We start from the raw sequence: 144,179 nt of genomic DNA, 5'->3' as shown, positions 1-144,179 counted from the left end.
AATGCCATTTAAAGGGGATTGGACCAACCGAACCAGCAGCTAGTTCAGCCCAGCATGTTATCAATCACAGCCTTCACTCCAACGCAGCGACAACGTAACCCACAGGGTGACAGAAGACCCCACTTTACAACAGCTCTTAGCAAAGTACCAAGATGTCTTTGGAGAATCAAACGGCCTACCCCCTATACGTATTCAGGATCACCACATTCCTATTCAGCCGGGGGCCCAACCCACCAATGTCAGGCCTTATAGATACCCACATGTTCAGCGGGCTGAAATTGACAAAATAGTCACAGAATTGTTGTCCAAGCAACTAATACAACCGAGCCACAGTCCCTATTCTTCTCCAGTCCTCGTCAAGAAGGATGGAATGTGGTGTTTTTGTGATTATCAGGTTCTCAATAGCATCACTGTGAAGGATAGATTTCCAATTCCGTTAATAGATGAGCTATTTGATGAGTTGAAGCATGCTGTTTATTTTTCCAAACTGGACTTACGATCCGGGTCCATCCAGAAGACATCCACAAAACGGCCTTCAGGACCCATGATGGCCATTATGAATTTCTGGTCGTGCCCTTTGGGTTGACTAATGCGCCCTCCAGTTTTCAAAGCCTCATGAATGATATCTTCCGGCCCCACCTCAGGCACTTTATCTTGGTGTTCTTCGATGATATCTTGGTCTATATATAGTAGTGATTGGGCTTCTCATTTAGAACATTTGGAGTTAACCCTTGGGATTCTCCAGCAACATCAGTTATTCGCCAAGCCTTCCAAGTGCACTTTCGGCCAAACACAGTTTCAGTATTTGGGGCACTTAATTTTGCATGGGACTGTAATGACTGATCCTGAGAAAATTGTGGCAATTTGGGCTCGAACCAAAACCATTAAGAGTTTGTGGGGTTTTTTGGGTCTCACAGGTTACTTAATAAAAGGTTATGCATCCCTAGCCGCCCCTCTTACAGCTGTGCTGAAGAAAGAAGCCTTTACTTGGACAGAATAAGCGGAGGTGGCATTTGAATCCCTCAAGAAGGTGGTTACAACACCACCTACCCTGGCCTTACCCGATTTTTCCAAGCCATTTGTGGTGGAGTGTGATGTGTTGGGCAGAGGAATTGGTGCAGTCCTGATGCAAGAGGGACACCCTATTGCTCATTTCAGTAAGTTCGTATTCAGCCCAGGCCCAATTAAAGTCTACTTATGACAAAGAGTTGATGGCCTTGGTGCTCTCTGTGCACAAATGGAGAGCTTATTTGTTAGGGCGAAAATTCACAGTAAGGACTGATCAGAGGAGTCTCAAAGGATTCTTAACCTTGAACAACAGAAGTGGGCCAGCAAGTTAATGGTCTTTGATTTCACCATTGAATACAAACCTGGTCCATCCAATACAGCTGTTGATGCTCTATCCAGAAGAGAAGAAATGAATTCTTTGACAGTTTACAGACCTCCCCACCCCTTGCTTGATCGCATCAAGGAAGAAGCTCAACAAGATGATGAATTAAAACTGATTCGGGAGCAGTTGGTATCAGGGGCAAGCCGAGTGGCAGGGTACTCCCTAATGGGTTCAGACTTGTTCTACAAAGGGCAACTAGTGATAGCACCCAAATCGGCTTTTCACACAGATCTTTTGAAGTTGTTCCATGAGTCAGTAGAGGGAGGTCATTCTGGGATGATCAGAACTTATAAGTGCATAGCAGCACACTTCTATTGGTGGGGAATGAAGAAGGCGGTGCAGGATTTTGTTGCGAGTTGCTTTGTATGCCAGACTCAGAAATACCAGGCCCAAACCCCAACCGGGTTGCTACAGCCCCTACCCATTCCAGATCAGGTGTGGGATGAGGTAACTATGGATTTTATCACGGGGTTGCATAAGTTTGGAGGGAAATCTGTTATACTGGTTGTTGAGGATAGATTGAGCAAGTATGTGCACTTTGCTGCGCTTTCCCACCCCTACACGGCATCTCAAGTAGCTCAGGTCTACATTCATGAAGTGGCTAAGCTCCATGGTACACCAACAACTATCATCACGGATCGGGACCCAACCTTTGTGAGCCGATTCTGGGAAGAATACTTTCGGGCACAGGGTACTCACACTTACCATTCCACCAGCTACCAACCGCAGACTGACTGGCAATCGGAAGTGGTTAACCGCTGTCTAGAGACCTACCTCAGGTGTTTCGCGGGAGAAAAGCCTACCCAGTGGCTAAAATGGCTCCCGTGGGCTGAATTTTGGTATAATACCACTTATCATGTTTCTACTGGGACCACCCCATTCAAGATTTTGTATGGAAGAGACCCACCCTCCATATTACCCTATGAGAAGGGCACTTCATCAGTTGCAGAGGTTGAACAGCAACTCGAAGCCAGAGACGAAGCACTTCAATCATTCAAGAACAACTTACTCAAAGCCTAGAATTACATGAAGATGCAGTATGATAAGAAACATCGCAATGTGGAGCACCAGGTGGGGGACTTAGTCTACCTGAAACTACAACCTTACAGGCAGTCATCTCTGGCAAAACAAGCATGGCAGAAGTTTTCACCCCGTTTCTTTGGTCCCTTCCGCAACTCAGGGAGAGTGGGAGCAGTGGCTTACAAATTAGACTTGCCGAGTACTGCTCGGCTCCACCCAGTATTTCATGTCTCGCTCCTCAAGCCATGTCGAACAGATGCAGCCTTGGTGAAGCCACTATTACCTGAATTTACTAGTGAAGGGCAGCTGATTGTTGAGCCCAATGTCATCTCAGATATCCACTGGATAAAGATTGGTCGCAAAGTGGTGAAGCAAGCCCTTGTTCAGTGGACGAACTTGCCCACAGAAGATGCCACTTGGGAAGACTTCAGTAGGTTGCAAGAGAAGTTTCCCCATCTTGACCTTGAGGCCAAGGTCATTCTTAAGGGCGGGGGAGATGATGGAACCCAGGTAGGTAATCCGCCATCGGGTCACCAGGCCCATATGGGTTGTGAGGCCCATGCAGCAGCAGGAGCGGCACATGCAAAGTATTGCAAGCCTCCCTGCGATTTGTTTACAACCGCAGGCCACGTCTTAACCACCCACATGCATAGCGTGTGGTCATGATGAGCTGATTAGGGGGAAAGCCTATATAAGGCATATGGATAGAACTGAATGAGAAGAAAAAGCATAACCAACTAACCAACTTAGTCTCCTCTCTGTTTCCAGAGGATGGAGCTCCCTCGAAGAAGCTTCGTCACTTAGAGTCTATCAGAATCCAGGTCCCTCCAGCATTGGAGGTGTATTTAGAGATGAAAGGAGCAGAATTATTGCACTATATTCTGGGCTGGTAGGGGAAGGAGAGTCGTTGAGGGCAGAAGTCATGGCTGTTAATGGAAGGCATATAAAAGGCGAAAACTCTGCACATCAACAGACTAAGTGAGGAAGGAGATTCAAAACTGGTGATCAACTGGCTACAGGATGAGGGAATGAAAATGTGGATGTACAATAATGAAAGGAAGAAATTCAGATGGTTAACTAGAGACATGGAAGTAAGGACAGGGTGGATCAAGCGGAGCGCAAATGCCATAGCTGATTCATTAGCTAGGCAAGGGGTGGAGAGAGATTCATTGTTTTGGGCACAATTGTAAGGGATTTGGGGTTTCGTGGGGAGAGATAAGAGTTTTTATTTCTCATGAACTTAAACTGTTTTTAACAGTCTGTACTTACCACTTTCTTCTCAGATTAATAAAATTGATGTTATTGATCTAAAAAAAATTAAAAAATAAATAACTTAAAGGATTTCGGGCTAATAAGTTTGCTGAACAGTTTCTACAAAATCCTAGCTAAGGTTCTAGTGGAAAGACTTAAAAAGGTGCTAGTGTGGTGTTTGAAAATCAATGCGCTTTTGTTCCTAGGAGGCAGCTATTAGATAGCGTTTTGGTGGCCAATGAATTGATTATTTAAGGAAGAGAGAAGGGAGACTGGGTCTCATTTGTAAATTGGACTTGGAAAAAGCCTATGATCATGTGAAATGGAGGTGTTTGATTTCACTCTGGAAAAAAAAAATGAATTTTGGGCAAAAGTGGAGAAATTGGATGAAGTTTGCATCACTTCACCTAAATTTTCTGTCCTGATTAATGGGGAATCTGCGGGCTTCTTTAAATTTTCTAGGGGTCGTCATTAGGGGGATCCCCTCTCTTTCCTCCTGTTTATTTGCCTAATGGTGATCTGACCCAATTCATTCTCCAGGTGGGAGAGGTGGGCTTGTGGGAAGGTTTTGAAGTTGGGCCAGGAGGAGGAAAATCCCTGCTTCTAAGATTTGGAACCCTGTTTCCCCCTCAAAAGTCAATGCCTTAGTTTGGGCTGTTGCTATTAGCAGGTGCCTCACTAAGATGGATGGATCTTGAGAGGAGTGTGCAGGGGGTGGACCTTTTCTGTGGGCTTTGTGGACATGGGCAGGAAGGATCAAATCATCTCTTCTCGCTCTGTTCTTTGTCCTCTCAGCTTTGGTGGCATTATCTATCTGCAGTGGGTGTTTCCTGGGTTATGCCCATATCTCTCTTGGACCTTCTGTGGGGTCGGAATCTTCCTAGGCTCTCAAAGTTAGCCCTCTATGTCTGGTTGCATATTCCAGCTGTTATAATCAACACTATTTGGACTGAAAGAAATAGAAGGATTTTTCTAAAACAAAGGGCGTGGAGCAGTTAGTGTCTTTCTTCTTTCGCAAGTTGGTGTCCTTGGTTGCTGCAGCTAAAGGTTTTCGGCCGAGCCTCCTGGGGACCCACCTGAGAGATAGAAGTCTGGAATTTGTAATTCCGTAGCTTTGTGATCTAATGCTCGGCTGGGAGCTTGTCTCTTGTGGACTTGTTGTATCTTATTATGTAAGAATTCGAACAAAATTACATTACTTTTTTCAAAAAAAAATGCAATGAGAAGTTGAGCGCAATGAGGAATGCAATGGAGTCAAGGATAATGTGATGAGAGACTAAGTGTGATAGTGCAATGCGATGGAAACCTGCAAATAGAAGCTGCGAAATAAAGTTGCAATGCGGAGCTTGTGCAATTGCAATATGAGAATGCAAAGCTGTGATAAATAATTTGTGAAAAGATGGGTTTCACTTGTGCTTAGGTGTTGTCTCATCTATTGCACAGAACTGTCTCTTTGGCCAGTTCTGTAAGAGTAACTGTTTGATGTCATGGTGTTCTCTTAGCATTATATCATTGTAATCTTTTTTAATGTTTTTCATCTTTAACAAAATCTTATCGTATTTTATTTATTCTTTAAAAAATGATATAGCCCAGAAGTAGACCTTATTTTTCCATTATAGTGTTTCAGTCCTGAAGCATGATTGGATGGCCTAGATGCCAAGGACTGCCTAATAATAATGGTCCTTGGAGCTGGCTTAGCATGAAATGGGCTTCTGATTAAGTTCAGGTTTTCTTGTTCTGGTACAAGTATTTGTGCAGTCTTTATGTTCTCTATTATTTCACCTCTGCAATCCTTACTTTGTCTAGCATGACTTAAAACTGTCATGATTAATTCCACTATTAAACCTCATTTTAGGTTTATATTCCTTCCTGACACTGAACAATAAGCATTTTTCAAGGTATTCTTGACACTATCTGACTTTGTTTGCACTATTATACAGGTAGTTGAGCAGCATTTGTGCCTAAATGGCAGCCTTCCGAGCTTTCTGGAACAGTCCCGTCGGTCCTAAAACAACTCACTTTTGGGGTCCTGTTGCCAATTGGGGCTTCGTTGTTGCGGTATGCTTGAATAATTTGCCTAGGTTTTAACTTAAAATGTTTTTCCCCATTAACTAAAAACGACATTGATATTATATTTTATGAACAAAATTAATTGAAAATTACTAATATAAAACTTCAACCTATGAAAATTTAGTAAAAACACAACGTTTAAACCAACTTTACTAATAGATGCAATATAAATTTTACTATATTTGAGCATATATTTAAATTGAATCAAATGGATTATATCAGATTGGACAGGGGTGGACCCATATTCGATCCAATTATAAACAGTTTGTATTCAGATCACCCTTAATGGGATCGAATTCAAATTCATATTTGGATAACTGGATACCCATTTGCAGCCCTAATCAAAAAGGATAGCCCATCTGGTTTTATATCAGAGAGAGAGAAGGGGTTTTGTCCAGTTTATTGCCACTGCAACTGCATGATCATGGCAATTAAGGAGAGGAAAGTGTTTGAGAGAACACAAAACCCTGCCTACAGGGAACAACAATGGGGCTTTGGAGAATTCCATGTTAATACATACAGTTAGGGGTTGAGTCTACCATGTATAGAATATATATATATATATATATATATATATACACACACAAATAGTTTGTTTTATATACTCAGCTTATGCAGATAGCAACTAATGTAATCAGGTTCATCCCCAATTAACCAACTTTGTACTTCTCTGATTGGCATTCGGCTGATTGTGATGTTATGAATGATATTTTTGCATAATGAATCATTTGACTCGTTCATGATTGTAGTTTGTTTTTCCTCTCTAGGGATTGGTGGACATGCAGAAGCCTCCTGAAATGATATCGGGGAATATGACTGCAGGTTAAAAATGTGGATTTGAAAAATATGAACTTCCATTTGGCTTTCTTATGCTAGTATACCATAACTTACATTTAATTTGGTGTTGCAGCAATGTGTGTTTATTCAGGGTTATTCATGAGGTTTGCATGGATGGTGCAGCCACGCAATTATCTGCTTCTAGCATGCCATGCATCAAATGAGACAGTGCAGCTCTATCAACTTTCACGTTGGGCAAAGGCTCATGGGTAAGGAAAAGACTTGAAAAAATAAGTAATTTACTTCAATTATGAAATTATGTGCTTTCTAACCTGCTTTTATTCACTGTGCATACAATTTTATAAAATGTTATTCAAAAAAAGATAATAGTGCAGACAGCAAATAAACATATCCTTTACTTGGCATTTCAAACAAAGTGTTAATTATCTCTACATATACAAATGGTGACTAATTTGGATCATCAAATTGAAGGAAGATTTGTTGGGTGGACCCTAACTCAAAGTTCCACTGCTGTGACTGTCCTTTCAATGAACATTTGATTTAATGTTGCCTGTATTTTGTTGGCTTCTGGAAGCAAAATTATTCCAAACATTCTTTCTTTACCTACATGCATGAGAAATACACGGAATGACATAATCAATTGGAACAGTAGATCTTAGTTTCTTGTGCTTTCTTATCACAGGTACTTGGAGCAGAAGAAAGAGAAAGCTGAAGAACAATGACTTGTAGATGACGCTTTCTTCTCAAGGTGGTGCTTCTAGTTCTAATTTTTGGAAGACAGTTTGCTTATGTTCTTCAATTTGAACATTTGAGCCATTATTGTGTTCGAATTGAAACCCTGCATCTTGTTTTCCCTTCTTCAGTTAGTGAATAAATGAAAAAGAAAAAGGATTTAAAAAGTGAAACCATATCTTATTTGTCACTGCCAATGTCATTTAGGCCCTGTTTGTTTTTGGGATTCTGAAAGGAGGTGGGGAGGGGGGGGTTCCATACTTCCATTGACCAACTTACCCATGTTTTTATTTCAGAAACATGTGGGACCCATGGCAAATTGATTTTCCCAGGTATCAAACTTGGTAAGTTGAGTTTCCCAATTAAATGGTCAAAAATGCCCCACAAGATACATTTACCGAGGTAAATTGAACAAAAAAGAACATGGGTAAACTTACCGGAGTAAGTGTTTCCTGGGAAAGTAGGTTCCTGAAAAACGAACAGGTCCTTAGTGAATCTTGTTTTATTAAGAACAATGATTTACAAAGCTGCTTCTTGCCTAATGTAGCTCAATCATTGGAAAAAAAAATTATTCTAACATTATTTTGGGTTGTGATAAACTGATAATGTGATTTTATTCATATACAGATGGTGGGTCATAAGAGAGGTTTCGTAGGATGTATATTAGAATTCTTGAGCAAGGCGTGTGCTTGTGGAGTAGGTGTATACTCCCTATTTTGGAAAGCAGACTTTTGGCTGCAATCAAATTTCCACCTTTCAGGATATGGTCAATCCGTCCATGCGATTGTCTTACATAATTATTGAAGGTTTTTTCTTGGACTAATTGTTCAATTTTCCCTGCATCGAACTGCCTGTTAGGGTGCAATGCCAATTTAAACCTTCTCTGTTAATAAATTGAATACTCTCTGATTGTGTTGTATCATGTATGGTTATACACACTAGCTTTATACCTAACAAATGCAAAAAGTAAGAGTTCATTCGGTCAAGTCCGTTTAGTTCAGTTGGAATTTTGGAACCTAATCGGCATTTCAAATTGACCATTTTCAGAAGCTGAACCAAACTGCACTTGAATCGATTTGGTTTGGTTTCAAATAAAACTAGTGAATGACCCCGTACTAAGTACGGGGAAGTTAATTATATATATATATAGAATAAATATTAATGCTTTTTATTTCTATTTTTATTACTATTTATAAATTGCCACTCTTTAAGGCATTCATATGGGTCCACATAAATTGACCTTTATATGTCAAACCCGTAAAATTATATGGATCATTAAATTCAACTTGAACTGCTTATTACTTTAATTTAATCATTATTATTATTATTAATTTATTTTAGTATTTAATTTAAATTTTTTGTTATATAGTAATAATATTAACTAAATTTGTAATTATTTAAATATTTACTTAAAACCGACTATAATTATTATATAATAGATTTGTTAATTCATATTTTGCATTTAAGAATAAACATTAATGATTTGGCTTAACGATTTTAATGACTTAATAAATATTGATTCTTATTTAAGGTTTAATTACTGTATTCGGTAATTATTATGGGGCATGCTTTGAATAAACATTAATGATAATTGATGATTGTTATTTCGTTTTTTATTATTTACCTAATTAAGAACTTGATAATTATTATTATTATTATTAATTATTCTATAAATAATTGATTGTTATTATTATTTATTTAATTCAGTAATTTTTAGCAAATAATTATTTGATTTAATTTGAATTATTTCATTTTTTAATTATTTATAATAGACATTTAGGGTAGTCTATTTATTTGATTTAAAAGACTTATCATGTTTTATCTAGACAATGACCCCATACTAAGTAAGGGGCAACTAAAGTATCATTTAATTTGAAATTTACTATTTAATAATAAAAAATCAATGTCCTATTGAGCAACCCAGCCCCAAAAAAGTATCAATAACTTGGAAATCATTAATCTATTTATAAAATAATAAAATTAGATGGATGTTTACAACAATATCACCAATACTGCTTAATATTTGGAGACATATAAACGGATAAAAAGCATTTAAATGATATTCATTCAAAGAGGCAAAGAATGAAGAAAATCATTCAAAGAACTGCTAAGTAAAACAATCCATGCCAAACAACATTTGCAGATAAATCCATCCTCTGAAGTAAGAGATGAAAAATATATGACTACAATCAAATCATCATGTATGGCTACAATCAACTAATAATTTGATCAGGATTCCAAAGGCCATCCAATAGAGGAAACATAAAATAAAGGAGAATAATGAGACCATCGTAAGTATGGAAGTCAACTCCGATCATGATTACGGATTTTAAGTCTAAACTCCCCATAGTGCACGTAGACTAGCAAGAATTTATCTTTAGGGAAAAAGTAGAGAAACATGCACATAACATAATGGTATGTTTGACTTATGGGAATTGGGAGATAGAAATAGGAAATGTAGGTTGAAATTATAATTTTGGGCATGTTGATGTGTCAAATTCAAGTCAATTAGAATACTCATAGATTTTTAATTCATTCATTTAGTAGCAATTTGAACATTTTTTTTTTATTTCATGTCTTTATTGAGTTAATATAGATTAATAATATATTAATAATTGTGAAATCAATAATAATAATAAGTATATTATTATTACTACTATTTACTAATAATACATTCTTATTATGTGTGTATTGATTTTGAAATCAGTAATATTAAATTATTATTATTATTATTATTATTATTATTATTATTATTATTATTATTATTATTATTATGAAATAATTAATCTGTTATAATTATGATTTTTAGTTAATTCCTAAAATAATAATTGATTTTATATTTATTTTAGTTTAACAATAATGGATAATTGAAAGTTTATAATTTAACTTTAACCAAATGATAACAATAATGTAAATAAGTAGCACTAATTATATATTTATAAAATAATCAATATAAACTAATATAAATACAAAATGATTTTATCATGATTAATAATTAACATTATTAAAATACTTATTAATTATCATTAATTAATTAACATTAAGAAGTAATAATTTTCATTGTTATAATTAAAGAATTAATTATCAGTAAGTAATTATATATATATATATATATTAGATTGAGCCCCTTTTTATAGGTTTTGAGCACCCAAGCCCAGCACATAAACCTACATTCATTTTCTCTTGAATTATAAGCCCAAAACAAATAATTAAATATACAATCCAACCCCAAAAGGAAATATGAGAAAAGGAAGGGTCAAAGGGGAATTGAAATTTGGTTGGGGTATTTAGGACTAAATGCTTTTACCGTTGTACCCTTACTTTAAGAAAGGACAAACATAAAAGGAGTTATATTAACATTAACATTTATAAACTATAATTACTATATTTTATATATTAATATTTATAATTTGGTTTCGATTCGATTTGGTAAAACATTTGCCAAATCGAACTGAGATTGAAAATGAATTTTTAAAAAATTCAAATCAAACCGAACAAAAAAACTAAATGAGCTGAACCAAATTAGTTTATTTGGTTTGATTTGGTGGCCAAATTTGATTATTTGAATACGCCTATGCAAAAATCCATGAAACAAGTCTTCGAGCACCAAAGTCGTGTACTATGGAATGTGGAAATAGGTAAAAGATGAGATTGTATTGTTTTGACCTATTTTGTTTCAACCAATGTTTTAAAAACTGGCCTGACTCAGAACCGTTTTGGCCACCAGTTTTCGAGTCAGTGATTCAACCATTCAGTCTGAATGGATGGTTCATTACAATTTCAAAAAATAAAAATAAAAATAAAAAATGGTCAAAACTGTTGTCCAGGTTGAATTGATCAATGGATTGACCACTCGGGTCAGTGATCACTGATCAAGTCAACAGTTTTAGGCAAAGGAACTAACTGTTCAGGGTGAAATGGAATTGGTTACCTCAACAGATTCTGGAATAAATTGTCAAAGGATTGTTCAAAAATCATGGTTTTCAATAATATGGATGGAAACTTTTTTTTCTTTGAAGATGGGTCTTGTAATAAATGATAATTAATATTTAGCCCTCAAATCACATGGTAGGCAGCAAGCTTCAACCCAACGGCTCCAATTGATCATGCACCAACTGAGGGTGGCACAAAGGGTAGATTCTCTGATTGATTGTAGCAGAAACCTGATATCAAATCCCCGTTGCCACAGCTCCATCATAGTTCTTGAAGAGTTGAAGGCAACACTAAGGGCTGTCAATTGGACTGGATTTGGTCCAATTTGGTCCAATCCAATATTGGTTCATTTATATATGGATTGAATCAAATCCAGTCCTAATCCATACAAACCAATTTCAATGTAGTCTAAGTAAAATGCAAATGGATCGATTTGGGTCCAATCCAATCCAAATTGAATCAAATACTAAAATAATATGAAAAATTCAGAAAATATATAAAAAAAATTACAATACCGGTTGTAATCCAATCCAGTCCAATTAAAATGCAAATGGACCAGATTGGGACCAACCCAATCCAAATTGAATCAAACATCTATATATATATATATATATATATATATATATATATATATATATGTGCACTTGTTACAATCCAATTAAAATGCAAATGGACCAAATTGGGTCAAATCCAGTCCATTTAAAATGCAAATGGACTAGATTGTGTCCAAATCTAATCCAAAGTGAATGAATAAAAGTACTTTGATAAAATTGCTTTTGTAAAAGTACTTTGGTAAAAATGCTTTAGTAAAAATACTTTCATAAAGTACTTTTGTAAAAGTACTTTCATAAACATGCTCTTATAAAGGTGCTTTCATAAAAGTACTTTCGTAAATGTGCTTTCATAAAAGTATTTTTTATAAAAGTGCTTTTATAAAAGTGCTTTCATAAAAGTGCTTTCATAAAAGTGCTTTTATAAAAGTAATTTCATAAAAGTACTTTCACAATGGTACTTTTTGTGAAAGTACTTTTATAAAAATACCAAGGTTTTAAATATCAGTATAGGTCAATACAACGGTAGGGCATATTGACCTGTATCGAGGCTTTTTTTTGTTTTTTTTTTTTTTCAAAACCGATTCAGAGGAGTCGGTTTAAGTCTCAGCTACCCTCTAAACCATGGCCTGATCCAATACACCCCCTATAGGGGCATATCGGGAAGGCCCTAATATGATACGTATCAACCGATATGGGTCGATACGTAACTATATTTTGAACCTTAAAAAATACTTTCATAAAAGCACTTCTATAAAAATGCTTTTATAAAAATAATTTCGTAAAAGTGCATTCACAAAAATGCTTACCTAAAAGTGATTTTATAAAAATACTTTCGTAAAAGTTCTTTTGTAAAAGTGATTTGGTAAAAATACTTCAAAATACTTTGAAGTATTTTTATAAAAGTAGTTTAATATTTATATTAAACTTGACCAAACCTCTTTCACATCAGTTTTGTCCAAATTCGGTTCATTATGTGTATAAACCATTTATTTTTGGACCGGTCCTAGTCCATATAATCTTTTGGGCCGTCCAACCCATCCAAAAGGCATTTGGACTAGATGAGGTTCATCCTGAATCTAGTCCATTGACACCCCTAGCAAGAGGTGACAATATTTGGCATCCTAATTAGGCTCAAATATATGCATATTGATGACTATTTATGATCCCTCACTAGTGTGTGTGTCGTAGGATGAGCATTCATCCTCAAATGTATTAATGACAATTCAAGTAGGTGTTTGGCATCAGTGTTAGGAACATCGTACCATTTTCTCATAAAAAATGGTGTTGGGCATGTGGAGTTGTAAGCACCATTTTGTTTGGACCAGTGCTGCTACATAGACATTTTCTAAGAAAACAACACTGGTTTTGTTTGGTATCAGTGCTGGCAGCAACGTTTTCAACATTGGTTTATATTATCTAATGTCCAGGATGATGCCACATCATTGCACCATTAGCAGCAATGCGTCGTTTTCTTTGATAACATTGAATTTGACATTGCTCAAGACCACACTTTCCCGATTTCTAAGGCATGGTCTAGAGCAACATTTTTTCTAGAAAAATGGTACCAAACAAAAGGGTATTGTTTGAAGCACCGCTTTCTCTGATGTGGCACCTACATGGCACCGTTTTTTCAGAAAACGACATTGATGCCAAACACCCACCAAATCATCAAGCAAAGAGGATCATGCTGGTTAATTAGCAGCTATGATGCTGAAATTCAAGCCGTAGTCAACCGTTTAGAAGTAGCTTCAATGCTTATATCAAGAAATTAATAATTTACAACAACTAATTCTAGTTTATCGAACTACTGAACAGGAATGATAAACCTTTTATTTGGGTTTAGCAATTGCAATGGGACTTACATAAACAAGCTACTTATCCTTTTCTTTATTTATTTGTTCATGTCAATAGATTTCAAAACAAAAAGTCTCTCTCCTCCATCGTTTCTGAATTTTTTTACCAAAATACCCCTCTTTTTAAATTTAGTCCATCTCTATTTTGAGAGTAGAAATTGCCATTGGAATGCAATTATTAAACTCATTTTATTCCCTCACATTAAACCTATATTTATAATATTAACTCTTATTCTCTCTCATTGAATCCTATATTTAAGTTACCTTTATTTTCCATCATTTTTCAAACCTAATTACGCAAAATTCATTAAATGCTCAATGCAATATATTTACAAATATAATTTTTTAGAGAATCTGGAACTCGAGACCAAAAATACATAAGATTAATAGTTAAAGCATGTCGGGCGGCCTTGTTGTCCATCCTATGAATGCATGACACTGAACAATGGAGGAACCCATAGAGCTTTAATCCGTTACGTTGTGAGATCTGCCAAGGTGAATTAGCACTACCAAACCTAACTCATTAGGAGAAGTTACTCCATCAAAGTTTAGCTTTAGAAATTCTCCACAAAACCTGACTCATTAAATAAAATATAAACCATATAAAATTGTATTAAAAAAGGGACAAAAGATCCTCCTATATTGACTTTTCTATTCCAAAATATACCCATAGCTAAAAATTGAAAAACACCACATCTTGTCAAATCTTAATTTTCTACCATCCTTTTTCCTCTTAGTTGTGTTTGGTTTTAAATAAAAACTATGGAGAGGAGGCAAAGGTAGGAAAACTTGGTTACCTTTTCTTTAAACCAAACACAACCTTAAAGACTGAAAGGGGTGAAGGGATGCATACCACGAAGTGAATATAGGGTAATTGTATTGCATGAAAAATGTTAAAGGCTTGGGTATTTCAAAGTTGATTTAGGTTGTGTTTAGGTATATATGATACATAATTTTTATTGGTTTATAATTTACAAGCACCATTAGGCACCACATAAGAGAATCAAAGTAGAAACACCCCCTTTGAGGGAAATGCCAAAAGACGTTACTCTAATACCACCATGAACTTGGGAGATGGGTATCACTTACTCGAGTAAGTGGTACCCAAGAAAATAAAATTTTCATGGTCCCCACACAAATATGAAAAAAGAGCATGGGTTTCTTGGTCAATGAGATTCACAATCCCATTAACCAACTTCTACCCTCTTAAAATCCAAAAAACAAGCGCCCCCCTAATAATAATGCCATGACCATCCTAATAGCTTGAATCGATAGTTTGAACCTTTCCATTTATAGTTACCATGTAGTTAGATCCTTCTATCATATAGTGTTCCAAAATAACAAAGGATCATGGTGAATTTGTCAAACCCTACTAACTAAATCATATGTTCATTAAATTAATGATGGCTGATATGTTGATACTTGGAATTCTTTCCATAAACCATATTGCCTTGGTCAAGGAATTCTAAAGTCACATTAATGCTAGTTGCATTGGACATTCTCCCTTTTCTTTTCATGAAGGGTGATAGATTTTATTTTGTGCATTCACATCCCTCCATATACAAGTCACCATAGCCAATTTTCACATGCTTAAATCCCTTGATTAGGGTATAAGTGATTGCATAGTTAAACTATAGAGGCTCATACACAAGGCATCCATGATGTCTTAGGTGTAAAGATCACCTACACAACTATAATGATAGAAGTTCTTATTAACACAAGACTTGTTCTCTAACATGTTGAAGGGATGAGAGATCCATCACATGGATGGCCGAACCTTGTAGAAATGTATGACGAAATTTCAAAAATTTCTTTCTCCCATCTGAGAATCGCATTCCCTAATTTAGAAAATTGTACTTTCAATGATCAATCATGAACCAAACTGGAGGGATTAACTATATCATGATTTCTATTCTTCGGGATTATTTCCGACGTAGTTTTGGTAATGTTTGTTTCCAGAGAATGATGGAGAACATAGAAACCGTTTTCAAGTTCTCTGTATACGAAGAATTTGTTATTCCGTTTAATAATAATCACATTACTAAATAAGATAGAATAACCATCCATGCACAATTTTGAGACATAAATCAAATTTTTTCTTAAATTATGTACGAAAAAGCAATATTTTAGTACAATAAATCCTTATTTGGAACTTAATTCTACAGTGCCTATGGCCATAGCTGCAATAATTGCAAAAGTCCCCAAGTAGAGTGTCACTTTTTCGTCACTCGGTTTACTGCTTATCTTGAACACCTGCAGTAAGTTACACGCATGAGTTGAAGCCCCGGAGTCAATACACCAAGAAGCAGAAGTGACCAACAAATTAGTCTCTATGATAAAAGGTTTGAAATTACCTTGCTTCTTAGTCTCCAAATATTGAGGACAATTCCTCTTCCAGTGGCCAGTCTGCTTGCAAAAGTGACAAGCATTTGACACCTTATCTTTCTTCTGCTTTTAAGTTTTGCTACCCTTCTTCTGAGCCTTCCTTTTAGCCTTCAACTTTTTCCTGCTCGATTTGCCACCTTCAACAAGCATGGTTATCGGCTTATCCTTCTTAATCACTTCTTCAGCCCTTTGCAACATATTGTTGATTTCCTAAAGGCTAATGTTTAGCTTATTCATATTGTAATTCATGATAAATTGATTGAAAGACGGAGGTAAGGAATTGAGGACAACATCAATTTTGGTGTCATAATCTAGCCCAGATCCGAGACCCTCCAGTTCATTGATATAACCCATCATCTTTAGACAATGGACATTAACCTGTTGGTTCTCGATCATCTATGTTAGATAGTGTATGCCCTTAGCTCCAACCAGAATGATGTACATTATGACATTTATTGTAAATGAATAAAGTACATATTTGATTCATGTTATTATAGTGTGTTTCTGTGTAATACCCTTAAACTGGACAAATATGAGACTCGTGTTAGTTTAGAATCTTCACAGCCATTGGATAGATCTGGGAGATTTATCCTGCCAAGGTTGACACTGATGTGCTACCAAGTTGGTTGAGGTAGCTTGTCTCAGCTACCAGTGTGAGATCTGAGATACATGCAGTGTGGGTTTTTTTGAAACTCTGAATCAGACCAGAATTCCAGTATTGCCCTGGACCTTGGAGATAGATGGACAAATCTGGAATGTTACACCTAACTCCTAGACTCGATTATGATACTGCACTAGGTATTGGATTGGGTTGTCTTTAATATGCCAATCAATGAGATCCTTAGAGGAGATCAAAACCTGGGTATGTTGGGATAGTCCAAGAATTCATCTGAGTGGGTGATCATAGTGACAGGATCAACCCCTTTGTTGGACAAAGTGGATGATCGGGGATGCACTATCTCTGATGGAAACCTAAACTGCCGGCAGTTGATTTCAATCGTTGAAATTTATTTTGCAAAATATATTTATATAGAGATATACATATATATATTATGGTTTCAAAATGTTTGCAAAAGGTTTTAATTCTCGGGATCCATGTGAGTAGAGAATGCAACATTGTACCTTGCAGCCAAGGTAGAGGTCCTCTCTCGTTGGGTAGTATTTGATCATTATGGGCTGAGAGGTTAAGTGTAAGACAATTGAGGGTATACTTGATGGGCTAATCTTGCATCTACCCACAGTCGTTGGGTTTTTATAAGATGGTTTGACCTAGGAACCATTTAGTGTAAATGTTGGGCCCATTAAGAGCCCATGGTGATGGACTCAGGGGTTTACTGTCTCCTACAATGAATTCGGCCAGGCCTTGTAATAGAGGCTGGGATGAACCCATGTGGCTGATGTATAGACCAATGTTTGGGTCCCACGCCATACAAGGATAACCAATTGGGCAACAATTAGGAGGCAAAGTGAGCAGATGGACTTAATGGACCTAAAGCCCAATTCGAACTGGCTTAATGAGATTAATTAAAAGATGGCGGTTCCGAGATTTAGATCAGCAGATAGGATAAGGGATTATCTCTATCCACTCAAAGAGTTCAGATCCAAATAAACATTTGGATCAGGAAACTCCTAATTAGATTATGAGGGTTAGTCTTTATATGCAAATAAGATAAGGGATTATCCTTATCTCTTAAAAAGAGTACAGATCCAAACGCAAGAATTGGATTAAGAAACTTCTAATGGGATTAGGAGAACCTATCTTTAAGGCTATAAATAGGAGAGCAGGGCAAACCTCTAGATGATCTCACAAACTATTGAATTCTAGAGAGAGACAACACAGTTTGACTGCACTGTCTCCTTCTCTCCTGCTCTTGCCGCCATACCAGTTCGATCTCCACCTATGGGAGCAATCAAGAAGGGTTCTTGATATTACCTTTTGGTAGAAAAGGTAATCTGAAGTCATGATCACTTGCCCTCCATCAAATTCTTGCTGAATAATTTGGTTCTTGTCGAAGAACCATCCTGTTGATTCTACTTTATCTTGCACTGTGTCATCTTCGGTGGAAGCAGTCTTTGGATTTTCCTTGGGCGTGAACACCTTCATTGGAAGTTATGGTTACTTCGTATCAGGTATATCCCTCCACTCCTTTTTGGTTTCAGATATGGTCTAGTTTATGTTCAAGATTGATCATTGAAAATGCAGTTTTCTAAAATAGGGATTGTGATTACCACATGGGAGAGAGAAAATTTTTTTAAATTTCGCCCAACCTTCCTACAGGGTTCGGCCATCCATATGATGGATCTCTTATCCCTTCAATCTGTGGGGTAATACAATTTTAAGACCTTTTGTCTAGCAGAATGGTTCTGCTTGTATACATAGTCTTCAAACTATCCAATATATCCTTGGACACTTCAATCTTATCGAACTGTCGCTATATTGGATTGTCTAAAGAGGCTATAATATAACACTGGGCAAGGGACAGAAAGGTTTAACTTAAAATGGCTATGAATCTTGTCTGACAGAGGACAAAGGGAAAGCTCATAAGATGAGTGGATGAGATCCTTCACAAAAGGTGATGGGGTTTTGCAGTTGAAACAGTTGGCTCCATACACCCCTTGTGGTTTCCCACATTTCTAGAGATACAATTGTCTATGTCTTTGAGATTGGAGGGAATTTCAGATATGTCTAAAATGGAAATGAAACATAGATTAAAAGTCATTTCAATGAGATGACATGAATCAATTAAGTTGTGGACTTATAAATCTGACTTGCCTTTACCAGAAATGGCAAATGGAGACTTCACCAAATTGTTGGATGATAACAAACTCAAGGGCCCTAATTATGTTGACTAGTTCCGAAACCTTATGTTGGTTTTGACGTCCAAGAAATTGGACAAAAATGCTAAGAGTCCTGCCCCGGATCGTCCGGGTGATAGGACTTCTGAGGCCCGAAGAATAGAGTATCAAGAATGGGAAGAGAAAAACTATTAAGTGTTCACCCATCATGTTCGTGAACGCTAAGGTACCGTGAGAGAGTCTTCCATTTTAGGATAGGCTCCTCCCACATCGGTCTATGACGCCCCTATCATCTCATGAAGCAATCCATCCAACTGCATTAGCAGATGAATAGCCCAATTTTATGGTGCATTTCCACCCACCAATACAGCCAACCTTCATACTAATGATGGAAATCCTTTAGAAAATTCATCACATGAAATTCCCTATCACATGCACTTATATTTAATAGAGGGGACGAAAGTGGCTCCAATTGGCTTTCATAAAGCCAAAGTGGGTCCAAAACAGCTAGGGTTTTGGGGTGTTCCTCTTGGGGAGAAACTAAAGTGGCACTGAGAAAAGGGAGATCATCCAATGATCTTAAGGGCACCGTGACAATGATGTACATTCAGCCATGGTGTTCGAAAGAGCCACTATCGAATTAGCATGGGCCAAGTGCTTATGGCCCATGTTCGTAGCACATCACACATCCTTACATCGCATGCATGAAATCCATAATTGATCCAATCAAATAAATAACTGTAAAATCTATAAATAAAGCCCATTTAATTCCATAATATTACCAATTAATATTATCTAGGTATATGGGCTGAAATGCAAAGAGCAGTTCGGCCCATATAGCATTTATGTTGAATTGGTCTAAAGCAGTTTTAATAGATTAAAACTATGTTTTACAGATGTTGGCCGAATTGGATCTTGCAATTAACCATCAATCCCTCGGCCCATGAAGAAAATTTAAAGGCTGAGAACAGCCCTCATCAAACTACAAATTCGGTCCAACCAGTTTGGTCAGATCTAGTTCAAATGGGTCTAGGGTTCGACGTTTAATTCAAGATTCAATTCAAGAAGATGATATGAAATTAAACAACTGACAAATGACATTCAAGAATCAACAAACAAGCACAAAAAAGGGTTGTTCGCAAGGCTGCAACCCTGCAAAACAAAAATTAGTTCACAAATTGCAGTTTCCATTATTGCAACTACAATTCAGAGATTGCAGTTTTCTTATCTACACAAGTCTTCTCCTCCACGCCAACCAGCTTCGCCTTCCATGAAATAAAAATAGAAAAAACCTAATTCTTTCTATTAAAATTACATTAGAATCAAATCCTATATATCCCATCTAAAAAAATATATATATGCAAACAAAGAATGAATAGAATAAATCAGCAGGTGCGTAGATTTCTTGCGCCAAAAGAATTCAATCTCCACCATACAAACGGCCCAAAATCCAAGAAAACTTTATATAAATTTTCTAAATATAAATTGCATTAATTAAGATTTAATTTTAGATCATTCACCCAAAATTGGGAACCAATTTCCCATAAAAAATGTTAACTATGCAAATTGGGTAGAACGCCTTCTACCCATCTGCGCAGATTCAGATTTGGTTTAATTCAGTTCAAGATTTGAACCTGGCATTGATACCATTGAAGGGATGAGAGGTCCATCACATGGATGGCCGAACCTTACAAGAAAGTAGGGTGAAATTTTAGAAATTTCTCTCTCTCCCATTTGGGAATCGCATTCCATATTTTAGAAAACTGCATTTTCAATGATCAATCTTGAACCAAACCGGACCAGATCTGAAACCAAAAGGGAAGAGAGGGATATACCTGATACGAAGTAGCAGTAATTCCCAATGAAGGTGTTCATGCCCAAGGAGAACAGGACGACTCTTCAGCAAGAATGGAGTAGATGGCTGGTGAGCACAACTTCAGATTGCTTCTTCTACCAAAAAGCAATATCAAAACAATTCTTGATCACTCCCACAAGTGGAGATCGAACTGGGTAGGGGCGACAAGAACAAGGAAGAACTCTGCAGATTGTTGTGGCCTCTAACTGAGGAGTTTGACCCCTTTATTTATAGCCTTCTCAGCATTAGCTTCCTAATCCAATTAGGAGAGAGTTCCTTAATCCAAATCTCATATTTGGATATGGACTCTTGAATGGATAAGACTTATCTTATCCTTCAGCTAATCCTAATCAGATTATAAATCCTATATTGCCTCCTTTTAATTAACTGATCTAAGCCCAGTTTGAATTGGGCTTTAGGCCCATTAAGTCTATGTGCTCACTTAACCTATTAACATGCTACCCAGCTGGTTCTCTTTGTATGGCGTGTGACCCAAACATTGATTTACACAACAACCACATGGGTTCAGTCCAGCCTTTGTTACAAGGCCTGGCCGAATTCACTGTATGACACAGTGAACCCCTGAGTCCATCACCATGGGCTCTTAATGGGCCCAACATTTACACTAAATGGTCCATGGGTCCCGCCATGTTATAAAAACCCAAGGACTGTGAGTAGATGCAAGATTATCCCATCAAGTATTACCCTCAATTGTCTTATACTTAACCTCTCAACCCATAATGATCAAACACTGCCCAACGAGAGAGGACCTCTCCCTCAGCTACAAGGAACAGTGTTACACTCTCTACTCACATGGATCCTAGAAATTAAAACCTTTTGCAAATATTTTGAAACCATAATATATATATATATATATGCATGTGTATGTATATTTTTATATAAATATATTTTTCAAAACAAATTTCAACGGTTGAAATCAACTACCGGAAGTTTAGGTTTCCATCAGAGAGAATGCATTCCCCGTTCATTCACTTTGTCTGACAAAGGAGCTGATTCTGTTACTATGATCACCCACTCAGGTGAATTCTCAGACTGTCCCAACATACTCAGGTTTTGACCCCTTCTAAGAATCTCACTGATTAGCATATCAAAAACAACCCAATTCAACACCTAGTGCAATACCATAATCGAGTTTAGGGGTCAAGTATAACATTCTAGTTTTGCCCATTTATGTCCTAGGTCCAGGGCAATGCTGAAATTTTGGTTCGATTCAGGGTTTCAAGAAAACCCACACTGCATGTACCTCAGGTATCACCCTGGCAGTTGAGACAAGCCACCCCAATCAACTTGATGGTACATCAATGTCAACCTTGGCAGGATAAATCTCCCCAGATCTATCCAACGACTGTGAATATTGTAATCTAACACGAGCCTCATAAGTGTCCAATTTAAGGGTATTAATTAAAAAAACACCACAATGACATGAATCAATATGTACTTTATTCATTTACAATAAATATCAAAAGACACATCAATCTGATTAGAGCTAAGGGCATAACTATATAACACATGCACTCACATATTGACTTGAGGTTTATCACCCCTAAATGCAAGAATAATATATGCGAGTCTAACTAGATTATCAAAGACCTCTTGATAATCCTCCAACTAGGAACTAATTAAGGATTGTATACCAATAAAAGCATATCTCAAATTCTTAACATACTTAAGAATATAGCATTTTGACATAAAACCCAATGACTATTCATGTAATTATGAAAGAAAATACATGAATGATAAAATATGCCTATTTATTAAAAATAAATGTGAATAATACAATAATGCCATTCTACAATCTCTTATTATTGGTTTTAGTGCATATGACAACAATAACACCATGGCTCCAAATTCCCCAAAAAATTGTTTGGCAGCATTTTCATTTCAAGTGAAAACATTGGTACATTGGAATCATGTTGGTAACTAAATTATGCATGATAGATGATACATTTTGCAATGGACTTCAAATATATGGGATGTATTTGAAGAAACGTCCCTTAGAATCTATATGGAATCTTTATCCCTTAGAATGGTGAATTTAACAAGGGACTCGGTAATAGGGTCTTTTTTATCGTTGGATTTGTATCATATTGAATTTATGGACAAGGTAGTGACATGGGGAGTTTAAGTAGACCTTAATATGATGTCAAACAAAGTTAGCATAGATGATTTGAAACGGGGCTGACTTGGGCCAAAATTATGTCCGCCAATGATACCTAAAAATTCGATGCCTAATAGGATTCGGATGGTGTATTTATGTAATTGGATCATATTCGGATTTTACAATTTATATCAAATTAATAATTAGATTGGATTTTGATTTGATCCCATCCGATCTGCTTATATTTTGAATCAGATTATATTGTAATGTTTATTGATTTATATAAAATTTATATAATTATGTTTAAAATTATAAAAAATATATTTTATATATTAGATTATATATAAATATATATATATAATAAATTCAATATGTTATATCTACATTAATTTATTATATATAAAACTTGGAAAGTAATTAACCTTATTTATATTAAAAAATATTAAAGTGGAGTCAGATTAAAATCCAAATCCAACCCAAGTCCATTGGGATTCAAATTCGAATCCGAGGTCTTCAAATCTAATCGGATTTTTGAATTGAATTTGAATGCAAGCCTTTTAATAATTCAATCAGATTCGGGTTTTGCTGAATTCGATCCGATTACAACCCTAATTGAAATGATCGTAGAGTTGTGACTTGAGTCAGGTTTGCCCAAACCTAACCCTAACCGAACCTATTGGGTTGGTGATTGAGTTTTGGTTATATGGTTGACTAACCTGACTTCACTTCAAGTTGGGTTAGGGTAAACAACTTGGGGCAACCCACCCAACATGGACCTGAGTCCACTATTGTTATTCTATATATTGTCATATTACTATATCCACTTGTCTTAAATCTTAGGACCTATTTATTTGTTAGTAAGTTGGGGAGAGTTGGTCAATGTGGAATTATTAAATTCCCTGAAATTATTTTCCAAAGAAGTGTAGGGTCCATCGAAAGTGACCTTCTCTTTAGTAAAATTTTGGGTCATTTTCTTGGATAAGTTTTACCCTTCTCCTAGGAAGGTAAATCACTTACCCATGGATAAGGAAAATTGGTCAAACTATTATGGGATTAAAATGCCTATATCTACACACAAAGCTTAGGGATTTTTTGAGAAATTGTCTCATTTTCCCAACTAACATTTCCTAATAAAAGCACATAGGTAGATTCATTTATTCTTACTGGAAAATGAAGGAAGCCTTGAGCCTTGAGCCTTAACCCTAAAGTTGTTATTAGTTATTTTAATTATGTAATTTTATGTTTTATTATTGCTAATTTCATTAATTTAAATTTCAATAAGAATTAATGATAGACTCTTTTCCCTACCTTTCCCTACTTTTTCCTTCAAACCAAACACAAGGTAAGCATTTGAAACATTCCTTTTTCACTTTTGACTAAAAGAATTGTTAAAAACATTTAACAAGCAGACACCAATAAAAATATGCTCAATATATGGTCATAAAACTTGAGTTTTAGGTCTCTTTAGTTAAACACTACAAGAATTTGAGAGATTTTAAAACGATAAGAGTAAGTTGGATTAGGGTTAGGTTTGATCAAGCTAGTTTGAAAGTTGTATTAGGTTAGGATTAAGATTAGTTCTTCAAAAACTTAGGTTGGCTAGGGTTGACCTCAACTCGACCTAACTTGGCCGGACTTGCACATCTAGTTATTCATGGGGGTAGATACTAGTAGATGTGCAATTGAATTGAACTTTTAATTGAATGGCTTGGGCTTGGATTCAATTAGGCTCAACTTGAGTTCAAATATAATGATAAGTTCAATTAGTTTTTTTTCAAACTTGACTTCAACTAATAAAATATTCAATTCAAAAGCTCATGAGCTTGGCTTGAATATTTTCAAACTTATGAATTGAATTTGAACTTATCAAATATTTAATTGAATAAAACTTGAATTTGAATTGAACTCAAACTTAACCTTGAATATTGGTATATTCTAGTCAAATAGAACCAAGACATTCTAAAATTAGACTCGACTCGGTTGGATTGCACCTAGGGGCGGATTTGAGACAATCCTAGTTGAATATCTAGCTATTCGAGCTTGACTCGGCATAAAAACATTAAGTTTGAGTTTGGGCTTAAGCTCGACTTGAGCTAGAGACATGAGTTCAAATTTGGTTTGACTCAAACGCTTGTATGTTCAAGCTCACTCAATAGTGAACCAAGCTTTGTATAAAAAAAAAAAGAAACTTATACATGCACACACACAGACACACTATATATATATGTGTGTGTGTGTGTGTGTAATAGAAGGCTGATTAGTCTCACAAGTCTCACAAGTTGAGTTTCATTAAACTTGAACTTGGCTCAATTAGCAAATGAGCTTACATATTAAGTTCAAACTTGACCTGAAGCTCAATTTAAATCAAATTGAATTGAGCTTTTCAAGAGCTGAATTATCTCATGAAAAGCTTGATTTGTATCCACTCCTAATTTCACCCCTAGTTAATGGTGATTATTAATTACCACACGACAACATATCCTTTCCATTCTTTTCATAATAATAAATATCTAGTAGTGAACCATCAGGATGATTTATTTATACTTTTTTTACATGTAGAATAGTAGAAAAATTTTCTTTCTTTTTTAGTTATTGAGCTTCAAACTTTCCTTTTTATATAGCATGTTTATTATGAGAAGTACATAATCCAGTTGATGGTGGCTCAATTGATACCTTATCTAGTTAGTTGTAGTAGATACTTGAGTTGGGGCAATGGGTTACTTCCCATTGTGCAGTTCTATAAAGCCAAAAAATGTGCTTAGCATGAGATTAATAACTAAGTTAAAAAAAACAATTTCAAAATTGAACAAATGAAGATAACCAAAAAGTCGCATTAAGTTCTTTCTTACTACAATTTTATAATTGAACCAAAACAATCCATTAAACAATTCTACATGAAATTAATTAATAAAACAAAGGGAAAAAACTGAACCCAAGGAAATGAGCAAAATAGAAGGAAAAACTTGATAATCCAAGGAAAGGAGCAATGATTTGTTTAAATTTGTTCACCCCATTACTAGTGGAAAATTTTGACTTTTAGAAATTAATTTGTGTTAAAGCTAAGGTTCATATTGTTGACCCTTAACCTAACCCAACCCACTTGGAGGTCAACCTATTTTTTCTTTTGGGTCGCAGGCCACACGTTCGACCAAGTGAGTCGAATAGTTCAACCTAGTGATGACATAATTAAAAATATTAAAAAAATGTATTATACATACATTGATGCAGTTTCCACTCACTGGTGAGAAACAAGGCTGGAGATTTGGTTTGGTGTCACCCAAACTCGGTGGTGTTAAGAATTGGTGTCGCCCAGGCTGATTTGGTGTCACCTAAACAAAGGCTGGTGTTGAGATTGGTGTCGCCTAAAAAGAGGTTGGCGTTAAGACTGGTGCCACTAGCGACTAGAGATGAAAATTAGATTTCCTTGAGCTTGCTTAGCCATATTTTCTCTCCCGAGTCTCCTTTATTCTCTAAATCTCTAACATGAAACATAAACCCTAGAGGCTAGAACAGAGAAAGTGAGAAACAAATGAAAAACTGAGAAAAGGGTCGAGCTATTGTTGGGGGTTGGGACTTTTTGGGGATTTTTCAAAATTTTTGAACCTAAAAATTGGAATTGAAAACATAAGTCGATAGTTGAACCGTCACCCACTAACCGGGTTGCTAGTTTGACAGTTCAACCGTTCGAGTTGATGATCTTTTTGACTTGTCAACAGTTTTTGGAAATTATCGGGTTTAATAAGAATCAGACCCAGAAAGTCGACTGAGTGACGGTTCAAACAATTTGATTGCCTGGGTCAATGACAGGTTGAAAACCTTGATAATCTATATTTATACCTATAATAGAAAGAGGAAGGGACTCACTACCGAGCTCATAGACACATCATCATCCTCTCCTTTCTCACACACATGCATATTTATTTTATATTAAATCATTAAAAATCTCATGGGTTTCTTTTTTGTTTCTCACTTTCTCTATTCTAACCTCTGGGCTGTGTTTAGTTTGAAGGAAAAAGTAAGAAAAAGTAGGAAAACATTTACAAATCTTGTATAAATTTTCCTATATTTTCCTTTCTTTCCCTACCTTTTTCCTTCAAACCAAACATAGTCCTAGGATTTATGTTTCATGTTAAAGATTTAGAGAATAGAGGAGACTTGGGAGAGAATAGAGAGAACAGGCGGCCAAACAAGTTCGAGGGAATATGATTTTCGTCTCTAGTTGCTAGCGACACCCGTCTTAACGCCAGCCTTTGTTTGGGCGACACCAAATCAGCTTGGGCAACACCGGTTCTTAACACCACCGAGTTTGGGTGACACCGGACCATATCTCCGGTTCTCCACCCCTGTTTCTTGCCCACGAGTAGCCACTATATCAATATATATTATACATTTTTTTAATAGTTTTAATTATGACATCACCACGTTGAATCATTCAGTTCGCCAGTCAAAGCGATGACTCACAACTGGGAAGAAAAATGGGAAGAAAAATGGGTCGACCTCCAGGTCAATTTTAAAAACATTGTACATTATCGAAAACGCCATTAGGAAGTAGGAATGCAACAAAACTTGTTAAATTCTTTAGCTCGGCCTAACTATGCGTCTATGGCCCCTAGCTCCACCATAAACTCAAATGATGGATGGCCCACAAAACACCGGATACCAATTGGACAAATCCCAAAGGCCCTCAATTTTTGGATGATTTGAGAATGTGCGGTGTACGGTAAGCTTCCAACCTCGGTGCTTGCCTATGATTGGTTATTTTGTTTTATTGTAGGTCCGAAGTCTGTACTCCATGCTCGAAGCCATACATCCCCTTCTCCCACTTTCCCTTATCGAAAAGAATCCAGATGATATCCTTCTCTTGAATTTGTTTAGAATCTCCCGTCAGAATCATTTCAAAGTTGGAACGCAATTCCTCCGAGTGGTGCGGAATGCGGCGAAGCATTTTTACTGGATCAAGATTCAGGAGCATGTCATTGCACCTGGGAATCCTACAGTCCTACTCGCCCACTGTCAAGTGCGGTCTGATATAGACAGGTGATGGGTCTTCCCCACAGTACGTCTTCGTCGGGTCAGATTTGGACCGGATATAAAATCGTTTTGCCGTTTTGGTCCAAACACAAAGATCATGGCCGATCCGGACCAAGTCTGGGCGCGCTCTGCCCCTGCGGGCAGTCCATCCCGTCTCATTGTTGGGTTGTCTTGTCGTCACTAATTTCTTAAAGATCAGTGGCCCGGATATAAAAACAGGTGTCTATGTAAGTTGCCGCGTGTAAGATCAGTGGCCCGTGATCGTTTTTCAAATAAAAAATAAAACAATATTTACAATATAATCAGCTGAATCCGCACTTCATGCAATATTTTAATGTCTTTATGGTAGTGTTGTGTAGTTAACCACTTCACTTAACCATGAGTACATTTTGGAAATTGAACCTAATTCTATCGATTTTTCAAAAGTTCAAACTGAAACCGAATCAAATCAGTCAATTAACCGATTGATCGGTTTAGATTTTTATTGTTATAATATATATTATATTATAAATGAATGCATAAAATATTTATAATATCAATATTATAAATATATAATAATATATAATTATAAGTACATAATATATATATATATATATATATATATATATATATATATATATAAATAGTTATATATAATAATATATGTCGGTCGATTTGATTAACTGACCGATTTTATACGTTAACCGAAACCGAAACCGAACCGAAAAAACCGAAATTCTGCAAAATTTTCGATTCGGTCGGTTTCTTGGTTTTTATAGCACCCCCGCCCAGTTGCAGGTAGGAAGTTGCAGAAATGGGAGCCCGATTGAGGGCACATCCAACAAATCAACGAAACTAGCAGGGCTAAATTTGGGAAGACAACCTGTAGGTATATATGAAGTTATAATATAGATCGACCTTTCTCTTTCTACCACGGAGTTATCGTCATCATCAGCGAAAGCAAGAGTCAAAGCGGAGGTTCTTTCGTCCTCCCTCCCTCTGCGATTCGTTCATTCATTCTCTCTCTCTCTCTCTCTCAGGTACGCCATTTCTCTTCTCCTTTCCTTTGTTTCTGTTTCTAGGTTTCATGCCTCCTTTCTTATGAGAGCCCTATCTTTACTGCTTGCTAAGAACCTCTTTCTGAACCTTTTAAAACCCTAGTGTTTCTCACCGCTGCTGAAAGTCAGTAGTTTTCCCCTTCCGGAATTGGAGGCGCTAGTACTTAAACTATTTAAGTTATGCGAGATTTCATTTGGAATCTTTTTTCGGCTTCCGATTGGTCGTTTTCATTGAAGATTTAAAGGAAATATTCATTTATCTTATTTTGTTCTTTTCCATTCTTTTCTTGCTTTGACTAGATGGTGAGGTTGTTTTGGGTTGAATTGAGTTGTTAGTTCCCGGTTATATGTTTAATCATCTTAGAGGCTTCGCCTTCTTGTCGTTTTCCTTTTCTTTTCTACCGTTTCTGTATTTCATGGCTTCATGCATTTGAACAAGTTTGAAGATTGCATTGATCATGAAAATAGATTCAGATTCTCGGTTAATTTGGTTTTATAAAAGAAAAGTAGATTTCTTTTTGAGCATGTATTATCGGGTCTTCATTTCAGCTCATTACCAGAGTCTAATGGACATAACTTGTTCAGATAGTGTTGTTTTTTGGTTCTTCTCTTCTACTTGTTATGGTTTACAATAATGCTACTTTCTTTTCCCTCCATCTTGATGTCAGTAAATTCGCATTTTCGAGTAAAGGACCAAGAAAACAACAGCAAGCGCTTACTTTCAGAGTTTCTGTAACTGTGTTCCCTTGATGCATGATCTTGAGTACAAGAATGTCCCCCCTCAGCTTTCAAATCGACTTCGCACAAGTATATGTCCTGTTATGATAGAATAAGGCTTCTGTTATTGGTGGATCTAGTTTCTGTGGTGACAACCAGGGAAGATTTTCCCGCATTTTCCTGAATACAACACAGCAATTTTTCAACTTAAGATTGTGGATGAAAGCTTTGCACCCAATATATCTGTGATTGTGGCTAGTAATTTAATATTTGTCCGTGAAAGTATTTTTACAGATTTGTTGGAGGGGTTTGTCTCAGATGTTTTGTAGTCAGATATAAGTTAGATTTGGTGGGTACTTTGCAATGAGGTCTAGCTTGCATAGCTTCATGTAGGGTTTAGATGCTGGAGGCAGTATGCAGGTGATTGCGGGGAGAAATGCAAAGGTATTCTGCTACCAGCTCTGGTGGTGGAGTTAGCAGCGGCACGGTTGGTGGATCTGCTAGGGATACTGCTCGAGGTGATTCATCCTTCTCGTCATCTAACTTCTCTCTGAGTTCCAGGTAACTAGGTTTCTTGGTTATGCCATTGCGGTAATTTTGGAGATATTTATTCTCTCCCCCACCTCCTGTGCTTCCTGATGCTGGCTTTTAATTTGCGGTTGAGTAATGATGTCCATACATACTTCTATTAATAATCATTCATCTAGTCTTCTGAGTATAATGTTCATTATGAGTTGATATCCAATCTATTATATAAACTTTAGGTTTGTTCTGAGAATAAGATAGTTCACATCTTTGTTTGTAATTCTTTATCTGAGCACTAAATTGAGAAGTTTGAAGGTAAAGTATGTCAGTAGGACATGAACCATCATGATGAAGTGTGCAACATCTTAATATCTACTAGAAAAAAGGTGGAAGCATAAAGAGAAAAAGAAGAATATAAGAGTAAACCCTAGAAATTGGATCTACTGTTGTCTTCAGATTTGACATCTCAATGATCTCATCTTGCTTCTATTTGCTTTGAGCTGCCATAGGTGCATGTGGCAGCTATTGTGTTCTTTGTAACACAACTATCAGAACTTTTATGCTTTAATATCACCCTTTCATCTGCGCCTTGTACATGATTTTATGGAGTGTTCACATCCAAAGCTTTCCAAACTCTTGATCTGTATATGGAGTATTTGATACTCATCTCTTTGCTATTAATGATCCAAGTAGAAGTATAAAATTTACTTTTCTTAATGTAACTTATTGCTCTTTTTCTGAGAACTTATCCTTTCTAAGATCCATATTATTTGCCTTTGTTCTCTACACAAATGTTTTAAAAGGCGTGGGAGCCTCCAGGCGAGGCTCCCCCAAAACGCCCTGAGGCGTATGCCAGAGGTGCTGAATACCTCTGAAGCGTATGCCTCAGGTGCAAGAGGCGTATGCCTCATGCACATTAAATATAAAAAGACAAAAAAAAAAAAGAAAAAAAAGGAAAGGAAATGAAAGGAAAAGAAAGGGAAGGGAAGAAAAGATAAGGGGGAGGAACTAGTGCTATGCATCTTCATTCTTCTTAATATAAAAAAAATTATTAAAAATAAAGAAAAGTGAGATCCTCCTTCCTTCTCCTTCCTCTTCATCCCCTTCCTCTTAAGGAGGCTTACACCTCTTATGTTCTGAACTACGCCTCACACCTCTAGGTAGTGGAATGCCTCACGTCACACCTTTGCGTTTTAAAACATTAGTCTACACTTATATCTAGATGTACAGCCTTCTATTTTCTAGGCATTTCCTTTTTAAAATTCACACTGCTATGGTTATTCAATTTTGGGTGCCTAAGAAACTGAGAAACCTTTTTTCCCCCTTTTTTGGGGCTAGAGGATACTCATATTAATTGACGACCATTCTGAAGCAGCGCTCTTATTTTATTTGATTTTGGTAGGTTGGTAATAGGGTGAAGTTTTGTTGATCAGAAACAAGGGTAACAAGGAAGAAAGGATATAGATGTCATAGCAAAGGGAAGAGGCATCAATCAATGCTGAAAACAAAGAGTGACAATTTTTTCCCTGATAAAAACCACTTCCAAACAAATTACTTATCATGCCTCATCATCCAGCAAATTTATCAGCAAACAAATTGGTCAGGAGTAGGCTCCAGATGAATATGTTGTTTAATGTCATGCCTTTTTAGTGAATTGATGAAGTCTCCAGGGTCCTCTAGAAAAACCAGTCAACCAATAATGATTTGAAGCATATTCACTTTTCTCCTAAATGAGCAGTCAGTCTCTGGTTGCACTGTTTTCTTCTTCACAAGTATTTTTTTCTCATTTAGTTTTTCTTGACAAGAATGTTGGTTTGTTGATGTGCTACTTTATTTCTTTTTCATATTCATATTTTGGTATGCTTTGACTGATATTTTTTTTTTTGCTATGCTTTGATATGCCTCTCAAAAGGTCTTTTCTGGTCCTGTTAGATTTCATTTTCAGGGATCATAGTTTCAGTGTTTATTAGGTGTGATGTCTTAAGATTATTGTTTTGCAGGAGGCCATCTCAGTTAACTTCCTACAAACTGAAGTGTGACAAGGAACCACTCAATTGCAGGTAACTTGAATGGTTTTTCCCTTTTTTCGGGGGTGGGATCACTAGCTGGAGACTAAGTTGGATGATAAAGAAAATATGAGTAGAAATTTTGGTTTTCTTTCTCTGCATCTTTTACATATTTACAACTTACAAGTCTTCCAGTTCTGCTACTCCATGTTTTTTTTTTTTTTTTGTAGTTAACACATGTAGTAAAATGATAGATGTACCATATCAATTAATTTTTTTCCTTTGTTTTTCTGTGTAGACTTGGGCCACCTGATTTTTACCCTCAATTTCCAAACTGTCCAGAGGAGACACTAACTAGGGAATATGTGCAATATGGATACAAGGAAACCATTGAGGGACTTGAGGTATATTTCTGAAGCAATTTAATCGCCTTGAGTGCTTGCATCTAGGAGTATCTTTAGAGATATAAATATATATATTTATATTTATTATCACATATTCTATTGGTTGGTTCTCTTTATTCTTTTCATTTCTCCAATTTTCTTTTGTATTTAATTGAACAATTATTTGGTGGTCCTAGGGGTGATCATGAGACGGGCCAGGACAGTCTTAGCACCTAAGATAAGGGCTATAGCCTATAGCCTGGGTCCGGTCTGGACCCCAGGTCTGAAATATAAGTCCAGGCCAGGCTTTGTGTCTATGTCACTAAATACATTATATTTAATATATAATAATTTATATTATATGGCATATAACATATATATAGTATATCATCATCATCATCTAAGCCTCGTACCAATTCCCAATTATATGGGGGCAGGGTGGGCCGACCCTGGCTTGGCCCAGAACCCAGGCCATGCCTTAACAAAAAAACCCAGGCACAAGCCTGGAAATTTGTGGTGGGCTAGAAATGGTCACTCCTAGGTGATAAAGAGATGATGAACAGTCACTCTACCAGCCTTGCATAAGATGCAAATGTGAGAAGATGACATCTGTGATTTGCTTTCCAGAAACTAGATTTTAGAGTGATTTTTCAGGCAAGGATTTTTAAGAAAACTCCCTGATTATCAGAAGACCAAATCTAGCCATTAGAAAGACCCATCCAATAATTTATCAAAAAGAAAAAACATCCAACAAGTGCTTGTGCCTAAATTAACTGAGTGATTGTCTTTCCTGGAAAAAATGCCTGTTCTTGGGAACATGTTCCATTTTTCTATTTTGTTACATGCAAGTAGATAGAATCTACATGAAATCTTAATTTTCTTCTCTTCTTCCATAAAGATTTGCTTTTATTTAGCTACTGAATACAGACTCTTTGAAGTTTGAACAACTGAGAAAACTCACTGAGTATCAGAAGATCAAATCCAGCCATTATAAAGAACTATCCAACAAGTGCTTGTGCCTAAGTTAACTGAATTATTGTCTTTCCCGGAAATAATGCCTGCTTGGTAAATAACTTTGTTTCTATTTTTCATTTTCTGTTTGTTTATATTGCAAGTGGATGGAATCTACATGAACTCAACTTCCTCCTCCCTTTATATAAAATATTTGCTTTCAATTATTAACTACTGAATCCAGTCTCTTTGAAATATACACCTACACCAACAACCATTAGCCCTATTTAAAAATTGTTAGTTTTTGTTTGGTCAACTGCATAAAAAAAGGGGAAAATATGGTATGATTTTTCTTCTCCTCAAACATTTCTTCCTCTCCTTTTATCTAACAGATTCATCATTTCATCTAAGCCTTTTTTCCATCTATATGGGGTCAACCACATGAATCCTATTTTTCCATTCCCTTATATTTAGGGTCATATCCATTGTTAAATTATGAGTGCTTAAATCCAAGGTTCAAAGTACCGACACGTATTGGCCCGTATCGGCCAATACGTATCGTTTCTGGACCTCTCCGATACGCCCATACAGTGGGTGTATCGGGGGTCTGACCGGTTCAGGGGTGGAGGAGCTCTAAACTGCCCCCCCTGAACTGGTTTTGAAATAAAAATAAAAAAAGTAAAAAAAAAAGGTATCGATTCGCCCGATATGCCCCTACCGGCGTATTGGGCGTACCGGTATTTTGAACCTTGCTTAAATCATTTTGTACTTCTTCAATCCACATCCTTTTTGTCTGCCCCTAGCCTTTCAAGCCCCTTCAACTTGCAACATATTGCTTCTCATTACTGGTGCTGTAGATGGTCTTTTATGCACATGGCCAAAACATTTTAGTCTACTTTCTCTCATTTTATCACCTATTGGAGCTACTCTAGGTTCCTTCAAATACCTTCATTTCTGACTCTATTCCTTCTAGTTTTTCCACCTATTTAATAGATTCATTTATTCCTTTTATATCCCCTTTTTCTGATGCCACTTATCTCTTACATTTGGTAATCACTATTATATAGTCACACTGTTCAATACCACCAGACAGCTAGCCGGTCTTCTGCACCTGCAATGTGTTACATGCATGATGGGCCCCACATATGCAATTGTTTCTTAGGCTGTATTTGGAAATGCAAATATGTTGGGTTCATGAAATTTTGGTATTATTACCAAATATATTTGGCTGTGATGGATACAAACACGAATTTAAAGACTGGAATCTACCTTTTTACATAGACCAACTTTGAGGGCAAAAGAAGCAAACTTTACTCCCATTTTGAATGCAAAAATATCAGAAATATTCTTATCAAATGTCTGAAACCAAAATGGAGTGCAATTCGATTTGGTTCAGCATTTGCACACTTACCAAATGCAGCCTAAGGTTACTTTCATGTTATAGCCTGTCTATAGAGCATTGATTTTCATCTGAGCTTCTTGTTAGCATTTCTTTTGTTCATTAAATTTTCCAATTTGGATGACAGGTAGCTCTTTTGCAGTTCTGCACGACATTGTACGGCAAACATGATAGGGCCCATAGAAATTATTATCTTTTCATGTTAGGGCATTGAACATGTCTTGCTAGAAGTGATAAATAAACAAATAAATGTATCCTTTTTGCTTGTGTTCCTTGTCTAAGAACTGTGTACAGTTTTTAGTGAACAATGATGCGTATGCATGTCCTTGCATTCTAGTAATTTATATTTGCTTGCTATATGCATGCACTAGGTGGGCATGCCTTCTTGGTTATTTTGATTTTTGCAAATTTAACTCCTGTTTGCTTGTTAATTGTCAGGAAGCTAGGGAGATTTTATTATCTCAACTTACAACTTTCTCGAAGCCTGTAGCCCTAAAATGCAAAGAGGTAACCTTTTGGTTATTGAAACAACAACTTTATGCTACTCTTGTATTCTTTGCTTACAAACATGGAGGTTCCATGAAAATTAGGGTGTAAGTTGAGTTGCTTGAGTCATATAATTTCAATTTTATTGACCTTGGGTTCTGGCATGGTCTATTCAAAACTTATTAAGTGCTCAACCCAACCTGACCTAAGTTGTATCCCTAATGAAAGAACATTACAAGACAAAATAGTATGCCTTTTTGTGAATTCCACATTGTCTGCATGGTTTTTTTTTTGCTTGAGATCTTTAATCTGTTGGGTTCTAATTTCTTCCCTATCATTTTGTTTTAAATTCTTCTCCTGTTGTAAATGCATAAATAAAACTTTCTTTCCTTCTATAAGGTTTACAAGTAGATTATATGAAATCAGTCATTCACTCATTCTATGTTAGAATAGAGATGTGGAAGTTTTACCTCTTTCAATGTGGACTTGTTTTTTATGATTTTATCATTCTAGTGTTGCCCTTCACTTCCTTTTCATTGATTCTTCTTTCAGGCAATCAGGAAACGTCTTAGGGCTATTAATGAGTCTCGTGCTCAGAAGCGTAAGGTAACTTCTTCCTTTTCATAGAGCATGAGGTGATATATATTTAAATATCAATTTCTTCATCAGTGATTTGTTATGGATAGTCATGTGTATCCTGTTAACTGTTTTTTGTGTTCTGCTTACCTGCATGTGCTGATATCTACACCTTCTGGTGCATGTTTACATCGTTGTTATTTAATAAATGCAGCCTGCACTCCATTTGGTTCTTGAAAATTTAGAATTATATTTCCACCAAAAAAATTATAATTTCATTATGGAAATGCAACAGGCTGGTCAGGTGTATGGGGTGCCTCTCTCGGGTTCACTACTACTTAAGCCAGGTGCCTTTCCTGAGCAAAAATCATGTGGGGAAGACTCCCGAAAGAAATGGATTGAGGTACTCACTGTTCCTCCCAAACATACATCTTACTTGCAACAGCACTCTTAGCAATCTCTCATTATTTTTTGTTGATTGATTATGCTTCTACTGAACACATTTCCATGCCACAATCTATCTTGCATGGACACTTTGAATTGGTTGTCAGGTCTGTGTATATAACATTTCCAAATGTCAGTCTCATTAGTTATTGGGTTCTTGAGTTTGGGTAAATTGTGTACAACACTTTTCCATGCCATGCCATAATATTATCGTGTCTATGTAACATATATTTTAATTAGGATGTTTGTGCAATAAAAAAATCTTTTTCCTTTTCTGCATTTACATGTCCAGGTCTTCTTGTATAACCTCTTGGAGTTGGTAGAGTTTAGGCATCCTTGGACAATTTATACCTACTCTATTGCCTGCATTTGACATCTAATGACACTAGTGATTGAAAGGTGGTGTTTTCACCTCTCATTAGTAAATGGGTTTCTCGTATGAGTTGTTTAGAGAAAATTAGGTTTGAAGTGTTTTCTTCATCCTCACTCTTCTTTGCTTTCCCATATTATAAGTAAAGGCTATTGTATTTGTTTTCCTTCAGCTTGTTATTATATAGTCCATTGCCAGTAAAAAATTATTACATATCCCACGTAAAATCCACATATTTGCCTCCCCTTGAAATTGCCATGGTTGTAATTGAGGAGTTCACATTTTGAACTATGCTGTGTGTGGGCACTATGAAGTGACTTGATATGACAATATAGTTATGAACTTATGATTCTGTGGCCTGTGCACCTTTCTAGTTTTTCCTTAAAATAACCTGAGATGAAAATTTTCTTTTTCAAGAGCAGTGCATTGCATGTTTGGTTCTTCATTTGAGCAGTTATATACATATATTTGTTTGTGTTTTTAAATGCTTGTCTATATGTATACATATCTCTTTTAATTGGTATAACATGCTGAAGGGGAAAATATATTTCCCATTTCAACTACTTACAGATGAAAGTATAGATGGTCATAAATTATCCTTCTTATATCTGTAGCTTTCCTTTTCCTGTTAAAGCGTTTGCTAATGTCTAGTGTTTAATTCCATCTGTTCTTTGTGCAGGGTCTATCCCAACAACATAAATGCCTTCATTTTTTGGCTGATAATGTCCCTCATGGTTTTAGGAGGAAAGCTCTTTTTGAAGTTCTTATTAGACATAATATTCCATTGTTGAGGGCGACTTGGTTTATCAAAGTATCTTATCTAAATCAGGTTAAAAATGATTTGAAGCTAATTTTCTTTGACTACTAACATTTGCTTTTAAATATGTTAGCATTCCTAATCGAGGCTGTTGTTTTTCAGATCCGACCTGTCTCTGTCAATGTTTCTTCTGGGACAACAGATAAAGCACAATTAGCCCGTACTGATCTTTGGACAAAGGATATTGTTGAATATTTGCAGCACCTACTAGATGAATACTTCTCTGTCAACAGGGATGAATCTCTCCAAATTCTTTTGGCTGGGTCTGTTCACAAGGGTGACTCATCACCGGGCCTTACTGAAAGTGAGGAACCTTCCCTATATTTTAAATGGTGGTATATGGTGCGCATCATTCGATGGCATCATTCAGAAGGGCTGCTTTATCCCTCTCTTGTTATTGACTGGGTCCTCTATCAACTCCAGGTTATTTATGCTTCTGTTCTGTCTGGGAAAAAAATAGAGCTGCTTTTCAGATATAACATGAATTGTGTTCTACTATTTGATCATGAATAATCTAGTTTGTAGTTCCTTCATTCATTAGAATTGAGAATTGGGCTTTATCTTTCATATTTGTGTTGACTTTCAGGATAAAGAATCACTTGAAACTTTACAGTTACTATTGCCCATTATATATGGCTTGATAGAGACCATTGTACTATCACAGACATATGTTCGCAACCTTGTGGAAGTAGCTGTTCGTTCCATACAAGAATCTTCTAGTGGTTCTGATTTAGTGGATAATTCTCAGAAGGCTTACATTGCCTCTGCTATGGTTGAGATGCTCTGGTACTTGATTGTTGCTGTACCTGATACTTTTGTTGCTTTAGATTGCTTTCCTTTACCACTGCCTGTATTATCCGGTGTGGCAAATAGGAGATCTTTCTTGTCAAAGGTATCTGAGGATGCAGAGAAGACTCGGAATGGTGCAGAAGAACTTCTTACCTTGTATGGTGAGAAAAGGCAGGTTGCTCATCATCATTTCTTGACCTTTGACTATGTTGTTTCATCTATTCAGAAACGTGCTGATAATCTTGCGAAGGCTGTAAGTCCTGTCCCTCAAGGTCATGGTGTGGCTAAAGCTGTTCAAGCTTTGGATAAAGCTCTGACATTGGGGGATCTGAAAGGGGCTTACATTTTTCTCTTTGAGGATCTCTGTGATGGATGCATTGAAGAGATTTGGATTGCAAAGGTTAGCCCATGCCTGCAATCATCCTTGAAGTGGATGGGTACAGTTAGCTTCTCATTTATCTGCTCTTTGTTTTTCCTTTTTGAGTGGGCGACATGTGATTTTAGAGATTTTCGGACTTCTTTGCCTTGTGACTTGAAGTTCACTGGCAGAAAAGATTTTTCTCAGGTTTACATTGCAATTCTGCTATTGAAGATGAAAATAGAAGATATGCATACCTCAAATCAGTGCAAGAATGGGAGCACTTTTGGAGCCAATAACCTTGGAAGGGATGCCAGTCACCATGATAGTTTTTCAGGTGGGGTTACAGGAGAGAATGTCTCTATACGTAAAAATAAATCAAAGAATTTGGGTGGAAGAATAGAATCATCTGATATTTTTGAAAGCCCAGGCCCTGTGCATGATATCATAGTATGTTGGATAGATCAACATGAAGTTGGCAAGGGTGAAGGTTTCAAGCGCCTTCAACTTCTTATCATGGAACTCATTTGTTCTGGTATTTTTAATCCTCCTGCTTATGCAAGGCAGCTTATAGTTAGTGGTATTATGGACAGAAGTGAAACTCTGGTTGATCTGGATAGACGGAGGAGACACTATTGTGTTCTGAAGCAGCTGCCAGGGGCTTACATGCTTGATTTTTTGGAAGTACGGATTGCTGATATCTCAGCACTAGAGGAGGCCTTGAATGTCTACTCAAATGAACGCCGTCTTCTGCTTCATGGTCTTCTTAGTGATCTTACAGGCCACTCCAGGAATGGTAATGATAATAATGTAAATATCGATTTTCAAAAACAAAAAAATAATCCAAGTTCTGGTCGGAATGCACCTGGTCCTTTGTCTGGTAGAAATGTCAAAACAAAGGCCCAAGTTGCAGAATTGAAGGAAGCCATTTCAATACTATTGCATCTTCCTAGCTCTTATTCTACACTGCCAGATACACGATCTGATGAATCTCAAAGGAGCCGTAAGAGGTCAATTTGGTTAATTGGTAAGAAGATGGATGTTACAGAACGAACACCTGGATGCAAAGAATACCGTAGATCAAAGAAACAGAAATCAAGTGAAGAAAGGAGCTCATATATGCAAGGATTTTCACCAAATCCGTCAGATGATGAAGATAGCTGGTGGGTGAGGAAGGTCCCTAAATCCATTGAGTCATTCAAGGTTGACCCACCTCTAAAATCAACAAAAAATACATCTAGAGGTCGACAAAAAATTGTGCGGAAAACTCAGAGCCTGGCTCAGTTGGCAGCTGCTAGAATTGAGGGTAGCCAGGGGGCATCAACGAGTCATGTATGTGACAATAGAATAAGTTGTCCTCATCATAGAACTAGTATGGAAGGGGAAGCTTCTAAGCCAGTAGATGGGATGAGAGCCACACATCTTGGAGATGTTGTTTTGATTGGAAAAGCTTTGAAACAGCTGCGGCTGCTTGAGAAGAGGGCCATCACAGTATGGTTAATGTCTTTGGTTAGGCAGCTTGTTGAGGGGTCGGAAAAATCTGCTGCCAAGGTTGGGCACCGTACAGGGCCTTTGCCTCCTAGTGATGACAAGAGTTCTGTGCGGTGGAAGCTCAGTGAAGATGAGCTATCTTCTATATTGTATTTGATGGATATTTCATCTGACCTAGTTTCAGCTGTTAAATTCCTTCTGTGGTTGTTACCGAAGGTTCTGTCTACTCCAAATTCAACTCATGGGGGGAGAAGCATTTTGGTGCTGCCAAAGAACACAGAAAGCCATTCATGTGAAGTGGGGGAAGCATTTCTGTTATCGTCCATTAGGAGGTACACTTTGCAAATTTTGTCTCTTTTAGTAGTTTTTAATTAAAGAGATTATTGTCATGTTCATGGTTGGATTTGGTTTGCTGCCATCCTTTTTTACCTCCCTTTTCCTTTTTCATTGAATGGTTAGAATTGATCATTCTGCTCTGCTACATTCTTTCTTATATGTTATGTTGATTGCTATTTTGGCTGTTATGATCGAGTTCAAATCTGGTGCGAACACGATGACAAAAAAAGATCTGGTGTGAACACAAGTGTGCGAACTGGTTGTGTGACCAACCACAAGCGAACACACAAATGTTCTGTACACATGGGCCCAGACTGGATTGTATGCCATGTTTATGGAACACTGGCGTGCCCACTCATGATTGATCACACAGCCAGATTTGCACATTCGTCTTTGCAGTAGATTCCAAAGAACCAGAATCTTTATGATGTGGTGGTTTGAAGTCCATGGATATTCTTTTTAGCATGATGGTTTATGATGTTTTTTTTTTTTTTTGATAAATGTTTATGATGGTTTCTTGAGCCAACTGCTTTTTTTGCCTATAAAAACAGTTTCCTTTTTTGATAACCAATAAAAAGAAACTTCATCTATAAAAGAAGAGATTACAATAAAAGGCGATAAGTAATCACCCAAAATAAAAAAAAGAGAATCTCAACATCCTCCATTCCACTTTTAAAGTGCAAATTTGAGCCCCTGTCCAGTCTTTCAAACAATGGCAAACCTCCCCACAATCTCAACATCCTCCACCCTAATTGCCTTGACTTTTCCTTTGGTGTCATACCCAGTGTTGAAGAAGATGATGATGGACTTGAACTACAATCCATCATCAAACCCCCAAAAGGAGGCATGCACTCTTTAAGAAAGTCACCTGCCCTCCCCACAATGGCTTAAGCCCAAAAACTGGCCCACCCAATCTCTTTTCTTTCCCTCCTTCACACATGGGCTTCGAAATAATTGACCCAAACTTGTTTACACTTGTCACCCCCATGTGAACCTACAAAGAGTGAAATGAATGCACTTGGCCTACTGGTTCTACCTACCCTAATCTGGTTCAACTCCTCCTTTTGTAGATGCCTCTTTGATTCCCCTTATTTTTCAAATAAGCAGTCCCAAACTTAGACTAAAATAAGAGAGAGATATAATTGCTCAATTTGAACCTAACATACATCCAAGAAGGCAAGAACATGATAATTTAACAAAATACACACATATTGTTAGAAACCAAGACCGAGCCAATAAGCCAGTTATAAAACAAGTATACTCAAGGAGAAAAGCACATGGGGTAAAAACAGCCAGGCAAAATCCAGCTAATAAGCAAGAACCAGCTGTACAAGAGAGAAGTGGCAAATTGGATTCTTGATTTCTTGGTTTGTTACAACTACCAATTTCAACATCTATAAATACAAGGAAAAATAATAAGAAAGCTATGAAAGATTCAACTTAGAAACCTCTCTGTTATCTCTGGATCGGCTGAGACCATGCCTTTGCTCACCATGTGGCCCAAATAATGAATCCGGGTTTTGCCAAAATCACATGTAGACTTTTTTGCAAACAGTTGATGGTGCCGTAAAGTTTCTAATGTGATTCTAAGATGGTCCAAATGAGCAGCCCAGTCTGCGCTATATACAAGAATATCGTCAAAAAACACAAGTATGAAACGATGAAGGTATGGATGAAATACCTCATTCGTGAGTGACTGAAATGTTGATGGCGCATTTGTGAGTTCGAATGGCATTACTAGGAACTCGTAATGGCCATCACGTGTTCTAAATGCCATCTTGTGGACATCATCTGGGTGGACCCTTACCTGATGATAGCCGGATCTTAAATCCATCTTGGAGAAGATAGTGGCTGATCTGAGTTCGTCCAAGAGTTCTTCGATCAGCGGTATTGGGAACCTATCCTTGACAGTAATCTGGTTTAATGCCCGGTAATCAATGCAGAATCACCAAGTACCGTCTTTCTTCTTGACAAGCAGCAACGGTGATGAATAGGGACTGGAGTTGGGTTGCATGTGTTGCTTGGATATCAGTTCAGCTACAATCCTTTCTATTTCATTTTTTTGATAGTTTGGATACCTGTATGGTCTTACATTTGCCGGTGGAGCACCTGGTGCGATTGGGATTCTGTGATCGCTTTGCCTGGATGGTGGCAACCCCTAGGGTTCCTTGAATACATCCTCAAAGTTCATCAAGAGGTGCTGGAGCTCCCTGGATATCTCTAGCTGTGGTTGTTCTGAATTCAATTCTGTCAGCTTGGGACTGTTTGGGCTTAGGCCCATATTCATCAAAAGGTGGTGTCCTTGCTGTATGCAGCACTTAGTCATGGACTGGAGGCTTTGATTCTGGGCTGTTATGGGCCTTACACCTTGGAGATGGCAATCCACGCCATCCACAGAAAAGTCCATTGTCATGCGCCCCCAATCACGTACCACTGGGCTTAGTTGGGTGAGCCAGTGGATGCTGAGCACAATGTCTGCTCCTGAAAACTGAAGAGGGTGCAGGTCAGCCTGAAGAAGGTAGCCTTGTACCTTCATGATGACATTTTTGCATAGGCTGGAGCATGGAAGGTTATGGCCGTTGGCAATCCAAACGTTGAAAGGTTGGGTCTGATACACAGGCCTAACTTCTTGGATAAAATCTCAGAAATGAAATTTAATGTGCTGCCGCTATCTATCAGAACAGATACGGGTTTACCTAACACTATACCTTCGACTCTCATTGTTCTTGGGGAGCTGGAACCGCTCAGGGCATGTAAAGAGATCTCCGGTCAGTCTTGGTTGTTCTCCTCTAGGCTGTTAGAGTCTGCCAAATTTTCTGGTTCTTCTGACTCATCAGTTTGGAGTAGATAGGCCCTTTGAATCTTGCATTTGTGTCCTGGGCCAAACTTCTCTTCGCAATTGTAGCAAAGGCCGCGCTCCCGGCGGTTCTGCATCTCAGTCCATGAAAGCTTCTTGTAAGGGACTAATGCCTGTGAATTCTGTTCTAGTGTGAGCTTGACTACTTGCATTTACTAGAGGTTGTAAAGGCTTAGGTTGTATGAGGCAAATTTCATATCCATAGGCCCCTAAGATTGTATCAACCTGACTTCTCCATCTCCTTGTAATTGGTTCCAATCAAAAGCTCAATGGAAAATGATTGAAATTGAGCAAAAAGGTTTTGAGTGTTCCATGGTTGTCAAAGCGACAAAGTGCCCTTTTGAGGCTCGCCTCGCCTAATTGCCAAGCAGTTTTTTACTTTCTATTGTAAAATACTTCTTTGTTCTTTATTTTTGGAGATTATAATTATAAAATAGACAATATTAAACTAAAATAATCATTTTGTGTGGACTTCTTTTATACCTTTGATGATATTTGGAGAAATTGGATAGCGGTGGCTAACAGCCATACAAGGAAGGACAGTGAATCTGCAGTGTGGATCCCCCTGCCCGAAGGATGGGTAAAGTTGAACTTTGATGGTAGCAGCCAAGGAAACCTAGGCCCATTGGGGATAGGAGGGGTGCTGAGAGATACGGAGAGCAACATCTTAGCCTTCTTTTCAGGCCCCGTGGGAATAGGAGACTCTAATAGAGCTGAGATTTTAGCGGCAGTACAAGGTATTCAGATTGCAGACAATTAGGAGTTCAGCACCTGGTAGTGGAAGGGGACTCTCAGATTGTTGTGAGATGGCTGACAGACCCAGCTTCAGTCATGTGGCGACACAAAGACTTATTGAGGAAAGTCAACTGGCTTACAAGAAACATGCCTTTTACCTCTCTTCGGGTGGGAAGATCAGCAAATACCTTAGCGGCTGGGTTAGCTAAGCAGGGGGCCACAAGGGAAAATTTATTTTGGGCTGCTTTGTAATTTTACTTCTAGCTATTTCTGTTTTAATTTGATGTAATACTTTTTTGAAGAGGTAATAGCTCGTGCCTCTTCTTGGGTTTCCTATATTGCCTTTTTTCTGAATTAATAAATTATTTTCATTCTTAAAAAAATCATTTTGTGTGTTTATATACTATTTTTTTATTAGTTTCTTATTTGTTAGGTCTTAATCAACACAAATATTGCTAAATGTTGTATTGAACTCTCAAAGACTTCAAAACCTGAACCAATAAGTAAGGAAGAACTTCAAATTTGTCTAATCAACACATTTTCTTCTTCCATATGTTATTCTTCTTCTGCTGCTACTACTCCTACTACCAATATTTTTTCTTTTCTTCTTTTCCTATAACAAAAATAAGGGTTCAGCCCCTATATTTTTTGAATTTTCTTTTCCTTCTTTTTCTTCTCATGAATATGTTGATTTTCTATACTTTAATATGGACTTTATTCTTTTCTTATGAAAATTATGAACAATTATTAGCGAAACATGGTTATGGTACCTAGGGAACTACCCTAGGATCTATGTTTTTTTACATAAAAAAATCCATCACCTAGGCGATGCCTAGGCACCTTGAAAACTATGGAGTGTTCATGGTTTCCATGCAGATATAATCATATAAATACCAATTTTAATTTATACATTCGAGAGCAAAATAAACAAATTACAAATCATCCATCTATGTAATCAATCATGATTATCAAGTGACAAAGTTTTATATGGTCTCATCCTTTCTCCTTTGGGTTTTAGAAAGATTTCATGACAAGCAAGTGAATTTAATCACACTAGGCAAATTACACATGTATATACTTAATTATTAATCATTCAAACCTTTGGGTTCAAATAATTAATAATAAATGCACACACATGAAATTCCCTTTATCACTCCAATTAAATCACGATAAATGATGTCACCTTTATGTTAGTCATTTATAGATTTGATGGAATGGACAACCAATAGTTGGGGTCAAGAAACATCAAAAACCAATTTGAGTTCCAGTTTTTGCTTTTGGTCCTCATAGTGGCCTTAAATGACACTATGAACAAAAGTAAACAATCAATAATTAATAATTGCTCTATTGATCAAAAACATAAATGCTCTGTATTGCACAGTCCTTAATTTTCATACAAAGCATGGAACATGAAATATGACTGATAACTAATGGTAATTCATGATACAAGCCATAATCAACCTTAGGGTAACAAATAGCAAAAACAAATTAAAACAACATGATATTCAGTCCTAAAATCATTCTTGATGCTATCAAATTAAAATAAAATAACCCCAATTATCAAATAGAATGTAAATAAGCTTTTAATGGACTGAACTTGGTATATTAATGCAAGATTAAGGGCCAAAACGCCATTTAATTTGAACAAAATGGTCCTAAAATTAGTTCTGATATGTTTTGGACCTGTATGGGAAGCATAGACCGATTTAAACCAGTTTGGTGGTTTGGATTGTCCGGGACTAGGATTGGATTGCATCCGAACTGTCTGGTTCATTTGGAACCGATCTGGCACGGGCACCGTGTCGGACACGGTAACTTGGCAGCCACAACGCACCGTGCACAGTACAAGTCTTTCAATGGGTCAAATGTGACCTGAATTGGGTTTTATTGCTACCCGAATGTTTTGACAGATTGAACAACCTCTATTGTCAGTCGCTTCTGGGCCTTCTGGCCACTGGTCAGCCGCCAATAGGTTGAAAATGGACTGAGGTCATCCGGTGATAAATTTCCAACTGGTGATCAATTTCCCTTTTATAGATGAACTAGGAATATAAAAGGTCTTCACTCATCAGTAACCTTGAATTCCACTGTAATGAATAGGTAGCTGTTTCAGTTATTTTTATTCTCACAACCCATTAAAAGAAACATAATAAAACATTTAAAAACCCAACAACATGACCATCATTCTGACACTTATCCACAACGATGTTTCAATGGAGGTTGTCAACCAGACCTAAGAAAACATCTTGTCTGCATGGATCCCAATCAATCTTGAGTTCTGGATATTTCTTGAGGTTTTACTCCACTTACCTTAATAGCGGATGATCAAAGATCAAGACCAAAAAATACAAGCAAGCAAACATTAGAGATTGACACTATAGACACAAAAACTTCTTCCTCCCATAGGTGAAACGGAAGTCCAATGATTTGGATAATAACTTCGTCTTGAATGCCCATACTTTTTGAGTTTGCATAGTGCCTACATCAATTTTAAAGTTCATTGAAGCAATTTCCGCATCATCCTCTGTTAGTTCTAATAAAGCTTTGTACTTTTCAAATGAAGTGATAATTATCACTCCATTTGAATTCAATCTCTATTCCCTTTATCAATGCTTCAGCAACCTTTCTCCAATCTTGTGGCTCATCACTAGTTTCAAGTAGGGTGTTCAAATTCGGATGATAAACTAAAAATCGAATTGGACCAAATCAAACCGAATAAGCTGGTTTGGTTAATTCAGGTATCAGTTCGGTTCAGTTTTTGTTTTTTTTAAGGTCGGTTATCAGTTTCGGTTCGGTTTGGCTGAGATTTTCAACCGAACTGAAAACCACTAAACTAGTGGTTTTATTTAATTAAGTATATTAAATATATAATGTTCTATTTAGTCATAGTTCTCCAGGTGCCAAGGTGAACCTAGGCAATAGGGGAGTGCTTAGTCACCTGGTCACCTAGGCGGGCGTCTGGGCATCGCTTAATGTCTAAAAGAAAAATAAAATAAAAAGTGGATGAATGCCTATTTTTGCCGTTGAAATAGAAATAACAGAAGGATAGAGCCCCTATCTTTCATCCAAAAAAAGAAACAGACCCCTGTTTTTTGTTCCAGAAGAAGAAGAGAGGAGGAGGAAAGAAGGGGTGGAGCCCTTATTTTTGTTCCAAAAAAAGAAAAAGAAGAAGGGGCGGAGCCCTTGTTTTTGTTCTAGAAGAAGAAGGAGAGGAGAGGAGGAGGAGGAGGAAAGAAGAAGGTGGAGCCCCTGTTTCCAAAACAAGAAAAAGAAGGGGCGGATATTTATATTTGTAGACTTAAAATATAAGAAAATATTAAATATGCAAAAATTACAACAGGTTATAGAATATCATATGGCGTTTGGGTGAGGTGAGACCCAAAAAGCACCTACACGCCTAGGTGTAGGCGTCGCCTTGACAACTATGCAACTTATTAATTGTTATCTTTCCCGATGGCCAATTTGGCAATTCCCCATTGGGCTTTGAGCCCATTTTAACTTTTAATTAATAATAGTTAATTAAATTGTCTAAAGAATCTAAATAACTAAAGTATTAAAACCTAGACTAATTATTAATTGTTCATTAATTGTTTGTGAATAATGGCCAATACAGTAATTCTCCATTGGCATTGGGCTCTGGGCCTATTCTAACTTTTAATTAATAATAGTTAATTCAGTTATCTAAAGATTCTAAATGACTAAATTACTAATTAAAACCATTGGGCTTTTGGGCAATTCTAACTTTTAATTAATAACACATTAATTATTCATTAATTGTTTATGTAGAATCAGGATGAATGTTTACCATTTATGTGGAATCAGGACCCAACTAAACCGAAAAAAACGAAACCAAACTAACTTTGGTTAGGGTTGGTTCAATTCTAAATTCTAGTTCGGTTTGGTTTGGTTGGGGAAGATGGTCAAACTGAATAGTCCTTGGTTTTAACCGAACTGAACCAAGCTGACTAATTGTACACCTAGTTTCAACCACAAGTTTACTCTTCCCTTCATCTTTTCCTTTATTGGTGACAAACTTGTGATTGAGAGACATGTCAAGGATTGGAATAGTGAGCATTCTAGGAGAATAGAAGAAATGAAATCCTCTATGTTGACCCAAATAGAGGAATTGGATGCGAAGGAATCCCAAAGAGCCATAAGCCCTCAGGATAGATATCGGAGATGGAATCTGAAAAGAGAGTTAGGCGAAGTCATTTTGAGAGAAGAAATTTTTTGGAGGCATAAGTCTAGATGTAAGTGGATTAAGGAAGGAGATGAGAACACTAAATTTATTCATGACCTAGCCAATGGAAGGAGAAGGAAAAACCTAGTGTCCAAACTAGAAGTGGATGGAATAGTCTTTGATACCCAAGAGAGAATAACCAATTGTTTTGTTGACCATTTCAAATCCATTTTGAGGAGACCCCTAAGACCTAGTGTGGAGTTGGAAGGTGTGACTTGGCAGAGGCTTCCAGAAGAGAGTAAAAGATGGTTGGAAAGGAATTTTGAGGAGGAAGAAATTAGAAAAGCCGTTTTTTCTAAGGACAGATCTAAAGCACATGGGCCAAATGGGCTTACAATGGCTTTCTTTCAAGATTGTTGGGATGTAGTCAAAGAAGATTTAATTGAGGCCTTCAAGGAATTTGAGAATAATCTAGTGATGAGTCGGGGAATAAATGCTATTTTTTAGCCTTAATTTTCCCAAGAAGAAAGAGGCCAAGCGTCCAAAGGACTTTTGACCTATCAGTTTGGTGACTAGTGTTTACAAGATTGTGGCTAAGGTCTTATCTTTGAGGATAAAAAAGGTGCTTCCTTGTCTTATCAGCCAAGCTCAAGGAGCTTTTGTTCAGGGGAGACAAATTGTAGATCAGATTCTAATAGCAAATGAATGTGTGGAGGAGATGAGGAGATCGGGGCATCAAGATTATGTTTGTAAACTAGATCTTGAAAAGGCCTATGACTTAGTGGATTGGGGATTATTTTCACAAGTGCCAAGGAAGTGTGGGTTTGGGGATAAATGGTGCAAATGGATAAACGGTTGCCTTTCCAATTGCCATTATTCCATCCTAGTTAATGGGGTAGTTACTAATTTTTCCCCAGCTAGTAGGGGTCTGAGACAAGGTGATCCCATGTCACCTTTCCTTTTCATTTTAGTCTTCGATGCTTTTAGTAGACTCCTCTCAGAAGCGGATAGAGCTGAATCTCTAAGAGGGTGGAGAATAGGTAGAGATAGAGTTTCAGTAACCCATCTCAATTTGCAGATGACATAATAATCTTTTGCGAAGGTTGTGATTTGATGGAGGTAAGGAATCTGAATGATTTAATAATTTACTTTGAGGGGGCCTCAAATTTGAAGGTAAATTTTGAGAAGAGTTGTGTTGTGGGAGTTCATTTGAACAAAGGGGAGATGGAGTCTATAGCAGCCTTGTTAGAATGCACTTTCTCTCGATGGCCTTTATCCTACCTAGGACTTCCATTAGGTACAAATCCAAAGGAAAGTAGGTTCTGGAACCTGGTGGTGGAAAAATTCGAACAAAGATTGGTACCTTGGAAGAGAAACTATATTTCTGTGGGAGGCAGAGTTACTTTGATTAAAGCAACTTTAGCCAACTTGCTTTTATACTTCTTGTCAGTCTTAGAATTCCTAAAAGGGAATCAAAGAGGTTGGAAAAACTGGTGAGGGATTTCTTATGGGAACCTGGAGAAGAGAAAAAAGATCACTTGATTAGGTGGGAGGTGGTGAGTCGGAGCAAAAAAGGAGGCCTAGGCTTAGGGAATGTGGTGAGTAAGAATGAGGCTCTTTTAGGTAAGTGGCTTTGGAAATGGCCCCTAGAGAGGGAGAGGTTGTGGCATGAAGTAGTGAAAAGTATCCATGGCTATTTTGAATCAGGAAAGGGCTTTGCTCACAACACCTTGGAAGGCTATCTCTAGCATTCTCCCTAAATTTCTCAGTTTTGTAAGGTACGATGCTTGTTCTGGAAACTCCATTCTTTTTTGGGAAGATACTTGGGTGAGCACTCAACCGCTAAAAGATCGTTTCCCTTCTCTGTATTCCATCTCCCCCTTCAAAAAAGAAACCCATTTCATGGTTCCTTTCCCCCCTGGTTTGCCCTTTGGCTTTAAACTGGGATTTTGGGTTTCGAAGAGGATTAAGGGATGAAGAATTTCTGTGTTTCAGAGCTATTGTTGCTTCTAGATTTGGTGTGTTTGGACCCCACTAATCTGGATAAAAGAGTCTGGGCCCTAACCCCGGTTGGCTCCTTCACTTGTGCATCTTTCTTTAAAGCCCTTTGCTCTAACCCCTCCTTTCAGGTCTTCCCTGTTAAAGAGGTTTGGTCAAGGCCAATACCCCCCAAAATGGCAGTGTTCTATTGGGAAGCCTATTATGGTAAGATCAATACTGTGGAAAACTTGCAAAAGAAGAAACCTTTTATGTGTCTGTCCCCAAATTGGTGTTTCATGTGTAAAGTGAAGGGTGAGGACTGTAACCATTTGCTGACATCGGGCTCCTTTGCTGTCAATACTTGGAACTGGGTTATTTCCTTATTTGGGTGCGGTGGAACTTTCCCTCTGAAGTAAAGCTGCTGTTCACTCCGGCTGCTTTTGGGAGATTGACAAAATGAAGGAAGCTAATGTGGAAATGTATCAGAGCCGCTACCTTGTGGATTTTATGGGAGGAGAGACATGCTAGAATATTTCCAGAAAAGGAAAAAAGTCTTGCTGAAATCAAGGAATGCATATTGACAAGGACAATCTCATGGTTAAAATCTTCACATTTGTTGGCAGATTTCTCCTTTGATGACTTAATGCGAAACTGGGCAGCAGTGGCTTCTACAGTCTCCACCAAGAACAAACCACAAGTTGAATGGAAACCCCCACCGGATGGAGTGGTAAGATTGAATTTTGATGGCAGCTGCCAAGGTAACCTAGGACCATCCGGAATTGGTGGGATTCTGAGAGACAATGACAGCAATATGTTGTCTCTATTTTCAGGACCAGTGAGTGAAGGTGATTCTGTAAGGGCAGAGTTATTAGCAGCGGTACAAGGTATACAGATGACTAGTCAAATTGGAGTGAACAATTTGTTAGTAGAAGGGGATTCCAAGGTAGTAGTGGGCTGGCTGAATAGCCCAGATACAGCTTGTTGGGGCTACAGGGATCTGTTAAAGAAAGTTAAATGGATGACAAGAAATATGACTAAGGTTTCAGTGGGTCAGCAGATCAGCAAATGCAATGGCGGATTCTCTGGCCAAGCAAGAGGTGTCAAGGGGAGATCTGTTTTGGGCTACTTTGTAATTTGTGTTTCAGGTTTGGGCATGTTTAGTGTATATGATTCAGTCCTTGGGGGAGGTAACATCTCATGCCTCCTAGGCTGATTGTATTTTCGTTATTTTAATTAATAAAATTATTCTCATTTATCAAAAAAAAAAAAAAAAACTCTTTCCCCAAACCAAACATCTGAAGAAACAGATTCCAATGACTAATTTCTATCTTCAGATTTTCTGGTTTATAATCCATCTTCTGACTCTTTATGTATACTAACCTCAATCATAAGCTCATCCATTGTCTCCTGGTAGTCCTGTAGTAATCCAAGCAACTCTTTCCAACCTTCCCCCATTCTTCCTTCTGGTTTCCCTTCCTGGAAAACTCTTGGAGAGATAAATCTTCCTTTAAAAATTTTCTTCCTCTTCCTTTAATCTATCCAATTTTCTTCGTCTCTGCATTAAACCTTCTATCTCCTTCCAGTTTATGACTTTTCCACTCGGTGTTCCTACTTGAATAAAGATCCTCTTCTATGAAGTTCTTAAACCATACTATAACTTCTCTACACACAGTAGCACCATTGCCATATTCACTTCCTTAATCTTCAAAGTAACCTTCTCTGTTATCATGATCCTCTTGTACAAAAAACTATTTTTTTCAATCTTCACTCACTTCCTCCACAGCTCCATCTTAATGCCTCTTGAAACTGACTCCAATAATATATTTTGTCGTTACCCTTGGAAAAAATATTTCTTGGAAATATTAGGAAATATGTTGACATTTTAAACCATGGCTGAAGCAGTTCCCTATAAAACAGTTTCATTTTTGGAGACTCCTTGCATATTATTTTATTTCTCTGACTGCAGTGCCACTTGAAGCTGCATAGCTTTATGCATGCATTGTATGACAATTGCATTTTAGCTTGTCTTCTATAATACTAAAAATCATTACTTTTTTCAGGTATGAGAACATACTTGTAGCAGCAGATCTTATTCCTGAAGTTCTTTGTGCCTCTATGGTTCGAGCTGCTGCAGTCATGGCTTCTAATGGAAGGGCTTCTGGTTCAGCAGCATTTGTTTATGCTCGAAACTTGTTAAAGAAATATGGTAACATGGCTAGTGTGGAAAAATGGGAGAAGAATTTTAAGGCAACATCTGATGAGAGACTTCTTGTTGAACTTGAATCTGGACGATCACTGGATGAAAACTTTGGATTTTCGCTTGGTGTTCCAGCTGGTGTGGATGATCTTGATGATTATTTCCGTCAGAAATTAAGTGGCAGGTTGACTAGACCAATCCCGAGCATGAAAGAGATGGTGCAAAAGCATGTTGATGAAGCTATGCATTATTTCTTTGGAAAAGAAAGAAAGTTATCTGCAGCAGGTACTCCAAAAGGCCCAGTCATTGAAAAATGTGATGATGGATATCACATAGCTCAACAAATTGTTTTGGGACTAATAGAATGTACTAGGCAGAACAGCAGTACATCTCAAGAGGTGGATCCCTTTATTGTGGCCTCTGCTGTTTCTGCTATTGTTGCTAATGTAGGTCCAGCTTTAGCAAAAATGCCAGATTTCACAGCAAGTGGTAACTACCAAAGCTTTCCATCTCCTATAACATCATTGAATTGTGCTCGGCATATTTTACGCATTCACATAGCTTGCCTCAGTTTACTGAAGGAAGCTATTGGAGAGCGTCAGAGCCGTGTATTTGAGATAGCTCTTTCCATAGAAGCTTCTTCTGCTGTTGCTGCAGCCCTTGCTCCAGGAAAAGGCTCTCGTAGTCAGTTTCAACTGTCACCTGAAGCTCATGATTCCAGCATCAATCTTTCAAATGAAATGTTGACTAACTATACAAAAGTATTTATTGGGAGGGCCACAAAAGCTGCAGCTGCTGTATCTGCACTTGTGATTGGTGCAGTTGTTCATGGAGCTGCTAGCCTGGAGAGGATGGTATCTGCCTTAAGGTTAAAGGAAGGATTGGACATTCTCCAATTTGTGAGGAGTGCAAGGTCTAGTTCTAATGGAATTTCTCGTTCAGTTAGTGCTTTTAAGGTGGACAACTCTATTGAAGTGTATTTGCACTGGTTTAGACTACTTGTTGGAAATTATAGAACAGTTTCTGATGGGCTAATTGTGGAGCTCCTTGGTGAACCATATATATTAGCTCTTTCAAGAATGCAGCGAATGCTTCCTCTTAGCTTGGTCTTGCCTCCTGCCTATTCAATCTTTGCTTTAATGTTATGGAGACCATATGTTCTCAATAGTAATACTATAACTCGTGATGTTCAATTGAATCAGTCATTGGCTTCAGCCATAGGTGAAGCCATCACGCACCAACCTTTTCGGGATGTATGCTTACGAGACACTTGTGCTTTCTATGATCTCTTAGCCTCAGACGTTGCTAATTCTGAGTTTGTAGCTATGCTGGAAATGCATGGTGCAGACAAACATATGAAAACCATGGCATTTGTACCTCTCCGTGCAAGACTTTTCCTGAATGCAATCCTTGATTGTAAAATTCCACAATCCATGATCTCACAAGATGGTGGGGTTCAGGTCTCTGGGAGTGGTGAATCAAAAGTACAACACACGGAAAGTGAGATAAAACTTCAGGATCAGCTAGTGCATGTTCTCGATACCCTTCAACCAGCAAAGTTTCATTGGCAGTGGGTAGAGCTTAGGCTTCTCTTGAATGAACAAGCGCTTATTGAAAAAATTGATACCCATAATATGTCATTTGTAGAAGCTATTCGCTCACTTTTTCCTAATTCTGACAACTCTGTTCTTTCTGAGAATGAAAACAATTTCAATGAGATAATCCTCACAAGATTACTAGTCAGACCTGATGCTTCTCCCCTTTATTCAGAGGTAGTACATCTACTTGGGAAATCATTGGAGGAATCACTGCTGTTACATGCTAAATGGTTTCTGGCTGGTCATGATGTCCTTATTGGACGCAAGTCTATTAGACAACGCCTTATTAATGTTGCTCAATTAAGGGGTCTTTCAACTGAAATTCAATTTTGGAAGCCATGGGGATGGCCACATTCTGCTGCTGATCTAGCAGCAAGCAAAGGAGAGAGAAAGAAATTTGAAGTGAGCTCCCTTGAAGAAGGGGAAGTTGTGGAAGAAGGCATTGACTTTAAGAGGCTGGGAAGGGTGACCACCCAAATCTTGGATGCTGAAGTGTTCAATTCCAGTCAGCAGTATGCAACTGAGAGAGCTCTCGTTGAGTTGGTTCTTCCTTGCATAGATAGGAGTTCCAGTGAGTCGCGCAATACGTTTGCAAATGAATTAATCAAACAAATGAATAATATTGAGCAACAAATAAATGCAGTTACCCGTGGCATAAATAAGCAGGCTGGAGCAGTTCCTTCTGGGATTGAAGGCAGCACGAGCAAAAGCAGCAGCCGCAAAGGAACAAGGCATGGCAGTCCTGGTCTAGGTAGGCGATTAATAGGACCATCTGATTCTGCACCACCCTCATCTGCAGCATTGCGAGCTTCAATGTGGTTGCGATTGCAATTCCTCCTCAGGTTTCTTCCACTCATTTATGCAGATAGGTAATAATATGCTCTGATTTCCAATTATTGTGCCTATATGCTATTGTACTATTTCTTGCTGGATGTACACAGTAGTTCAGGCGCAGATTAATTTCTTCTTGCAGTGCATGTAACAGTTGCAATCTGTTGGCACAACAAATCCAATATTGCGAACTATTGGAGGATATGATTTTAAGCTTCCATGTTCTCCCTTGGGAGAATATTTATCAGTAACGGTAGGCTCAAACCTTTGGCATTTTGTATTTTCATACAAAGTGGCCACCCTGGTACTTGAACCCCACGTTCTCATGCATAGGGGTGCAAGTTGGGCTGGGATAGGTAGGGTTGAGGTCAACCCTAAACCAACCCAAACTGTTGAGTCCTCAATTCTAACCATAACCCAACCCAACGTTTTTGGATTGGGTTGGGATCATGATTTTGGTTCGGTTGGCCTGACTTTTCTACTTCCTTTTGCCAAGTGTTCTTATTTCCTAGACTCAGGTGGAGGTCAGTTAGGTTACGACATAGTCATCATGCTTTAGAAAAAATGTGTTAAACGTAAATTTGTTGACATGCATACATCATACATATGTGCATACATATACACACATGGTTGGGTTCAGGCTAGCATGTCAGCCTTGACATACATACATCATACATTTATGGATGCATGGTTGCATAAATACTTAAATACATAATAAATGCTTATATAATATTATCAAAGTTAATATGGGTTTGGGTTGGTCAAGGCCTTAACCCTAACCTAACCTGAAATAAAGTCAGGTTCATACTTTTCAACCCTAGCCTGACCTTTTGGGTTGGGTTCAGGCCAACGGCTAACCTGTCCCAAGTTGCTGCCCTACTCATGCATGCCAGCCTGAGATTTTCCATTGCACCAAGTAATGGCCATTTATCAGTAACAGTACAGTAAGTAGAGATTTTATTAATATAGTGATACAAAAAAAAAAACCCCAGGCATTCCATAGCATTAGGATGAAGGAGAACCAATACAAATAGCAAGGCTGACATGCTAAAGCACATTGTATACTTCCCAAGCCTTGTGCCTCTATCCAGCTTTTCCCTCGTTATTCCTTCCCTTGTTAGAAAGTTGGCTACACTATTGGCTGTTCTAAGAAACTCTGTAAATGAGTTCTTCATATTCAATGTCAATGCCTTTGCTTCTTTTATCAGATTTCAAAGAGACCACGGGTGATATGTAGTAGGAATCATCTAATGCTACTAGGCAGTCCCTTCTACAGATTATTATTATTTTTTGATCAATAATGGAATTTCATTGAAATAAATTGGGAGGGATTACAAACAAACAGAGGGAGGTTAACTCTCTTAACTGCCCCCACAAGCATAAAAAGAACAGAATTAGAAAAAAGGCCCATAACATTGAAGCCCTATACACCCCTTGCTTAGCTAGCCTGTCAGCAAAGGAATTTGCAGTTCTTCCCAGCTGTACTTAACTTCAATATCCTTTTCCAGCCATTTAAAATTTTCCTCTCATTGTTGTATTTCCACAAACCAGGCTTGTCTTCCTCTAACCAACTTACTACTACCTCTGAATCTCCTTCAAGAATCAGTCTCCTAATATCCAATTCTCTTGCTCTTTGGATCCCTCCCAAGGCTGCTGATATCTCAGCCCTGAGAGAGTCACCCTCTCCAATTGGGCCAGAGAAAAGGGCTATAGCATTCCCTTCTTCAAAGAAAAAGACTCAAAGTGGTACCCACTCTCTTCATCAGCTTTGCAAAGAACACACCTGTGTGGGGATAGACAAGTCTTGGGTCTTTTTCTTGGAAGAAGATCACAAGTGTTGATTCTTTTCAGAAAGGTTTCCCAACAAAAACTCTCAACCTGAGGTGGAATAGGCTTGCACCAAATTTCTTTAACAGGGAAAGGCATCCCAAGGGGACTAGGATGCTGAGATAGGGACTGAAAGAACGAGACACAAGAGAAAGAGCCCGAGGGGGATGGGGTCCAAATTCTGCAGTCTTCCTTTAGAGGGTTCAGAAACACATTTTCAAAGATTGCCAAGAGGGACATAGTATCTTCTTAGTCAATGTCCCTAACAACCCTTCTCAAATTCAAATTCCACCAAAACCAGAGGAAGCATTTGAAGGGACTAGAAAGGAGGAAATAGGCTCTCATTCTTGAGGTCAGAAAGAGCATGCAAAGATGGAAGTTAGCTTGACAAAGTAGAATCCCCAACCCAAGTCTATTCCCAGAATTTAATAAGGTTACCTGAATTCAATTCATACCTGGTCCATTGAGAAAAGACTGGAATAAGATTATGGATGGCCTTCCGAGGAGAAGTGCTTGTGGCCCTTGCCAAGATTCCAGGATCCCAGCCATTGTTCTCCAACCCATGAATGCTAACCACTATCTTTGCCCACAATTTATCCCTTTCCAAGGGAAATCTCCATAGCCATTTCCCCAATAATGCCATATTTCTTTTCTTAATATTCTCAATCCCCAACCCTCCTAGCCTCTTGCTTCTAGTCACCACTTCCCAACCTACCCTATAGTCCCTCTTTTCCTCCCCTGGCTCCCATAGAAAAAGTCCCTCATCAACTTTTCCAACTTATTAGAAACCTGTGAGGGGATCTTGAATACTGTCAGGAAATAAACAGGTAAATTAGTTAGAGTTGAGCTAATCAATGTGATCCTCCCCTCTATAAAGAGATAAATTTTCTTCCAAGAGGCAAGCCTTTTCTCAAATCTTTCCATCACTGGGTTTCAAAAACTTCATTTCCTAGGGTTAAATCTTAGGGGCAAGCCCAAGTAACTTATTGGCCAATCTGAAGTTACACATCCCAGAATATCTGCACACCCCCTAACCTCTCTTTCCTCCATGTTTGTTCCCATAATACAACTTTTCTCAAAGTTCACCTTAAGATTGGACATTTGCTCAAAAAGCTGTATAACCAACTTCAAACTCCGAATCCAGCTTATATTCCCCCCTTCACAAAAAAATAAAAAGGATTGTATCATCTGCAAACTGCAAGTGTTTGAGTGGATTCTCCTCCCTTCTTAATCTCCATCCTCTTAACAGATTTCTTGAGTCAGCTCTGTGAATCAATCTCCCAATAACATCTGCAATCAAAATGAACAAGAAGGGGGAGAGAGGGTCTCCTTGTCTTATTCCCCTCAATGCTGGAAATAAGTCTACCACTGTCCCATTTATCAATACTGAATAATGACAGCATTTACCAATTCTGGAAAGAGAGGGTCTCCTTGTCTTATTCCCTTCTACAGATTGTTCCATCCTGAAGAGTAAATCATAGAGTCCTCTCTTTGGAAGGTCTGAATGGAAAAGGCAAACTGGTTTGTGCTTCCATCCCCATTGCAGCCATTTGGTCTAAGTGGAAGGAACAAAACATGAAGATCTTTGAAGGAGATACTTCGTGGGTTGGGGAGATTATCAAACAGTCTGGAGGCAGGGTTATTTCTTGTTTGGCCATACAAAAGGCTTTCTATGATTTGTTCGAATTCATTCAATTCTATCTAATCAGGTTGGGGGTAATTGGAATGATCTGATTGTGGGAATTATGTTAATGGTTTTTTTTTGGGGGGGGGGTAATAGGAATGTGTATGATTTATGTATTTTTTGATGTGTTTTTATATATATATATATATATATATATATATATATATATATATACACGTATCCTATCATCTTACTTGTATACTTGAGAATTGTAGCTGCACCCCCCTAAAACATAAAAAAATGAATTTTCTTTCATCTAGTTGACCAAATATATATATATATATATATATATATATAGAGAGAGAGAGAGAGAGAGAGAGAGAGAGAGAGAGAGAACCTAATTTTGAATCCAGGCAAATTGAATTGTGCATTGATTCATGTTGAAACGGTTGACAAACTTGTAGATCATCTAGGGATTTAGGTAACTATTTTCTAGGGTAAATTGTGGGCAAAGAAACATAACAACAAGGTCTAGCACTGGTAGCCCCACCAGTGCCATAATTTTTAACCTTGATAGTGTGTTCATGTGGCCACATGCACTTAATTTAATTGTAATATGCAAGACGGATTGAGTTATTTGACTTTCTAGTCAAACTTGATTATATCATCTTAGGCTTCTAGCATACAAATGTTTAACTCTTGTTTTAGGTGCATATATGGTAGATGTGGATTGAAATGGGATAAAATCCTACAATTTACTATACTTTTCATGATTCTATTTGGTTCAAATTTCTCTACAATGTACAATATGGCTACAATTTTCAGTACATTGGACTGCAGACCCTAGGACCCATGTAGCAATATACCTGGGACATGTTATTGAAGTCGTTAATTTTGTAAAATTTTTCATAGAATTGAAATTTTATAAACTGCATAACTGGAATTCCAGGGAATTGTCTAGCAGGAACATGAGGCAGATGCTTGCTTCTATCATACTTCGTCTGCTTGGAAGTCGGGTGGTGCATGAGGATGCTGATCTACCATATCAGATACAAAGTTCTCCATCCAAAAGAGAGGTGGAGTCTCCAATGGAACCAGCAGTCATTGCATCGTTGGATCTATCTGGTGACAGCCTATTTGATCGGTTTTTGTCTATCCTGCATGGGTTGCTGAGCAGTTGCAAACCAAGATGGCTGAAGCCCAAGTCAGCCTCCAAGTCAACCGTCAAATCTCCTAGGGATTTTTCTGTGTTTGATCGTGAGGCAGCAGAGAGTTTACAGGTACAATTTGGTCCATGTAACGATTTGATATTTTTGATAATAAAATTTCCAGTTCTCATGGATAAATTCCTAGTTTGGAAGAGGCTGCTATAAAATAATGGTATTTTGTTTTTATGTTTCTCATGCAGAATGACTTGGATCACATGCAATTGCCCGAGACGATACGGTGGCGGCTCCAAGCAGCGATGCCAATGCTCCCTCCTCCATCATTCTCCATTACGTGCCAACCACCTACTATCTCAAGTGCAGCTATTGCGTCGCTGCAATCTCCTGTGTTCCAACATGGAAATTCAAATCTGCCCCAGAAGAATCTTTTACCTTCTTCACGAGCACCTGCAAGCATTCTTGGGAAGTTGAAGCAGTCGCAAACTCAGGACCAAGTCATGGAAGTTGACCCGTGGACGCTGTTGGAAGATGGGTCAGGGTTAGGGTTAGGGTTAGGGTCCTCTTTGAATAATAACAGTGGAGTGGGTGCTACTGGTGACCATGCAAATCTAAAGGCATGCAACTGGCTAAAAGGAGCTGTGAGAGTGAGGAGGACTGATCTTACTTATATTGGGGCTGCAGATGATAGATGACAAGTAAATTCATTAACTGTTAGTTGGCTTGGCAAGAATTGGGCAGCTTTCTCATCGGGTACAGGGCCTCCTTGCTTAGATGGTTGGTCACTTGGTTGGCAATGAGAGCTGTTTGAGGGGAAGGGGATGCCTACAGGCTAGAGGAGGGCAGGTGCGAATGCGATTGTAGACAGAGATGTCCAGCCGACTGGTTCCAGACCTTGTCTGAGATTTAACCCTTTGAGGGATCCTCCTATCATCTCGCAATGCCGACCCCAAGCAGGTTCGGTTGAGAGGCTGTTGTATTTGTATATATAAAGATATTTGTTATATTTTTCTCCCCATTGATATGAAAAAAAAATCTCAATAATTGTAATGGGCCCGGGCGTAGGATCTCGTCACGGGTCGGTCCATGGGGATAAAGCCCTGCTTTCCCTTGCGCCTTCCCTTGCGTGCAGAACCAATTGTGAATGGGTGATTTGTCCAAGAGACCACCCAAACACTTCTCTCTTTTCTTGATTGGAAAACTGAATACCTTTACTTCAGTTCGTAGCTCCTTAAATAGGAGATTATAGAAGGAAATTCTTTGTTGGATTCGGCTAGGTTAGGTTTATCCAATTCAAATTAAAACTCTTAATTACCTACTCCTAATGGTAACACAACTCTTACTTAAGAAGATAAGATAAGGATAAGGGATAAGGAAGGGTGAAGCTAGTGGCGAGTTGGTGAGTAGAACTGATGTGGTAGGATAAGTGTGGACTCACCCTGATGAGCTGTAGTGTGGGCCTTGCCCTATTGTTGTTAGGCGGTGTGTGCGTCTCGCAGTGCTGCTGTCGTGCGGTGTGTTGTTGTTTAGTACTGTTGTCGTGCGGTGTGTTGCGCGTTGCCGGGCGGTGTGTGTTGGGCGTTGCCGGGTAGTGCGTGTGGCGTACTGTCGTGCGGTGCGTGTTGCTGTGCGGCCCGTCATGCGTACTGTTGCCTATGATTGTGCCACAGTGCGCTGTCGGGTGGTGTCTATAACATCACACCTCTCCTGGACTACGAGTTTGTCCTCAAGCTTGAATTGGGTGTCTAAAACACCGTCAAAGGAATCTTGGATAGGTGGAATGGCTTTGCCCTCTTGGATCAGGTTCTCATGGAGGGGGTTCATCCTCATCTTCCTCTTGTTTCACCAGGTGATAGAAAAGTCTCTTGCACTTGTGCCCTGTTAGTAGAGTTCATCGTAGCTAAAACATTGCCCCTTCGCCCTGCGTTCTATCATCTCAGCCCTGGATAAGTGCTTAATAGGGGGTGTATCGATGTTGCTCCCCACCTTGGATGCTGATCTAGAATTGGTGCTCGTCTTTGGCTTCCGTTCTAGGCTGGCTACTGGATATGGAGCCATTTTGAGTGGTTCCCTGTTGGCTGCCAGCGAAGGCCCTCCTCTAGTAGGCTTCGGGTTTGTCCAAGCTGTTGCTGGGCATCCCATGCTAGACGGCCCTCGGCTAATCTGTAGTTTGCGCTCGAAGGCTTGAGCTAAATTCATTGCCATGACCAGGTTAGGCGGGCTCTGCATCTTTACATCAACTCTCAGGGGTTCAGCTAGACCAATTGTGAACATATCCACCTGTTGGTCTGGGCGTACTGAAGAGGCCCTGGCGAGAAGGGTCTGGAATTGTCGCTGATACTCTGCTATGGTCCCGGACTGCTTGAGGTTAATGAGTTCCCCCAAGGGGTTGCTTGTTAATGGGGGTCTGAACCGAAGGAAGCAGTACGACTTGAACTGATCCCAACTAAGACCTGGCTCCTCCTGCTCCACTCAGTAGAACCAGAGCTGCGCTTCTTCGGTCAGGTGGAACTCGGACAGACTGACCTTGTCCTTCTCCTCCGTGCGCTGATTACGGAAGAATTGTTCATAGCGGTACAACCATCCTAGTGGGTCGTCGTTGCCACTGTATGAGGGAAACTCCAAACGGCTATACTTGGGAATAATTGCGGCTGTTAGGGCAGCGATTTGCTGTTTGTTGGATGCCTCTGCCCAGTCTGGATAGCGATTGTTTGTGTTGGCGATTCCCTCAGAACTCCTTTCTTTATTGGAGAGGAATGCTTCCAGCAGGCGTTGCAACTCCTAGACATCTTCCTTGACTTCACGGACCTCCATGCTGGTTTCTGCTAGACTATGTTCCAGTTCGTGGACCTTGGATGATAGTTGCTCCATATCACCCATGGTGTTTGGCTCTGATACCAGAATGTTATGGGCCCGGGCGTAGGATCTCGTCACGGGTCGGTCCATGGGGAGAAAGCCCTGCTTTCCCTTGCGCCTTCCCTTGCGTGCAGAACCTATTGTGGGAAACCGAATGGGTGATTTGTCTAAGAGATCACCCGAACTCTCCTCGCTCTTTTCTTGACTGGAAAACTGAATACCTTTACTTCAATTTGTAGCTCCTTAAATAGGAGATTAAAGAAGGAAATTCCTTGTTGGATTCGGCTAGGCTAGGGTAATCCAACTCAAACTAAAACTCCTAATTACCTACTCCTAATTGTGACACAACTCTTACTTAAGAAGATAAAATAAGATAAGGATAAGGGATAAGGGATAGGGGATAAGGGATAAGGGATAAGGAATGGCGAAGCTGGCAGCGAGTTGGTGAGCAAAGCTGATGTGGTAGGATAAGTGTGGACCCACCCTGATGAGCTGTCGTGTGGGCCCTACCCTACTGTTGCTGTCGGGCGGTGCGTGCGTCTCGCAGTGTTGTGTCATGAGGTGCGTGCTGCGCGCTGCCGAGCAATGCGTGCAGCGTGTTGCCGGGTTGTTGTGTGGCGTTGCCAGGCGGTGCGTGCTGCTGCCTATGACTGCGTCGTAGTGCATGCTACTGTCTATGACTGCGTCGTAGTGCGCTGTCGGGCGATGTATTGATTTGGGGCCTTTAGCCAAACCGTTCACAGTTGTAAAACCATGGACCCTCAGCTATTACGTGCCACCATGTCTAGTGCGCTCATGATTGTTGTGTTCATAATGCATTGATTAGAAATGGCCTATGTACAATCAGCTCTTTTGGTAAGGTGCTGAAGCCCAAACACATAATGCCAGTTTGGGAGTCATGTTTGAAAACCGTGAAACCATGTTTGATGAAAAGTCTGGAAAGCCAAAAAATGGGCTTAGGGAATCTATTTTCTTTAGTTTTATGGAAATGATTCAATCAACACAGCTTAGTCAATGCTGAAGCCCTCCGAATGGGTTTCTAATATTCCTTTTCTCCGTTAAAGTATATAGGTTTTTGGGCAAACTTTTTAAATTACTCTTAAGGTTTAGAAAATTGATTAATTATACCCTTATTATTTCAGTATTGTCTTAAAGTATCCTATTGTTCAGACAATTGACCATCTTTTTCTTTATCATCTGTTAATATTTTGTCAAATTCCATATATTTAGTAACATATATTTTTTCTTTAAAACCCAATTTTACACTTCTCTCTCATTCCCTTTGGTTCTCTCCCCTTTTCATCACCGCTGCTGCAACGAATTGCAACAGGGAACCCCTCCACCTCTAGCCTCTCTCTCTCTCTCCTTTTTCCCCTTTTGCAACTCGTCCCGTCAGATCTGCAAGGAACCATATAAATTTTTTTTTGTCATTAGGTTCTCTAGGAGAACCTCTCGTTGCCTCTGTCGCTTCATCTTTGATTTTCAATTTTTCTCGCTCTGGTTTAGTTGATGACGACAGGAATGGGTTGAAGGGAACTAAGCGTCTGAGGCAAAAGAGAACCAATACGAGAGGTGGAGAACCATCAATCCTTTTATTGCAGTGCTTCTAATCCAACCATTGATTGTTGATTGAAGGATTTTTCATTTATCTTGACTTTTATGCAGTCAGCCATGGCAACCATGTTTGTGTTGTTGGTGCTGCCTGAAATTAAGGAAATCAAAGTTGGTGATGGCTCTTGACAAGTTGATGGTAAAATTATCGGCAATCTCTTGCATTTTCCACTAACATTGATCTCCCCAAAACAAGAACTGCCAGTGCAATTGCCCTAGAAGCAAGAGTTGTGCCCACAGAACAAGCTTATGCAAAAGCAGAATCAGTTTGAAGAAATGTAGAAGAAATAGCCTTCTCAATCTCCCTTTGGAAATCTTCATCCTCTATGATAAACCTTGGTAAATGATTATGGGGTTCTTACTGCAACTTACTGCTCTGACGCTTGAAGATCCTTGGAAGATGCCGTTATCTCCAATAGTTGGTTGGAAGATTAGGACTATCTTAGTCTCAACAATGCCCTAACTTGCTCGACCTCGTGGGGCTTCTACGTGATGAGGCCCGTTGAGCAGCTTGCAGTTATGAAGGAAATTGTACCTCCCAAAGTCGTTACACTTTAGGAGCCTTGAAGAACAGGGGGTGATGATGGGAAGGAGGAAAGAAAGTAAAAACAAAAAGAGGGAAAGAGGGAGAAGAGGAGAGAAGGGGAAGATCGAAACCAAAGTCACTGCTTGTGATTTCCTCTCGATGCAACAACACCGCTGGCGAGAGTGGACTGGAAGATGCCATTGGTGAGGAACTCGAAAAAATCGTTGCCAACCTCATCGAGTTCTATAGCAGGAAGATGTACATCTCTTGAATTTACAGTAATGGGAGCTTGCTCGGGGATTGCTTGGCGAGAGTAGTTTGGCAAATGCTATCGGTGAGGAACTCAGAAAAATTGATCCCAAGATCAGAATTAGAGATGTTCATAAGAAGGGCTAAACCAACCAAACTGACCCAATTGGTTCGACTTGAACCGATATGGTCGGTTTTTAAAGGATATCGGTTCAGTTTCGGTTTATAAACATGCATAACCCAATTGGTTGGTTCGGTTTTGGTTTATGTATTTGTAAATCGAAAACAACCCAAATTGAACCGACTATAAGTTAAAAAAAAGGCAAAATATTCAATTTCCAATGTTCAAAATTCTCAATTTTCCAATTTGTCCACTTTTCTAGTTTCCAAAAAAAAGGTTAGAATTTATATAAACGTTTTATTTTCCAAAATTTCCTTCCTAGTTTCGAGAAAAAAAGTCATTATTCATTCAAAAGTTGTCTTTCATTCCTTTTGAGGATTGAGCATTAATAATTTGACAGAAAAGACCAAGAAACTCTTAAAAGTCTAAGGGTCTTCGTTTTCTCTTAACTTTTATATCTCAAGAGGAATATTTTAACTTTAAGGTGGCATTTGATTGCACTTTTTAGACGATTAAGATTTGAATTAATTGCTTTTCAAATGCCACAAACGTTTGGTATTTCCTCTTAATACTAGATCTGAAATACATTTTTAGATCTTAATTTGTAAGTGGTGGGGTGGGTGCTTAATGTGTTGTCGATACAAATTTCGTGCTAAATTTGGAGCACAAAAAAAAAATGAAGACAAATTCAAAGGATTTTTTTTTGCGAAAATGTAAGTAGGATGCAAACTCTTTTTTTCTTTTATTTTTTGGCAAAGAAAAACCTTTGATTCTCTTGTCACGAACACAATCTTAACTTGTACTTGTCACGGACACAACCCGAAAAACTTGACAACTTGTAGTTGTAGAAAGAACTTGCAATGATCAATTGTATTGCTTCCACCCTTTGAGTCTCAAGTTTTTGAAGTCAGATGGATTTAAACCGGCCAAATCGACAAACCCGATTGTTCAAATAATAGGTCAGTTTTTACACTCATTTGGTTGGTTTTGGTTGGCTGAAAAACTTCAACCCGAGCAGCTTGGTTTGGTTGAAAAAAATATATACAACCAAACCGAACCAGCCTGTGTACAACCTTAACTAGAAGCAACAACACTGTCGACGATGAAGGCTTATATATTTTAGTCTAGTAGCCCCCTATAAACCACATCCTGCCCGTGGATTTGGCATCAATCCACGGTCAAGATTCATTCCACCCCTAGAGTGGAGCTAAGATTTCTAGGGGTGGGCTGAACAATTAAAACCCCTATTTTAGGGATAAGTAGACTGTACCCCCTATGTTTTATTTTTTCTTGGCTTTGGTTTCAAGTGCAATACTAGAGTTGTTTGTGTTTGCAACAATGGGTGAAAATAGTATCAACTAGTATTAATGATGAAGAGAAAGATGAAGATGGGGATACAGTATCAACTAGTATTAAAGGAGGTTTTTTCATAAAAGGCTCATGAGATTTCAAGGCTAATTGATCCTTAGCATTCGGAACCAAAGATCTTGAAGATCACCAATTATGTCTTCTGTTGACCAAGAGTTTTTTGATGGGCAAAATGGTCTTTTTAATCCTTCTGTTAACGGACAATGACAATAAGGAATATTTAGTCAATTGTCAAAAAGAGTAGGGGTACTCTAAGATGATACAAAAACAGTACGGGTAGTTTAAAAAAATTGCCCTTTTTTTTTAATAGGAAAAATTCTCGATTAAAACGTGCCAATCCAGTACTTGCCATACTTTTAAAACGTGCCAATCCAGTACTTGCCATTAACCAGCCGTTAAATGGCATTTGAAAATACACATTGCCCTTCTAGTGTCATCTAATTTTTTTATCAATCATCCAAACATTGATAAAGAAAGTTGGGGTCACGTTCTTGTGGGCACTCTAGTGACCCCAACTTTCTTGAATAGAAGAGACACGGATTTGGGACTGTTAATTTTTTTGTCAACGTTTGGATGGTTGATAAAGAAAATTAGATGACACTCAAAGGGAATTTGTGTCTTTTTAAATGCCACTTAACGGCTAATTAACAACTGATTATAATGGCAGGTATTGGATTGGCACGTTTTAAAAGTTCGGGTACTGAATTGTTGCATTTTAAAGTTTGGGGACCAAAGTGCAGGCCCAAAGTACAGGATACTAATTGAGAATTTTTCCCTTTAAATACTGATACAGAATTAATATAGAAATAATTATTTTACCCAAGCACTCTTACGAATTCCTTAACCCTTTTTCAACTTTTCATTCCTATCTAAGTGGGACAAATTTGTTAACAATAGAAGTGTTACAGTTTGATATTGACAAAAATACCTAATTTTAACATTCAATACAATTTATCAGCGTTTCTATTTCATTTTTATAAACCCATTTTCAACCTTTTCTTGATGCCCATGTAGGAAAGACCTTTCAAGAAGTACAGATACATGTGGGTAAAAAGGTGCCAAAAAAATAAGATAGACTTTTAAGTTTTAAATGTAACACAGCAACCTTGTGTAACAGATCCGGGCTCATTGTCTTGTCAACCACAGAATTGACTGCGGAATTTTCTTCTTTAAAGCATGATAACTTAAAGGAAGGTTGATTTCCATTTCCATATGACAACTTTAGTGACTTGCCTTGCTGAATTGAAGTAAGGGGTGTTAACTAAATTCTTCACCTTACAGAGTAGGTGAAACCATAAAAGAAATGTCCAACTCTATAAACTTTTCAGGGGCCCCACCATTCTCACAATAATTCCTCCACAAAAATATAGAGAAAGGAAACAAGCAAAATTTTCTTGGGAAAAAAAAAGTGAATGAAGGATGATGAAAGAACATCATTTTGACACTGAAAATAACATTTCATGCATAAACATGTTCTAGAAATTCTATGTTTTAGTGAGGGCAACACTGAGTTGCCAGCGATTAGAATTCAAGATCCCTGACAGCAGCACAGAATATCTATATACAAAGTCAACTGAAAAGATCTCCAGCAACTTTCTTCATCATTTGATTTATCTGTTGAAGAAACACAGACAACCGAATCAATGTGAAGGGCTGCAGGAAAAATCTTAATTGGTCAGAGTCAACAAGGAGCTTACCTGCTTCTTGGAGAGGCCTATGTCTTTCAAATCATCTAACTGTAACAAATATAGTTTTTTTAGTCATAGTCTGTTCTAGTCACCAAATCATCTAGCTGTTACCAAATAGGTAAAAACAATGATTTTTTTTTGTGCTAAAAACAATGTAGGAAAAATCTTCATTTTAATTTTTATTAGCAGTAATATTTGCATTTCAGTTTATGAACTTTTGTGCTAATAACAATTGAAAAAGTGAATATAGAAATCTTTTCATAAATAGGTTCAAGTAAAAAACACATTTAGGCTGCATTGTTCCCACCATAAATTGGACAGAATTTTCAAACTAAAATATTTCAGCTATTATTTCTGCCTTTTTTTTTTGCAGAAAGTTAAAAACAAAGTTTCCATCATAAGAGAGGAGAAAATGTAGCTTAAATATTTCAACATGAAAAAATTTCCTGTTTTTGAGAAAAATGTAACTGAAATTAAGAATGCTTACATCTTTGAAGGGCGCTGGTAATTCATCACGAAGTTCTAGTATGTAATTGGCCCTTTTCTCTCCAATTCCCTATAGAAAATAAACAAATGTAAAACTATGATGAGAGTGAGATAGCGAAAGGTTTTGGAAAATTTGAATGCTAAATTGGAAAAAATGAAGTCTACCTTCATCCCTTTCAATTCTTCCCTGTGATTGGTAAAACAAAAGTATTAGTTCACACTAAAGATAAAGGAACAAAAACTTGAAAAACATTAGGGTTATCTAGAATTGGACTCTGTCATGCTATCGGGTAGCTATTGTAAACTTAGCTTGAAGTGCACACAGAAGAAAACTAGTTTGAACCTCCTAACATTTAATATATGGCATCCAGGTACCTCTACAAGGGTGTAATTTTGTGCTGAATACTTCAACACCTTGTCCAGCTGTGTCCTTGATGTATCTAGGTAACATAGCATATAATTGCCATTGATCCCCAAAGAGAAACAGGAAGAAAAATAAGGGGTATTCTTGATGAATTCATAGTTTTGACAAATTTATGGCTAATAGAAATTTCCATAATACCACATGGCAGATGATTCTTTCCTACACAAAATTAGTTTCATAACCAAACTTCCTATGATGATCAGGGAAAAAGCTACAAAAGGAAAGCAAGCATGAATTAGTGCATGATAAAAGCTGATTAATTTATGAAAATGGCACTACTTACTTGTCAGCAGTATTTAGAAACCTGAGGTATTCTCTAACTAAGGAATTCTGCATGAAAATAGCAACTTGTAATTAATGACATGACAAAGAATTTGTCTCCATGTACAAGGGTACAATTTAGAAATCCTAGAAATCACCTTCAGTCCAGAGCTGCACAAATTGAATTTTCCCCGTGGTGTCCCAATATTTGCTAGCTCCAGGTTATCGTTAAATCTAAGACACTGTTCAGTTCGTGGGGTTTTGGGTTCCATAACATCCACACAAACCTGGCTGTTGCAAGGATTGTTACTTTCCTGTGGCATCTTTATGCTGAGTGGTGTTGAGGAGCAAAGAGACTTCAATGAGTTTGACAATTCTCGTAGTCTTTCACTTAAAGGTGGTGAATCACTGTTGTTCTCCTTTTCTGCATTATAATGTGCAATATTATCAATATATAGATGAAGAAGAATAGAAGATATTATTCATACAAAAACTTGCATTTGACATCTAGTAAATCCACAGAGGGAGTCCACATGCTACCAACCTTCTTCCGGAGCAATCAGCATTGTTGTATCACATGCAGACACACTGGTAATATCAGGATGCTTGTACTCATTCTGTAAGGACATAGCCTAGGAAAACAAATGGTTAGTCCGTTTCAATGTGAAAAAGCTTCTTATGCAAAAACGTTAGTCGCACCCATGAAAAAAAAAATCTTGTGCATAAGCTTAGTAGTAAACAAGGTATTCCAAGAAAAAAAATACCTCATTTTCTGGAAAAGGTTCTATTTCCTTGGAAACAATTGTTAGTGAAACTTCCTGCGATGGGTTTAACTAGTATTATATTCCATTTCTGTTTAAATGAATTCTCATCTAGATTTGTCTAGATTTCCTAAAATGGATTTTTACTTGCCTAAAGTAACATATCATTTGAACAAGTATATACTAGTTTAAAGGCTATATATTTCAAATGCATCACAAATTAAACAAGAACTACGTGCTCTAACCTCTTCTTGCAGTGGAAGAGGCACTATTGCTGAAGAAATTTCTGATAAGCAGCTTTCCTGCATGAAATAGAGTTTTTTAGATCATCTAATTGGAAAATAAGAATAATTCTTATAGGTCCCAACACTTTCCCAATATATTAAATACCGGCAAAAAGATGGAAATACTACTACCTCTTGTATGGAATGCTTTACAGATGAAGCAATGTCTGATGAAGAACTTTCCTGCATAGAATTCAAGATGCCCTTATTAACTAACCATCAGAGGAAAGTTTTTTCTCTTACCAGTTGTAGGCTGATGACATTCTCAAAGGCTGAAACTCTTAAAGAATTTGCTGAAGAAACATATACTTAGGTGGTTAAAAATTCAAATATGTAGGACCTAAGTAATTGGTGAAAACCTGGGATCTCAATCTTGCAACAGAATTCAATATTTGGAAATACCACACATAGATCACTAGTGTTCTTACCTGCACTGAACTGTTGGCAGGATTTGCTCCATCAAAAAGTTTCCTGTGAGAAAAATATAAGCAACAAAATGGTATACTAATGTGTCTAATTTGAAAATTAAATGAAAGTTTTATGCACTAACCTAGAATTATATAGAAAAGAAATCATAATCGTTCACACAAACATGTACCAACTCACACACAATTCATGCACACAAACACACATACCTTGCTTTCATTTCTGATGGCACGAAATTGGCCTTCTTTTCCATAAACTTCGATTGCAAGATGTTGTGCTTTTTTGCAGAAGTGGAAGAAAGACTTAAGGGTCTCCCAGATTTTGGAGAGTAGAGTGCTGACCTTGCCACAGTCATAGTCCGTTTTGTGTCAAGGCAGATCTTCCCAACTTGGCATGATCGAGAAGCAAAACTAACTGTGTAAATGGTGTCTTGGCAAGGGTATGGGTTCTGCATTCAGGAAAAAAAGGAAGAAAGGTCAACGGCAAAAAATAGGAAAATAACAAGGTATACATAGGTAAAGAAGGTCTCAGGAAGTAAAGAAACCCAGAAAGCTTCAATGAGAAACAAAATGGCTCACCAAACAAGTGACCATTAGAATTTGGCTTGTGCCACCTAGTGTATCTTGCAACATGCGGGTGAGTTTGCTTTCTCGGTATGGTACACGTTCATTGGCATTTAAAGCATGAACAACATTCTGTAAAGCATATAGTGACTTGTTCATCCTTGTGCTCTCAAAACCTATAAAAATAATGCCAAAAAGGAAAAATGAAAAAATATTAAACTTGACAGAACAGAAATGCTACTCCTTTTGAACTCCAAGAATTTCAATTCAGCTCTGAAGGGTAATACCTGCCAAATCCACAAAATTCATCTTCCCTACCAGATTAGTATTGGAATCTTTGTCATTAGCAGAAACATAAATGATTAGCCCCTTATGGCTCTTATGTGGGACGTCATTTGTGTGCTTCTGTGCTGGTTTGCGAGAAGTGCATGCAGGAAAATAGATTTTATTAAAATCTGAAATTGACTTCACTGGAATCTGGAAACAAGTAACAAAAGGATACCAGCATTAGAATAAGCAAAGAGATATATCACGACCTGATCCTTGAAGTTGTAGATTCCTGAAACCTAAAAGAGATTCACAAGAGATGTAGAACTTACCTGAGAAAGCCCTTTGAGCTGGATTCTCCCTCCAGCACCTTCCAAAACCAAGACTTCTTGTCGTTTAGGTTCCAAGAGGTCGTAGACATGGTCCTGATAAACCCCGTACCAAGACATCGTGATTGAGTTTCCGGTTTCTTCAGCAATGGAAAGAATTTCCTCCATCGCTAATGGCCCCAATCCATGTTTTTCGTTTGAACCCTATATATTGCATTGCTTTCATGAATCAGTAGAAGTTAAACAAAAAAAAAAAAAAAAGGAAAAAAAAAAAACAAAACGAAAAATACTGAGAATGAAAACAGATAAAAAAAAAATAACATTAAAAAACCTACCTGAATTGTGTATGTCTTCCCACTACCCTTAGCTCCATAGGCAAGAACAGAGGCGTTTAAACCACGGAAAATCCCGGAAACAAGAGGTTTTACCTCTCTTGAGAACATCTTTCCAATATCCTCATTTTGATCGTAACAGTAGTCTAATTTGTACGACTCTTTACGACTGAAACACCAAAAACAATAGTCAAGATAAAATAAATATGTAATCTTTTCTATATCAAGTTGGAATCCCAAGCTCTCGCATTCAAAAGGAAAGTCTAAGAAGGGTATCGAGATATTCTAACATCAGTACATGCTCCGTTTCCCGAATTAAAATCCGATAAAGAAATCTAATGGAAAAAAAAAAGAAAGAGAACGAAAGTCACACCTGGTCGTTGGCTGGTCTGTGAACGAGATCGTCACTCCTTCTGATGACTGTGGCTCGGGTTTCTGCACAAAAATCCGGCATGCTGGAGACCCATTAGAGGATTGGACCTCTAAATCAGTGGAGTACCTGATTTTTGCCACAATTCGGACTTTTCGACGTGAATCAGAGCCCAAATTTGCCCTAACTTGAACTGAATCTTCTGTCGGTGAGGCCATGGGTGATCAGATCGGTGAATAAATAAACGCAGGAAACGAGTGAGAATTTGAGGAACGGAGAGGAAAGAGATGATGAAATTCAGAAAGAGAGCAGAAAGGATAATGTAAGAAGAAAACTCAATAGAGTGAGTGGAGCCGTGGAGGAGGTAAAGCCGGTTACGCTCTCGTTTGGGCGGAAAGGGTTTATCAATTTTAGAAAGTAGCCGTTGAGGTTTTCATTTTTCAAATCTTGGTTCTGGCGCTCCTCCCTACATCATGACACTTATGAAGGAAGTTTGCTTGAAGCGCACTGTCAATTTATTGTATCAAGGGGGTATCTACGTAATTTGACACAGCTGAGGTGGTTTAGTTTATATGTCCCAGACGGAGTGTGGGCTTGGGCTTGGGCTTGAATCGCTTGATCAAAAGCCCATAATTTCTCTTTTTTTATTGCTAGTCAGGGGTCAATGAGTCTTTGTCTTCCCTTCTGGTCGAAAGCCGGCGTCATTTCATCGCAGAGAAGCGTAGAGATCTGACGACGAAGAGTTGACAGGGTTTGCGGGTTCTAGGGTTTAGGATTTATACGATCAATAGGATATTTCCGCAATTTCTCATCTCTCTCATAAACTAGTAAGTAAATGAATTTCCTTAAAATCGTTTTTTCCCAGAACTCGATTGATATTCTGTTTAGTTTTTTTACAAATTTCAATTGCTATTTCTCCCGAGTGGTTGGGTAGTTTGGTCTCGATCAGGATCTCCAATATTGATTTTTTATTCAATTGTTTCAATTTTGGTTGGAATTTTGTGTTCTCTGTGCCGGTACTCAACCTGTAGATTTTAATCCAATCTCCTCCAAGTGGCTAATTTTCTTTGATTGAATCAGGTTTGGTGGACGAAGTTCCTTAATTTCTGGGTTGGGGGAGACGATGGATAACCAAGCAGATAAAGGGAAAACGAAGAAAGTAATGTCCCCATGCGACGTCGAAGCTCTAAAGAAGTGCTTGGAAGAAAACAAGGGCGACTACCTCAAATGCCAATCACAAGTGGAAGCGTTTAGAACTTCCTGTTCTTTGAAGAAAACGCAATCGCCTCCTGAATCCTCTTCCAAGCTCAAGCGCGGTGTGGTCTCTGATGGTTGAGAAAGGATGATTTTTTTTCTTCTTCCCTGAGTGACACCAATTTACATACTTTGTTTCATCTACAAATGAATACGATAATGTGTTCTAGATTTCCCGTACTTAATAGCGCAGATAATCTTGAAGAATGACTGCTTTTCCAACTGGTTTCCTCATTGTTTACTGTTATTACTTTCTTTGTTGATGGAATTTTATTGTTATTACTTGATTTAAGCTTCTCTATTCAAAGCTGGTGAAGCCGGAAATCTCAGAACCAGTTCACATTTACAAGAGCCAAAAATATCGTGTTTTGAGAATTTTCTGTGAAGAACACAAATGACCTTGAAAAATTCTTCATTGGGCGTATCTCTAACTGTTTTACAGGTTATAGATATACAATTTAAGCCATGGGGCATGGGGATTGGTTCTATTCATTACTGTCGGGAGCTTTTCTTCTTGGTTGGCAACGAGGGCCTGCATGTATCAACTTTACAGTTGAATTCATTTGTTTTCTTCCACTAATCTTGGTGTTTCATGGATTTGTCTGCATCGAGAACATCCTCGATCCAGGCAACGATATTGAATGCTAATCCTTCCAACACTCTTGAATAGCTCTCTAAGATTGACTGACCAACATCCTGCAAGCAAATGATCCCCTTTAGGCCCTTTTTGCATGATTCAAGTTAATGAATTATTTAAATTTAACTGCGTAAGCATACTCATGACTCACCTTATTGTACTGAATCTTGTATGTATCCAATGTTGTCTGTGACAATTCAGGGTACCTCTGTTTCAAGCATAATAACAGAGTCTCCGCTCTACCTGCAAGTATGTGATTCTTGTTGACATCATCCATCAAATCCTTGACCATTTCCCAGGAAGATTTTGAGTGACCCATGCCTGCTTTGCGTCTCCATATGTGCATCGAAGCCTCAACTCGGTTTGCAATCTCAAGAGCTTCATGCTCAGATGTTATGTTGAGGCAATCAAGAAGATAATCTGGGGAGAACTCATTGCTGGTACATATGCAACGGTAAATTGCATCTCCCAAACTGGCTCTTCCGCTCTGGAGAGTGGAGACAAGACAAGATTAAGCAAAAGCAAAGTCTAGGAAAGAGAGTCCTTGTTGAAACATTGGATCAGCAGGGAGGTTTCACCTTTGGTAGAGCTGCTATGTATATCTCTGGGACTTCTATCTCAGTAAGGATACTACTGTTGATAGCCATTGCTGCTTTGTGCATTTGATTCGCACAATCATGTTTGTGCTGCAACTGTTTTCTTGAATGCTCAGAGAGGCCACCTGGAGGAACACAAGGAACTGGCAACCACCATTTATCCTTCTTCTGATGGATAACACTTTGGTATGACCCAGCAGGATTTGTAATCAAGGGCAGGTTTCCCTGATCTACATACCAGAATTCTGCCTCCTGAAAGCTCTCTAATATGTCCTTCAGAAATAAATATTCACATCATTGTGAGTATGAAATTTGTGTTTAGAAAGCAAAAACATTGAAGTTTAGTATTCAAGAACCAAAGAAGTGCTCAACTTTGGCTCATGGAAATATGTTTTCTTACCAAGAGCATTGCGTCCAGCTTCTGCAATGCGGGAAGGTTAATGGATATATCTGATCTGGGTCTACTTGTCATCACCTGAAGACCAGAATGAAGGGTGTTAATAGAAAGGAACTAACCCCAAAAGCCCAGGTTATTGGTCTATGGTTCTTCACCTCAACAGAGTTCCCATCTTGATGGTTTTGGCAAGGACTGAATTCAACTATGTAGTCGCAAACAGATAAGAGACAGTCCATCTCCCTCCTCCACATAGACTTCTTCTCTGGAGGTAGAGGTTCTAACCTTAAATTATGACCAAAAACAGTGGCTGCAAGGGAGAGAGGAGCAATAAGAGATTTGAGGAAAAAAACGGAAGGCACAAACATCTGCCTTTATTTCTTCCTGCTGTTTGTGTAGGAAATATGGCGTACCATAGAGGTTTGTTATGGCATTTGAGATTGCAACCGCTGTGCAGACACCTTTTCCACTCCCAGACATGTCTTCTCCCAACAAAAGTTTAGAAAATCTTTCCTTCATCATTTCGAGTTCTGGAAAGAAACTTCAACTTGTTAGGCACTGCATTCAATTTATATCTCACTATGGGAACAAGGATTTTATCAAGAAAAGGCAGAAAGTGAATCAACTCTCCTGAATTTATAACAACTTCATCATTGTTTGTCTCATCAACAACTTTGATATCCTGCTCCATACCCAAGTTCGTAAAGTCATCGTGATGACTGGTTACTGGTTTGGTGATTGGCCAGCGCAAAGGGGAGGGTTCATCAGGGCAGCTGTTGTCATCAGCGGGTTCTGAAAATGATGAAGTTTCAGAGTTGGTCCGGCAGTGTCTGAATGAGTCACCACTCAAAGTTGAGTAGCCAGTGGTTTCTGTTATTGATCGGTCTAATCGATCCCCTGAAGAGGGTGAGGGATGATAACCCAGACCATGATGCTTATCGGAGTTTGAGAGGTTGTCCATCGCGAGCTTCAGAACCTGATTTTGGTCAAATCTGCAGATGAAACAGATTCAATTTTCAGGATATGAGAGGCGTCTGTTAATACCACCATTACTACCTGTACCACGGGGCTGTTGTAGAGTTCACAGATGATTAAAATGGAGAGAAAAAGTTCTGGAACAAACGGAAGCTTGAAACTTAAAAAATAGAAACAAACAATTACAACGGGGAAGAAATTAAAAATTCGGAATTCAGACTGAAGTCTCATGGTGCTGGGTTCCCGATGGTGTGTATAATCTAAACAATTTTACTGAATTAGCATGAGAAGATTTTCCGACTCCAACTAATCTATGAAAGACTTCCAAGAGGATCAAAAGCTGAAGAAGCGGAGGTTATGAAAAATTTAAGCGTACCATTGCAAGAAAAGCCAACGGTCCCCTCACCTGCCTGTTTCTCCATGTACTTTCTTTCAGCAATTCTATCTCAGCACCCCATCTGATCACAACGCATAATTCCAGTGATGGGACGAAGCAGAACCATTTTCAAGCTTGCTGGCTGATGGGTCATGGCTTTAGAGCTTTCTGGAGGAGGATGAAGAAGAGACGCACGCAACAAAAGACACCTACAAATCATAGACACTGGTTTTCTTTTTTTGGCCCGATATAGAGCATCGAAATTTTGTCTTACTACAAGATCAAATGTTTGATATTCTATAATCCCTTCTTGAACAGTAATTAAATAGTGTTAAGAGAAAACAAAACCCAGATGAGCTGGAATTTTTATATGCCCAACTGGTTTACACCGAAAACAAAAACCTCTCCATGATGAAAATAAAGTAGAAATGATATATCTCTCTCTGTTCATTGGGGGGTCCCCCTGAACGTGGGCTTTGGCATACACACAATCCAAGGTGGTCTACTACAGATTGATTGACCTGTGTAGATTATGAAACACAGATGATGCCGTGTATGATTGTGATGGCTCATCCTGGTACAGGAAAACTTTTGCTTCTATCATCCGGTATTTATGAAGTCGATCGAGTGGTCCAAATTAGGGATCATACTGAGACTGAGAGCTTACATAAATAGAATAAAATTAAGTAATGAAATAGACTTGTGAGTGTTCAGATTTTGTTTATGTTTGCTAAATTTTACAAAGAAAATTAACAAAGAATGAAGTGAGAAATATCAGAATGTGAAATATGTGGTAGGTGGTTTGGTCAGAAGTGGGAAGGTTAGGGGATTTAAGAATTAAGACTAGGCATGTGGATTCATAAACCCTTGATAATGATTGACAATACGTGACCATTTCTTTAAAAAAAAAAAAAGCTAAAAAAATATGGTCATGTGGTTGTGAATATTTAATATTTATTAGACTGTAGATCAACATACTGTCATTGAGTAAGAGGAAATCTTCAGAAAGGGTCGTGAAGCATACGTACCCCCCATATCTGTTTGTTGAGTTTGACTTTCAGTTAGAGGAGATAGAGGGAGTATGTCTACTTGAGAGTGAGAGAGAGAGAGAGAGAGAACATTGTAATATATAATCTCCATTATCAATATGAGTTTTCATCAATAAATCAATAAAAATAAGATGAAGAAGAAGAAGAAACTCAAGTGGTTTGGACGGAAATATCCTACATTTTGTTCTCTATATGCAGAGTGGTGATCCATTGACACCCCTAGTTTTGAGTGTACAAGTTTTTTTAAGATCCTATTCTTTGCATCTGCAAAATAATATAATTCCATTTTTAAGTCATGTATGTTGTCTATAATAATTATGGGATCGGGCACAATTTAATAGGCTCCACATATATTATCTCCTATAATCCTAAGCGGACATTTAGTTTGATTGATGTTCAACAAAACAGTTGGTTGATCAATATGGTGAACTCACAAAGATTTCCTGTAACCCCGCTTGATTTGATGACAAAAGTCAATTGATTAAGATGAACCAAATGTTGATGAGAAATTAGAAAATTTATCACAAACATGAGAACAAACTGCATTTTATTGGCTATTATTCATGATTTATACTTGTTTGCAGATCTAAAAGTTTCTGACAATTTTCCTCCAGTGGTTTCTGAAAATAGATTAATTGCACTCATACAAGGTAGGCCCAAACAAGCAAGAATTAAAAAACAGGTGAACATATCAGATTTGGCAGAAATTCATCTGTTTATCATCTGATTTCTTGTGGAAAAAGAAAAACCTCCACCATGAGATTTGGCAGTAATTAAAAATAGTTCTATAGATGGACTGTGGTGGTTTTTTCTCCTGCTCTTCATATTCTATCATCTCTGTTTGCAGTTCCACCTGCACATTGCATGGTTCATCAGACACTGGTATAGAGGGATTCGTAAAGAATTAAAAAAGAGGTGAACATATCAGATTTGTATGCAGACTGGAGACATTCTTGGGTTCATAGTCATTTATGTGTTGAATATCAGGTTTCAACACATGGCCATTTTTCATCACCATGCACACAGTAATGGTAAGAAGAAAGCAAATGGTTCACACATATGCATACTTGCAAAACGACATACATTTGCAATGAATTTGAGGCCAATTTTGATCTCTCCTTTATAGCTATCATCTTCAAGCACCACATTGTATGGAGATGGTTTCAGTTGTATGAACCCTTTGTTATTTCCTTCGGTCAGTATTCCTCCGAGATGAATTCTGCATAGTTTCAAATAACTTCTCAACATCCAAAAGCCAGTAAAAATGCAAGAATTCAATGGATAGATATTGCCAATTTATGATCAAGGACTTCTGAAGCATGAAAAAAGCAACTGATATAGAAATAATAATAATCCAGAAATTCAATAAACTAAGAAAGCAAAATAGCTTGTAATGGTTAAATAGTATTAAGTTTTCATTTAGAATTTGTATTCTTGATATGCCTTCCATCAGCATCTTTATAATTATCATTGCCCCACCTGTGAGGTTGGATTGGTCTTAACTAAATAAGAACCAGATTCATCACCTGTAAAAACATCTGGGCATGAATCATGCTTCCCAAAGTTTAATGCAGTAATTAGAAAACTTTAATGTAATACTTCTCAAATGAAAGATGTTATTACAAGGTTTCACCAACAAAACCACCCTCGGTAAACATTTCCTTATCCATGATTCTTAACTTCAGATAAGTCAACTCTTGCAACTCAGAAGATGCAAATTTAAATATAAACTTTTCATTCCATAAGACTTTCCTGCCTTCACCTGCACAAAAACCTTCTTGATTAGGGTTATAGAAACATATGAGCATCGTATTGTCGTCACTGCATGTAAAATCTCTCTTTTGACAACTACTGTTTTGCAACAGCTCTCCAATCAGTGCATAAGCAGAGGTTTATATGGAAACAATAGCAATCAGAAGAACTTACCTGGTGAGTTCTTGCTTCTGTGTGTTTGGGTGCCACACTGAATTATAACATAATAACCTGGTTTTCCTAGTACATTCAGTAAACCAAAAAATCATTAATCAGCCCCAGTCAATGTAGACTGAAACTTACCCACCGAAATGGAACAGATTATCACTTATCATAATCAAAATAGTTCATAATCCAAACTTCATGCCAAGAGTAATCAACAGTAATAAATCAATAACAACATGGGATCTTCTCTGACTAGTGGGTTTTGGGAAAGTTTGGCACAAGAATAACTTTTATGTATATTTCACAAATCATGACCATCTTAAGAGCTGGCAAGCATTAGAATGCAGGTTCAAGCCTGAATGTGTCCACTTTATGCAAAAAACACTATGTATATTTCACAAATCATGATTATCGTAAGAGTTGGCAAGCATGAGAACATGGTTTGAAGTATGAGAGCAACCACTTAGAGCGAAAAAATACCAAAGGTTTGGACCTTATCCTCTAATGGCTGCTCTCAAACTTGAACCCCCTGTTCTCATGGATCTTCTTTGGCTAGTGGGTTTTGGGCAAGTTTATCACAGGCGAACATTTATGTATATTTCACAAATCACAATCATCCTAAGAGCTGTGTTGGGGCTAACCTTGGGAAATGGCCTTTTGCAATTATTCTAATAACTACGACTACGATAAAAAATGGCTGAAAAAAAATATATTTATCCACTAGAAGACAAAAAAAACTATTTAAATAAAATCTCATTTTGATTTGCTTTTGATTCAACTTCTATTCACTTTTTGTTACTTTTTATTTGTAAGGTTCTATTTTGGTCCTTGATATAGGTCCCCAACATTTTGGTCTCTTAGTTTGTTCTAGATTAGTCCGTATATGGGTTTGACCTGTAGGTCTCATATGGAGTCTCATGTGTGGGCCCAACCTGTTCTGAAGTAAGTGAAGTTTTTCTTAATAAAAAATTTCTCAAATTAAAAATTTTTATCTCTAAACTGAGTAAAATAGGGTTGTTCTGATTAAATCCAAACCCGATAGGAGTCCAATACTCCGCATTTTGGATCAAATGCATATTCGAAGCTTCAATAGTCCAATTACAATCCTAGCTAGCGAGCAAATATTCCCTGTCCACGTGAAACGGTGAAAGTGATGTTAATGGGTTAGAGGAGTTCGGCTTTTGTCAGCGCAATTCGATGATCGCACCATTCCCTAGTCCCTTACAGCGTTGTATTGGGAATATCTCTCATGAAATAAATCATATAAATAAGGAGATATTCTCAGCATAAGGCTGTTGGAATGGTTTTGCCCTGACGGAAGCTGAATTCAGGTCAGTGACCCAAGTGACCCAGTCCAACTAAAAACTAATCCCAAATTCTCAAGTCCCAGCCAAATTATAATGATGACATATAAATCCAAGAAAAAATCTGCCAAAAAAATATGATATTGGAAGAGTTTTGACTAATTAAAATCCATCCCAACCTAATAGAATGGGTCAGTTATTTCAGGTCGGACATGGGTCAGTTATTTCAGGTCTGTCCGACCTGTGACAGTCCTACCAAGCAAGGTTCAAAATATTGATACAGGCTGATATGCCGGTAGGGTGTATTAGCCTGTATCGGTACTAATTTTTATGTTTTTTTTTTTTTTTTGAAATTGATTCAGAGAGGCCGATTTAAGGCCGGCCTACCCCTGAACCACTCGCCGACCTGAAACACCCCCTGTAGGGGCATATCGGGAAGGCTCCAATACAACCGATACGGATTTATATGTGACGAAATTTTGATCCTTGCTACCAAGTGAAGCAAACGATCATCAGCTTGGATCTCACCGGCTGATTAGCAAATGGTGATCGGCTCCATCCCAGGAATCTTACACTCTGTAATATATATGATAAGATCATCAACTGGGTGTGAGGGAGAAGGAAGGAGGCTCTTACCCACAAAATTTGTGTGTCTAATGCCTTTTGCACTGACCAGAATTACTTCAAGGATTCCTCCCTTCATGTTGAGAGAGAGAGAGAGAGAGGGCAATGAGATAGATGGTTGGAGGGATTGGTAGAGATATAGCATGGGGGAAGAGAATGTTAGTAATGGCGGGAGTTTCAACATCTGGTTTTATTTGACAGTTATTTGCATGAGGCGTTTCTCCAGCCAAATGCGGTTGTAGATATTGAAAGACGTAGGTTTCAAATACTCAGGGATCAAATAATCCTTCACATATATGAATCGGGTAAAGTCGTTTCGCTCAAGGAGCCTCGATCCGCAGAGATTGATAGAATCAACTGGGCCTCCAAAACTAAGGATCTCTGGTCTCTGGTGTGAATTCAAAAAAGAAATCAGTACGATCGAGTACGATCGAGTAGGACTCTTCCAATTGTTGTAACCGCATATCTCTCTCATGTCGATCTCTCAATCCTCTTTCTCTTATTTCCCTCTCATCTCTATCTTGTACACACACTGAACTCATCAGTGTTTATTCCCTTTATTTCATGGTATCAGAGTATACTCCAAATTAAGAGCACGACTCCTGAAAACCTCACCATCGCCAACATATATGATCAACCCAGACGATGCCAATAGCCCCTACCAATTTACAATGTATTACAGCACATTGAAGAGTCATTGGGACGAGTTATCTACATATTCTCCACTTGTAAATCACTTACAGCAGCAATAACTCCTGCAATTTCTCATGGGTTTCAACACACCTACTCCAATGTCCAATCACAAATTCTTCTGATGGATTCTCTCCCCGCAATTGGCAAGGCATACTCTCTGGTTCTACATGACAAAGCCCAACGCCTCATTCACTCTCAATCCACCGTTCAAGTGGATAGCACAGCACTAATAGCCAAGCCGGGTCAGGCAAATTTCATAAAACCCAGCGATCATGCTTTTACCACAGCACCACCACCTCTCTCACCATCGATCAATATAACCAATTAATCAAATTGCTTAATGAGGTTAAGTCCTTCTCCATCTGCGAACTTGGCTGGTATGTTTAGGGGTGGATTCGAGGTGAGTTGAGCCGAATATTTGGTTATTCGAGTTCGATCTACTGAAATTGTTTTAGGTTCGAGTTCAATTGCAAGCCAAGTTTTCTTTAAAACATAAAAATTATACATATATTTTTTTTATTATTTTGCATACAAAAAATTTAAAATTATAAAAACTATTTACTATTATACATAAAAAATAAAAATATTATATATAATAAAAATTATTTATTATATATATTTATATTTATATGTATATGCATGTATATGTGTATATAATAAAAAAATATTTATTTATTATATTAGGCTTACAAATTTCACAAGCTAAATTTTATTGGGTTTAAGCTCAACTTGATTAGCAAACGAGCCTATATATCAGGCTTGAGCTCAGATCAAAACTCAGTTTAAACCGAATCAAGCTCGAATAATTCGTGAAAAGCTTGGCTCATGACCACCCTTAGGTATGTACACTTATGAAAAAATGTCTCTTGGGTCATTGATAGGGGTGCTACAGAATATATGACGGCTAACCTAACCCTTCTCTCCATGACCAAATCACCACCACCAATATCCACCATTGCGCTTTTCAGGACCTTTCAATGAAGATGGTGATTGGGCTAGGTAAGCAGCATGGCGGTTTGTACCACTTCGTTCATGACACACCACCCACTTCTTTGCTCAGCACTCACCTCTCATTCGATCTCTAGCATTGGCGGCTCGACAATCCCTCTATTGGACCTCTCAATAAATTTAAATCTTATTTTCTTTCTCATAATTCAAGTAATTATTTTCTTTCTCACAATCCCTCTATTGTGATATTTGTCCTTTAGCTAAACAAACCAGGTTACCCTTTCCCTCTAGCAAAATATCCACCACTTGCCCATTTGAGTTAATACATTCTGACATTTGGGGACCATACTCTATTCCTTTGTTTTCTTTTCTGAAGCTCCTTATTTTTTATCGATTAATGTTGATGATTTTATGCACCATGCAACGTCTTCTCACTTCCAGGGGCATTTTTCACCATTACGGTTGTGTCTCCACACCACAACAAAATGGAATTGTGGAACACAAGCACCGTCATCTTCTTAATGTGGCTCGTACATTGCACTTCTACGTTCATCTTCCCTTGCAATTTTGGGGGAATGTGTACTCACAATTGCCTATCTCATCAACTGCACACCTACATCTCTTCTTCATGGTCATACCCCTCACTAAAAACCTTTTATGACCTCAAGGACAATATTGTGTTCACTAGTCGTGATGTTGTTTTTCCCATGGTTTTTAAAATCGACTTGGAGACCGAACCGGTCAGGGGTCCACTTACCAGGTCAAACGGTTCGTTTGTTCGACTTTCGGCTCGTTCTAACAAAAAAATATAAAAAAATGAAAAATTTGAAAATTGGTCAAAATCGTTCGAACGGTTAACCGCCTGTGTTAGTGGTTTGCTGACCAAAATCAATAGTTTTTATAGAAAAATCCAGTTTCGAAAAAAACTGGGAACCGACCATCCGGTCTGATTTTGAAAACCATAGTTTTTCACGATGAAGTTTTTCCCTTCTCCTCCCTCCACCTTCTCTACTCCCTAGTACTTCCACAACCTATATCTGATCAACCAATTGCCCCTTCAATGGATATTGCAGGTACCCCACCCGCCACCTCTAATGACCCGAATGTGCAACTTGTTAAATCATTCACTATTGGCAGTCATACCTCCAACCCACCCCACTATTGCTCCATGTTGCTCCACCAGAGATCCCCCTCCCGCCTATCTCTGTCTATTACTACCATGTCATCTCACCGATGCCATCTCTGACTTTAGGTACTCCCTATTCTCTCTCCAATTTTGTCTCCCACAAACGGCTCTCACCCTCTCGTTTTGCCTTCATTGCTTCCGTCTCATCCCACCATGAGCCTACATCCTTTTCTAAGGCCATACACGACTCCAAATGGCGTGACGCCATGGCCAAGGAAATACATGCTTTAGAGACCAATCACACTTGGTGCATCACGGATTTACCTCCGGACAAGCATGCCATTGGCTGCAAGTGAGTCTATAAAATTAAGTAAAAGTCCAATGTATCCATCGAACACTATAAGGCCCAACCAGTAGCCAAAAGCTTCACCCAGTCAAAAGGAATAGACTATCATGAAACATTTGCTCCTATTGCAAAAATGGGTATTGTGAGATGTTTATTGGCCATCACTACTCCATTTCCCAAGTAAACATTCATAATGCCTTTAGTTGTACATGGGGACCAAGGGGCCTTGGTCTAATTAAGCCTCTAGTTAATAATTCTTGAATCTCCCTTTTGCAGATTTCTAATAATCTGCTATTCATCTGGATTGGTCTAGCTTCAGTATAATTTTTTGTTTTGCTATATCCTTCCTCATAAGGAAGATCTATCATATGCCTTTTTCTGTGCCAGAATGCACTAGGAATTTTAGAGCATATCTCCTTTTATAATTTTTTTTTTTAATTTTCTATTTCTGTTAGGCTTTTGTTTTTTTTTTTAAGGATTCAGCCAACTGTTTTTCTTTTATTTCTACCTGTAATTTAGAGATAAATTTGACTTTATCTTTTAAGCTTTCTTTTAGAGTATTTATTGTCGTTATTTTTGGCCTTTGGTAGAACTTGTAAGTGACAGCTATTTCACCTATGGTGGCAGTAATTCCTGTAGAATCTATTTGGTAGGGAAGAATTGAGAGTAGAAAGGGTGTTCGTAATATAACATCTTGCCTTAAGTTTCTTACCATGAGAAACAGTCTTTAGGCAAGTTCCTTGATTGAAAATATAGGCAACAAGGGTTTTATATTTAATCTCTAGTTTTCTATATCTCCTTAAGTTTCTTACTATATCTAAGGCTTCTTATTTTAATGCATGTTATTATTACATTTAAGAGAGAGAGAGAGAGAGAGAGAGAGAGAGAGAGAGAGAGAGAGAGAGAGAGAGAGAGAGAGAGATAGTAATAATATAAATAAGGTTTTTAAACCAAATCGGACAACAAACCAGTCAAAGTTCCAGTTCTCAGGTCAAACGATACAATCGTTCGAACCAAATAGGCCCGTTTTGATATATATATATATATATATATATATATATATAAATGGCCAAAACCATTGGACGGTTCAAACGATTTGATTTTATAGGCCAGTGGTTTGTTGACCAAATCAACAATTTTTAGCGAAATAACGGTTCTGGGGTAAAACAGAACCAATCACCACTAGGTCCTGGTTTTTCCGGTTCGGTCCGATTTTGAAAACCATGATATAAATCAAATAATATAAATAGGTTGGGGTTAAACAATAAAAAAAAATTATTAATTTAAAATTATACTAAACTTTTTACTAAAAATAAATATTATCAAAACTTTGTAAATATTAAAAATGTGTTTCACTTAAAAATCCAACTTAATAAACACTAATAAAAACAAGAAATTTAAATATAAAAAATATTAATTGATAGTTTTAAAAATCCAAAAAATTCTGAAAAACCTAAACATAATTAAAAAACTAAAAATAATTAAAAAATATTGAAAATTAACAATATTTTATATTAATAAGGGTATTTACTAAAAATAATTAAAAAGTACAATTAATAGTATTTTATTATTAAAAATACAAAAAATTATTAAAAAATACCTAAACCAGAAATTATTGAAAATTAACTATATTTTTTATGAACTATGTATTAATTTAGTTATTTAATTGATTTTTATTGAAAGCAAATGCAAATTAATTTTGTAGTGACTAATATGCAAAAATAAATGATGAAAATACTGAAAATTATTGAAAAATACTCGTGTGCAAAAATTACTGAATAATAATGAAAAAACACAAAACATTAATTAAAAATCCAAAAATTCTGAAAAATCTAAAGCTTAACTAAAATACTAAAAATAATTAAAAAATTAAATTAATTGTATTTTATTGCAAAAAAATGTATTTTAATTATTAATAGTAATATAATTAACTATAAATATTTTTAAATTGCAATTAATAGTAATTATAATTTAAGCTATAAATAGTAGAAAATTACATTCAATTACCAAAAAATTACATTTCACTAGTTTTAGCCAATAAATTAGCAATATTTATGAAAATACAATAATTTTTAGAAATTATTGTATTTAAAAATAAATACATTATTTTAATAATTAATTATAAAAAGTAACAAATCGTATATAACTTAACCTAACCCGATTAGATCTATAAATTTGCAGACTCAAGCAACTATCTTCTTTTGAGTTAGGTCTAGCTGAGATATGCACCATGCCCACACATTATAAAAGATAATCAGATCCGAAGTTTAATTGGGTATCAAACTTTTGGAGTCCAATGATGGCTTTATCATATAGGGCCCAAGCTAAACAACCCCCAATAAGCTCAACTTGGCAAATATTAATACATAATATTTAAATAATAAATCTTATATTAATATATATATATATATATATATATATATAGAAATGTTATACATTTTTTATACTAGAGTATAATTAAATAAAAATTTTAATTTATAAAAAAAGCATAGTTTTATAATTAATACGGACCTCTTTATTAATAAAAAATGTGCAAGCCCGAGCATGAGCCTAAGCTTGGCCCGACCATTGGGCCTACATCTTGATCCCGAGCCCAGTCCTTATATAAAGTCCGGAACTTGAACCCAAGCCTGAAGCCCGATCTGTACACAAAATGTCTTATTTTCAATATGCTCTTATAAACTAATATTATATTAATTTAGTAATAACTTAATAAATTAATAAACTAATTTATATTTCCTAATAGTAAGTTGATATTTATTAATAATTTAAGAAGCATTAAATAAAAATATAATTATTAAAATTTTAAATATTAATAATAACTTTGAATACTTTTAGTTAATTAACAATAAATTTTAATTATTAATTTAATATTAATTAATAATAAATAACGTTATTAAATCTTTCAGATTTTTCCGTATGTCGCACACACGTCCTAGGTAGCGTTTCCGTTTATTTTCAATTTCAAGCCTGTGAAACGGAAAGTTGGTATCTTATGTATTACATACTCAACATTCCACTTTAAAAGTATACCGCAAATCTTATATCCATTAAAAATAGAATCTCACAGCGGCAAAGGGACCCACGTAGATACCCTTAAAAAATCTGTGGAATACAATGTTGCAATGCGTTGCCCAGCGTAGATAGGGGTTTCTTTTCCCGCCAAACCCTAAAACCCTAAAACCCTAACTTTCTCCGCATATCCCTCCTCTGTTTCCTCTTCGACTTGACGACGCCACAACCGTAACAGTTGCAGGGGACGACTAACGAAGGTCGAGGGAGAACGCGAGAACCATAACCCGCGACCATGGAGCCCCAGAACCTAAAATCCAACCTAGTTCTGATCCTGGACTTCGGTTCCCAGTACACCCACCTCATCACTCGTCTAATCCGAAAGCTCTCTGTTTTCTCTCTTTGCATTTCCTGCACTTCTTCTCTCAAATCCATCAGTGATCTCAATCCTCGTGTCATAATCCTCTCCGGCGGTCCTCACTCTGTCCACTCCGATGGTGCACCTAGCTTTCCGCAGGGATTCATCGAGTACGTCGAGTCGAACGGCATTTTCGTGCTGGGTATTTGCTACGGCCTGCAATTGATTGTGCAGAAACTCGGCGGAGAAGTTAGGGTTGGAGAGAAGCAAGAATATGGAAGGATGGAGATTGCGGTGGAGAGAAAATGCGATTTGTTTGGGGAGAAGGTGGTTGGGGACAGACAGAGTGTTTGGATGAGCCATGGTGACGAGGTGGCTAAACTGCCCGATGGGTTTGTGGTTGTTGCGAGGAGTCAGCAGAGTTTGGTTGCGGCGATCGAGAATCATTCCAGGAGGTTTTACGGACTTCAGTATCATCCGGAGGTGATAGATTTTGCTCTTTGGCTCTCTGTCTGGTTTATTTTCTATGGTCCTTGAGTTGTTTTCTGTGCAAATTGTTTATTCTTTTCGATCGCATGGAGGTTTTTATAAAATTGGAAATCTATTTTTCTTGTCTCGATTTGTTTTTGGATGGTATAGGTTTCGGTCTATAGTTAGAAGAAACATGGTAAGTGGGCTTTCTTCCAGTATGACAGGCTGTTTTCGCCGCAGATGGAAATGGTTGCTTATATGTTAAGAAGAAAGGTGTTTAGGCTTTTTACACTCAAATGATAATATGCTTAGACATGACTGTTCTATATGGGTTATGATGTTCCTGTCACCGTAATGCTTGTTTCATAATAAAATCTTATGTAAAGAAGTTTGATTTCGATATGGATAATAGCAAATGTTGACATCATACTCCTCACAGCTGTTCAACACAAGCGGGTGAAGAATGGGTGGCTGTGTCTTCTTTTGTTTCTCTTCTTTCCCTCACCAACCCAATTCCTGTCATTGTTAAGGGTGAATGAATGTTTTATCTCTTATTACATGAGACATTTATTATATGGTTTGTCATTTATTGTCTAGTATAGGTGGTAATTTTAGTGTCAATCCTGTGCAGGTGACGCATTCACCAGAAGGGATGGAAACACTGCAAAATTTCCTTTTCAACGTATGCAAAGTAACTGCTGATTGGAAGATGCAAGATGTGTTGGAAGAAGAAGTTAAAGTGATCAAGGGTATGGTGGGGCCTGAAGATCATGTCATTTGTGCGTTATCTGGTGGAGTAGATTCTGCAGTTGCAGCTACTCTTGTTCACAAGGCAATTGGAGATCGGCTTCACTGTGTTTTTGTTGACAATGGTTTATTGAGGTAAGAAGGCAGGCTACTACTTGCCTTTCTTTAAGATAATTATGTGAAGAGCAACAATTGTTTTCAGTGTGTTCCAATGTCTAGAGTTTCATACTTCATCTTCTGCTGTATCTTTATGTAATTTTTCGTCATGTATATTCTTTCTGTAGGTATAAGGAGAGAGAGCGTGTGATGGAAACCTTTGAAAGAGACCTTCATTTGCCTGTTACCTGTATTGATGCAACCGAGCAATTTCTTAATAAGCTGAAAGGTGTCATAGACCCTGAGGCTAAAAGGAAAATAATTGGAAGGGAGTTCATTTGCATCTTTGATGATTTTGCCCGAGATTTGGAGCATAAATTAGGAAAGAAGCCAGTTTTCTTGGTTCAAGGAACCCTGTATCCAGATGTCATAGAATCATGCCCACCACCCGGAAGTGGACGAACTCATTCCCACACAATCAAGAGCCATCATAATGTTGGGGGGCTTCCCAAAGACATGAAATTGAAACTCATCGAACCACTTAAGCTTCTATTTAAGGATGAGGTATGAGATATGCTTTCTTTTTTAGGCAAATTTAATCATGAATTTTACTTTTCTGTGCTGTACTAACATATTATATTTTTTAGGTACGGGAATTAGGGAGGATCTTGAATGTTCCTGGAGCATTTCTGAAGCGCCACCCATTTCCTGGGCCTGGCCTTGCAGTACGAATCTTAGGTGATGTTACTGAAGGAAATGCCTTGGATATCCTTCGCCAGGTTTGCTCAGTTTTCATATATGTAGTAAAATGATAGATCATCTTGGTCCATCCTTCGGTATTTATTCTTGCATAATGTCTCCAGGTTGATGAGATCTTCATTCAGTCAATCAAGGAAGCAGGGCTCTATGATTTAATCTGGCAAGCTTTTGCAGTATTTTTACCAATAAGATCAGTTGGGGTTCAAGGTGATCAGAGAACACATTCTCATGTCGTTGCTCTTAGAGCTGTTACAAGCCAAGATGGAATGACAGCAGACTGGTAAGCTTGTTTCTGTGTCTTTATTTATGGTGCTTCTTAATTTTCACTCGTTTCTTGCCTCTTTCTTATGTAAATTTCTTGTATTTTCTCAATCATGTTTATATATTGAACTTTTAGTGTCTCTACAGAATATTTCTTACTCCATGTTGTTTATGATGTTAACTCAAATAATGTATATTGACGTGTTACATTTGCATCGGGGAAGTGTTTTAAAAGCGCAAGGGCCAATTTGCGCTCGAGGTGCAAGGCGCAAGGCGAGGTACGTGCCTTTTCGAAGCAAGGCACACAACTACGAAAAATACTAAAAAAAATTGTCAAAAAATTCAAAAAAATGCAAAAAAAATATTAATAAAAAATATAAGCTTAAATTTTAAAATTAATTTTTTAAAATACCTATTATCTAAAATTAAAATACATAAACATAACATGTAAAGTGTATTCAAATGAAAATTTAAAAATAAAATGAAACATATAAAACATTTTCAAGCATATTAAATCCACAATCCTTTTTTTTCCTCATTCATTCATCTTAATAAAATATCTTCTTAAAAGGCAATTAAAATTATATAATCATTATTTTTGTGTGAAAATTAAGAATTCAAGACCCTAACATGGGCTTGTTTGGGCTTGCCTCGAGGAGCATGGTTGGGGGTCCAGGGGTAGAGCCCCTGGCCCAGCCGCTAGGTTAAAAAAAAGCAAAAAAGTGTAAACACAGATGTCATGGCAGAATCCATGAGGAATAGAGAAAAAACAAATAACGATTAGTGAAGGGGAAATGACAAGAGTTAAGATATTGTTTCTTGAGATTCAGAATTAGAACTTGTTTTTCTGTTCCTGTATTTGTGTTCATGTGCTTATTTTTGTATTTGTGTGAGGAAGTTTTCTCAAAACTGTGTTTGATATCATTGTGATAGTTTGTTAAGTGCACTTATTTTGGCACCATTTTTAGTTTAGGTGATATTATGTTTAACAGTTTTAAGGGTGTGTTGTTTTTGTGACTTTAGTTTTGGTTGAGGACATGAGGTCTTCATTGGGAAATGTTGGTTGCGATTTTGGCCCATTTCCAAAGCCGTAAGAGCTGTTATGGCAGATAGTTTTGAATCTTTTGCTACCCTTTGGAGACCCCAGTCCAATAGGAATATATGAGGGGTTTAAGGCTGCCAAGGTCCACAATGAAGTTGCATTGGAAATAGTGGGGACAGGAATCTTTTGGTGGGATCATTAAGCCTCCCTTTGGCTGGATATCCCTAGCTCTTATGTGCTTCTATGCTCAATTATTTGAAAGACAATTATTTGCTATTAGAATTTCTTCAGGATAAGAATTTCTTCCTTTTATTCCTCCGTTTCTCTGATTGGACAATTTCTTCTCTACTAGCTTTAGGCTACATTTGGTTTGATAGAATATAAGCAAGAAATAGAAAGTCGAGGGAAAGTACTTGATGCATTTTAAAAATTCCTTAAGAAGTTTCCCTCAACTTTCATTTTCTCTCTTATTTTCTATCAATCCAAAACACAGACTTAATTTTTCTATTCTTGTTCTACTTCGTTGCACCTCTTTTTTTCCTCAGTCAATTACTTTTCTGCATCTTCTATTTCCTTGCTCTCTTACTTCCTCCTGGCCCTTGAATGTGTTTCTTGCAGTGAAGTTGAGGGAAAGTATGTAATACATTTTATAAAATTCCTTAAGAAGTTTTTTTCCCTCAACTTTCTTTTTCTCTCTTATTTTCTATCAATCCAAACACTGACAATTTTTCTATTTTCTATTGTACTTCATTGCACATCTTTTTTTCCTCAGTCAATTACTTTTCTGCATCTTCTTTTTTCTCTTTTATTTTCTTACTTCCTCTTGTACTTCATTGCACATCTTTCTTTTCCCTTTCATGGGCTGGCCCATGTAACCTTAGTTTCACCACATTGCCTGATTGTTTTACAGCAGTACCTTTCTACTATTAAAACAGTACTTTTTATCCCACCAATTCCTATTCAACACCCCCTATATTTTCCAGGAAAATAACTACCAGGGACCTACCACTTTATCATTTATAACAATCACTTTTCTATCTATCCAGCATCAGATGTCATAGGAAACAATCACTTGCTGCAGTTGATGGTGTTAAATAGTGGGTAGCCTTATACTTGTCAAAAAAGAAAAAATAAGTGGATATCCTTGTATAGCAAGGCCATCTTTTCTACTTCTCTACCATCCCATGATGCAATTGATGATGTCTGGTTTAAGGTCCGATATGATCAATTTGATGTCTGTTTCCCTTTTTCTCTCATTTAATGCCTTAACTGTTTTTGTGTTCAATACCAGGCTCTGATGTTATATTAGTATTGACATAAAAAGCAACAGTTTCTGATTTGTTTATGTAAAGTGTGAAGAGCAATGCTGATCATATGGGTTAGGGTCAAACCATGTAGCATACAGTTGCCTTGATCACCATAGATTTGGCTTTAGACAATGAGCTCCACATGATGCACCAGATCCATAATGTTCAAGGCAGCTGTAAATGCCATGTAATTTGACCCACCTGTATATAGGTGTAGTCCTAAAACAATCTTGGGACATCCGTTTTGTTTTAATGCATATGTTTTTCATCTGAGCAAATGTGAATCTATTACAGAGGTCAAATTAAGCTCTAAAGTGAAACTTTTGAGGCATTGTGTAAATTAGCATGGTAATGGAGTCGGGCATCCGACCCACTGCATCATCTCCATGTGTTAGCTAGCTAATTCACTTTCTGACAAACTCCTTTTAGGTTTTCTTATGTAACTGAGCTTTAAACAGGGGTCATTGCTTGTTGCAATGATAAAATCTCCGGTTGACAAGCATCAGAATTGAGGCTCAAGATCCAGCACCATCATTGGGTGAAAATTCCTGATACTTATGCTGTTAAAAACCTTTTATCAGATTTTTCTTTGTAGGGGTTTTCATAGGTTGGTTCAGTCCAGTTACAGGGTGTTCTTACCGAACCAGCCTGGTTGGGTTGGGGAGTTGGTCACCTGAAACTGACTGACCAATAGTGAGAACAGGCCAACTTGGGTTTTATCAGTTTGGGTTGGTTTTCGGTTTGGTCAGTCGGTTAAAAAGATTTGAACTTGAAAAAATAAATTTGGCTTTTAAAAATTACGGCAGTATTATTAAAAAATAAATTAAAAAAATTAAATTTACAATATAAAATATTTGAAACTAGTAAATATGGAAATTTATCCAGTTTCCTGTATTAAAAATTATATTTAAAATATAAAATATTAATATATATGGTCAAGTTGGTTTGGTTTTGGTCGGTTTACAAAAACCGAAGCTGACTGAAAATATTAAAAAATCGACCAACTCGGGTCGAGTTGGGTTGGCTGGTTTCATTGGTTTGGTTATAGCCAAACCAATGAAAGCCTCCATCAACTCTTGAATGTTCATTGGTTTTTGTTTTTGTGAAGTTGGGTACTTCTCAGTTTACAATATTGACCACTACTCTTGAATGTCCCTGCATTTGTTCATTTTTTTGTTATTATTTCTTCCTGAATTTGTGCGCTTTTCAGGTACTATTTTAAGCACGAGTTCCTTGATGATGTTGCCCGGAAGATTTGCAATAGTGTCCGAGGTGTAAATCGCGTTGTGCAAGACATTACATCAAAGCCTCCATCAACTATTGAGTGGGAGTAGTGTGGTGAAATTTTTGGCAGAAACTACAAGACTCGGTGGTTTGAGGAGGTTGTATTCTCAACTACTTAATTTTTACATTCCGTGGTTACTCATTATAACCTTTTTTCAATGTGTTATTCAGCCTACATTGGCAGGAAAGCAAATGGGTCCTGGGGAGAATTGGCAACCCAAGCAATTTGTCGTCTGTGAGGTCTGTGCTCGTAGCTTTATAGCTTTCTCCAATTTAGCATGACCTGTTTTTTTTTTTGCGTCGCTGATTCTGTAAGCTCCTCTATGCTCATCCTCTCTCCCAACCCAAACAAGAGAGGGAGGTGTGGGATTCTGTGAACAGTTGAATGTGATTATAGATTATTCTTAAATGGCTAAAGCTTTGACTGTTACAGTGGTGCAAGTGTAATATAATATATTTCATTTGTTATCTGAAAATGCTAAGGTTCTATAGAACCGTTGTTAAGGACCGGTGAAACAGGATTCATGTAGCCGATCCATATATTTGGGATAAGGATTGGATGATAGTGATGATTAATTGAAAATGTTAAGGTACTAATGTTTACATTGGAGGTTTTTATCGTTGTTCAAGATTGTAAGATTTTTTTGAGTTAAAGGTTATAAGCCATACGCTTTTCCCATTAGAAAGGAAGACTGGTCCCACTGTTATCTAATCACCTCTATTTATTTATTTGTCTTCGGGTGAATTGGCAACCCAAGCAGTTTTCTAGGATCATGTCATGATGTCATGGCTTAAATCCTTCTGTATCATTGTATTGCTCTGCCACCTGAAGGCCAGTTTGTGCTTTAAAGCATATTTTGAAGCACCACCATACCTTCTTTCACAAGGAAGAGGGAGAGGGAAATAGAAAGAGAGCAATTCAGAAATACATTAAGGTGGTGTTTGGCATTGATGCCGTTTTCTAATGTAGGTGTCACATCAGAGAAAGCAGTGTTTTAGAAAATTTGATACCATTTTTTCTAGAAAAAACGTTGCTCCAGACTATTCTTTGCAACTCGGGAAAGTGGTTTGGAGCAACACCAAATTCAATGTTTTTATGAAAATGGCATGTTGCTGCTAGCAGTGCAATGATGTGGCATCAATGTGACTTCATCTTGGATGTTGGATGATATAGACCAATGCTGAAAATGTTTCTACAGCTCTGGTAAAATAAGCATAGTTTTCTCAAAAAACAATGCTTGCAACGTCACATGCCCAACACCGATGTCAAACACCTACTAAATTTAAAGCGTTGCTACTTGCTAGCATTGTGGCCACTTTGGCCGTGGGTTCCATGGGCTTTTTAACCATATAACCCCACTTTTGGTCTGTGCTACTGTGATTTAGTTTTGTCATTTTGTATGCCATAGCGAACTCCAGATCTCCTGCCCATGCCTACCCACAATACGAACATCTCCCCCCTGCATAATAATATTATGCAGAGGATGAGATGTTCTCAATGTGTGGCTGCAATAAATGTGGGTGAAAGGTATTGAAAAAGAGCTCTGTAAAATGATTTGTTCAAAAGAAACCGGCTAGGGGCACTAGGCAGGGGGACCCCTCACCCTACATATGTGGTGCTCTATAACATAATTTGTTCAAATGAAACCAGAGGGGATTCAGGCTTGGGCTTCAAGGCTTTGAGAAATGGGCCTAACATCCCTCTTCTCCAGTTTGTCAATGACTGTTGTTTTTGCAGAAGCAAATCTCAACAATGCTGCAAGAATCAAGGGCCTTTATGCAATTGCATCTAGACAATGCCCCAACTTTATAAAATCTACTTCTTTTTTCTCCCCTAACATGCATGGTAGAATTAAGAGATAGAGTGACAAAAAACTTGAAGGGTAAAAGAAAAATACCCTATCGATATCAGGTAAAGTTACATTACTAAAAGCATCTATTAATATGATGCCACAATTCTTGATGAGCGTTTTCAAACTCCTAAGAATTATGATAGAGAATGTTGAGAAAAAAACAAAAGAGCTTTCTTTGGAATCGGGGTAGAAAGAGAGGAGTGAATCCAGTTAAGTGGTAAACTGTATGTAAATCGAAAGATAATGGAGGATGGGGTTTAAAAAACCTAAAATGGGTTAATGAAGTATTGCCAAACTGGGGTGGAAAATGCTTACTCGCCCAGAGAATTTATGGGTGAAACTAATCAAGGACAAGTACATAAAAAAACCAGACTTTTGGCAAATTAAACCAAAGAAATCAATTTCTTGGGCTTGGAGAAGTGTTCTCCAATTTAGAGAAGTCCTTAAAAAAGTTGGTTAGAAATTAGGAAATGGGAAATCTATAAATTTCTGGACAGATGTGTGGATGGGTGATAAAGCCTTAGTAAATGAAGACATATACCCTCAAATGGAACAGCAATTCAAAGTTGGTGAGTTCATCACTGATTCAAAAACATGGAATTAAGAAAAGATTATTGATAAAGTCAGCCCTCGACAATGAAACCAAATCTGTGTTATCCCTATTTTATCGAGGGGTGAGAATAGAGTGATTTGGAAGCACAACCCTAATGGTGAATACTCCATTAAATCGGCCCACTCCTTATTGGAAGAAAATTCAAATGCCAATGACAGAAATTAAACCAACAGGAAGCGATGAAAGTTTAATTAAATGGAACTGTCTTAGCAATGGATTCATGAAAATTAATTGTGCAATAGGGGCCCACAAATTCATTATAGAAGGAGATTTGCTTATTATCATAGAATGTCTTCGCCATAGAGTAGTGCCTCCTTAGGGATATGGCTGTCCAAATACTAACCTTGAAGAAATAATTAGCCACGTGTGCATCCTGCAGTCCACAGCAGCCCTATATCCAAATCCAACCATGGCCCAATTGGTTATCGCTGTCCAAATCTTTTGCTTTAAATGTAGAAGTTGCCCATAGAAGAAAGGTTTTATGTTGACCGGTTGGGCGATATGGAAACAAAATATTGGCCAAAAAAACCTTTCCATGAATAATGAGCAAGGAAATGAATACAGGCACTCCTTTTTGGAGCCCTTTGTCGCAGGAAATATTTTTGGATCGTTTACGAACTAGCAAACCCAAGTTGTCTATTTTTGGCCTCTTTTTGCAACCATTGATGATAAGAATTCACATCAGCTCCTCACAGAACATGCCCCACAGACCATCTCAGCCGTATATTGAAAACATTTTTCTATGGCAAGTATGGAAGATGCTTCCAACGCATGGTAAGATGTGCATGGGGGTGTGTTCTGTGGGGTGCCAATCTGATCTTTGAAGATAAATGATCATAATTGAAAATTAGAGCCTTTAGGGTTTTCTCTAGGCTTTGTTTGGGAAATAAGTGCTTATTATAAACATTTATCTAATAAGCACTTATTAGTGTTTGGAGATGCTTTTTTCATGTTTATTTTTAAAATATTGTTTTTTTTTTTTTTTTGTATTGAGTGATTGGTGAGTTATTTATCTCATAAGTGTTTATTCAATGAAAATGATAATTATACCCTCACTTTGACAGCCACATATTTGAATATGGAGAAAAACTAAAAACTGATAAAATGAGTATAGTGTTGTTAGAAATGGACTTAAGGATCGGTTTTCTGCCCTGGTTGTTGCCGCAAGGAAACATGTGAATGGGAAGAAAGATGGAGAAATGCTAAGGTTTTCTACTGTGTTTTGTTATCGGGGGCATTACTTGGAAATGCATCAAAAGGTAGAGGGCATGATTTGAAGAAAAATCCCAAGAAATGCTTATACTTAAAAAATGCTCGAAATTTGGGCTTATTTTGGATAAAAGAGTTAAACATTCCCTGAGTTTTTATAAATTGATTTAAATGTACCTTGAGTTTTTCAAAAATACTTAAATATACCTTATGATGTTTTTACCCTTCATTCCTTTTAAAATTTCAAAATATACCTGAATTTTTGAAACTCATGTAGGTGGTGGGCATATCATACTGCTCTCTCTCTTTCTCTCTATCCCATCCAAACATGTGCACTTTGCATTTGAGTTTTGTTTCAATTATTCAAAATATGGGATCTTTGTATATTTAGGCCATGTTTGGTTCACTACTCTTGGCCTCATTCCTTTAATTCTTGCTCACTGTGGACAAGAATAGGAAAAAAATGAATAACATTGAAGTGTTTGGTTACAAAATTCTTACCATGGGTCACATTCTTTTTAGAATGAAAAATCAGTCCCATAGCACAAAAATTGAGTAGCTTGTAGCATGAAAAATAATCATGCCCCATTTTGCTCATTTTCATTCTGTGAGGAAACTCTGTTTACAAAACTCTGGCAAACCTTGTCCAATTTGAAACCGATCAAAACTGAAGTTGACATAAAAACACTTTTATGAAAACACTTTTACGAAATCAATTTTATAAAAGCAGTTTTACAAAAGTACTTCATATAAGTAATATATGAAAAGTACTTTTGAGAGCACTTTTATAAAAGCACTTTTACGTGAAAGCACTTTTGTAAAAGTATTTTTACTTTTACGAAAGCATATAAAAGCACTTTTACGTGAAAGCACTTTTGTAAAAGTATTTTTACTTTTACGAAAGCATATAAAAGCACTTTTATGGAAATACTTTTTATAAAAGCACTTATACAAAAACACTTTTATGGAAGTACTTTTACGAGAGCAATTTTATTAAAGTACTTTTATCAAAGCACTTTTGCAAAAACACTTTTATTCATTCACTTTGGATTGGATTGGACCCAATCTGATCCGTTTACATTTTAATTGGACTAGATTGGATTGCAGTAGTTGTAGTTTTTTTTTATATGTTTTCTAGATTTCTCATGTGGTATTTGATTCAATATAGATTGGATTTAACCCAATCCGGTCCATTTGCATTTTATTTGGATTGGATTGGACTTGATTTGTATGTATTTGGACTGGATTTGGTCCAATCCATTTGTAAATAAACCAATAGTGGATTAAACCGGATTGGACCAAATCTAGTTCAATTGACAGACATTGAATGCCGGCCATCCACTGGTAAACATCTATTCCAACAATTTTGAAGACCTAGGCTAGTGGTTTGTGAATACCAACACAGGTTATTTTTTTTTTTTAAGAATGAAAATGAGTAACATGAGACACTTGTCAGTCTGAAAAGAATTTATTTTTAAGAAAAAAGTATTTGGTTCATAGTAATATTTTCTCATTCTACCTATTTTTACCCGTTCTTGTTATTTTAGAATTTCATCTTGAATAATAATAAAAAAAGAATGAGAATTGAACCAAACATAACCTTAACTTCTCCAAACCAAATGACATTTCTTTGTAAAACCTTTTGGCTTTTATGTCAAACCCAATAACTAAATAATCAACTGGATCATATGGTTTAAATAGATTCAAAGTAACTACCACAAATTGGGTGATAGCAACACGTCTAATCATCTAAGATATTCAAAATAGTACGCTGAGCTGCCTATGCTTTCTGAATATCGAAACAACCTTTGTGGCTCATTTCTAGCTATAAGGTTTATGCATAAACCCCTCAAATTATAGAACTTTGCTTCAACTTTTTCCATTACATTTTTATATCAAAGTCATTGGGCTCGCAGCGAAGTTGAAGTCACAATTTTAGGATTGTGACATAGGGTGGTAGGAGGTCTAACAATTTTGTATTTAGGTGGCTTTTTGAAATGTTGGAGGAGCAAAAAGGAATGAGTTTTACATGAGAGAGCGAGAGAGAGGAGGGTTAATGGTGGTTTTTGTGCTCTCTGTTGGTCATTAGGAGGCCACCACCTGTGTAAAGAATCACTATTAAACTACAGTAGACCTGTCCTCTTTTTCCTCTTTTCTCATTTTTCTTCTTTTTCCTCTCAAAAGGGCAAAATAGGATTTTAAAAATTTTACATGACTTGACAACGTCCCACATCACATCCCTGCCGTGTATTGGGAACATCTTCCGATGATGATATCATCAGTTTTGGTATTATCATCGGGAGATGTTCTCTATACACGACGGGAATATGCTGTGGGACGTTGTGGGGCATGAATCTGAATTCTATGAGGGTATATTTAAGTCCAGTTGAATCAAACCACAAGATATATTTAAGTCAATTTAAAAAACTCAGGCTATATTAAAGTCAATTCATGAAAATTCAGAGTATGCTCAAGTCTTGTACCTGTTTATTTTTTTTTTATAAAATAACTATTTATTTTGGACTTATTCCCCAAACACAAATAAGTGCTAATTTTAGGCATCTCGTGTGGCCCCAACATCTAAAATAAGTGCTCCCAAATAAGAGTTTAGTAGGCTATTTATCATATCTATTGTCAACAAGAAAATTAGAAATGCAAATATTTACACCGTGAATGCTTGTAATCGATTTTTCGCCAAACAGTACTACCCAAGGGTCTTTTAAGGGCCATTTGACAAACAACAATGAAGTGACTCTGTGGCTGAACTGAATGACTTTCCACTTTGTTTTTTGGGTAAATTACAAAGACCCCTGTATTTGGGGTTTGTGACAAAGACCCCTGTATTATGGGGTTTGTCACAAAGACCCCCTGTATTATGATCATGAGACAAAGACCCCTGTATTATGGGGTTTGTGACAAAGACCCCCCTGTACTATGACCATGAGACAAAGACCCCCTTGACGGTTAAGTGAGATGACAGAATACGTTAAATTACCAAAATGGCCCACTAAACTTTTTCTATTTTATTTTTTTCCCTTTTTCTCTTAAAACCTATTTAACCCCACCTGAGTTGGGTCCGATGCTAACCCCGTTGAATCAGTGCCCAACCCAAAAAACTCAGTTCCAAAATTACGGTTCAACCTCTTATCAGTAGCCCCAGAAGCAAAAGCAGGAAAGAGGTGCTGATCTTTGCTGCTGGCAGCCTCCTCCTTGACGTAAGTGGGAATCGGGATTTGGCCCGACTCAATTGCATCTACATCCTCGACCAAAACCTCATAGTGTTTCTTCAATTCAGCTACAGTCTTACTTGGAACCATGGAAGCAATCTTCTCCCATCGGTCTTTTGAGTCGTCAGCAGCCCAGTGCATCGCAATTGCAGCCTCGAACGCCTTCTCCTCCTCTTTGCTCGTCCAGTACTGTTCCAATCAAGCTCAGTCTATACCAAACAACGACGATGACGGATTAATTACAAGAATCCAGTTTCTTTCGTTAGCATGGCTATCTGGAAATTGAATGGATGGATCAGTTGTCATGTTCAGACAATACATATATATTCTCTCTCTCTCTCTCGTGACTCTTTTTTTCACTTATTTAGACATAGTAATCATGGAATGTGTAAAGGGGTGAGCGGTGAGGAGAAGACGAGAGCTAGAGAATCTTTCCAACAATCCAACTACCGCCCGTCGCTTGGAGTCACAGCCATGAGCCAATAAGCCAAAACTTTTATAAATTTGTGAATGTTTGGCTCCTCCTCTCATAGTCACAAATCAGAGATGGGTTAGTATCATAATGAACTCAGATCATGGTTGTTGTTGTTGTAACTCTATATAATCATCAGATGAACTATAATTTTGGAGCAGTTAGTACAGGGTTGGCATCAGACCCAACTCAAGCTGTTTCCGGTGTCGATGTTCACCCAGAAATTTTGTATTAGTGTGTGATGTTGCTCAATCACATGGGGTGCACGAACTGAGGAGAGCAACTAGATAGTCCTTGCTGGCAGGGGGGCCGAGCTACAAGGACGAGGTCGCGCTTCAAGACCTGTGATCAAGGAAACAGAAGTCAGAGACCTGAGGAGTTATCCCCGGATAAGAACTCCAACGCTCAAGCCAGTAAGAGGTGGTAGGATGGTCGGACTGAGCTATAAGGATGCCGGTCTGAGCTAAGTAGCGGTATGGGTATCAGAAGTTGGATGCCTTACCTCGAGCATGGAGTACCTTTTTATAGTCAAAGATCCGTGTCATGGTAGGACTGGACTTCCAGGGTTGTCGGGATGAAGTTAGCCGCCAATGTATTATGGATAGAGTCCCATTCCTCAGCGGAGTCATCTTCCTTACTCCTCTTTATCCGTAGTTGTGCACATCCATATGGCGTGGCTGGAAGGATAAGATGAGGTGTGATAGTAATAGCGTAGCTTGGCCGATCTAGCCCGACGTGGCCGAGCTAGCCCGATGTGGCTGGGCTAGGCCAACGTGGCCGAGCTATGCTGATGTGGCCGAGTTAGGATGATGTGGCAGAGTGATAGTTGGGCGGCCACGTGTCTCGCAGGGCCAGCTCAGCCATGACCCAAACACCACTCCCCCAGTTTTGATGTTGAGGAATGAAGTTGACTAGGTTCGTTGCCCGACTGAGGAACTTCCAAGCATGCATATTGGCCGAGCTTCATGCAGCTGGGGAGCGGTCGGCCGCGCTAGAGAGGTAGGTGGCTGAGCTAAAGGCGCAACTGGATGAGAAGGCTGATCTTGTTCGGGAGCTGAAGCGGGAGATTGCCGAGCTCAAGGCTGAGCGGGATAGGTTGAGGCAGGAGGCCGCTGAGGAAGCCATCAACGAGTACAAGGCATTGGAGGCGATGCAACTGCACATGGATGAGTATGCCGAGGCTTCCTTTGTGGCTGGGTTCAACCTTTTCCGATGAAGGATCCTTCGCCATCACCCGGAGTTAGCCGTTGAGTCGCAAGGCTGGGATGCCTTTGATCCCAATTCTCCGCAAGGGTCCGCCGAGGGAGCTGAGGATGAGGCCGAAGCTGCTGTTGGTGTTGTTGATTCTGCCACCGAGGACTGATCAACGACCTCCTATGTTCATTATTTCCTATGTGTTTTTTTTTTTTTTTTTTTTTTTTTTGTGTTGGCTCAGTATGCTGAGCCTTAAACGATATAATATACCATCTTAAGTTGAATATCAGCTCTTCTTCATGTTGACTATGTATATGCATTTTGTTGTTGCTGCTATACTTGTGCTTGTGAATTTTTTTTTAGTCGAAGCATGCCCGACCGGGCTATTACGTGCGCCAAGCCGAGCTACGCCTCGGCATCTTGTTACTTGTACTATTTTTCTTTCACTGGCTCGGGTGAGGCCGGTCGGGTTACTGTGTGGGTCGAGCCGGGGTGTGCCTCGGGCGTCCTCTTCGTACTTCGCAATTCTAGTCTGTTAGTCGAGGTATAGTTGACCGAGGTATGGTTGGCCAAGGCATGGCCGGCCAGGCTATGCCTCGACATCCCCCGCCTTGCATTGACCGAGGTTACCATTGGCTGAGTTGTGGCCGACCGGACTATGCTTTGGCGTCCCCAATCTTGTTCTAACTGAGGTGTCATTGGCCGAGGTATAGCTAGCTGGGCTATGCCTCAACATCCCTAGTCCTGTGCTGACCGAGGTGTAGCCAGTCGGGCTATGCCTCGGGTCCCTAGTCTTGTATTGACCGAGGTGTAGCCAATTGGGCTATGCCTTGGTGTCCCCAATCTTGTATTAACCGAAGTGTCATTGGCTAAGGTGTAGCCGACCAGGCTATGCCTTAGCATCCCCAGTCCTGTGCTGGCCGAGGTGTAGCCAGTCGAGCTATGCCTCGGTATCCCCAGTCTTGTATTGACAGAGGTGTCGTTGGCCGAGGTGTGGCCGGTTGGGCTATGCCTCGGCATCTCCAGTCTTGTATTGACCAATGTGTAGGCTGCTGGGCTATGCCTCGGCGTCCCCAGTCCTGTGTTGACCGAGGTGTAGCCAACCGCACTATGCCTCGATGTCCCCAGTCTTGTATTGACTGAGGTGTTGTTGTCCGAGATCTTTAAGTTTCCGAGCTCTCAACCATAGGACACTCAGTTTCTAGTCTTGGGAGCCTTTGGGGCCCTTCTAGGGCTAGCTGTTTCCCAACTAGTTCAGCCGTTAAGCCGACGGTAGTGCTTAGTTCCTCGACTGCCCTCAAGCCTTGGTGGGCGGGGCCGTTCTTCCTCCACGTTTAGGCTCAGTCGTTGGCAGCTGAGTCAGGTAGCTTGCTTGGCAATGTGCTGCTAAGTTGGGTGTAATGGGCTCAACCATTTTGGGGGTCGGCGGAGTTAGCTCAATTGGCAATGCGACTTAGCATGTGCGTGTGTAGTGTGCATGGTGATCGTGGGCATGCCTCTGGGTCAAAGAAGTAGCTTAAAAGGAAACTTTCATTGCTTGTGGGTCTACTAGTAGTGCATCCTAAGGTTTCCCGAGTTCCAACTCCTCGGAATTGGTCGGCCTTCGAGGTCTTCAAGTCTATAAGTGCCTGGTCCGAGGACTCTGGTGACCCTATATGGCCCTTCCCAGTTCGGTCTAAGCTTCCCTTCTCTTGGTGTGGGTACAATGACTTTCCGTAGAATGAAGTTGATTGTCTTGAATTCGTGTCTTCTTACCTTAGAATTGTAATGACGTGCCATCTTCTGCTGTTGTGCAACCATCTTCACATGTGCTCAGTACCGAACTTCTTCTACTAGGTCCAACTCTGCACGTAGATCTTCATCATTCTATCCCTCGCCAAAGAGCTTGGCCCGAAGGGTTGGGGAACCTATCTCTACGGGAATCATGGCTTCGGCCTTGTAGGTCAGACTAAAAGGGGTCTCTCTAGTGGCAATTCGCAGGGTCGTCCTGTAAGCCTAGAGAATGCTCGACAACTCCTCAACCCATCTTCCCTTGGCCTGATCTAGGTGTGCTTTCAGGCCGTGTAGTAGGATGTGGTTGGTTACCTCGGTCTGCCCGTTGCTCTAAGGTCGGTGTACCACGGTAGTCCGGTGATCGATCCTTAGGTCAGCACATAGAGCCTTGATCTTCTTGTTAGTGAACTGTGTTCTGTTGTGTGTGATGAGCATGCGCGGGATACTAAAGCGGTAGATGATTCCCTACCAAAGAAAGTTCCAGGCATTGTGGGCGGTGATGCGTGCCAAGGCTTCGACTTATACCCACTTCGTGAAGTAGTGTACTGCTACCAGAAGGAACTTCTATGCAACCGCAGTGGGGAAGGGGCTGAGAATGTCCATTCCCCATTGGGCAAATGGCCATGGGCTGGCGACCGGTCTCAAAGGGGCTGCAGGTTGGTGATGTAAATTAGAGTGACGTTGGCAACTATTGCACTTCCGGACTAATTGGGGGCATCCTGCTTCATCATCGGCCAAAAATACCCCTGTCGGAGTGCCTTATGGGCTAGTGTGCGTGCACCGGGTGATCTCCGCAAATGCTCTCATGTATTTCCCTAAGAACATAGTCAACCTCGGCTGGGGGGAGGCACCTCAAGTAGGGAAGCGTGTGGGAACGGTGGTAGAGTTGACCCTGTATCAGGCAATACCTGGCTGCTCTGTGTTGGAGTATTCTTGCTTCTACCTGATCCTCTGGGGAGGTGCCCTCTCGAAGATACTTGATTATGGGGTCCATCCAAGATGAGCCATGTTGCATTGGAAGGATGAGGATGGACGATGGTGTGATGATCGGCTTGGCCAGCGTGTCTAGCCGGACAGTTGAGTCAAGGTTGGACTGCGGCGAGCTGGTGAGCTTTGAAAGGGCATCGGCTCAAGCATTCTCATCCCGAGGGATCTGTTGGATGTCGAAGTGCTCGAGTTACTGAATGAGCTCCTGCACCTTATGTAGGTAGCTCGCCATAGAGGGAGTCTGAGCCTTGAACTGGCCGTGGATTTGGTTGACCATGAGTTGAGAGTCACTGAAGGCCTCGACCCATCGTGCCCTGAGGTCTAAAGCAAGGCGGAGCCCAGCAATCAGGGCCTCATACTCAGCCTCATTGTTGAACGCTTTGAACTCAAACCTGAGGGCGTGTTCCAACACTACACCGTTTGGGCTGAGGAGGACAAGGCCGGCACCGTTGCCCTGCTGATTCGACGGGCCATCAACATGGAGGGTCCATGTTGGGGGCAATGGGGCCAGTCCTCCACAGTAAATGTACATTCTGCGATGAAGTCTGCCAAGGCCTGGGCTTTGATCGTCAGCCGGGGTGCATACTTGATGTCGAATTCACTTAGCTCCACGCTCCACTTGACTAGGCGGCCCGACAAATCCGGTCTTTGTAGCACCTGCTTGAGGGGATGGCTGGTGAGTACTCAAACGCTGTGGGCCTGGAAGTAGGGTTTGAGTTTTCTGGCTGCGGTGACGAGGGCCAGAGCCAACTTTTCAAGATTGGAGTACCGGGTCTTTGCGCCGTTGAGGACCTTGTTGGTGTAATAGATCGGCTTTTGTACTCGGTCCTCTTCTTTGATCAATACTGAGCTGATGACCTCATCCCCGGCCGAAAGGTAGAGCAATAGCTTGTCTCTTAGGCTCCACTTAGTCAGAAGGGGCAGCGATCTCAGGTACTACTTTAGTTCCTGGAAAGACTACTCACACTTTTCTGTCCAATGGAAGTCCTTTGTCCGTTTGAGTGCTTTGAAAAAGGGGAGGCACTGGTCCGCAGACTTGGACATAAATTTGCAAAGGGAGGCTATTCTCCCGGTGAGCCGTTGCACTTCTATGTGGGTTCGGGAGGATGGCATGTCAAGGATGGCTTTTATCTTCTCTAGATTTACTTCAATTCCTCTCTGTGTTACCATAAACCCTAGAAACTTGCTGGAGCCAACCTCCAAGGCGCACTTCATCGGGTTTAACTTCATCTTGTACTTTCTAAGTGTGTCGAAGACTTCACGGAGGTCAGCCAGGTGATGTTCAGCCTTTTTGCTCTTCACGAGCATATTGTCAACATACGCCTCCATGTTCCTACTGAGCTGCTCTTTGAATACCTCATTCACCAGCCACTGGTAGGTAGCGTCGATGTTTTTGAGGCCAAAAGGCATTACCTTATAGCAGTACAGGTCACTGTCAGTGATAAAGGTCATTCGCTCTTGGTTGTCTAGGTCCATCCAGATCTGGTTGTAGCCTAAGAAGGCGTCCATGAAGCTTGGGAGCTCATGTCCTGTTGTTGCATCGATGAGCTGGTCGATCCAAGGAAGGGGAAAACTGTCTTTGGGGCAGGCCTTATTTAGGTCGGTGAATTTGATGCAGATTCTCCACTTTCCATTGGCATTCTTCACCATCACTACGTTGGCTAGCCAATTGAGGTATTTGACTTCCCTAATGAAGCCGGCATCGAGCAACTTCTGTACTTCCTCAAAGATCATTTGCCACCGCTCTGAGGTGAAGTTTCTCTTCTTCTACTTCACAGGTCGGTAATGGGGGTCAACGTTCAACCGATGTGTGATAACTTCAAGATTGATTCCAAATTTCCAGGCATGTCCTCTGCCGACCAAGCAAACACGTCGGCATTATTCCTCAATAGTCCAACAAGTTCCTCTTGGAGGTGGTCACCTAGTAGAGAGCCAACTTGGACCATCTTTTTGGGCTCTTCCTCAAATAGGGGAACCTGGACGAGGTCTTCCACAGGTCGGCCGCATTGTGCCTTTACTTCGTCACGCAGGTCATACGCTTCTGCCATCAATGTCTTGGTCATTGGACGTGGTCCTCGGTAGGATAGCTGATAGCAATGTCGCGTTGTTTTCTGGTACCCACGCGCCACCCCTATGCCATACTTGGTTGGAAATTTCATGGCGAGGTGGTATGTTGAGACTACGGCCTGCAAGGCGTTGAGGCTCGGCTTGCCGAGGATCACGGTGTAAGAGGAGGGCTAGCGCACCACGATGAAGTCTACCATGGCCGTTGCAGTCACGTCGCCATCTCTGATCAAGAGGGGAAGAGTTATCATCCCAGTGGGCTGGAGGGACTCTCCCGAACATCCCATCAAGGGAGTGCTAACTGGTGCAAGTCGTTCTCTGGCGATGCCGAGCTTTTCAAACGCATCATCAAACAATGCGTTGAAAGAACTCCCTATGCCGATTAGGATCCGCCGTCAGGTACTCGGGGGTGGAGGCTGCCGAGCTTCATCCACTCTTCTTTCCTCTTGGGCTGACTTCTTCGTTCTATCTACAAAGCTGCAGAGATAACCGTGCCTAATTAGATCTTCGATATGGTTGCGCAAGTCGAAATAGTTCTCTGTATCATGGCCGTGGTCCTTATGGAACTCACAATATTTGTCTTGGTTCCTCTTATTACTTTGCGTCTTCATCTTCTCGGGCCACCTGACATAGTTGCAGTTGCAGATTTGCATCAAAACTTCAGACCATGGAACATTAAGTGACGTGAAATTCCAATAGGTCGGCGGAGGGGTGCGAGGTCTATGGTCGGTCTAGTGATCTTGCCTCTTGTGGTCTTTGTCCGACCTCTCGGGCTTCCGCTCGTCGTTATCTCTCATTTTTCTGTCGGGCTTCTCATCCTCATCTCTGAGTTGCATCTGGGCTTCTTCAGCGTTGATATACTTCTGCGTGTGGCTCATTATCATGACCAACATTTGAGAAGGATTCTTGGAGATGGAGATGTTGAACGGGGAAGGGCGGAGTCCATGTTGTATGGCCGTCACCGCGACTGATTGATTTAAGTCCCTGACTTGAAGTGCTTCTTTGTTGAACCTCGCCAGGTAGTCTCTAAGGGACTCCACCTTTCTCTGTCGGACCTGCATAAGGTTGGTCGAGGTTTTCCAATGCTTCTGACTAGTTGTGAACTGTGCTAGGAAGTGGGTCTCCAGTTGGGCCCATGACGCTATAGACATCAGCGATAGGGAGGAGTACCATGCCAAGGCTGGGCTTTGCAGTATGGTTACAAGGGCTTTGCACATTGGTCCCTCCAATGCACCATGTAGCATCATCTGGGCTTTGAGTGCCGTGACATGGTCGAAAGGGTCGGAGTTCTCATCGTACTTGTCGAATTGGGGGGCTTGCCATCCGATAGGGGGTACCTCGTCCACTATGTTTTGGATGAAGGGTGGCTCCTTGGTGATATGCGGGGGGGCCTGCACAGGTTGGCTTATGGCGGGAATTGCACTCTTATGGGTGGAAGTGCGCTCTAACTCTTCTAGACGTTGTCGGAGCTTTTTAATTTCAGCATCTCTGTTGTCTGGGGCTGCAGTGTGTATGGTCTCCCTTTTGGGTCATGTGGGGTGATCCTTGACCGAGCTTGACTTAGCTACTGAGACTATGAAGGGCGGTGTCCTTTTGTCAAGCCTTTCTTTGGCAAGGATGTGCGTTGACTGGTATGTTTGGTTATGGTAGTCCCGTCCTCGGGAACAGGTAGTGGCGGCGGGCCTTCGGGTTGTGTCTTGCCTTATACGCTTGGACCGCTCTCTCCTTGCATCTGACCGGTGTGCTTTGGGGTCCTCGGTCCGAGGATCGTCCTTCGTGCATGTTGGGGCATGAGGGGGGTCAGCCCGGTTGGGTGGCGCGGTAGACCCTAGTATTTGCATGAATTCGAAGATCTTATGAACCTTTTCCTGCACGGATCGGAATTGCGCTGGATCTACTACGGCTGAAGGTTGCGAGACTTCTTGGTTTTCCCAAGACGGGGAATGATGAGTTGCTCATTTAGATTGGTTTTTAGGCATCTTAATCGCTTCCTTGATTGCGCGGCGAGGAATGAGATTTTCAGGAAAGGTTTTCTGTGTCGTTCCCATAGACGGTGCCAATCTAATGTTGCTCAATCCGAGGTGGTGCACGAACTGAGGAGAGCAACTAGATAGTCCTTGCTGGTAGGGCGGGGCCGAGCTACAAGGACGAGGCCACGCTTCAAGACCTATGATCAAGGAAACATAAGTCAGAGACTTGAGGTGTTATCCACAGGTAAGAACTTCAACGCTCAAGTCAGTAGGAGGTGGTAGGATGGTCGGGCTCAGCTATAAGGATGCCGGTATGAGCTAAGTAGCGGTGTAGGTCTCAGAAGTTGGATGCCTTACCTTGAGCATGTAGTACCTTTTTATAGCCGAAGATCCGTGTCTTGGTCGGACTGGGCTTTTGGGGTTGTCGGGATGAAGTTAGCCGCTGAGGTATTCGGGATAGAGTCCCATTCCCCAGCGGAGTCGTCTTCCTTACTCTTTATCCGTAGTTGTGCTCATCCGTATGACGTGTAGTTGACGTGGCTGGAAGGATAAGATGGGGTGCCACAGTAATAGCGTAGCTTGGCCGAGCTAGCCCAACGTAGCCGGGCTAGGCCAACGTGGCTGGGGTAGGCTGACTTGGCCAAGTTAGGATGATGTGGCCAAGTTAGCTTGGCCAGCTCAACCATGACCCAAACAGTGTGCCCAGTCCAGTTTTTCTCCATCCGCAAGGAACGAAAAACAGAGGAAATCTCAAAGAAGAAAGGGGAGGAGAAAAAGGGAAAGGGGAAGAAGAGAGATAGGGAGAGAGAGAGGGAGGACTTCAATGGAAGTCCGTTGCCACTACTGTTCGTGTATTGTGAGGTCGGGGAAGATGAACAACATTTTTCTTCCAATTGTGTGAATAATTATTACAAGGGTAATATAGGGATTAAAAAATATTATAACGGTGGACTTCAATAGAAGGCTAACAGAAGGGAATCTTTGTCTTACAGCCATAGTACAGGGGGTCTTTGTCGCAAAACAAAGTACAGAGGGGTCTTTGTCACATACCTCAAGTATAGGGGGTCATTGTAATTTACCCTTTTTTTTGATAAACTAAATGGTTAATATAAAATTTGTTAGAATGGTAATCAATCCAATATAAATTTTGTAGGACTGTTAATAGATTTTCTGGGAAACAGATCTGGGCTTCAAACAGACCCAAAAACTTTGCCCAAAGGGTTCGAGCAACTCTATAGTGGATCAATAGGTGATCTGAATCTTCTTCAGAAGCTTCCCTACGCATCATGCACTTGTTAGGCAACACACTCAGCCCTCTCCTAGCCAAAACCTCTGCTGTCAAACACTTGCCCAGTACTGCCACTCATACTAAAAAAGTAGCTTTTATAAGGGCTGCTGTATTTCTCACTACTACAACTTGTAGGAAACCCACCATCTCTGATTTTGTGAGCTTATAGAAGGGCCTCACTGTGAAAATTCCTGCTTTATCCCATTTCTAAATTTTCTTATCCATACATTTAGATTCCTTCTAAACACTGGACACCAAACTGTTGTATCTCCTACCCAAGGGAAAGAAAGCGTCAACAATCAAGCAGTTTTTACTTTGAGCAATCTCATAGATGTTAGGGTGACTTTGATTAAGAGGATGATCTCCACACCTAGTATTAGGGTCCATTTTGATTCACAGTTGGAATCAGAATGGGAATCAGAACAAAAATCCTCCAAATTTGGAATCAGAATGGTCCATTTCTATAATCTGTTTGGTTCAGATTGGAATGGGAATAGGAATTAAAATAAGAAGGAATGAGATTTCATTCCCAAGAGAGAGGCAGGGAATAATCATTCCCTCAAATGGGGGAATGTCATTTCAACTGGAATGGGAATGAAATTCCGATTCTACCCAACCAAACAGTTGGAATCGGAATAATCTGATTCCAGACCCCTATTCCCGCAAACCAAATGGGGCCTTAGTCTAGAATTTGATGAGACTACAAAACCATCCAACTTTTCCAGAATGGGTTAATCTTGATTGTTTTGCCAAGTGTATCTTGCCCCAAAAAGTGATAAACCACAAACTCCCATCAACTCATGAACTGAGCAAAGTCTCTTCTCATGTAAGAACCTAATCGTGTTGAAATCCCCTCCAATCACCCAAGAAAATCCCCCAACACTCTTTTACCTTCCCCTTTTTCTATTGGCCCATAAACTCCAGTCAAAGATTTTGCCAAGACCGAATAGAATGTGACAGTTGAAGCTGGAACTATTACTTTGATGTAATAATGAAATGAGAGAGAGAGAGAGGGATTAGAGAGAGGTTATCCCTATTCCTTTCTAATCTCGTAAAGTGCATTGGTCTTGCTGTCTGGTTTAGTCACCAACAGGCCTGTTTGTATTTGTTTTTTTCCCCTGTTTTTTCTTGTTTTTTTCTGGCATCTAATTACCAAAAGGTAAAGATGAACTTTTGACTTTAGGATCTATTGGATTATTTTTTGTGTATATTCCATTTCCTGTTCACTACAACTGTACAAGGAGATCAATTCTCTTTCTGTACAAAATTTGACTACATAGAGAAAGAAGGGATACCGTCATATCCCTGTGATCATGTCATACCCACCTTAGTAATACCCACTTTTGTAGTATCTACAAAACTCCTGAACTCAAGTTGATTCTGGAAAAGAACCATAAAGTTGCCAAGTTTCTACTATGTGATGGATGCATCATCATCTAAGCCTTGTCTCAATTATAGAGGTTGGCTACAGGTCCTTTTCAATCTGGTACATGTATCCTGTTTTTCCAATTTATTCAAATTATTTTGCCACTGGATTTGGTTCAATCGGATCCAGTCCAATGTGAGTCCATTATAAATGAGCCAGGTCCAATCCAATCTAATAAATATTTTGATTTGGACCGGTCCCATTCAATATCTGAACTGTCCAATCTGTTCAAATTTGTTTTGATTTAGATTGGTTTTAACCCAAACCTGATCCGTTGACACCTATATTCTTACCTTATATCAATGGACCAGATATTGATTTAGTCCAACCCAATCCAATATAAATTTATTATGGATGGACCAGGTCCAGTCCAATCTAATAAATATTTTAGACCAGATGGGTCCAATCCAATATCTCTTGTTGGCCCGTCCAATCTGTCCAAATTGATTTTGGACTGGACAGATTGTCCTATTCAATTTTGGGATTTTGAAGGGGGAATTCCATTGACCAATGTATCTATGTTCTTATTTTAGAAACATGTGGGACTCACTTCTCAGACTTGGGCAAGTTGAATTCCAATCCAATCTAATAAATATTTTGATTTGGACCGGTCCCATTCAATATCTGAACTGTCCAATCTGTTCAAATTTGTTTTGATTTAGATTGGTTTTAACCCAAACCTGATCCGTTGACACCTATATTCTTACCTTATATCAATGGACCAGATATTGATTTAGTCCAACCCAATCCAATATAAATTTATTATGGATGGACCAGGTCCAGTCCAATCTAATAAATATTTTAGACCAGATGGGTCCAATCCAATATCTCTTGTTGGCCCGTCCAATCTGTCCAAATTGATTTTGGACTGGACAGATTGTCCTATTCAATTTTGGGATTTTGAAGGGGGAATTCCATTGACCAATGTATCTATGTTCTTATTTTAGAAACATGTGGGACTCACTTCTCAGACTTGGGCAAGTTGAATCTCCGAAGTAGATGAATGAAAAAAAAATATTAAAATGGTAAAATATTCCTTCACAAGATACGTTTACCCAAATAAATTAAAAAAGAACACGAGTAATTGCACTTACCCAAAAAAGTAGGTTCTTCAAAACCGAACAGGGCCTTATAGAATTAATTTTCTGCCTTCTCTAAGGTCTACAGTCCACAGGGAAATTTAACAAAAATGGAACAGGTCAGGGCACTTCTTACGTTTGGTAAGATGATCCTTATAACTATAATTGGATCTCCTACTAGGGGTGGATTTGAGCCGAGCCGAGCTGAGTTAAATAGTACAAAGCTTGAGCTCGGCTCACCACTATTGTACAAGACTCGAGCTCGATCTCAGCTCGAGTCAAAAACTCATAAGCTTGATCTCAGCTTGGCTCGAACTCGATTTAAGAAAAAATGCTTTATAAAAATTAAAAAATTATATATAAAAATATTTTTTATTGGATATTTACAAAATTAAGAATTATAATATATATATATATATATATATATATATATATATATATATATATTTGAGCTCAGCTCACGAGCCGAGCTCTATTAAACTCGAACAGCTCGTGAATAGCTCGGCTCATGGCCACCCCTATCTCCTACTCACAAACTGTTCTCACATCCATAAGACACTACAGTTTGACTCATAATGCACTCATGCCTCAAACTGAGGTGGTCAAGCACCCTCATTATCTGCGCCCTACAACATCCCACAGCACATCCCTGCCGTGTATTGAGAACATCTCCCAATGATAATACCAGAACTGATGATATCATCATCAAGAGATGTTCCCAATACACGGTGGGGATATGTTGTGGGGCGCAGATCTTAACTCCATTAACTATTCTTTGATTTTAATTTCACCGAGGGCCCTTCAGTATCCTAAAGAATAGTTAATAGTTATATTGCTTTTTTTTAATTAACCTTCATTAAGTCGAATTAAAATCAAAGAATCTAAGCATAACCAAGCAATCTGATAACATGGTATGTCATGGCGTAAAATGACTTGTCCCACTGGACATGGAAGCCCCGAGTACTGTGGGCAGAAATTTGTCATTCATCAAACCAATTGTGTGATGTGAATGGACCACCAATGGATAAGTGGATAATAGCTTGTTTGCTCTAAATCTAAATGATCATCATGTAATAACACCATAACCCAATCACAAAGTCAGAGAAGGTTGATGGGAGAAATGAAATTCACCAATAATCAGGTTGATTCATCATCATCATCATCATCATCATCCAAGCTATACCCAACCATATAGATCAGCTACATGCAACAAATGAATCATGTTTGGGGTCCTTCATGAAGCACACACTTCTGAGGTAAATCAGCAGTGCTAACAGTCATCTGCTAAATCAATTCTGCTCCTAGAATAGAAATTCAAGCATCCTGATTCCTCTCTTATTTTTCTTCAATGAACTGTCCTGGTATCTCCTTTTAGACAAATCTAAAAAGGAAACATGGCAAGAAGGAGAACAATACTACATTGTAAACAGTGGCCAAAGAAACCTATTTCTAGATTTTACAGTTTTGATCTTCAACAGGGATAGTACAACTAGTTTGCACTTGAAAGTGGGCACTAACATGGTAGCCATGGGTCTGACACCTGATCTGGAGAGGACAAGTATCCAGAGCTTGGCACTTACAGTTGGACAAGATAAGCAGAACCTACACAAAAATTATACAAATCACTCATTTGTACACAAAACACTAACTACTACTATCTATGAGAGCCAATTCTTAAAGCATTTCTTCATCAACATATACTTAACAAACAATGAGTAAATTCTACAAACTAGAGAAACCTTACAAGTATCCACCGAAGATAAATATCTAGATGGTTAATGAAATGATTCTCAAGCCTTGCTGATAACTCTACCAAGTACTTGTTTGACCATTCCTGCTGATGCAACTGCTGCTCCTCTAAACTGCAACCAAGTTTGTAAAGTCAACACTTTCATGAAAAGAGTGTGTTTGTGTTGGATTATATAAAAACAAAAATTGCAATCTCCTTTCAAGGATGTGGAAGTCCATACCTTAGATTTAAGTGTTACACTGAGTATCCCATCAACAGTGGATGATTGAACAGTGTGTGCATCTAAATGGAGATTGCTTACTGCATCCATGATATCAAGGAACAAACAATCCCTCCAAGGACACCGTATCTCAATTAAAACTTCCTTACCAATCATACTGATAGTCACATCTGCTGCTAAGCAATCAGTAGATAAAACCTGATTGAGCTCTGGTTCACTTTCATCAATATCAGAAGCCTTCCTCTTGTTTATGGAAGGCTTCTTGCCATTAGAAATGTCATTGTTGCCATAGTTGTCAGATGTTCTTTCTACCATATCTGGATGCTTTCTTCTTGTTCTTGCTTCAAACTCTGATAACTCCTTGCAAGATTCCAACTCTTCAATCCTTCTCTCAAGATCTTTCAGGTACTCTATGGTATCAGCAAGTATAGATGCTTTGTCAACCTGCATAAATATGTGAAATAAGATGCTTAATGATTAGGCTCTGCTTAATAATCTAGAACCTCCATTTATGCCATGAGTACATCATCTAAAGTAACAACTAAATGAAAATTCAATTACCTTGCTAATAGAAGGAACCAGTGACTTCAGGATCAAAAACTTCTCATTCATTTTTTCCCTTCTCTTCCTCTCTGACAAGACATGGTTCATACCAACATAATCCCCTTCGAGTCTGCAAATACCGACTTTACCAGTAATTTCCTCCCGGGACTTGAGTGAACTACCACCATGCATTAAAGCAACTTCAAACAAAATCTTCTTTAAAATCTTTTGAGGTGTTCCAATCTTCACCTTCTGTGCATCTATAAATCCTCCTTTCACCCAACTCTTGAAGCTGGACTCATGATTGCCACCGTGGAAGCTGTTTGGTGATACAATCAAAGGGTGCGAGTTCTTAAAAATGGCAGAAAGAGTTCTAGTGTAGTGCAAGTCATCAGTTCCAAGATCCAAGGAACGAAGTTTAGTGTGATTACATTCCTGAAGGTCTTGAAGCTGAAGATTATTTGTTCTTTCAACCTTTGGAGAAGACACAACTTTCTGAGGATTTACAAAGGTTTGAGATATGCTGTCACTTAAATTTATGGAACCATGCATGCAATTGCTGAACTCATCATCCATAGCCTGCCATCTGTGGGCACGAGAAGTACCAGCATTTACACCCTCAAGCATGAAGGATTCCTCAGTTGGTTGATTGGCCTTGTACTCATTTGAACTGTCATCAGGTGATCCTGCCTTTACGCCAACTAATTCTTCAACCCCATCCTGCTCAAACTCAATTTCTTCCTTAGGCATGTTTGGAGAGGAAGGTGGCAATGCTTCTTGAGGTGCTATCTCTGGTTGCACCTCACATTCTGATACTGGTTTAAGTTTATCCAAAGCCATGGAATCAACTACCTCATGTTTGACTGTAGGGTTCTCCTCATTGTCAGCATTCTGTGGGCTGGAAGTTGATTGCTCAGAACAAATGGGCTTTGGGAACTCCAGACATGAAGTTTTCACATGTTGAATAAAGCTTGGGTCCTCCAATACCTTACGACAGCAAAATACAACAGAATAATTGACTATCTTATGGACACAATTAACTGTAGGCTAATGCTATGCAACTAATTGAAATGGAAGACATGACATAAAAATTACCAGCTCGGTCACTCCCAACTCAACCACGCCACCCAGAAATGGAAAGCATATTACAGTCTACAAAATGAAAACAAGACAGACTATCAATGATGCAGTTATCAATAAAATGATCAAAGGAAATAGAGGAAAGAAACCCAATAGTTACTAGAACAAATAAAAGGATGGACAAGAAAAGGTGTCTGGTGACTCTGGTCAGAAAATAAATCTGGTCCAATTGGGTTAACCTGATGAAATCAGAATATGTCCCTTGGATTGTTCCCCTTCTAAACAAGATTTGAGAATAAATCAAGAACCATGACCAGTGAAATTGGAAGTTAATTCCTTGTTTCCCCTTGAAAGTTGAAACTGCAATATCACTACTTGCTCTAAGTATTTTCTTGCATTTTTGCACCTTAATGGGTTAAATTGAGTAATTTATCAAATTGTTAACTTTAGGTATGGTTCAGTACATGATCTTAAACTTCTGGAAAGTACCAACAAGGCCTCCACCTTGATTGGGTTCAGTTCTTTGTACCTGCATGCAGTGATGCAATGCCTCTTTCTTCACATTACAATATCTTTAGTGAACAGGGTCTCTTGCAACTCGTGTATTCGTTATTCTCATAATCTTTCATTTTCTCCTCTTCCACCTCTCTTTTATTCTAATGTGATATTTCTTTCTAAACAGCCTAGTTGGTAGCAGGGAAAGAACAGTAGACCATAGGCCATTCTCTCTTTTAATCACAACAATCCTAGAGCACTGCTGACATCTTAGCCAGAAAACTTGTTATGTTTTTATGGTATTCCTCAATTTAATAAAATCAAGTATTTTTCTCCATATTTGTTTTTCTAGAAAACTCCAGAAACTATGTTCTTTTTTCGATTGAAATGTGTTCACTAGCAACTTTTAGGTGCATGGGGTTTGCAGTATTTAATCTTGCCTTTTCTGGACCTAACAAATCCTATTTCCATTAGCAACGTTTTGGGGTGCCTGCAGTTATTGGTCAAAACAAATCCAAAATCTTCTTGAACATCAGCAATGCCGTTCAATATAAGGTTGAATCTTGGCAGGGGATGCTATTGTCAGCTGCCAGAAGAGAAACCCTTATCAAAGCCTTGGCTAGTAAATCTCCAATTTTCTATATGATGCATTTTCAGCTTCTAGATAATCTTCGTAAAAAGCTTAATGGGATGATGGAAAATTTTATTTGGGGGCAGAAAAAAATGATGAGAAAATCCATTGGGTTGCTTGGAAAAAGCTGTACTGGTCCAAATCTCTGGGGGCTTGGGCTTCAAAACCTTCCACCTTTTCAACAAAGCCATGCTAGCAAAATCTGCGTGGAATTTGGCTAAACCAAGAAGCTATGTGAGCAAAGGTAATAGTAGAAAACTGCTGAATCAAAGAATCTGTAAAGAAAAGAGATGTTTCTTGAGGAAGAAGAGAAAGAGAAGAGAAGAGATTGAGAAAGAAAGAGAGCAAATCAGTTCTGGCCACCCTCCTCACTAGTATTTATACTTTTAACAAAAAAGGTACAATGACTAATATGCCCTTATACGGCGACTAACACATAAAACTGTATAAATAACTTAAAAGAACCACTCAAAAGGGACCCAACAAGTGTGTTGTGGTCCCCACTTCCTACCTAAACAAATAATAAACAAAAACAACTACTAAATCTGCAGAAAATACCATTATAGTATTGAAGAACTAGCTGTTTTTATAACTTGAGGCTCCAAAGTTCAAAATAATCATGTTATTTACAATTTCATATTGAGATCTACCCGTTTTATGAGTCCTACATATCTTGTTCCTAACAAAGGGATTGTTATGAGTAAAATACTAACACTATGGCCTAAAAATGAATTGAGTAAAATACTAACACTATGGCCTAAAAATGAATTACTTTTTCTTATAACCTACATGAATAAAAACTCCTAAACCAACTAAGAAAAATAACTCCTATAATCTAACTTCAGAGATTTATGGTAAAATAAACTTTACCAAAGATTATGCTGACAAGGTCTACGAATAGTGCAGCACTGATCTTTTATAAATAGTAAAAAGAGAAACAAATTTTACTCTGAAAAGAAAATTCATTTATTTGATTTTGTTTGTATCATGCTGCTGGAGTAAGCATATTTTCACTTGTATATATGAGGGGGAAATTACCATGTCAAACTTGAACCTACCTGCCAATTGAATGACACAAGAAAAACCTGATCTATGTATTTTTCCTGATTTTCCTTTTCCCTCTCATTCCCATGAGAAAACTTTGGCTGTGCATGTTCAACATCCTGTGTTGTCCACAGACTCTCTCCATGTGACATGTTAGTCAATGGAGCCATGCATTCAGCACCATTACTTTTGCATAGAGTTCACATGGACTAATGTGTCACATAAGGAGAGGTTGGAGAGCCCCGTGGACAGCACAGGTTCTCTAATGTAGACAGACAAATTTTTTTCCCTTTGCCACCAAGTTTTGCTTTTCCAGCTCCTATCAGACCTGATTTCTGTAATCATGCCCCGATTTTCATACAATTTAACAATATCCAATTTTTGAGCAGTCATGAAATTCCTTCAGATTTTTCTCTAAAGTAGTTGGTTTCTATCCAACCCTTCCAAATCATCCAATTCACTGTGGATGTTAAGGATCTGGTAGAACAAACAGATACAGGCATGTATAAACACCTTCCAACAACTTATTCTAGTGCTATGCTGTGCAAGATAGATCAGCGTACCTGGATTGATGCGCTCTAAGGGCATTGATATGTACAAGTGCAGAAAGTGAGCAGAAAACATAAACAGAGGAAAAGAGAAGTCAGCATGTTAAACTCTTTCCAATAGATATTTACATGAATTGAAATTTATATTGTATCTAAATACAAAGGAAAACCAACCTTTGCTAGCAGAGAGCGAGAAAATACTTTGCTGTCAGCATAATGAGCATTACATAACCAGATCGGTTGACCATTTGCTAGTGCTCTTCCTGGCAACCTGCACGCCAATGTGGAAGAGAAATAATCTATAGTAACATACTTTTAACCATACACCCAAACAAAGGTTACAACGGTCTTAATAGATGTAAATGTTAGTCCAAGTGTCCAACACCTAATAAAGGGAAAACCTTGGCATCATTCCAAATAAATTCAGTAATGTCAAAAAATGGGAACCAGCACATTTTATGAACAATTATGCATGAAACAACTACAAAAATCAATTTGAATGGTCAAGCTCAATTGATTTCTTAATGCATCCCTAATTTGACGAAATCATGTGGAGTTCTCCTGGACCAGTAATACAATAAGTAATTATCTAATTGTATTGTCAGTCTTTTGCAATGGAATCCTGAAGCATTTTAACTATAGAACATAAGGCACAAAATATCAGAACAAGCACTATCAAGGAAGGACCAAGTTAGAGTCATGGAGAAGGAGCCCAGCTGGCTCAGCTAGTGAAGTCAGTGGAAGTTAGTTCCCACTAACATGGAACCAAATCCCACCTTTCACCCTTCCAGCCTCCAAGGTTTGCCTAGCAAAAAGGAAAGACAAAGAAGAAGAAACAAGTTGAAGTAATGGAAAAGATATGAGTACCCCTGTCCAGGACTGAATATGAAGGACATGCAAACCAAATAATACCACTCTGCATCTGTGAGATCTTCAGGAGATAATGATGCTGAAGGTCTCCTAGCCTGCTGGATAGTGTCACCCGCTGAAAGCGACTCATATAACTCTCTCAATTGCTCACTCCTTCGCAAACCCATTTGGTCAGCATTAAGCTCCATGTGTTGTATTGTCTTCCTTGTCTTAATGTTTCCATTATAGTACCCATCTCCCCACTCGAGCACCCTACAACCATTACATTCACACCCAGAAGGAAGAAAAGAACAAAGAAATAAACAATTTAGAGATAAGGCATGTAAACAAAATCATAGTACAAGCAATATAAACACAGAAGTTGCACCAATAAATACTGTGAGAGAGGTGTAGTCAATCAAAAGGCTATACCTTATATGCATGGGGCTTAAATATATTATGAACTAAAAACAGTTTTATTAAAGCAAAACCAAGAAGAAAGAAAAGTCTGAGCAGCAGAGTTATCAGCAATCTGAAGCCATCATTTCCAAGATAAAAATGAGCTCCTAGTAATCCAGATTCTTCTTTTTTTCTTTTCCAACTAAATTTGCTAAGCACCATCCTTTACTTGCCAAGGAATACATACACATAAGAAAAAAAAAACGTGCATTCCAAGTAATAACTAGTGCATTTTCAAACATCCAGGCTGGTACACCAAATCCCACTCAACGAAAGCCATCCGTGGCTCTACCTCATCAGTTTAAGCAAATAACCCAATAAATTTGAGACCGAATCCATCAATTTACCACATAGTAACTACATTATACAATATATGTTGCAAATAGACAGCAATTTACCAGGAGAAACCTGAAGCAGATCTAAGAGAAGGAAGAAAACAACTTGGAGATATCTTTTTTTTCATGTGGACCGAACATATTTTCATGGAAAACAATATAAATGCAACTATTTTATATCTATGTTCTTTCTGAAACTCAAAACAGAGTTGCAGACCCAGTTGCAGAAAACTTAGAAAAGTATAACAGGAAAAACAAAAGATACTCAACTGAAGTCAGTCTTAATCTCAACTATTTGGGTCCGCTAAACAGGAAAAGATATAAGATGAAATATATAAATATTCTTACCCTTGTTGTCTAGTTGAGATAGACCAGAAGATCGCGTAACTCCATTGGATGCTTCTAACAGCAAACGCAAGTTGTTTGCTTAGGTGGTTTTCTGGCACCCCCTCCTGATTTTGGAGCCCAGCACCCATGGCCCAACACATAACAGTGAACTTCACTTATAGAAAGAGCCTCGCCACTTCACTTATAGAAAGGAAGGGTTCTTGCTTTGCAACCTGATTCTTCATTCCCTAAAACCAGCAGCAGAGAAACATGGATTTTTGTCAGAAAATCCTATCAAGTGATTATTACAAGCATACTTCTGACACAAAGTTATGGTATTACACTGGGGCTTCTTTAACCTAAAAGCAGGAACCCAGAAGCAGTTGCAGTCTTACCAGGAGATATGCAAGAACCAGTGGTTTCTGCAAAGAGTTACTGGTTATGTAAGAGAGAAACTGTAACTAAAAGCCAACTTGTTCTTGCCAAGGACGACTGCAACTACAGTAAATAACCTCCGAAGTGTTGCACGTCACTGCTGAGATGAGCTACGAAAAGCAAATAGACTGAGAACAGAGAAGCACTGACAATGTATTTTCAGTCATATCACCATGATTTTGGAGATTTAAAGCCACGGATTCAAATAACAAAAGCTTCGAGTCTTGGACATGATTTCTTTTTGAGTCGGGGTTTTGGAAAGTAGGATTCCTGAAATTTGTCTAATAAGAAAAAAGAAAATACAGCAGCTTCTATTTATTGGTCCTTCCTATGGGTCCTCGTTACTGCTTTTCAAGAGTGATAACCCGAGCTCAATGATTCCGGTTTTCAGCGAAAGAGAGGGTCTTTCACTCTCTGTTTTCATGGTTGTGGCCTGGGAGAATTGGCAACTCTATCCCTTGGCAGCATTGTAGTAAATTTTCTTGTTTTGGGTCTCTTAAAGATTACAGTCCCAACTCATAAAGATCTGATTTTGACTAAGAAATCTTAAGTTGTTGGACAAAACCCCACAAATCTACCAGGCTACTATTACTTTATTCTCTCCTCTCTGCATTTTCCTTCTCTTTTTTTCTTTCTGTGACGGCTATCTAATTTTCCATATCGAACTAAAAACTGAGATTTTTAATGTGAACATGCGAAAAAACAGTGGAGTAGAGTTTTGGTTCTGTAATGCAAAAGGGCTTCCGTGAGAATGGTTTCTTTAATCACGGAATTCTGTTTTCAAGTTTTTCGAGATAAAATTTGATTTCTGGGCTTTAAAATAAACACAGGAAACCTCAAGCTAGATAGATGGAAACATAAAACAAAGAACAGTTTTTCGAGGCAACCAAAAGCCTTGAGCAACAGAGAGAGAGAGAAACGTGCTTTGATACACGACATTGAAATAGGAAAAAGAAAGAAAAACTAAAAAAATGAAAAACTTACAGATTGCCTCCCGTATTCAAGGGGTAATCACACTTAACCCTCCAAACCTTGTTTTGCGACAAAAACACCCTTAAATTTCTGGGTTTCAACATTTTGCCCCTCTTAGTTTTTGAAGAACCTACTTTCTCGGGTTAAGTGCTCTTACCCATGTTTTTTTTTTTTTTTTAATTTACTCGGATAAATGTATTTTGTGAGGATATTTTTGACCAATTAATTTTTTTTTCATTTACTATTTGGAAAATTCCCAAAAACAAATTGAAAGCCTAAGTGTAAGTCCCACATAGTAAATCAATTTTCCATTAATAAGTTTTTTTGACAGTTTATTTGGAAAAATCTTTATCTTTCAGGTAGATAAATTATTTTTCCATAAGAGGAAATTTATCAAAATTAATGAGACAAAAATACTCATTGAACGAACTTTTTAAAACAAAAAGGTTTAAGAGTAAATATGATAATAGAGAAAATTTATCAAAATAAATTTTAACAAAAAGAAAAACATAGCTAACATAGGTTGATACAACGTACCAAAAAACGAACAGGATTTCAAGGTAAATTTACTAAATTGTAAATTATAGAACTCATAGACTACAGCTATTATCAAAATGACAGAAATGAGGACATTAAAGCATAGTATCTATTTTGGAATGGGTTGTTGTGTTTCCAAACCCTTATCCAAGAAGATAAAAGAGTTCATCATTGAGGATTTGGAAGCACAACGACGTAGTCCAAAAGAGATATTGTGCATTAACATGTCCATTTTCATCATTTTAATGGTTTTTATTTTCAGCCCATTGAATCTTGAATGGGAGTTCTATTTGTTTGATCTCCATGCACGGTTAATCCTGTGCATAGAGTAAGGGGTAAAGTGCTGAAGTCCAGAAGTTCATTCAGGTGAGGTTTGTCACAAAGCAAAGTTGAGGGGCTAAGTGCCCAAGGCCCAGTTTTGTTCGTGGGAATAAGGGTCTGGAATCGGCGCTAATCCGATGTCAACTGTTTGGCTAGATGGAAGTAGAATCCCATTCTCTATCCTTTTCTATGGGGAATGAAATCTTATTCCTGCTGATTTTAATTTCTATTCTCATTCCTGTCTGAATCAAACAGACTGTGGGAATGGACCATTGTGATTCCGGTTCTGGAGGATTTTAATTTCAATTCTGATCCAAAATATATGCAGTCTCTCTCTTTCTCTCTCTCTCTCTCTCTGAGTTGCACATGGTGGCTGCGTATTAGAGGATTTTTTACCAATAATTAGGGTATCAATGGATCAATTTTGGTTGGACCTGTCCAAATTAAAATCAATTTAGACAAATTTGATGTCTTAATAGGATATTGAATTCTGTTTGGACCCCTACACCTATTGGCTTTACCAAGTTGAACTTTGATGGCAACAACATAGGCAATCTTGGGCCCTCTGGAATAAGAGGGGGGAAGTCTTGAGGGACGAAAGAGGGATTGTGATGGCTATGTTTTTTGTCCCAATTGGTATAGGGGACTCATTGAGGGCTGAGATTTTAACAGCTCTGGAAGTGATTCAAAGGGCTAAGGACTTGAATATTAACAAGATGATCTTAATAGGAGACTCTGAAACTGTTGTGAATTGGTTAAAAGAAAAAAATTCAAGACTTTGGAGTTATAGCAATGAAAAGAAGAAATACAATTGGCTGACAAAAGATATGGAAGTTCGATGCACTTGGATAAAGAGAAGTGCAAACTCCTTTCAGATGGGTTAGCTAGAGAAGGGATGAATAGGAGCTCTGTTTTTTTGATTCATCAGTAATTTTCTTTCTCTTCTTTTTTTTTTTTTTTGTATTTTGGCTATAGTGGCATTTGTAGGGAGTTAAGGTGCTTTAGCTCTAGTTGAATGTTCTTTTAACTCTTAATCAATTAATGAAATCTCCGTTATTGATCAGAAAAAAAAATTAAGACATTGAATTGGACTAATCCAGACTTAATGGTACAAGGTATTTATTGGATAAGATTGAACCTAATAACTGTAATGGATTAATATTTGGTCCATTGGTAGAAGATATATAGGGGTGCAAGTTGGGCAGGTTGTGCGGGTTTATGGTCAACCTAGGCCCAACCCTAAGATTTGGGCCTAAGGCTTAAGTCTGGACCAAACCCAAGATTAAGCTTGATCTTTGCAACCCGAGCCCAACCTATACTATACTATAATTTGATGCACTCAAGTTGGGTTCAGTCTCGGGCTGGGTTCGTGTTGATCAATGAACACATTCTAAAAATTACAAGCCAATCAAGGATAGATGGGATTTTCTGCCCATGAGACCCTACCCACAACACCTTTCAACATGATATACAACCACACATGCCCAACATGTTTTGTATTTTTTTCTATGTTATTATTGATGAGTTATATATGCGGCTATAGATAATGTTAAAATCTGTGTAGGTCGCAAATCTAGACTCACTCAAGGATCGTCGGCTTTCAAATGTAGTGACGAGTAGAAAGTAATAAAACAACACAGTAAAGATGCATGAAAAGTATGGTTTTTAAAATTGGATCAGACTGGATGGTCAGACTGGAAAAATCGGGAATCGGTCAAGTTATCAGTTCCGTTTTACTTAAGAACCATTATTTTATTAAAAACTGTTGATTTGGTCAATAAATAATTAACTTGAGTGGTTGAACTGTTTGAACCGTCCAACGGTTTAGTCATTTTTTATTTATTTATTATAACAAACCATCCATTCGATTCGAACAATTGAACCATTCGACCCAAAAACCGGACCCCTGATCAGTTCATTGTCTAATTCGGTTTTGAAAACCTTGATGAAAAAAGAACCGCAGGACTCGGAGCAAAAATCCACACTTCTCTCTTAAGTCTTGATTAGCTGCACTTATGGCTATATTTGGGGTTGTTTACATAAGCACCAATAAAGGCTGAGGGAGGCAACAAATGCAACAAAGTTCACATGCTCCCCCCCCCCCCCCCCCCCTCCAATAAAGGCTGAGGGAGGCAACAAATGAAAGCCTCCACCTGGTTTTTCTGTTTGATTTAACCCACTTTCGAAGAAAAAAGTAAGGAATAGTAGACTGTAATTCACCTCATAAATATGAAATTATAGTTCCCTTCTAGTCTACTAGTAGCTCTTCATATAAACAATGTGGGTCAGGATTCATTCCACTTATACGGTGAGGTTTAGATTTCTGGGGTGAACTGAACCATAAAAGTTTGTTGGTCTGTTTTACCTGATCTTTCAGCAAAAAATGCAGTGGCCGAGCTAGGAATTTACTCTTGGGGGCTAAGTTAAACAAGAAAATGAGCAGTAGAAGAGGTAGGGTGTATAAGAAAATGGGGTGGAAGGCTTGGGTCTATTATAGAGCTTTTAAAGAAAAAAAAAATTAATTTTGAGAGTGGGAGGAGTATTAAAGAATGATTTCTTAACATTTTGGTTCAAGTATTGAATGAGCTAAGGACCCACTTTATTACATTTATGACTAACCATATATAAATATTGATTTAACAAAAAAATTTATATATTTGGCTCTGCCCCTCTATAAATATGTACGGAAACAGAGATGGGGAAGAGCAGAGTATATATTAAGTTTATTGGTCATTTATATCTATATATTAAATCGGAATGTGCCAAGAGCCTACTTGTTCTCATGTTTGATCTTGCATATTTGCATCTCCTAAATGGAAGGAATGTCATTTTAGATTGGATTAATTAACTGAATCCAATGTGGGCGTGAATGGCTGTGAAACGAATAACAACACCCCACACCAATCATTAAATTCAATGCTGATTTGTTGGTATGTTAGATGGTTTGTTTTAGCATGGACACAAAATTGAATCCCACAATGAGCACTTAAGATCACGTTTGTTTGGGGTGGAAAATCGAACTGGGGTAAGTTCTAAACTTTGGTTTGATTTTACACATGTTTGAAAAGAGCGTCATTTTTATTTTTTTTATATCGATAATCGATGTAAAATATACATTGAAATTGTCGGTGTAAAATTAACGCCTCTTTCTTGTCTTTTTTCTCTTGCTGGCGTCAATGCGTCTCCGTCTCTTTTTCTTTTTCTACGCACATCTATTGGATCAAATTTGCACATTATAATATATTTTTTGTCAGGTTTCGTCAAAAGGTTGTGCCCAAATCAAATTCCTTGTTTATCCCCTCGGGCCTGGACAGCATGATAAAAAGCAACGTGTGCAACTTTTGACCAAGGATGTGCCTATATCACCTTTTTCCCATCATTTTGGCTCTTCATCTTGTATTGTTGATTGCATTGAGAATATACGAGAACTTGAACGAGTATTGCTGCAGTGGGTGGCAATAGAGAACCGTTTTCCGTACTGTCCAGTTTGAATAGACAGCCTGCTTTGATAAGAAGAGTAAAATATTAGCTAAAAACCGTTCCTAGGTTGAATGATTTAATAATTCAACTGTCCGAGCTTACATTTCAGTGACCAAATTGATTATTTTTGGCCAAAAGCAGTTTTTGGGTAGAACAGAACCGGTCAGATCTAATTCCTGGTTCCCGATTTTTTGGTCCAACCGCCCGGCTCGATTTGATGGGTGATATGAAGGATGGCAGCCAATCACGTGAGGAGGAAAGAAAGCATCACTCTCTGCTCATTAATATACCTAGATGCTACTTATCATAAAGAAAACAACATTATTCATATATCCATCACGTGTATAGATAACTTTACCATCCAAACACAGATTTCTAGCGATATTTTTCTTACAACTCGCGTCATTGTTCCATTTCTTACCTACAATCCAAACAAAGCTCTAGTTTTAAGTCAGAATTCCCTTAATTAATGCCCACAACCTAATTTATGTAGTAATTAGCACAAAAGCCATCGTTAATTGATGCTGACAGGACAAGTGGCTTAGCAGAAAAGCAGCAAAAGTGCAGAACGCTACTGCATTTACATATCGCCGACATTTATTATCGGTAGGTTAAAAAACTATGGAAATCAAGTCAAGCGGTTTTACTTAATTTGTTTCAAGCGCTAGTCCCCATGTTTTATATGTTTATGAATGAGTCTGTTTGAACAGTCTTTGCGAACATTTATGAGTTTTATTTTATTGGTAGATATTCATATTGAAAGAGGCTGTCGAACGATGTGAGAACAGGTTTGCACTGATCAAGTTGAACTATAAGAAGTAAAATCTGTATTTAAGTCATGATCACTATGATGGTATTTGGTTCCGTGGCATTTATGTAGAAAATGACATCAGTTCGTCGTTATATAGGCTTTTTATTTTAAAATGTTGTTTGATAATATTTTTATTAAATAAATATTTTTTATTGAAGAAAATACCATTTTTAATGTTTATTTTAATATTGGCATTTATTATTTACCCTAGAAGTGTCAATGGACCGATTTTGGGTTGGATTCCGTCTAAATCAAAATCCACTTGGATGGATTGGACGGATCAATAATACATTGAATTTGGACGGATTGGATGGACCACTATGATATATTAGATTGGACCTGGTCCATCCATAATGTATTTATCTTGAATTGAGTCAATATCTGGTCTAGTGATAGAAGATAAGAACATGTGTGTCAATTGACCAGGTTTGAGTTGAAACCAATTTAAATTAACAGAAATTTGAACAAATTGGACAGTCTCTGGACCGATCCAAAATAGTCTAAAATATTCATTGGACTAAATTGGACCAGGTCCATTTGTAATGAACTCACATTGGACTGCACCGGATTGGATCAAATCCAGTCTAATTGACACCCCTGATGGCACCTAATGGTGTCTAATGATGCCTAATTGTCAAATAATATTAAATAAACATTTATTGACTATTTTCTCGTTTTTAAGATAAATTCAATACAAAACATTTATTTAAATAAATAATATATTACCAAATAAACCTCTAAAACAAAGAGAAGTTCCTTTATAGTATTTGCCAAGAGAGTGGGTGCAGAATGCAATACATTAAAAGCACAATTAAGTTGTTGGGGCACATTAATGGGGTCCTGACTCCTGATGTATGGATTCATTATTAATTGGAAAGAGGGGGTGGGAGGAATGTATGCATAAGGGATGGAGCTCTGGCTAATGGCTACCTCCCGATCATGTGAGTCCGGATTTACTCATCACAGTGACCTTACAGCATGTCTTGGTCATATATGGGGAATATCTCCTATATTTATATTTATATTTATATTTATGAGGAGATGTTCTCAATATACGGTGGAATGTAACTGCAAAATCAGTGGAAGAAGTAAATCCCAATTCTGACCATGCATGAAAGATGCATAATGGAATTCTGAGTTGGTATACCAATTTAATTTCAAAGAGAGCTCTTTAAGAACTAGCTTTTAATGCTAACATAACATATCAATCAACCCATGGGAAAGCTAATCAATACTTGGGCTGTTTTGATGGTAAAGAATTAGTAGAGGTTGGTTGGTGGTTACAAAAAAGAGAAAAAGTGTTTCATACACTTACTTTTAACATGATTAGTTGCTTTTAGTGAACCAAGCAGAAAAAGGGTTAGAATCATTATCAACAAAGATCTTTATAAGGGATGAGGTTACTTTTTTAAGGATCAATGGAATACTGGTTCAGTAAGAATATCCATGGGTGAAAAATTAAAAGGGATTCATAGACATACACATAGAATGAGAGAGGCTCACACCAATCTCACAATACATTCCAAACACACATCATAAGGAACATTTTCTGTACTTGTATTATTATTCTTAGAGAGATGTTTTTAATACACAATGGAATGTGCTTTGAGGTCAGTGTATGAGGTGCACTTTGTAAGGAATAAATCCCAATTTTCCACACATTCATTTTCTATGCTTGTGTTATTATTTTTGGGAAGATGTTCTCAATGCCATGGTTTTCAAAACCGGACCAGATTGGATGGGGTTGGACCGGAAAAACCAGAAATCGGTTATTTGACAGTTTCATTTTCCCCAAAATCATTGATTTTGGTCAGCAAACCACTGAGCTAGCCGGTTAATCGTTCGAACGGTTTTGACTATTTTTTAATTTTTTTTTAATTTTTTTGTCAAAACAGACTGACCGTTCGAATCGATAACTGAACCCCTAACCAGTTCAACTTTAAAAATCATGTTCAATACACAGTAAAATATGCTATGAGGTCGGTGCTCTATAAGAAGCAAATCCGGTTCCACACACATATATACAGGGATGATGACCAAACATGGGCTCCATGTGAGCTGAATACTGGTATGTTAACCCTATTGACTCCATAGCTCATTGTGTACACCTTTGTGTCTTTAACATGTAGCTCAGACACCCATTACACATGCCTTGCATTTAATTCATCCTGTTCCGAGTACACACTAAAATAAGATAAAAGGACGAAAAACCATATGTTGTGACCATGACAGCATGTGACTGATGAAATTGGACCGCACATGATTTTAAAATAAATTAAGGAAATCAACTACAATGCATTTTAGAGGTGTAATAACGCAGTTGAGTGAGATGGTTAGGTTTAAGTTCTATCTAGGCCTAACCCTAAAAATTGATCCTAAGGCTGGAACCCGGATTAAGTTTAAAGTCAAGTCCCATCTATTTAACTTGGGCCCAACTCCACACTGAAATTTGATGCATTCAGGTTGGGTTCGGGCCTAACCCAAAAAAATTAAAAAACATGAACTTTTTAATTCAAGCCTAGCTAGCTTGAGGATAAAATATCCAAACCCAATTCATATAAAATTATAACTTGGATAAATCTGCCCAAATTACAACCCTGCATTTGAAATATTTATTGTACAACAAATCAAAATTTCAATCAATCACATTAAATACTTATATCACTGTCTACTCATATTTCACTAAGGTATTATTACCATTAAATACTAACAATGCTAACAATGTTAAAATATTAAATTACAAGGGGACCTTTCAAGTTTATTTTGCTCTCTATGAATTTAATGCACTATAAAGTTTGCATTGAAATCATTTGGTTCTAAGGATTCATTTGGTTCGAATTGAAATCAAAATTCTCTAAAATTGGAATGGTTCACTCCCATAGTCTGTTTAATTCAGATAAGAATGAAAATAGGAATTAGAATCAGTATGAATATAATTTCATTTCTAAGAGAGGTGGTGGAAATGGCCATTTCCTCAAATGAAGGAATGTCATTCCAGCAGGAATAAGAATAGAATTCTGATTCCATCCAACCAAACAATTGGAATCGGAGTAGCCAATTCCAGACCCCTATTCTCGCAAATCAAACGGGACCTAAATTTCTAATCAGTCCAAGCCACCAGATTAATTTATAGCCGGCAGCCATGACCCTCTGGATTTCAGCTCTGAAGCAATTCTTGTCTGCCCATATCGCCTTAACGTATACATCAGAGTTAAGCAAAGTGTTAAAAACGTAAAAACACACTGCATCATCATGGATTTAAAATATATTCATTGTATTCCAAAACACAATACATCATCGTATGTGTTTGATTCAAAATCCAAATTCCAAAACATTCAAACACAGCACAGAAGAACTCTACCAACCCACATGCGGGTGAATGCTGAAGTGGACCTAGTGTTTTTGGAATCTTGTGACCATAGCTTTAACACATACCCCTAACCTATCTTTAGGTGGTCATCATTGTTACCACTCCTGATTTAAAAGCATACCAGATTTGCAATATACGAACATGATTTGATAACACTTTTCAGACATATGAGGTCTTAAAACTGTTTTTCAGACCCCACCTATATTTGGGTTTAAGCTTGAATAGAGGAGGATCTGAAACACAAATTTACATCTGAAATAGTAAGACCTGGTTTCATATCTTAATCAAAATCAGACACATTTCAGATATGACAAAATGATATTAATGCTTTCATTATTGTTAACTATTTAATGCTAATAATTATTAAATACTGTTATTTAGTAAAAATAATAAAAATTATTTCAATAATAATATAAAATATTATTTTATAATATTAAAAAATAATTGTTAATAATAATAATAATTGTTATTATTATTATTCAATGTTTATTATTAATTAATTAATAATATTAATTTTATTTTAATAAATAATAATAGTTAGTAATAATATTTATTATTAGTATTAATAGTATTAAATAATAATGTGTTTATTAATAATAATTAAAATATTTTTATTTATTATTAGTTACTAATAAATAATTATTTTTTCAACAAATCATAGTGTTTGTTTATCAAAACAATACTATTTTATTTGATATTATTTTATTATTTTTTAATATTATCAAACAGTCTACTTTTAAGGGTAAAATAGTAAATTTCATAGTTTCAAAATTTGGAGAATTGCTCCAACTCAAATGATCTTATCAGAGCCTTTAAAATGTAGCAAATTATTTCTATTTCTTTTCAAATTTCAGACCTCAATAATAGTTTTTTGACTTTTCAAACATCATACTTCAAATTTATCAAACGCCACTTTAACCATCGCTCAAAACTGGGATTTAGTGCTATGCACACAATACATTTCTTTGAAAAATCTTTATCTGCTCATATGTTTGGTTGTCTATAGACTCTCTCTTCATGTGATACATCATTTTGTATTTGTATACTCTTAGAACTATTAATGTAGCAATAAGTTCATATGGGATAATGTGTAACTTAGGGGGGTGTTTGGTATAATAGCATTGCATTATTGTTGTTATTGTTGTTGTTGTTGTTGTTAGGGGAAGCATAGTTTGGTTGAAACCGAATAATTTATTTTATCTAACTTAAATGATTTATATGTTTTATTTTACATATAAATTATATGTTAAAATGAAAACATATTTATTATTTAAAAAGGTAGAGTTATTATTTATATACAAACACTAAATAAATGAAAATTTCCAACAAAATTAATAAAAATAGAAAATTATAATTATAAAAACTGAAATAAATAAATTTCTGCAAAATTTTAATAAAAACTGAGAATTATAAAATATGTTTTATTTTACAATTATATGTTAAAAATAAAAACATATTTATTATTTGAATAATGGATTGTTTATATGAAAATACTTAATAAATAAGTTTTTTTTCCAAAAATGTAATAAAAATTGAAAATTATAAGTGAAAATTAGCGTATGATGTATACATTCTTTAGAGTCCCAGTGTTGACGAATGCAATTTTTCTCTTCATATAACCTATTTAAGTGTGAATTTCTTATGTATTTATACCTTATTCATAGGTAATTTAGATTTAAAATTAGTGCTATTAATGTATTTATGTGATTTGAATGTATTTCCTAGCATATCTAAGTGTTTCGATATCTTTCATTTGTATCTATGTGTTTCTAAAGTATATCTCCACATTTGTATCTTTATTTGAGCTGTCTGATATGATAGATAATACTGATGCTTTGATCCTTGCTCGAATCCTTTTGAAATAACTTCACCCGACACCTCAAATTTGATTCTTGGGCCTCCATGTGGGATTTACGCTTACAACTCAACACTGTGGTTGGAACCATTTGATTGGAATCTTAATATCCAGAGTGCAAGGTGGTATAAATAAAACTATTCAAAATAGACAGGATGAAAATAGAAGGGGGAGAGAACTTAGATGGAATTTCTCTAGGGTTGCAAGTCGGGCGGGTTGGGTCGGGTTTATGGGAAACCACGACCGGATGACCCAACCCTAAGATTTGGGCCTAAGGCCTGAGATTAGACCGAACCCGAGGTCAAGCACGATCTTCCCAACTCTAGCCCAATCCACATTGTAATTTGATGCACTTAGGTTGGGCTTGGCCCTAGTCGGTTTCGGCTTGGTTAATGAACCTACTCTAAAATTATACATTATAAGGCTCAACTATCAACAATTATTTAGTGATTTAATACGTAAGAAATATTTTATGTATTTTTATAGTTCGAAAATAGGGAAAAATAACTTCAATAATTATAATAATTATGTGCCAAATAAATAAAGTGTAAAAATGAAAAACCAATAAGAAAAATCAATTTCTATTAGTTTCTCACTATATATATATATGTATATATGAATATATATAATCGGGCCGGACTTGGATTGGAACAAGGTTGAATTGGTCTCGGGCCAAGTTTGAATTATCTGAGGGCTAGGCTTGGGTATAACCCAAAAATTTTAAGATTGAAAATCCAAAGCCAATCCGTATAAAATTTCGAACAAAACCCAAAAATTTTAAGGTTGAATTGGTCTCGATCTCCTTCACTTCTTTTTTTTGGTAAAGCTCCCTCACTGAATTGCTTGTACCAAGGCGTTCTGCAATCTGACCAATGAGAGCGTACTATTTCTATTTATATTGAAGGGCCAGTTTGATCTTTACGCATTAGGCGCACGTTAGGATTGTGAGGTTAGGTCGGATCAGTCGAGCGATATCAGTATCGACCAAAAGTTGGTTCAGATATTCTCTCAACTATAATCGAACCGTGGTTGAACCCGAGTCCTATCATCCACCTCGGATCCCCCATTATTTTGAATATATATAATATACACACAAAATTGCCTTAAAAAAGAGTCATGGGTTCAAATTTGTATATAAGCAATTTACAATTTATATTGTTAGTTACATACAACAAAATAGTTATTAGTACTTTGCAAGGTGCCAACTGGTTGGTTGATAGGGCTCGTGTGGAAGTTGTAGTAGAGACTTGAATTTGGGGATGGATTGATCTCATTGTGTAGTCCCTTCGGGCAAAAAAAAGGAAAATATATGATGCCGAAAAGACATAGTATCAAAAGAGTTTTTATAAATCAAAACCCACCCATGAATTTTGATAAATATGACCCGATTGGCTACTTCGTTTATAATATCAGTCGATTAGTGGCAAATTTTTAGGATACCAAGTCTTTCTCGTAACCTAATCATTATTATTTTATTTTATTAATAATGTATAATATTTTAATAGTTCCAATTTAATTTATTAATGCTATTCAATGACGACTTAGAGAAAAAGAGAAAAAACAGAGTTTTGGCTTAATGTAGCTGAAATTGCCTCAAGCGTAAAGAAGTTTTAAACTTCACAACCCTATGGGTACCCTCAGCCCAACTCACACTAACCCTTTACCCAATACGTTAATGACCTAAATTGGTAGGTTGGTTGGGTAAAAAATTACACCCCATTTGCAGGTTTATCGGGTCCATTTGCAGCCCTTTTGAGAGTTTGGATCTCCTACCCACGAGAATCCTGCCCACATTTATCGCATCCACACATGGAGAACATCTCATCCTCTGTATAGTATTATGCAGAGGGAGATGTTCCCAATTCACGGGGGGTGGTGTATTGTGGGTAGGCATGGGCAGGAGATCCGGAGTCTCCTTTCGAAAGGACTCTAACCCACATAAGAATAAGTAACCACACGTAGGCATTGATGTGGTGGCAATGGAATCTTAAATGATAAGGACTTTGCTTCGACCATGATCTGATGTTGTGGGGCGGAGATGTGAACTCCTCATGGAGTGAATGGGAATTTGCAGAGGAAATCAGAGTAGTGTCATTTGTCTGGTTATTTTCACCCATGCATCTACGAAAATGGCAATAGGCATTTGTATCGAGCACCATTTACTCTTGATTGGTTCTGTAGCCCATACATCATAATATTTTAGAGTATTTTAGTTAGAAAAATTAGAAAGAATGTTATTTCCTTACCATTTATCTTCACTATTTTAGAAAACGTTATTTATTTTCTGTGGTAAACATTGTAACAGAACAGTTTATTTATTTTACGTGAAACCAAATGAGAGCCCGGATCATTTAGCAACAAAATATGTTGTAACACCCTACCAACATCATCTAGCACTGTATATCTCATACATGATAGGTCTCACTTTTATGGTGGGTCTCAATTTTATAGGGAGATATGCGGTGTCAGATCAAATTGGAGTGTTGAAACGTGTTTTGTTGGTAGGAGATCCCAATTCATCAAATGAAACCCTGTACATTCAAACAAAAATATCGAAGCAGAAAGTTGAGGGAAAGTTGTTGAAGAATTTTTTGTTCCTCCCTTATTTGTATACCAAACAAAACACAACCATGATTTTTTTGCCCTTAAAGTAAATTAAAATTTAACATGAGAATAACTGCCAAAGTGCCAAAGGATGGTCGGCATCATTGGATCATTCACACTGCTATTTCAATAATGGAGTGCAAACAAATACAGTGAGGGAAAACCAAAATGCAAAGCACATGTAAGAGTAAAATCACCAATCGAGTTCACTCTCCTAGATCAAGAACCATCAATTTGACATTTAAATTATCCCAAACATACATTTTTTCAGTCCGGATTTCCTGCCCATGAGAACCCTGCCCACGTCTACCCACAACACTCTAACCCCTATGAATTGGGAACATTTCTCCCTGCATAATATTATGCAGAGAATGAGATGTTCTCCATGTGTAACTGTGATAAATGTGGCCAGGAGATCCAGACTCGCATTTTTTAGGTAGCTTGTATTAACTATAAATAGCTTTGAATAACATTTGTATACCAAATTGTACTAATCAACCTAAAATGTTTCAAAAAGAAGCAACAACAGTACCAAACATGGGTGCAATTTGGTAAAACCAAAGAAGTGGGTAAAAAGAAAAAAAAAAAGAATTAAGAGAAAATACAATAATAGGGGTGGAACTTGGGTGGGTTGGGCCCTGGGTTGACCCTCAACCAAGGCCTAACTTGAGCTCAACCCAGAACATCTTGTGTTGGGTTCGCGCTTGGACCAGGCCTGGCAGATTGTTAGATTTGAAGGTACTTTTGAATATTATTAATCTTTTATTCGGCCTTATAGACCGATTTTTGGGCAGAATAGATTGATGATATGTAAAAATGTCATTAATAAATGCATATATACATATTTATACATGCACACATAGATATACAAGTAAAAAATATTTTTACATAAATAAAACGCATAATGTTTGTATAAGTCTGTGCATGAGTGTAAGTTTATATTAATCATATACATATTGAAAATAATTCAATATAGTTTAGTGTAAAATACAAAAACCTCGCCTGAAACTTCTACAATCATAAAACCTTCTTATAGTTTAATTTTAGCAAAAACCTTCCTTCTATTTTTAAAAATATCGACAAAAACCTCCCTTCCGTCAATGACCAAGACGGAAAACATTAAACTATGATATTTTTTTTTTCAAAATACATATTTTACCTCTGTATGAGTTATTGTATACCTATTTCTACTAAAATACCCTTTGCCCTCTATATGTGAAACTTTCCTCTCATTGCTCGTCTTAGTATAACAATGGTTTTCTGTTTCTTTAGGCAAAAGAAGGCCGATCGGAGGAATGCCGAAAAGGAAATCAAAGATCAGCAACTTCTACATTCAATTCCCTTTTATAGGAAGTCGACGGATAACCCTAGATTCTCATTACGATCTGAGCACATGCTAAGGTTAGCTAATCATTTTGCAAATTTCTTAAGTTATAGAATAGCATATATAATTATATATACTATCGACTCTTACTACTATTAACTGAAAATGAATAAGTTATTTTTGTATTTTATGCATCTTCTTTTCGCTTAATTTTCTTTTCATAGAAACGAAGAGATCAAAGTCAAAAGGAAACTTGAAATGGCCACTAGGGTCTCCAATTTCTCCCATCTGATTCAACGAGTAATGGCTTCTTGCTTGTTGTATCCACTCTCACGAAGGCATGACACAAGAGAAAACTTGGAAGATGGATCTAAATATGAAGATGCCGAGGTTGAACAGTTTGGGGAAGAGTACGGGGATGAAGAAGAGGGATACAAGGTTTGGGTAGTGATGAGGGCAAATTTGGCCCTCTACTTGCATCATGACACATGGCATATCAGAACAGCTGGATTACATCCCAGCATCACCTAGGCAACAACTTGCCTTAGCCAAAATGGGATCCTAGTTGGCGACCTGCCTCTACCGCCGACCTCGCGACCTACTTCTGCCGCCAACCCCTGGCAACTTGCCTTTGCCGCCGACCTGGCGACCTGTCTCTGTCGCCAACTTGGTGACTTGGCGACTTGGCGATTTGCCTCTGTGGCCGACTTGGTGACCTAACTTTCTAGAAGCTTGCTATTTGTCTCTAAACCTTTCGGGATCATGACGCATAACTGTAGGCCTTATCCTCATCCCACTTGAATTGGAGGGAAATGGTAAGGCTTATTAATTGGCACGTTATCCTCCTTCCAAAGCCGAATAGGCCCTTACGTCGTGGGCCGAGGATTTCGGGAGCGTTTCACGAGACCCACAACAATCCAACTATATAAGGGCATCGGCCCTTGAGACCTAGGTAGATGTGCAATTTAGTTCTCGCAGCTCTCCAGCTCTCTCACATTTAGCTATCTTAAAATTTCTTATTCGCTAATTTAAGCATCAGAGTGCCCACCCTGGGTAAAACAACTCGGGCACTCTAACACTGTTTCCTTGCAATGTCACATCAGAGCCACCTCTCCAGCTCGTCACCATTCAAGTAGAGATTAGAGCCACCTCTCCAGCTCATCACCACTCAGTTAGGCGTCAGAGCCACCTCTCCAACTTGTCACCACTCAATTAGGCATCAAAGCCACCTCTCCAACTCGTCACCACCACTTAGCTAGAGATCAGAGCCACCTCTCTAGCTCATCACCACCACTTAGCTAGAGATCAGAGCCACCTCTCTAGCTCGTCACCACTCAGTTAGGCATTAGAGTCACCTCTTTAACTCGTCACCACTCAGCTAGACATCAGATCCACCTCTCCAGCTCGTCACCATTCAGCTAGGCATCAGAGCCACCTCTCCAGCTCGTCACATTTAGCTAGACATCAGAGCCACTTCTCCAGCTTGTCACCACTCAGTTAAGCGTTAGAGCCACCTCTCCAGCTCGTTACCATTTAGCTAGACATCAGAGCCACCTCTCCATCTCGTCACCATTCAGTTAGGCATCAGAGCCACCTCTACATCTCGTCATCATTCAGCTACGTATCAGAGCCACCTCTACAGCTCGTCACCATTCAGCTAGGTATCCAAACCACATTCCAGGTAGGAACCATTCGACTAGGCGTCCAAGCCACATTCCAGTTAGAAATTATTCAGCTAGGCATCTGAGTCGCCTACCAACCGGGAACTGCCAAAATGTGCATCATTAGGTAGAGAAGAATAAGCTGGTGAGCATGGAGAAGGTGAGAGAAATAGGGGTGTTAATGGAGGAGGTATTCGAAGCGGTGTCGGTGGTGAAGAGGGCATATGTTGGGTTGTAAGAGGCACATTGTCCTTGGGATTCGGAGAAGATGAGTATTGTCGACGTTACAGTGGTGACGGAGTTAAGGCGATTGGTCTGTTTGACAGACAAGTTCTGGAGGAGGTTTATAGGAGCCGGAAAAGGAGAATCACTGGGGTTGGTCTCGCTGAGGGACGCGGTGGCACCGTATGAGGCGACAATAGAGGATCTTAAGAAAGAGGTGAAAGCAAAAGAGGTGGGGTTAATCTCGACCCTCGATGACTAACACACATCTGTCGTTGACCCATTATCCAGTTGTGGCAACGCCTGCACTAGAATGTTCGAAGAAACGACGAACCAAGTCAAAGAAACCTGCAAGTCTTTCGCAGCTCTACTTCTCTGGCTCATGCGATTTGCTCACTGGGACATCACCGCTGCCGTGCGATCCAATGAAGCTGCCACGAACCCCATTGCCATTGAAGACCATACCAGTGCTATTGTTGGAGCTCATTATGCCAAGTACGCACTGAAGTCTTATGTGTGCAGGGAAATCTTCCATGGATTCGACAACGAGGCATTCTACATGGACGACAACCTCTCCTCGCTTCTCAACCCCGACCAATTCTGACGAGACTGCTTCTCCTAGTTTCGAGATATGAAAGCCATGGATCGGCTGAGCTCCTAGGCATCTCCTACTTGCCAGTATATATATATATATATATATATATATATATATATATATATATATATATAGAGAGAGAGAGAGAGAGAGAGAGAGAGAGAGAGAGAGAGAGAGAGAGAGAGAGAGAGAGATAGATAGATAGTAGGGTTGGTCATAAGAATGCCCAATCCGACCAAATTGACCAACTCGAGTCGGCCGGGTTTTCATCAGTACCGGTTGGTTTCGGGTTGGAAAAATATATAAACCGATATATCGTCTCGGTTTCGGTTTTCAACCCGACCCAAACCGAACTAATCTTCTACTAGTTCGGTAGTTCCTAGTTTGAGTAGTTTCCTACTTAACTATAACTAGTCTTCTACTAGAACTAGAAGGCTCAGGCAATCTATCCTAGTTTCTAACTTTCTATAATCTTTTACACCAAATAGGCAACCCATTAGGCAATTACAATTAGAATTCAATTAGGTGTCCTTTGTACAGGAGCAAAATCGAAACCGACCCAAACCTACTCAAACCAACCAGGTCGGTTTGGCCTATCAATGGGTCGGTTTCGGTTTCCACCCCAGGTAACCCGACCAGGTTGGGTCGGTTGGGAAAACCCCAATAAACCGACCCAACCCGACCCGTGAATACCCCTACTAGATAGATAGATAGATAGATAGACATATCTAAATTTGCAAAAGAAAAATCTACATTTTATGAAAATTGTTACACCATAAATCAAACGAAAATGAACGAAATATAGAATACCATGTCATGATGACATCTTTACATAATTTGTGGGAGAATGAAGGTTCAACCCAGGGCCAGAATTTGTAGGCTCAAAGTACATTTGGAATAGGTTTCAATTGGGAATTGATGTCAATTCACAATTGGGTATGAGTTGAAAGAGTGGGCTTTTGCCATTTTAAATGTTCATGTCATTCAGAAATTTGCATTAAACCTGTCCGTACTTTTTGGCATAATGGGATGACTATGATGTGACAACACCCATATGCAACGAGAAGAAGAAGAATGATGATGAGATGAAAAATCAAGGCCGTGATGTGATGAGAACGAGATCCAATTGTGATACGAGTGATGAGTGAGCGTTGAGCCAAAATTCATGCAAAATTCATCCCATGAATTTTGGTCCTTGAGCAACGGGACAAGAAAGTTTCCAGAAGTGCTCACCTATCTCTTCTCCCTTCCCTTTCATGCTCACACCCTGTTGTTTTTACATGGACGAGTATGAAGAAGCCTCGGCGTCTTCCTCATGGGTGTCACTATAAACACCATGCACTAGTAGAAGGAAACCATCCTCGTCACTGAGATGGTGGCATGAAGCCTCGTCACTGAGATAGTTAGGTTCAATAGCAATGTTCATTTAGAAGATTTTGTTGATCGATTGAGCAGTGTAGAGAAATTCTTCAAGTACAAGTTGATTTCTGAAGAGAAGAAGGTTTTTTGGTAGCTCTTAAGCTACAAGGCTATGCTCTTGCTTGGTGGGACAGTCTTTGTCAGACTTGTCGTCAACAAAACCAACACAAGATCCAGAACATGGGAAGAAATGAAAGCAAAGATTAAAAGAGAGTTCCTCCCGCCAAACTATTACCTAAGTTATACACTTGTAATCCTTTTGATTAAGAAACAAGGTCATGGGAAAATCTATGATGCCGAAAAGATATGGCATAAAAAGAGTTTTGACCAATCAAAATCCACCCATGAATTTTGATAAATGACATCTTTTTTGCCATCATGTTTATGATTCTAATTTATTAGTCAGTTATTTTTCAGATATCGTATCTTTTCCATATCAAAGCCTCTAATTGATCATATGCAAGGAAGACTATTTGTTGTTTCAGATGCAATTATGAATCTTAGTTTGAGGCAATAGAACATGTCGAGTTCATCAACAACAAACTTGACGGTGAGGCCTTAGTTGTTTGCATCATGGTTTTCAAAACTGGACCGAATCGGACTGGAAAAATCAGGAATCAGTTAGGTGATCAGTTTTGTTTTTTCCCAAAACTTGATTTTTGTCAAAAAACGTTGATTTGGTCAGCAAACTGCTGACCCGGGTAGTCAAACCGTTTGAACCGTTCAATGGTTTTGACCATTTTTTATCTTTTAATTTTTTAATTTTTTTTGTAAGAAAGGGCCAACCATTTGGTTCGAACGGTTGGACTGTTCGACCTGGGAACTGGACCCTTGACCGGTCATTGTCCGGATCGGCTTTAAAAACCTTGGTTTGCATGAATTTATTAACACCCCATAAGGAGGAAGACTAGTACTACAATAACATTTTTTAATCCAATAGACTCATTAGAAGTAAGGTCAACACTGTAGTCATCGATGGTGGAATTTGTGAGAATGTGGTTTTAGAAGAAGCAGTTTAGAAGTTACAATTGCCTACCTCAATGCATCCGTACTCATATTCTCTCTATTGGCTAAAGAAGGGCACTAAAATGATGGTGTCCAAGTGATGCTTGATACAATTCACCAAAGGTAAGTCTTATTACTAACCAAGTATGGAGTCTGATGTAATATAGATGGATGTTTGTCATTTGTTGGAAATGGCATGACCAAGGTTTAAAGTATCGATACATATCGGATAATACGTATCATTTTGGGACCCCTTTGATGCATCCTTACAATGGGTGTATCAGGGGGTCTGACCGGTTCAGGGGGTGGAGGAGCCCTAAACTGGCCCCCTAAACTAGTTTCAGAAAAAAAAAAGTAAAAAACAAGGTATCGATTCGTCCGATATACCCCTACTGGTGTATCGATATTTTGAACATTAAGCATGACAATATGAACATAATATCATGCATGATAGACAGACCAATATGTATAGCTGCACCACCATTGAACCTCGTCACAAGTTCCACTGTAGAGTAGGAATACTCCCAATGTAAGTCCTATCCATCATCGCAGAGTATGTGTACATGTTTCCTACTAAACCACCAAAAGGACTTCCTCCCCTATGCAATATCCAACATTAAAATGATTTCATCCCCAGTGAACCACTCTCAAACTCTCCCCACTACTAACTGAGTCCCAAGGAACATAATGAACTACAACAAACAAACTCCTCAAGAAGGGCCATATTCAACTTAGTCTCAGTTCCCCATGTTGTACATACCTTGTTTGTTCCCAAGAAACATGGCTCTTGGTGAATGTGTGTAGATAAACACACCGTCAATAAGATCACAATCAAATACCATTTCCCAATCCCTAGTATGGAAGAAGTGTTAAACTAATTGAGCCAAGAAATGATCTTTTCCAAGGTTGATCTGGATAGTCGCTACCATTAGATTCTAGGGGTGCTCACAGTTTGGGTAACCAAACTAGGCCTTTTTTGTGAATCAAACCAGTAGTATTGGTTTTTGAAAAACCGGTAACTGAAACCGAATCAAAACCAGTTAGTTAACTAGTTGATCAGTTCGGTTAACCGTCGATTAGATTTATCGGTTTTTCGGTTTTTTAGATTTTATAATATTTATTATAAAAATATATATAAAGTATTATATTTTATATAATAAATAATAAATAATATATTATAAATATATATTTATATATAATATACATAATTATATAGAAAAACATGTTTATCGGTCGGTTTGATTAACCAAAACCGAACCGATACCTTCAAATTTTTTAAAAACACCAAACCAAAACAGAACCAAAAAATTAGTTAACCGGTCGGTTCGATTTTTTTGCTCACCCCTATAGATTCGTATCAGACCTGGAGATGAGTGGAATTCTGCCTTTCAGCCTTTCCGATGCACACTCCACCTTTATGCAAATGATGACTTAGATGTTATAACCTTTCCTAGAGTGCTGATGAACACTTACACAACATTTGTGTGAAGTCTTTGATGTATTGAGCAAAGAGAAGTTTTAAACCAATCCAAGGAAGTTTGTTTTATGCAACCAAAGCTGATCTTCCTTGGCTTTACGTTATCTGGTGAAGGTATTGAAGCTGATGAGACAAAAGTTGTTGGAATCCAGGAATAGCTGACACCCAAGTCCTTGCACGAGGTCAAGATCCTTCATGTCCTATTCGAGTGTTAGGATTTGACTATTTTGGAAAGATGTATATTGATGATTCAAATTTGTGTTCCATTTTTTCAATCTACTTGTAGAGGTGAACTTACTGCTTTCATTTGTACAATGGATAATCAACTTTGTGTTCTAATTGTTCTTCGGGATTAGAAAATTTATAGGAAATCCATAATTAAAGCCATTTTGGGTGGACAAGATACACACCCTCATGATATAATAATAGTACTACTAGCCACATGAGCTAATATCCCCTTCCAAGGGTGGACCTTCAAATGTATCCCCTTCCTTATTCCATCTCACCCATGAGCTAATATCAGTAAGGACTTCAAACTAGAACTACCTCAAACCTAAACCTTTAGAGGGCTTGATAGTACATTGGTGGTTGCAAACCATTTCTCCAAAACAACAAATTTCATTCCTTGTAGGAAGAACAATCATGCATTGCACATTACTCAACTAGTGCAACAAAAATTGGTAGAAACCCTAT

General features: G+C 38.2%; 7 protein-coding genes and 1 long non-coding RNA gene across 12 annotated transcripts in view; 4 read left to right on the top strand and 4 right to left on the bottom strand.

Annotated features, from left to right (window-relative positions):
- Nucleotides 1-8,247, top strand: part of LOC148848670 (mitochondrial pyruvate carrier 1-like) — a 23,842-nt gene extending 15,595 nt beyond the window's left edge. For both annotated transcript variants that reach the window (XM_088949287.1, XM_088949288.1), the window contains 5 exons: nt 5,602-5,719; nt 6,499-6,553; nt 6,642-6,777; nt 7,212-7,277; nt 7,889-8,247. In XM_088949287.1, coding sequence (XP_088805413.1) covers nt 5,627-5,719; nt 6,499-6,553; nt 6,642-6,777; nt 7,212-7,251 — 324 coding nt within the window. In that variant the 5' untranslated portion in view covers nt 5,602-5,626 and the 3' untranslated portion in view covers nt 7,252-7,277; nt 7,889-8,247. The remainder of the gene's footprint in view (nt 1-5,601; nt 5,720-6,498; nt 6,554-6,641; nt 6,778-7,211; nt 7,278-7,888) is intronic.
- A 20,319-nt stretch (nt 8,248-28,566) lies between these two features.
- Nucleotides 28,567-60,683, top strand: LOC148848669 (mediator of RNA polymerase II transcription subunit 12-like). 3 transcript variants are annotated; one of them, XM_088952138.1, is made up of 13 exons: nt 28,567-28,806; nt 29,493-30,102; nt 32,067-32,126; nt 32,371-32,476; nt 35,244-35,312; nt 35,844-35,897; nt 36,163-36,270; nt 37,361-37,510; nt 37,601-37,921; nt 38,085-40,468; nt 52,285-54,888; nt 59,266-59,581; nt 59,710-60,683. In XM_088952138.1, exons 2-13 carry the CDS (start codon nt 29,978-29,980, stop codon nt 60,157-60,159), a joined length of 6,747 nt encoding a protein of 2,248 aa, XP_088808264.1. In that variant the 5' UTR covers nt 28,567-28,806; nt 29,493-29,977; the 3' UTR covers nt 60,160-60,683. The 3 variants fall into 3 exon arrangements, with proteins under 3 accessions (XP_088808264.1, XP_088808263.1, XP_088808265.1); XM_088952137.1 differs by having other exon boundaries at nt 59,251-59,581; XM_088952139.1 differs by lacking the exon at nt 28,567-28,806 and having other exon boundaries at nt 29,904-30,059; nt 59,251-59,581.
- Nucleotides 60,684-67,482: 6,799 nt separating this feature from the next.
- Nucleotides 67,483-72,841, bottom strand: LOC148848668 (ATP binding microtubule motor family protein). Of its 2 annotated transcripts, none has more exons than XM_088950921.1 (17): nt 72,390-72,841; nt 72,020-72,185; nt 71,688-71,888; nt 71,376-71,565; nt 71,104-71,264; nt 70,735-70,973; nt 70,528-70,570; nt 70,232-70,282; nt 70,061-70,117; nt 69,819-69,872; nt 69,599-69,686; nt 69,213-69,478; nt 69,077-69,123; nt 68,535-68,556; nt 68,371-68,439; nt 67,893-67,931; nt 67,483-67,809 (listed from the first exon to the last, which is right to left on the bottom strand). In XM_088950921.1, the coding sequence occupies exons 1-17, from the start codon at nt 72,602-72,604 to the stop codon at nt 67,765-67,767; spliced, it is 1,953 nt and encodes a 650-aa protein (XP_088807047.1). In that variant the 5' UTR covers nt 72,605-72,841; the 3' UTR covers nt 67,483-67,764. The 2 variants fall into 2 exon arrangements, with proteins under 2 accessions (XP_088807047.1, XP_088807048.1); XM_088950922.1 differs by having other exon boundaries at nt 69,599-69,671.
- A 147-nt stretch (nt 72,842-72,988) lies between these two features.
- LOC148848667 (uncharacterized) lies at nt 72,989-73,862 on the top strand. Its single transcript, XR_016100986.1, has 2 exons — nt 72,989-73,213; nt 73,467-73,862. It is a non-coding gene; the product is annotated as an uncharacterized LOC148848667 (long non-coding RNA).
- A 160-nt stretch (nt 73,863-74,022) lies between these two features.
- Nucleotides 74,023-77,329, bottom strand: LOC148848666 (rop guanine nucleotide exchange factor 3-like). Its single transcript, XM_088950923.1, has 7 exons — nt 75,894-77,329; nt 75,681-75,808; nt 75,426-75,577; nt 75,274-75,348; nt 74,856-75,146; nt 74,429-74,764; nt 74,023-74,336 (listed from the first exon to the last, which is right to left on the bottom strand). The coding sequence occupies exons 1-7, from the start codon at nt 76,226-76,228 to the stop codon at nt 74,217-74,219; spliced, it is 1,437 nt and encodes a 478-aa protein (XP_088807049.1). The 5' UTR covers nt 76,229-77,329; the 3' UTR covers nt 74,023-74,216.
- A 1,029-nt stretch (nt 77,330-78,358) lies between these two features.
- On the bottom strand, nt 78,359-81,591 carry LOC148848665 (Calcium-dependent lipid-binding (CaLB domain) family protein). Its single transcript, XM_088951350.1, has 5 exons — nt 81,525-81,591; nt 79,594-79,659; nt 79,291-79,429; nt 78,751-78,886; nt 78,359-78,520 (listed from the first exon to the last, which is right to left on the bottom strand). The coding sequence occupies exons 1-5, from the start codon at nt 81,589-81,591 to the stop codon at nt 78,359-78,361; spliced, it is 570 nt and encodes a 189-aa protein (XP_088807476.1).
- A 6,118-nt stretch (nt 81,592-87,709) lies between these two features.
- Nucleotides 87,710-94,438, top strand: LOC148848664 (GMP synthase (glutamine-hydrolyzing), putative / glutamine amidotransferase). The gene is made up of 7 exons (XM_088950667.1): nt 87,710-88,478; nt 89,098-89,348; nt 89,498-89,873; nt 89,957-90,088; nt 90,173-90,348; nt 93,889-94,060; nt 94,134-94,438. The coding sequence occupies exons 1-6, from the start codon at nt 87,933-87,935 to the stop codon at nt 94,010-94,012; spliced, it is 1,605 nt and encodes a 534-aa protein (XP_088806793.1). The 5' UTR covers nt 87,710-87,932; the 3' UTR covers nt 94,013-94,060; nt 94,134-94,438.
- Nucleotides 94,439-114,225: 19,787 nt separating this feature from the next.
- On the bottom strand, nt 114,226-122,770 carry LOC148848663 (transcription factor EGL1-like). The gene is made up of 10 exons (XM_088948021.1): nt 121,794-122,770; nt 121,420-121,646; nt 120,296-120,550; nt 119,603-119,699; nt 119,444-119,458; nt 116,726-116,782; nt 115,649-116,617; nt 115,088-115,531; nt 114,862-114,979; nt 114,226-114,719 (listed from the first exon to the last, which is right to left on the bottom strand). The coding sequence occupies exons 2-9, from the start codon at nt 121,557-121,559 to the stop codon at nt 114,908-114,910; spliced, it is 2,049 nt and encodes a 682-aa protein (XP_088804147.1). The 5' UTR covers nt 121,560-121,646; nt 121,794-122,770; the 3' UTR covers nt 114,226-114,719; nt 114,862-114,907.
- Between the last annotated feature and the right edge of the window lie 21,409 nt (nt 122,771-144,179).

The sequence above is a fragment of the Nelumbo lutea genome, chromosome 6, assembly GCF_056320005.1.
Source record: "Nelumbo lutea isolate HS-2025 chromosome 6, American lotus-T2T, whole genome shotgun sequence".
In the NCBI taxonomy this organism is placed as follows: domain Eukaryota; kingdom Viridiplantae; phylum Streptophyta; class Magnoliopsida; order Proteales; family Nelumbonaceae; genus Nelumbo; species Nelumbo lutea.
The sequence above is the reverse complement of the archived record's forward strand: the minus strand, read 5'-3'. Positions and strand labels throughout refer to the sequence as shown.

Coding starts and splice junctions, on each gene's coding strand:
- LOC148848669 (XM_088952137.1), top strand. CDS start 29,978: ATGCAAAGGTATTCTGCTACCAGCTCTGGTGGTGGAGTTAGCAGCGGC. Junction 37,922..38,084: donor GGGTCCTCTATCAACTCCAG/GTTATTTATGCT, acceptor GTTGACTTTCAG/GATAAAGAATCACTTGAAAC. Junction 59,582..59,709: donor AGGCAGCAGAGAGTTTACAG/GTACAATTTGGT, acceptor TTTCTCATGCAG/AATGACTTGGATCACATGCA.
- LOC148848668 (XM_088950921.1), bottom strand. CDS start 72,604: ATGGCCTCACCGACAGAAGATTCAGTTCAAGTTAGGGCAAATTTGGGC. Junction 69,479..69,598: donor GCTGATTGCTCCGGAAGAAG/GTTGGTAGCATG, acceptor ATTATAATGCAG/AAAAGGAGAACAACAGTGAT. Junction 67,810..67,892: donor TAGGCCTCTCCAAGAAGCAG/GTAAGCTCCTTG, acceptor TTTCTTCAACAG/ATAAATCAAATGATGAAGAA.
- LOC148848666 (XM_088950923.1), bottom strand. CDS start 76,228: ATGGACAACCTCTCAAACTCCGATAAGCATCATGGTCTGGGTTATCAT. Junction 75,147..75,273: donor AGCTGGACGCAATGCTCTTG/GTAAGAAAACAT, acceptor TTATTTCTGAAG/GACATATTAGAGAGCTTTCA. Junction 74,337..74,428: donor ACAAGATTCAGTACAATAAG/GTGAGTCATGAG, acceptor ATTTGCTTGCAG/GATGTTGGTCAGTCAATCTT.
- LOC148848665 (XM_088951350.1), bottom strand. CDS start 81,591: ATGAAGGGAGGAATCCTTGAAGTAATTCTGGTCAGTGCAAAAGGCATT. Junction 79,660..81,524: donor TAGACACACAAATTTTGTGG/GTAAGAGCCTCC, acceptor TGAATGTACTAG/GAAAACCAGGTTATTATGTT. Junction 78,521..78,750: donor GCCTCAAATTCATTGCAAAT/GTATGTCGTTTT, acceptor TGCAATGTGCAG/GTGGAACTGCAAACAGAGAT.
- LOC148848664 (XM_088950667.1), top strand. CDS start 87,933: ATGGAGCCCCAGAACCTAAAATCCAACCTAGTTCTGATCCTGGACTTC. Junction 90,089..90,172: donor CCTTGGATATCCTTCGCCAG/GTTTGCTCAGTT, acceptor TAATGTCTCCAG/GTTGATGAGATCTTCATTCA. Junction 90,349..93,888: donor GATGGAATGACAGCAGACTG/GTAAGCTTGTTT, acceptor TGCGCTTTTCAG/GTACTATTTTAAGCACGAGT.
- LOC148848663 (XM_088948021.1), bottom strand. CDS start 121,559: ATGTGTTGGGCCATGGGTGCTGGGCTCCAAAATCAGGAGGGGGTGCCA. Junction 116,618..116,725: donor AGTTGGGAGTGACCGAGCTG/GTAATTTTTATG, acceptor TGCTGTCGTAAG/GTATTGGAGGACCCAAGCTT. Junction 115,532..115,648: donor TGGTTCCTTCTATTAGCAAG/GTAATTGAATTT, acceptor ATATTTATGCAG/GTTGACAAAGCATCTATACT.